The 144,179-nt window shown below is 38.3% G+C and overlaps 1 protein-coding gene across 1 annotated transcript; it reads right to left on the reverse strand.

Moving 5' to 3' along the window:
• Positions 1 to 6,958: 6,958 nt before the first annotated feature.
• On the reverse strand, positions 6,959 to 79,950 carry KIAA1755 (KIAA1755 ortholog). Its single transcript, XM_051979348.1, is given in 15 exon segments — positions 6,959 to 7,923; positions 18,727 to 18,918; positions 19,458 to 19,580; positions 21,031 to 21,169; positions 28,472 to 28,620; positions 29,472 to 29,570; positions 33,544 to 33,660; positions 38,227 to 38,313; positions 40,034 to 40,127; positions 45,117 to 45,240; positions 50,984 to 51,166; positions 52,869 to 54,294; positions 66,625 to 66,704; positions 66,707 to 66,821; positions 78,535 to 79,950. Coding segments are annotated over 15 exon segments (3,852 nt in total). The 5' UTR covers positions 78,538 to 79,950; the 3' UTR covers positions 6,959 to 7,002.
• Positions 79,951 to 144,179: the final 64,229 nt, after the last annotated feature.

The following is a 144,179-nucleotide window of genomic DNA, read 5'->3' on the forward strand; positions in this document are numbered from 1 at the left end:
AGTTTCTGCCTCTTGGTTCCCACTTTCTTGTAATACATTCTACCAGTCATCAGAATGTCTTTAAATAACTAACTAGCTAACTAATTAACAGATTGTCTGTCTGACTCTCTCTCCTTTGTCTGTCTGACTCTGTCTCTCTCTTTTGTTTGTCTGTCTCTCATACACTCACAAAATGTGATCATGATGATTTATATCCCTTTTTCTCCAAAACATTCCTTTTGAGATATCATCAAAGATACATTCTGTCCTAGCCCCTAGAATCAGAAAACATTGGTGCTGGGAGGAAGTTTAGAATGTAGAAGATCAAAGTTATGGGGAACTCAGAAAAAAACAAACTCAGAGAAGGAGAAGTTTAGCAGCACACAGAATATCTGTAAAAATCTCAGATTTTCTAAGCCAAATTCAATGGTCTTTTTTATATACTGTATAAAAATCTGGCATTGAGTACATCATCTCTGCAAACTGTGTATATTCTTTCATGTTTCCAGACACAATCATTTGGTGAATGACCTGAGATATTGGTCAAGTGGTCAGTGGGTGTTCATATTATTGTTTCCCTTTTAAGGGAATTAAAACCATATTTTTAAATTTTTTTGGTTTCTCATTGTTAGTTTGTTTACTGTGTGCATAAACACTGATCTGATTTCTCAGAACCAATTAATACACTTGAAAGAGTCTGTCCACTCACAGAGATTCTAAGGCATTGAAGAGTTGGAATTTTATTGGATCATTGATATAGAACTGGAAAGGACTTTAAAAGTCCTTTTACAGATAAGGAAACTGTGTCCCTCAGAGTCACACAGCAAATAGACGTTCAAAGCAGATTTCAAACTCAAGTCTTTCTACTCCTGGGCATTCTACCCATTATGGAGGTGGAGCTTTTGATGCCAGATGTCAATGAAAGCAGAATGTTCAGTATTTAACTTGAGAACAGCTGGTATTCATGCACCCTCCATCCCAGCTCAATCCTGTTTCTCTGCACAAACATGTACAATTCTTGGATTTAGGTTTCAGCAAAAGTTAATATATCCCAGGCCCCTCTGGGCCTTGGAGGATGGTATCTTAGAACAACTGGGGAATGTGAGAAAACAAATTAGGAAATGATCCAGAATCAATAGTAGCCACCTAATAAAGTGAGCCAAATATACTTTGAAAATCAATAGGTAAGTTTATTGGTGGCCACTGGAGAAATTTCAGGAGCTGAGTTATATGATCATGTCAGCAGGATGGCTTTGGCCACATGGTTCTATAAGTACTTCTGTCCGCAATAGCAGAGCCCACATCAGCCCAAGAGGGAGCCTGGGATTTTTGCTGGGGCCTGTTAGTCTATACAATACAGCATTGTGGACAGAGTACTGGATGGAGAGTCATCAATTCATGGGATCAGCCTTGGGAGGGAGTTTTCAGGTTATTTAATCCAAATGAGAAAAATGAGTTCAAAGACCTGAGTCTGAACCCAGATTCTATTATTTCCTGTCAATATGACCTCTCTAAGCCTCAGTATCCTTATTTGTGAAATGAAGGGATTGAACTAAGTAGTATCTAAGGTCATTTCTAGCTCTTAAATTTTGGTCTTATATTCCTTCATTACTTTTATAACCAATGCCTGAAATTTCACTATTAACACAGGCTTCCTTGGGTTAAGTATTGTCTTCACCTGTTCCTCTAGGATCATGAAAATGTCTTTGTTGGGGAGGGGGACACATTGAGCCCCTAACCCCAGGGACATAAATGAACAGTAGGATCATAGAACCACAAGTTTAAAACTAAAATCACTTACTTAGAAGTCATCTAATTCAAGAACCTGATTTTGTAATTAGGAAACTGGAGCCTCGAAGATCTTAAATAGCTTGCTCAAATGATGGGCAGTAAGTGGCAGGGTTGGGATTTAAACCCATATCTCTGACTTCAATTCTATTTCTACTGCACCATGTTGAAGAAAAATATTTAAAGGGCAAAAATGTTCAGAAAAAAATTGCGTGAATGTTGAGCATTCTAAATTTTCTGGCTTTGGCTCCAATTTGACATTCATGTCACCCCTGTTTAAAACTAACTTAGTATCTCAGAAAGTCATTAAAAATAGATTACCCCTCTATAAGAAATCATATTTTAATAATAATAATTTCTTATTAATTAATGATAATAAGAATTATTAATTCTTAATATTAAGCTTATTTCTTAATAAGTTAAGAACTCTTAGGAAAATGATCTCATTGAGAACTCAGGAGGAACAGATGGACACTAGCCCAAAGTTTTCAAACTCTACAGAATATTTCTTATCTTTTGTTCTAACTGCCTTTTACTGGGAATTTCTAGAACTGGTGTTGCCATCAGATTTAGGCAAGCATAGAAATGATGATGATGCTCTTCCTTTTTTCATCCCTTTCTCCTGAGCACCATGTTTTTGTTGTTGTTGACACCCAAACCAACAAGGATTTAATACTTGTGATTAGGATTAGTCTTTAAAGAGAATTGCTTGAGAATGAATGTTGACTCATGAGTGATGATCATGTATCATCTATGACTAAGGTAAAAGGAAAGAAACAAGAAATGAATTCCTGATTTTGAAAGGACTTTAGAGATCACGTATTCCTAAACCTTTGACCTACAGAAGAAAATGCAAAGATCTAGAGATGGCAAGTGATTTGTCCAAGATAACAAGGAAAATTTATGTCAGGGTTGAGTCTAAATTTCCCAATTCTTAAATCTGAGCTCTTTCCACTAAACAAGGTGTCTCATACCCCATTCCTTTTCTAAGATCCCTCTTTCTCTAGGGAGCCAATGATCTGGAACTTATGTTTGGGTACAATCTAAATCATGGCCATAAAAGGAGGTAATCTAGGAGTACTGAACAGATCAGATCTTGTATTGCTGTTAGATCATTTTAGTAATATCCAGTTGTTAGTGAACTCATTTTGGAGTTGTTGTTGTTGTTGTTTTTTGTGGCAAAGATATTGGAGTGTTTTGCTATCTTCTTCTCCATCTCATTTTACACTTGAAGGAACTGAGGCAAAAAGAGTAAAGTGACTTGGCCATGGTGACACAACTAGTAAGTATTTGGGGGTGGATTTGAACTCTTGAAGATGAGTTTTCCTGATTCCAATTCCAGTGCTGTATTCACTGACCTACCTATGTGATCTTGAGCAGATCATTTTACTTCTTTGCCCTCAATTTCCTCATCTGTAAAGTCAAGTTAACAAACATTTATTAAGTGTCTGCTACACTTAATAAACTCTACAAAATGAGAGTTTTTGAGATCCCTTCTAGGATTAGTGCTATGATTTTTATGATCCTTGTGATCCAGATTCTCTTGCTAGAGTAGATGACCTCAGATAAGACTACAGAGTTTAGAAAGGGTGTCTTTTATCTTTGTTTATGCTACAAAATTTTGTTCTTCCCCAAACTTGACAGTTTCCTAATATCTCTACTTGCTCAGCATAATGAGCTGGCCAGGAGAGCTGGCCATAAGTCTGTGTATCACCTTCCTTTGAGCATCTTAAAAGTTCCTCACTGTTCATGGAACCTCTTTAGTGGTATCTCTCCTATTAATCAGCTGGTATATGAGGACTCTGTGATATTAAGGGCTTTTTCAGACCTCTCTTGACATAGTAAATGTCTGAGATTCTTCCCCCTTTAACTTGGGGTGTGTTTGAGAGCTTCAGACACTACAAGAGTAATGGATGAAATGACCCAGAGAAATGTCAGACCCACCCTAGAATTCTAGAATTTCCCATCCCACCTGCTCCAAGATAGTCACCTAATGCTACAAGGCAGCAAGATGTAATGAAAAGAGACAGCATTTAGAATCAGAGAATGTGACTCTGCTTTTTATTACCTGTGTGATCCTAAGCACAAACCGAGGGGAAGATGGAGGACACTCCAAAGGCGGTGAGCTCGGAATGCATGAGTAATGTTCCAAGAATAATGTCTACCTGACCCAGAGAGCTGAAGGAAAACACTGGCATAGGGAAGTAGCAGAGATAACATTGTAGAGAGGAGTCCACAGGGACCAGATACAAAGGGACTTAGATGACAAGATAGGGAGTCCTAGAGCATCTATTACTCATTCATCCTAGCATGCTAGATGAAGAATCAGGAAGAGCTGGATACAAAACCTCCAACACCCACTAGCTATGTGATCAGGAAAAAGCCAGCTAGCCTCTTTGGGACTGAGAAATCAGGCAACTGGACTAGTTCTAGCGTCTATGATCCTATCACCTCTGATTGGTCAGAAGAAGAGCATTTAGGCAATTCCCTTATTTCATAGATGGAGGGGGATGCATTAATGGCAGAACTAGTATTAGAACCCAGGTTTTCTCCCTCCCATTCAGTCACTTCATTTGTCCTCTATTCCAAACCTTGCTCCTAAAGCCACACTGGAGTTGAGGTTTTATGTAGCAGCAGTTTTATGTACTCTGCCTTCACAGTTCTGGGCCTTCGACTCCCCGCCTGGGGCAATCAGCTTTCTAAAGCAGAGGGAGGCTGCTTCCATGACAACCGCATTTGAAGCCCAGGCCAGCCCCCTGCCTTGCATGGTAGGGAGATGGGAAGCACAGCGATGTGCTAATCAGGCAGCCTGGTCTCTTTGATTGTCTGCTGCTCTCAGGAAAACTGGGACCTGGAGCGATGAATTATATTAAAATAAGCAGTCTGGCCCTCACTGCCCAGGGTTAGAGGAGGAAAGGGTGATGTTGTGGGTCCCGCAGAAATTTCGGCCTTTGCCTTACAGCTCCTGTTTAATGTTGCATTTTCATTCCCAGAGAGCTTCCTAAATTTGGAGTTAGGAGGTCCCGGTTTAGGATCGTGGCACTAATATTTAGCAGCTGTGTGATGCCAAGTTGCCATTTAGCCCCTCTGCAACTTGGTTTCCTTATCTACAAAATATGGATAATAGCATCTGTTTCCAGACTGGGTTGTGTTGAGGAAAGCCCTTATTTGGACCTTAAAATGCTACATAAATATGAACTGCTATTCCCATTCATCCACATATATAGCTTTGCTACAAGGTGATAGTGATAACTGACATTTACATAGTCCCTTAAGTTTGCAAATTCTTCATATTTGTAGTGAGGTTGATAAAGGAAATCACCTGATCTTCTGCATAAAGGCCTCTCTGGGAGCTGGGGATAGACACTTTGCCTCTTTGGGGATGGACACATGCTCCGGCTCAGAGATGAAGGACCTGCTCTTTGGGATAACACAATTCCTTATTGGTTCCTGTGACTGGGGATGCTATGTTGAAGATGAGTGGTACTTGAACTAAAAAAGAGGCAGCTTACTCAGCAGGCTATATAAGATGAAACAGGCTCCATCTCTGTGTCTCTGTCTCTGTGTCTCTTTTTCTCTGTGTCTCTTTTTCTCTGTGTCTCTCTCTGTCTCTGTCTCTCTATTTTCCTCTCTGTCTCTGTCTCTTTCTGTCTTTCTCCGTCTATCTCTATCTTCTCCCCCTCTCCCTCTCTCTCTCTTTGTCTCAGTCTTTCTCTCTCTCTCTCTCTCTCTCTCTCTCTCTCTCTCTCTCTCTCTCTCTCTCTCTCTCTCTCTCTCTCTCTCCTCTCTCTCTGTTTCTCTCTCCCCCCCCCTGGATTTCTCAGTCTTTGTCTCATTCTTCCCTTCCCTTTCTTTCTCTCATTTTCTCTCCTCTTTCTCCCTCCTTTTTTTCTTCTTTTGGGGTTGTTGCTTAGCACTCTGTCAGCTCTGCCTTGGACTTCCGGAGAGTGAGAACAAGATTTCTCTCCCCTGTGCCCTGGAAGAGACTATGATTATATGACAGTGAGAACTTGTATTTGCTTAGGTTGGCCTGAAATTGGACTTTAAGCCCTTGGCTATCTCTTCTGTTTTTGTTTACTTTTTTCCCCAACTCTAAGTCATGAAAAATGTTATCCCCTCCATCTGAGAGGATAGGAATTCCCTAATAAGTGACAGCTACGTACCGTAACAGGAGGTACTGCCAGAAACTATAATTCTTCTCAAAGGAAGAGATCACCGTTACCAGTTAGATGTTACATTTGAAAGGACTATGGTATCTCAAGATGATTGGTTGGGAAATCTAGACTTTGGAAGAGAAATATCTGTTCTGTAGTCTCACAATTCCTCTTACTGTCCTGGGAGAGTATAATAGGTAATGGGTTCTATTGTTTATGTTTTAAGGATGTGTTAACATGTGCTTTTGTGTTCTAAGCATTTCTTTTGTGGTGGGGAAAATAAAAAGTTGTCTTCTTCATGATGTCTTCCTTGTACAATTTTTTTTTAGTAGGGACTCCGTTAATCCCTTTTGAGAGGGAACCTAGACATGAGTCATATATAAACTTTTTTGAAGAAATTTTTTCCCCAGAACTCTAGGATGGGGGCATAAAGAGCTGGAGAATTTCAATCTTCAAAATTTCATTCTCTTTTGGCATCTGATTCCCTCAGAATTAAACCAAATCTATGTGAGTCTAGAAACTGGATACATTGGTGGGCCCATCTCAGATTTTTATAATACATAAATTATTTCATTTGAACCTCATACTAGTTCTTCAGGATATACTAAAGATACTATTATTCTCATTTTATAGAGGAAACAGAAATAGATTACTGTCCCATAGACACAAACCAGAAAGGGTTAGAAGTAGGATTTCAAATGAGGTTTTTCTGATTCCATGTCCTGTTCTCTATCCATTAGGCATGATGTGAAGTAACTGAAGCCTAGAAAAAGATGATCGCTTTTCAAAGGGACTTCAAATCAAGTCCCACTTCTTCCAGGAAGCTAACCCTTATTATTCTAGCCAACATGGATCTCTCTGATACCATTCATCCATATCACTTATTGCCTTTATCATTCATCTGAGAATTTAATTGTGTTACATTTAATATTTAATTATGTGCCATCTTGGCTTATTCTCTAAATATTCTGTGCATGTCTTTACACGGCGATGACTGTTCCTACCCTCCCTCCTGCCCGAGTAGCTGAGCACAGATGTCTGCACACAGTAGATATTTATTAAATGCTTGCTGAAGTGATTTTTACACAGAATTCCCTGGTGTCTGACCCCCAAGAGGCTTGCCTTCTAGCTGGCCCATGCCTGGACCCTTGCCCGCAGCCCAGAGCAGCTGGGGGCTGCTCAGCTCCAGGGAAACCACAGGACTAGTCAGTGGTGAGTCCTCTAGGGAGGTCTGTGAATCTGTCTCCTCTGATGAAAAACTACCATGTCGGGAGAACTGGAAGCGTGACCCTCGTCCCGGCCTCCTTCTGGGAAGGACTTTCCATAGAGTGGGGGACTTGGAAGAGGGGGGCAGGGCAGAGAGCCACACAGGAGGCTGCAAATTTTCCCGGTGCACCTTGTCTGCAGTCAGGTCAGCTTGGGACCTTCGCTCTGGGTCAGGAATTCTAGGAACTGGGTTGGAAGCCTCCATTTTCTGTTGATTATCTCCATCACCCCCTTCTTCCTTAGCCTGGCCAGAGGAATCATTTTTTTCTGGGCCACCTGGGCCGACAGAGTTTGAATTCATATCTGTGCCCAATCTTCGCCCAGGAACAGACTGTCCTTTCCATCTCTGGATTCCAGTGAATATTTTCCCAGGTTCCAGAATGTCCATGGCATCTCCCTCCAGAATTCTGGGGGCTAAGTTCATTGAAATATTTTTCCCCTTACTGGGGCCCAGCTCAGTTTCTGGCTTCCCCTGGCACTGGCTCAGAGCCTCCTGCAGAATAACATAACTCTCATGCCGCCTCAGCCGAGCTTCCTCCCAAAGGCCCAGGCCAGGGCCACGACTCAGAGAAGATGCCTGCAGCCACATCTCCCACAGTTTCTCGGCAGGAAACTCTACTGCCAGCCTCTGCAGGTAGCTCTCTAGATGGTTCTGTGCATCTGAGCTGGGCTTACAGCTCTCACCCAGTTTCAAGTCAGCCACTAAATCCTGACAATCCAGGTTGAACCAAGTCATCTGGGAAAAAGAGAGAGGTATTAGCATAAATACATGAGACCAAGAGCCATTTCCTAAGGGGTAAATGTCTACAGATATGAACAAACAGACCTCCAAAGAAGAATTATAAGCTATTACCCACCATCTGAAAGGTCATTCCAAATAATCAATAAAGAGAAATGCAAATGGAAACAACTTAGAGATTTGACATTTGTCAAAGATGACAAAAGTTGGAAATTATCAATGTTAGTTAGAAGGACTATGCAAAAGATAAAACACATGGATTCATTATTGGTGGAGCTGTGAATTAGCCCAACCACTTTGGAAAGCAATTTGTAATTATACTTTTAAAAAAATGACTAAAATATCCATATCTTTTGACCCCAAATTAGGCATATATCCAACAAGCCCAAAGATAGAATCTGCAGACCTTCTTTGCAGTGATCAGGGATTATTGGTAGAGTACTGCATTTATTGCCAGACAAATTGATGTATTGGTTTGTTTTGTGCAATTGCTTTTTTTCCCTTTCTTTTTAAATCTTTGTTACAAAGAACAACTCACTGGGTAGTTGGGAGAAGGAGATATATCCAGAAGTATAGGTGATGTAAAAATAAAAGATATCAATAAAAGAAAATGGAAAAATGAAAGAGGAATGGGAATGAAGTCAGACCAAAATCAATGAGGTCTCAGGGCTGGGAAGATGTATACCGATAATTGGACCAAGAATTGTGTATTTGAAACTACAAGGGCATTTAGAGAGCATCTAATCCAACAACTTCCTCTTACAGAGGAGTTCAGCATGGCTGTGTGACTTGTGTAAAGTCATATAGGTATATGTAAAGTATAAATATAGAGTCTGAATTCAAATATAGCCCATTTAACTCTAAATATAGTACAATGTCAACAATAACTACAACTGGCATTTCACTAACATTTCTTTCTGTTAAAAAGTACTTTTTAGATCTGTTATTTTGCTTGCATTTTACCACACCCAAGGAAACAGGGAATAAGAGAGTCATTGTTTTCATTTAATGGATGGAATTGAGGATTAACTCAGAAGTAATTATTCAAGCTGGCAAAGCTAATAAGTGCTGGAACTGGGACCCTAACCCAGGTGTTCTGATTCCACATCTGGACCTTAGCCTTCGTGGCACAGTGTTCCAAGCAGATGACCTCAGAGGAATCTTCCAATTCTAGGTCTATCATCCTATAATTGTTGTTCAGTCATGTCTGACATTTTGTGGTCCCATCTGGGATGTTCTTGGCAAGATCCTGGAGTGCTTTGTCATTCCTTTTTTTTTTTTTTTTTTTTTTTTTTTTTTTTTTATGAGGCCATTTCCTTCTTCAGCTCACTTTGCAGATAAGAAAACTGAGGCAAGCAAAGTTAAGTGACTTGCCCAGGATCACACAGCTGGTAAGTGTCTGAGGCCAGATTTGAACTTAGGAAGATGAGTTTTCCTGTTTCCAGGCCTTGTGCTCTATCTATACACTACCTATCTGCCCAATGATCTTACAAAATGCTTAAAGACAGCTATCTTTCCTATATCACACTCTATCCTCCACTTCTGAGGCTCCTCTTCTCTTGAATAAACATTTCCTCCTACAGCATACCCTTAAAGCCTTTTACCATCCTGGATCCCTTCTTCTTGTACAATCTGAAGCCTCTCCATGTTCTTCCTAAAATGTGGTGTTGGAACAGAGCCCAACTGTTTGGACGTATTCCGACCACCACCTTCCTATTGCTGAAATTTCTCCCTGTCTTGTTCAGTCCAAGATCAGATTAGCTTTTTTTGAAAGCCCTATCTCAATGCTGACCCACGTGAAGCTGGTGGTTCACTAAAAAAAACCCAAATCTTTTTCAGACAGAATATTGTCTAACTGTTCCTTCCCCACTGTGGTCTTGTAATGGTGGTTCATTGAACCCAAGTGTGATATGTTCCATTTATCTCGATTATATTTCACCTTATCTGATTCAGCCCAATGTTCTAGCTTGCCAAGATCTTTTTGCACGCTTCCTCTATCACTCATTGTATAAACTCTCTCTCCCAACTTACTGTCACCTGAGAGTTTGATAATTACATCATTTATGACTTTCTAAAAAGGTTAAGGAGTAGCATAAGGCCAAGTCTGCTGGAGACCTCCTTTCAAGCTGACATTGAACCATTAATGGCCCACATTGGCTCTGGTCATTCAGCCAACTTTAGATCCATCTTTGTGTAATACTGTCCAGCCCACATCTCTCCAAGATAAAGATGAGAGGTTTTAGCAAAAGCTTTTTGAAAATCTAAGCTAATAAGTGATATTATCATCTGTCAGTTTAGTAATCTTATAAAGAAGGAAACAAAGTTAACCTGACATAAAATAGCATGCAATTCAATAAACATTTATTAAGCATATTCTATGTGTCAACTACTATATTAGATGCTAGAGATCTAAAGAAAAAAAGTCCAAAACAAAGAAAAATAATTTTCCTTCAAGGAATTTACATTCTACTCATGGGATATAGTATATACAAGGCAAGTACAAATCTATGTATATAAATAAATATATATATGTGTATCTATATATATTTATTTAAATGACCCATGTGAAGCTGGTGGTTCACTAAAAAAAAACCCAAATCTTTTTCAGACAGAATATTCTCTGAAATTGTGGTGCTGGAACACAGCCCGACTCTCTAGACATGTTCTGACAACCATCACCTCTCTACTTCTGAAATTTTTGCTCAAGCTCAGATAACCTTTTTGGAAGCCATATCTCAATGTTGTGTATATATATATATATATATATATATATAAAATGTATATATTTTATGTGTTTATATTTATGTATATATTTTATGTGTGCATATTTGTACTTACTTATGTACATATCACACATGTATAAAGTGAACATAACTTCTTGAAAGAGGGGAAAGAGGGAAGAGGAAAAGCACTAATATGAAGCCATCACTATTTCCTTTTCTACATGATCCCTAACTATCCCTTTACAAATGTAGTCTAACATTCTGCCAGGATTAGAAATCAATTAGTCTAGAATTTGCAAACTCTGCTTCCTTCTACTCACTTCCACCCTTCATCCTCCTCCCCTCTTTTAAAAAAATCTGGTCAATATCTTCCCTTCTCCATATTTTTATCTTCCATTCTCCATAAGCATTCAAACATTAATGACAATGGCTCAGCAATGACACCTGCAGATTCAGGTGATTTGAAGTCATCAAGAGCATGTCTTATTATAGTATTTCCTTACTTATATTGAGGATTAAAATACTGTTATACATTTTTTATTCCATTCTTCCCAGGAGAAAAGTCATTATCTTTGGCAAAATAAAAACTGAGCAGTTCTAACTCTGAGCTATTGTTGATTATCACTGTTCCACCAACCCCATGCAATGGTCATATCCCTTCTTTGTCTTCTTTTCTCCATTCTTCAAATAATGACTTACTACTTTCTCGTCCTTCGTTTTCCTCACCATTCTCAGCTCATTTATGACTTCTGATATCATTTATATAGTACATGCTACTCTTTTATTTAATAAGAGCACCTTCCTCCCATGGTTATGATGAGAATAAAATGAGATAATTGAGTGCCTTGAAAACCTTAAAATGCTATATAAATCCTAGACATTTTTATCATTATTATCGATTATTGTCACATTCTATCATATGCCTTACCTTCCATTTTTTGTACATATATTTTAAAAAAATCTAAATTGTTCGGTACATGTAATCTACTACAACTCTTAAGTATGTATTCACACAAATAATTATCTAGGCATGTTTATGAAGCTGGATTGTATCAACCCAAATGAAAGACTATGCATTTATTCTTATGAAACTTCATGTATCCTTGTAATGTCTGTGACTAAAAAGATTCATTCCTTGGTGGACAATGCTTTGGTTATAAGTCTTTTATACTGAGCTAAGTTGGCTCTAAGAAGATAGAACCATAGTTTGTTACTGAGTCATACCCTGAATTGCCCAAGCTTGTGAACTCCACAGACATAGTTTTTGAAGGTCAACACTCTATCTGATGTGGGAGCGGGAAGGAGGCCTACTTTATGCAGGAATTATTTGAAGGAGGTATACGTGTGATTGTTATTTATATACCCTCCTTCTAGAACATATCTGGTTTGGCTCCCTATTTCCCTTGGTGTTCACACTTTTTCCTGAGACGTCAAGGAGGGCATGAACACCAAGGGAAATGGGAAGCCAAACCAGATATTGTCAGCAGGTTTCCTCTGGGCTAAAGGGTCTTATACTTTATCCAGAGTTCCCCCACTATCTGCGGCCCTCTATAGCTATTAAACTTCTGAAATTTAGTAATTTCTACAAACTGATTCTACATTCCTTTTCTCCCTTATCTCCCAAACCTCCTCATCACATGCCATTGGTTTCAGTTCTGCCAGCCTCCTAAGCATCTTCCAAACATCCCTCATGCATTCCTCTTTTGAGCTTTGTTCCCACTACTGGAATGTATCCCCCTCCGCTATCTTATCTATCCATCATTCCTCTTTCTCCTCATATTCCATTTCCCCTGAACTGCTTAGTGCTCTCTGTACATTCTTTTCACATTCCAATTTTCAGTCGAAGGTTCACGCTATTCTTTCCATCTAGGATTCACAGAATCATCTTCCAGTTCACTCTCTCTCCCCGGTTCTCAGGAACCCTGATTTCTGAGCATCATTTTTCTTCAATGAAACTTTATCTATACTTTAAGACTCAGCTTTAATGCTGTCTCCTCTTGGAAATCTTCCCTATCCCTGTCTGCTTTCTTAGTCAGGAGGAATCTCTCCTTTCTCTGAACTTCATCTTCTTCTGTTTGTTATCTTGCCTGTGGCATTTAGCATATTATCATGTTCTTCCTGATGTTAGAGTAATTTATGTGTCCATCTCCTCTTGGTTATGGTTTCTTGAAGTCAGAGACAAGAAACTGTATTTCATCTAAACTTAGTCTCTTCCCTGATATCCTGCATAGGTCTCTGCACTTAGAAGGTGCTTAGAAATTGTTTATTAAATGGAGACTGTTCTATAATTCATTTTTTGCAGTCTCTATGATGTGTAGCACAAGTATTACAGCTCTTGAATGTGCCCCAGGGATTTGTTGTTTGTTGAATGAGTGAATCCTTCAAGGCCTTGACCCTCCTCCTCTTTAAAGTCTAATCTGACCATTCTAGTACACAATGCTCCCTGCCCACCACTAATTCCTAGCACTTCCTTTCTGGACTGCACTCTTTTTTCACTGGGAAGAATCTCCTTGTGCCCTTAGTTATCTTTCCACTTGTTTCTGTCTTATGTTCTCACCTGGAATATAAGCTTCCTGAAGTTAGGGGCCATCATTTACCTATTGAAGCTTTAGCACCTTTGGGTTTCAGCATTTAGCAATGCTCAAGTTAAAGGTTGAAAGAGAATTTTACTCATAGAGCAGAGTATTTGTTTTCTAGGATTTTCATCTTATTTGATTTCATTTCAATAAAATTCCATGAACATTAACTAATTACTATGTGACAGGACATAGGGATACAACAGTAGATAGGACACACTTCCTTTTCTTTATTGTAAAAGGATTCCCAGTCTAATGGGGAAGGAGGAGTGAAGACATGCTCACAAATAACTGTAACACAGGGAAGAGTGAGATAAATGCAAAGGAAGAGACCAGACTAAAGGTTAGGAGAAATGTAAGCTAGAGGTGCAGCTAACATTTGTTGAGCATCAGGTATTGTGGTAAGCACTGACACTGATCTCTCTCTCTCTTTCTCTCTTATTTTTTGTCTCTCTTTTTCTCTTTCTCTCTGTCTCCCTCCCCTCCCTTTCTCTCTGTCTCTCTCTGTTTCTCCCTCTCTCTATCTCTGTCTCTCTCTCTCTCTCAGAAGCAAAGAATAGTTCTTGCTTTCAAGGAGTTTACAATCTAATGGGGGAGGCAACATGCAAACAAATATATACAAAGCAAGTTAGGTAGAAATAGGATAACAGAAGACAGACACTGCAATTAAAAGGAGTAAAAGAAGGCTTCCTATAGAAGGAGGGATTTTAATTAGTACTTAAAGGACAGTAGGGAGGTCAGTAATTAGAGCAGAAATGGAAAGGGTTTCAGGCATGAGGAACAGGCAGAGAAAATGCCCAGAGCCAAGAAATGGGCTATCTTGTTTGCGGATCAGCAAGGAGGCCAGTGTCATGGAGTGAAGACTATGTTTTTGGGGAAAAAGGTTCAAGAAGATTGGAAAAGTAGAAGGGAGTTAGGTTATGAAAGATTTTGAATAGCAAATAGAGCATTTTGTTTTTGCTCTTGGAGGCAACAGGGAGCCACTGGAGTTTACAGAATGAGGAATAGGGAAAGGGGAGGAATGTTGACAATTTAAGAATAGGTGTGCTAACAAAAATACACATTTTTATATGCATGGGAAAAATAGAAATATGACAAAGGAAGTCTCACTTTTATGGAGGATGGTGGTGTAGAATGTTGGCAGAAAAGGAGAAACTTCTTGGAGAAAGTAGCATCTAACCTTGCTCTTAAAAAAAGGGAGAATTTTCAACACATAGCCTATGTGTAGGGTGGAAAGGATTTCCATCACAGACACCAGGGATGGCATGGACAAAATGCTTTTGTTTATTCTTTGTTTTCAAAGAGGATTGATGACATGAATGAATTCATTTTAAGTGAAGCTGAGTTGCCCAAAGTTGTCAGCCTCATTCTCTTCCAGTTATCAGAATTATCAAATGGCAATAAAAAAGTCAAGATGACCTGGATATGTAATGAACAAAACACAGAGATTAACACTCTGCTTGGGCAAGTAGGTTGGTACCAAGTTGTGAAGAGATTTGATGGCCAAGCAAAGTGGTTTACATTTTATTTTATGATCAGGATAGTGCCATAGTCTGTGAAGGCTCACTTGGAGAAGGGAGAAGCTGACTGAAGGAAGACAGAATGCAGAGAATTAATTATAGTGCTCTAGGATATTGTCATAGTATTCTGCCCAGAGGCAGCCTGGATAGATGAGAAAAGTGACTTCAACATTTTTTGCTTGGACTCTACTAGTAGAATGTAAGCTCCTTGAGGGTAGGGAAAAATTTTGCTGTTGTCCTTGTATCCAAATGCTAGATACTTGGAAAAAATTCTTTCCTATTGATATGACTGACTTTTACATTGTCTATTATTTAATTGACAACCTAATTTCCCTAAAAAGTCCAAGAGACTGAAAACATGGATAGGAACCAAGAGCAATAGGTGGAAGCTATGCTAGACTGGAAGTCAAGAAACCTGTTTTTAAATCTTCCCTTCTTTCTGAACCTCCCTCTCATTTGTCTTCTTATCTGTAGTCCCTAGAATGCCTGCCTCATTGGGTGGTTGGAAGGAGCAAATGAAATAGTGTATTACAACTTCTGTAAACTTTAAAACTCCATATCAATGTCAGCTATTATTATTCTAGCTAAATACAAGAAGAATTTTCTAACGAGTAGTTATCCAGAAATTTAAGGGACTGCCCCAGGAAGCAATAAGAGGAGGGATGCTATAGATGAAATTACTATATAATAATAATAGTAATGACTTTTCTATCATGCTCTGAAATTTACTAAGCTTTTCCCTCAAATCAAGTATTATTATCCTCATTTTGCAGATGAGAAAACCTGAGCTCAGAACATCCCTTTATTTTACCAGTGAGAACCAGAGAGAACCCCCTGCCAGACTAAGAATTCCTAGACAATCTGATGCTTCCTTCAACCCCATCTGACTAAGGGCTCAGGGGTTGGTCTGAGAAGATATAAGCCTTTTTAGTGCCTGAATTAGAACGGGGTTCACTTGATTCCAAATCCAGAGCTTTTCCTGGGGAAGAGGTCAAATGAGATGACCTTTGGAGTTCCAGTTATAAAGCTATAGATTTTAAGGTGATTCACGAAGTGAACTGGCAAAAGCATAGAATGTTTGGGGAAACCCTAACTTTTTGAAATGGTTTTCATCAAGAAGGTTGACCTTGCCCTTCCTTAAAACATCCACTGAGCCCTAGAATAGATGGGCTAAAGGGAGCATTGTATGGCTAGGGGCTCTTACCCTGGGGGTGCTTCATTTCTCCTGAAAAACAGATGCAAATAGCAACGAATGTAACCAATTTTCAGCAGCTTGTGAAAAACCTAATCTTTCCCTCCATTAATTTAGTATCCGACAGAGAGCTGTTAGGCAGCGTGCAGTGTAGAAACATTTTCTCCAGAGGCACCATCTTTCCACGGATTAAAGGAACTTGTTTTTAGATAAATGACTTAATATACATGGAAGCACACGAGCCTGGAGATGGGAAAGGGTGACATCAATCCAAGTTTGTGGCATGATTATATTAGTATTATTTAGGGCGGTGTGGCTTCTGTATCACCAAACCACCCACAACTGCCACTCCCATCTCTAGCCCTTCTTCTCCAGCCTGTCATGTCTGCCAGAGCTGTCTAATTTCTAGGTGCCAGATCATTACCTTGCCAGACCATTACCTTTCCACCCAGTGCCCAAAGCCCTCTACCACTTCTTCTTGAAAGCCTGTAATGAGGGCTTGTGCAAGAAGACATCTTAGTCTTCTCTCTCCCTGGCTAACTAGGCTGCCTAGGCCAGCCATGCATCTGCCAGCCTTCCAAAGGATGTTTGTAAAGATCATAGCAACCCCTCCCTTATCCTCTCCCTTGCCTGTCAGACTACCACTGTCTAGGAGCTGGTGGTGTGAGGTGGGGAAAGAGCACTGACAAAGAGCTGGGATTGAATCCTTGCTTTACTATTTACAATATATATGATAATAAATTATACATCACAGGCCTAAAGTCACCCAGCTTGGTAAGTAGAAAATATTAGATCTTAGGTTCTTTAATTCCAAGTCCAAAGTTCTTCCTGTTATGAAGAGCAAATTATTTCATCTGTCTGGTATTCGGTTTCTTTATCTATAAAATGGGGAGATTGATAGAGATAATTTCTAATATCTCTTCTGACTTCAGATTCCTTGATCCAGATGATCTTAAGCCCTTCCACTGTCCCCCAGATAGTGATATCTAAATCATCCAAAATCCTATTGGATTCCTTGATCCAGATCCAGATCCAGATGATTTTGTGCACTTTCACTCTCCCCAGATAGTGAGGGTGTTGTCTGAGAGTTTCAGCTCACAGACATGCCATCAGCCTTTCCCTCTGAACACTCCTCTGCCCATAGAATGTTAAGGGATTATGTGTTCCTTGGGCCCTCAGCTTCCTCCACCCTCTTCTCCAGATCCAGGGAGGGAACAGAAGAGAGGGACAGAGATGAGGACTACTTTTGTGATTCTATTGGTCCTGGATGAGAAAACTCTTTATCAATTGTGGAGAAGGCAATGGGGTTAAATGCCTTGTCCAGAATCACTTGGCTAGTAAGTGTCTGAGGTTATATTTGAAGTCAGGTCCTCTTGACTCCAAGACCAGTGCTCTGTCCACTTAGTGCCCCCTTATAGTTGTAAAAGAGTTAACTTAGAACTTAAGTGACGTGCCCAGGATCACACAGAACTGAGGTCAGTTTCTAGCATGATGTAGTCAAAAGAACACTGAATTTTGTTCAGAAGCCTTTGGTCAAGTTCTTTCTTTATCACTTACTATTTTGAGCAAATCTCTTCTGTCTGGTGTGAGCAAACTTACAATCCATGAGCCGAATCTAGTCATTCTTAGCTCATGGGTTATACAAAACCAGGCAGTCAGCTGGTTTTGGCTTGTGGGATATAGTTTGTCAGCTCCAAGACCGATGATCTTTAACAATCCTTTTACTAGAAAGTCTTATGATCCTGTGTAAATTTGGTTATCCAAGTAACTTCTGGGTTTCAATTTGATCCTCAGCAAAATGAGGGGAATGTGCTAGATGACCTTTTTAGGGCCTTTTTAAAGTTCTAAATCTATTATCCTTTGTTGCTGATGTCTTATGCCCTTTTCCAGGCCTAGAGCTCACTAGTATATTCCAGAGGAGTATAAGAGAAGCCCTCTTTTTGCTATTCATTCACAGCTTACTTCCAACCTCATCATGCATACCCATATGTCCTCAGCCATCTTTAGCATCACCAAAGTTGCACACCAGAAAGGATCTTAGGGAAAATTTAGTCTATGCCCCCCATTTTGGATCAGGGAAAACAGGCCAAGGGAGGACATGATTCCCCAAAGTCATCCCTCTTTATCTACCATCACCTATTTCCCTTTGGTTAAATATTGGCAAAGTGGAGGAAGAAAACTCAGAATACTCTAACATATTGTGGTGGTGAGGGGAGAATACAGAGGAGGGTTTTCATGACTTGAAAGGACCTTATAAATCATTTAGTCCAATTTTATTTTTTAGCTAAAGAAACTTAGGTTAGAAGAAGAGAACTTGCCAAAGGTCCCATAGCTTGTAAGCAGTAGATATAAAATTAGATCTCAATTCTTCTGATGCCAAATCTAAAATTCTTCCTATTATTCTGAATTCTCTAATGGGCTATTTGGAAATCATGGGCCAGTGCTGGTCCTGGGATGGCTGAGAGGACCCTAAAATCATTGCAAAGTCTGATATCTTTTTCTCCTTTAGAAATAAAAAAGAAATAAAAATAATTCATATCTGTATTACAATTTACTATTCCATTCTTATCCTTTGAGGCAGGCAGTCAGGGCAAGTTTTATTATCTCACTATTATAGATGAACAAACTCAATTTAATTATAATCTCAAAGTGAGATTCACACAGAGCTTTGACTTGCCTTTGGGTCATTCAGGTAAGAAATGTAAACCTGGAACCCAGTTATCCAATTTACAGATTCAAAACTCTTACAAGACTGGATGCTTCAAGGGGAAAGTAGTCACCATATTCACCTTGTTGCAAAATTGATAAAGATGGAGAAGGGTTTCCAGGTCTGTCCTTTGCCTCTCTATGGCCATGTAGAAGTGGGTCAGCTTGGCCTGGAAGGTGCTCTTAGCAGCTGTGAAAGCTGCAATCTCTGGGGAGTCAGTTCCTTGGAATCTGGCTGCTTGTTTCGATAGCTCTAAGCCTCGGTTGTAATGAACCTGAAAGAAGAAGAGAAGAAATCTTAACTCAGTTCTGCTCAAATTCAATAATCAGCTATCAAATTTCCATTAAATGCAAGGCCTTGGGTTTGGTCCTAGAGCATCTGTCAAGTTTGTTAAAAAAATTTAAAAAGAACGCGTTCATATACTGTGGCTGTGAATCTGTTTGTGTTATAAGGGAGAGCAAGATCACTTTGTATCAGAAAATTGCTGCTCTGGGTGGTTTTCCCTCTGTATTTGTTTATTTGTTCCCTTGTGTTACAGGTGTGCTTTGTGTGCCTGGAGAATTAAGTAGAGAATATACCAAAGGGAAAGGCAATGATAGCTCTTTTACAATGTCTAACAAAGCTGAATTCTTGAGAACAGCTTCTGAATCCTTCTCTTTTTTCTCAGACATGTCTATATCAGAGATCTGATGGTCAGAAATAGTTAAAATAGCCAGTAAATTTTATCTCTCTAATACTCCCTTCCCTCATCCACATACCACTGTCATTTCATTGACTTCACAACTAATGAAAACTTCCTTAAACTAGACATACCGTGGCTTGTTGGAAAAATTCTTCAAACTGCTCATGGGATTTTTCCACACGTTCAAGGCTCCATTCCAAAGGTGTCAATGCCTTAAGCCATGTTGTTCCTTCACCATCAATCCAGTCACTGATCTGGGGAAGGCAATGAAATGAGGTATGAGTGGGCAGCTGAAGAGATGACTGCTGTGTGTTTTAATCCATTCCAAAGTCTTTTTCCTTTGGGAAACAATCACTCACAGGGTCACTCTGATTTTCCCAAACTCCTTTCTGCCTCTATTCTTCGTTATTTCTTTGTTTAAAAGAAAAGTGAGTGGCTCCCTTTTACCTATTGATTAAAGTTCAAATTTTTCCATCTGGCATTCTACAGTCTGAGGCCTTCTTACTTTTCCAGCTTAACTCTGTATCATTTTCCCCTTCTGCATGATATAGCAAAATTGATGAACAAATGCAATTTAATTATAATCTCAAAATGAGATTTCTCATAGAGCTTTGACTTGCCTTTGGGTCATTCAGGTAAGAAATGTAAACCTGGAAAAATGTATTCAATTTACAGATTCAAAACTTTTACAAGACTGGATGTTTTAAGCTCTTTACTCTGACTCCCAGACATGTCCTGACACCTCCCCCAGGAAGCCTTCCTAATCTTCCTGGCTGATAACAAGCTACTTCCTGATATCTGACATAGTCCTTTGTACCTCTTTAAGCATTTTTTTAAAAAAAAATTCATGTCCTGCAGTGTTGTATAGGTAATTGTATTCTTGTCTCTCCCGTAGATTATAAGCTATGTGAGAATGGAAAGAAAATTCTTTCAGTGACTAGCTTGAGCACCATAAGCCATTAACAAATGCTTGTTGAATGAACACATTAAGTTTGCAGAAACTGAATCACTTAGTCTAAGAACCTAGCATCGCTAATGCTTGGGCCTTAGAGAGACAGGGTCATCTGATTCATCCCCTACTTTGAGACATGGATATGCTGCTTTATCTTCATTTTTTTGGAAAAGAAGAATCTCTCTTCCTCTCTAAGAAGTAGAGATGATTTTTGGGGGGGTCCTAAAGCAAAGCTCTTTTTCAGAGAATACTTAGATTATTAACTAGTTCAGGTGAATGCTTGGGGATCTTAAAATTCCATAGTTGGAAAGGACCTCAGAAGTTATCTTCTATCTGAATATGAATGTCCTCTATAACATCCTGATGGATCATTGACTAACCTCTATATGAAGACCTTTAATGAAGGAAAACTCATGACACCTCTGATGATTGGGGGATTTTTCTTTATAATGAGGGAAAATTTGCTTATCTGGCTCAAGGATGACAGTAGTTGAGAGAGAGAAAAAGAGAGAGAAAGAGCGAGAGCAAGAGCGAGAGCGAGAGCGAGAGCGAGAGCGAGAGCGAGAGCGAGAGAGAGAGAGAGAGAGAGAGAGAGAGAGATGTTATGGGTGGGAGAGATATACGCTAGGTTCTTTTGGCTCTTTCCTAGAGGAGAAACCTATGGACATTGGCTCAAGGTCTTACTTCCTGAGGCAAGTCTAGCTGGTTCAGTTAAATCAAAAGTCAAAGGTCCTACCCCTTAATTCAGTCACCTGGCGGAACTCTGACTCCAGTTCACTTGTCTGTACCAGGGATTCCAGTTTTTCTAGGCTCTTGTTAGATGTGGTCACCAGCACATGTACTCGTTCTTCCACTTGATTATAGAGGTCCATTGCCAAAGCCATACTGTTCCTGAGGATCAAGAAGGAATCATAGATTTAAAAAGGACAAAATCTCAGAGTTTCAGACCTCAATGTGCATTTAGTCCAAAATGGACCTCAGGTTTCATCCCTGCTAGGCTGTGTTCTCTAAGGACTGTCTAACCATCTTACAAAGATGTGAATTAGCTACAAGAAGAAATGAGTTGACTCAATACAGACCATCTCCATTGCCTGCCATTTACCTAAGCCTTACCTGTACCATCTTCTGTGCTAAAGAAGTGTTTCCTGGTCTTCTTAGCTGCTAGGACCTTCACCTCTGAAGTTACTTTCCATCTACTTTGTATATATCTTGTGTGTAACTATTACATGTTACTGCTCCCATTAGGATACAAGTTCTTTTAAGATGGAGGCTGCATATTGTTTTTGTTTGTTTTTTTAATCTCTTTGTATCTTCAATGTTTAGCATAGTGTTTGACACTAATAAGTGCTTAATAAATACTTGCTGACTGCTTCAAGATTATGTCCTCCAGTATTGTAAGTAATCTGAGAATGAGACTTGCTCTAACAATTTCTCTAAAATCCTTACATAAGAATATATGTTACATTTAATATGATATGATATGATAGTTGCATAGTTGCTAGATTGACCTAGAGTTAGGAGACAGGATTGAAATGTCTTCTAAGATTCTTGGAGACAGTTTGGCCCCTCTAATGCTGTCCTATAGCTGGAATAAATTCATTTTCTCCTTGTGTCTTTTTAATTTCTATCCATCCTTTTATATCAACTCAAATAATAAGAACAATTGCTAATGCTTTAAGGTTTGTAAAGTACTCCATGAATGTCTAATTTCATCCTCACCACACTCCTGAGAGGTAAATGGTATTATTACTATTTTTTAAAACAGATTTTCTCATTTTATAGATAATAAATTCAGCAGACTGAAGTTAAATGATCATCTCTATGACAGGGTCAGATGACAAGTAAGTGTGAAAATGGATTTGAATTTAGGTCTTTCTTATTTTAGACCCAGCATTATATACACTGCTATCTACATAATACTTGGCTGTCTCAAATGCCACCTCCACATTTTGAACTGGTCCAACCATTCTGACAGTTTGGAACTATGCCCAAAGCAACCTTTGACCTTAGCAACACACTACTAGGTCTGTATCCTAAAGAGATCGAGAAAAACGTAAATGTCGAAAAATATTTAAAATTTAAAAAATTAAAAAAAAATTTTTTTTTGTGATAGCAAAGAATTGAAAGTTGAGGGCATGCCTATCAATAGAGGAATGGTTAAACAAGTTGTGATATATAAATATGGTGGAATACTACAAGAAATGCTGAGCAGGATAGTTTCAGAAAACCTGAGAAAACATATATGAACTGGTACAAAATGATGTGAACAGGACCGGAGAACACTGTATGTAATAACAGTGATTGCAAAGATAATCAACTGTGAAGAGACTTAGCTAGTCTGATCAGTACAATGATCTGACAGTTCCAAAGGACTCATGATAAAAAATGCTATCTACTTTCAGAGGAGAACTGATGAATTCTGAGAGCAGATTGAAGAATACTTTTTTCCACTTTCTTTTTTTTTTTAAAAAAAACATAATTAACATGGAAATATGTTTTGTATGATTTCATACATATAATGGGTATCATATAGCTTGACTTATAGCTTGACTACTCAAGCTGGTAGGGGAAGAATTGGAGAGAAAAAGAAACATTGGAACTTAAAATAAAAATAAGAAAGTTAAAAAAAAAAGTCAATTCTGCCAATCACCCACCTTCAAAAACAAACAAAAAAGAATGTCACCTCTATCATGACATTTTCCCTGAGCATGTATAGATAGGAAAAGAACACTAGATTTGGAGTCATAAAACTCAATCTTGGCTTGATATTTACTAGCTGTGTGAGTAGGAGCAAGTTAATTAACCACTCTGAGCCTGAGTTTTTCCCTAGGCTATATAGGCTTTGTTTAAAGAATTAAAAAAACAAAAAAAACCCAACAATGTATGTATGACTTCCTTGGTTTGGGGAATTGGTGGTAGGACCATTCCTTCTATCTTCAATATAAAAAAGCTTAGAAAATTATCTGTGGGCACTGAGAAGCTAGTTAAATTATTTGCCTGTGATCAAAATATATCACAATTAGGATTTGACCCAGATTTTTCTGATACTAAGGCTAGCTCCCAACCCATCACACCATGCTGCCTCCTCAGCTTGCAAAGGCAGTCACTAATATTTATGCTACCCATCTCACAGAGTTGTAAGGAAAATGCTTTTTTTCCCCCTCCTAGTCTCAAGGCATCATAGAAATGGGAGTTATTATCCCATGATTGCCCCAGTCACTAATGATCCTTTCCCCTCTAGAAGAGTACTTTGTACCTCATGACTGAAAATGACTCAACAACAACAAATCAGTGTAGCTGAAAGAACAACATTTCTAGAGCCAGAAGTTGTTGTCATTTAGTCATTTTCCAGTTGTGTCTGATTCTTTATGACCTCATTTGGGTTTTTTTGGCCAAGATACTGGAATGGTTGGCCTCTTTCCTTCTGAAGCTTAATTTACAGATGAGGAAACTGAGGCAGATAAGGTGAAGTGACCTGCACCAATAAATATCTGGGGCTGAATTTGAATTCAGGGAGAAGAATTTTCCTGCCTCCAGGCCTGGCCCTCTATCTAGTACATCACCTAGAATCTGCACTTCTGACAATTATCTGTGTGGATTTAATTTTAGTCAAGTCATTTAATGTCTCCGGCTTCAATTTTTTCATTTTCAAAATATTGGGGGTGGGTAGGAGTACAGAATTTTTTTATAATAACAGTAATATCATAATTTCTTAATTACATTTCAATAGAGCTGTTTTTTTCTTTTTCTTTTTTGTGATCCTCTGTATTTTATTTGATTGGGTTTCTCCAGACTGCCAGAAAGCTCTCAGACACAAAGAAAGTTCCAGAGGAGATGTTCTCTGAGGTTCCTGACTCCTCTGTGTACATTCTTACGATCCCAGCTCCCCTGTGACTTTACTCGTCCCCTTCAAGGGCCTTGATTTCCCCATTTGTAAAATGAATAGTTTAGATGAGAATAATCTTTAAAGTGCCCTTCCAGCTGGAAATCCCATGTTCTCATCTTTTAGAGGCTCTTTTAGAAGAATGATAAAGAGGAAGAGAAAGGGGCATAAAACCTCATCTCTGTTGGAGGGACCGTGTGCAGGGGCCGCCTCGGAGTGTTTTAGGAATGGAAAACACAAAAGAGCGGAGAATGGGAGCTGGATGGAGACAGAGACGGGAAGATGGGCTGCAGGGAGGATGGGGGAAGGGGACCAGGTGTTACAATCACAGAATGAAACAAACAGACTGGGGCTTTGTGAGGAAGCAGCGCCATCTAATGATGAAGTTGGGAGGAAGCAACTAGGGCTCGGTCTAGGTCCAACTCCCATGTCCAGAAGGCGGATGCCCTCCTTCTGCCCGGCTGAGTGGGAAAGGGCTGGACTGGGTCGAGAACTCGGATTATTAGCACTTCTCCTGAGGCAGGGAAGTCAGGGAGAGGCAGATACAGGGGGAGGTCCCCTTGTTCCTTTATCCCCTTATTTAGCTTCCCCAAGCCCAGAGCAACGCCTTAATCAATTTTGGGTTGTCAGAGCTGGACCTAATCATTGATCATAAAATCAAAGAGCCTGAAGAAATCTTAGAGACCATTCACTTACATTCTCATTTTATAAATCAGAGAATTGAAGCCCTTGGAGGTTAAGTCACTTGCTAAAAGTCATCCAGGTGAGAGTGTTCTATTTCAAATCTATTCCCTCTGATGTCATCTCCAGGGCTTTTCCTACTGTATGGATTTTCTAAGCTAGGCCCGTCATTTTATATGAGATAACAGTGGTCTGGAGATGGTAAGTGAATTAATTGTTCAAAGTCTCATAAATTCAAACCCAGATCTTCTGATTTCTGACTGCTCTCTTTCTACTTTAAGGAGAGCCAAGAATTCAATTCAGTGAAGGATAGAGGACCCAGGTATCTTAATTCCCGGAGAGCCCATGACTCGCTCTGCTTCCTGCACTGTACTGATTGGCACAATTGAGTGACAGGGAGTAATAGCAAACATGGAAGGGATAGTCACCAGCTCACTGTCACCTCCTCTTTCTGTATCCCTATTCTTAATTTTGGCACTCTGACCTATGACCTATTCTGACCTATAACTCCAATTTCCTGTTGTCCCCACATTTCCTCTTACTATCTAGGCTTTCCATTGCACAGACCTAAATATAATTGGTCCTCCCCAGCTTTGTGACTAGCCTTACTCATTCTCTACCCACTTCATTATCTCCTATCTCCTATCAAAATTTACCTATTATCTCTCTTAGGGATCTGATCTTTTTTCTTTAAATTAACATGGAATTTCCCAAGAAACTAATGGGTTAAAAGATGGAGGTTTGTGTGTAATAACACAGGAGATGCAACACTTTAATTTCTCCAAATAAAAGGATCACAGAACACTTTAGTGCTTGAAATATCTTTGTAGAATCCATAAATGAATGCAAAATGGTATAATGGAAAGAGCCAGAAAACCTGAGTTTGAATTAGATTGTTGTTGACTAGCTGGGAGCTTTTAGGCAATTCATGTATAATCTCTCTGGGCTTCATTTTCCTTGTTTTATAAAAGGAGACCTAGTGACTTCTAAGATACCTCTTGGTTCTAAGTTCTATGTTCTAAGTCTATGTTCTAAGTCTATATTCTAAGATCCTTTCCTTTTCTGACAGTTTTTTGACATTAAATTCAACAATTTAAAGGAAAAACAAAACATTTATTAACTACTGCTTAGGACAAGATAGATTCTGAGGATATGAAGAAAAAAATTTCTATCCTCAAGGGACTTAGATATTTTGATATTTTATTTTCTGTGCCTTAAGTCCATTTTAACTCTAATGTGAGATGACATGATAGAGGGAGGGAAAAAATCACTGGATTTGGAACCAAAGGCTCTAGTTTTATATTACTTGCTATTTGTGTAACTTGGGATAAATAACTTTTTATCTCTTTGGGACTCACTTTCCTTATCTATAAAATGAGAATTAGACAAATTAATTTCTAAGGTTTCTTTCAGGTCTAAATCTATGATAAATTCTGTGTTCTATGATCTGAATTATCTTATAGCTGGCCAGAGCTGGGACCAAGTAGGATCTCTTTCCTCCTTTCCAGCCAATTCAGATTCCATCTGGGGGTGCCTGGAGATGCCAGTCAGATAGAATCAAGAGAAACCTCCTTTTCTCTCCTCCCTCTTTTCTTTCTTTCTTTTTTCATTTTTCCTTTTTAAATTCCTGGCTTATAAAATAAATAATTTTATTTATAAATCTTGAGAAAAAAGTTACATATATTAGGCTATTTCAAATAAATAATCCACACTATCAATTTTAGAAAACAATTTGTTTAAAAAAATATAAGCACATATTAATTCCTTTTCTGAATGTCCCTCTTCATGTATTTCTATTGACAATTGTCATTTACACACAAACACACACACATCTTTGCAGCCCCACATTGTAATCCTAGGTAGAGGAGAGGACACTCAAAGTTCTCAAGTACACAGAACTGAATTAAATGAGACTGCCTTTTCACTTTTGGAAATAGCTACCAGCCTCATGTTTGAATTGAACAGAGAACTGTGCTTATTCCCTGCATAATAAGAGATTGCTTTGAAGACAGCTGATAATCATGTTATTGTTAAGTCATAAAGCGGTATCAAAATTAAAAGAGCAAAATTATAGGAGACTTAATATAATTAGTTTCCTCCCCTATTTTCTTGCCAATGTCCTTTTCTTCTTTTCTCCTCCTAGTCAGATATTGACCCCTTCTCTATACCCACTTCTGCCCGAAGAAACCCAGAATCTTCTTCACTCTTGGCCTTAGGTTCATTCCCCTTGTCCCAATGTGGTTGGAATACTCCTGTGGGGCAGATGCCCAGATTAACCTAAGGGACCCCAGACCTTGTCATCAGACCTTTCCTTATACTCTGCAGCTATATACACTTGTTGTCTTCTCCAATTCAAGTGTGAATCCTTGGATGCCAAGGTTTTTTCTTCTTCTTCTTCTTTCTCCTCCTCTTCTTCTTCCTCCCTCTTCTTCCTCCTCTTCTTCTCTCTTTTATTTCTTCCTCCTTCCTCCTTCTCTTCCTCCTCCTTCTTTTGCTTCTTCTTTGCTTAACTACAGTGCTTGGTACATGGTAAACTCTAAGTAAGTGTTTTTAAATATTCATTCAGTTTCAGCTCTGGTCTTCAATTTTCTCTAAGGTCCATTTGCGCTCTAACATTCTACATTCTATATTTTAAGGACCCTTCCATCTATAAATCTATGATGCTATGGTCTATGGTTTATGGTCTACAGTCTAAGGTCCAGTCCAAATGCATTTATATTTCTATCCTAAGGTCCATTGGAGATCAGACATACTACATTGTAGAATCCCTTTCAGCTCTACCTTTTATATTCCATATTCAAATATTCCTTCTACTCTAAATTTATGATTTTATGCTTCCAGGATCAGGCCTTAAACCAAAACCAATTTGATTCTCATTGGCCACCAACAGGTCCTAAATCAAACCCCATTTGGACACTGTTTGGTCCTGATTGACTCATATTGAATGTAAATAGCAATTATTTCTGCTTTGGCCAGAAACCCTGATTCATTTATTTATTTAAATTTTTTTGGACTAAGTGAAAGGAGATTCTTTGCCTCAATTGCTACCTGCTGAATGGGTGCAGTCTCTGTCAAACTAAGACCTGTGGAAGACCTTAGCTTTAAAAAATCAAAGTCTTCCACTGCATTCAGGGCCATCTCCAGTCATCCTGATCTATATCTTATCATTGGTCCCAGATGGCTCTGGAGGGGAAAATGAAGCAGGTGAGCTTGCCCAGCCATCTCTCCCTTAATCCAATTCACTTGCTTGTCATGGCATCCCCTCCTTGATGATCATGTGTTTTATGGCACCATGTTACCCAACATTACAATTATGGGTAGTGAAGTCATGTTAGAGCATTGAGGTTTTTGGTCCCCCGCTCAGATAATGCTAAGCATGTGGACATATAATTAAGACCACCCTCTGAGAGTTGTGGCCCCTGGTAGGCAGTCTATAAGTTTTATTGAAACCCAAAGGAGTCTTGAGCCATGATAGTTTCATGGTCCTCTGCGATTTCTGATTTAGCAAGTTATATAGAGTTGTATAGAGGATCAGGAGGGTCAGTGGGTCTTAAGCAAGGAGTCAGATGCCCCTGCTAATCCTCTAACCCCAGAGTAAAGGGAAACACCTGTACCCAAAATTGCCATACCTGACTTCCTGTGAGTGGTCAAGTTTGCAGGCCTCCTTCCTGAGCCTGGCCAAGGTAGCTCCTCCTTCTCTCTGCAGACTCACCAGCTGGGCGTCACTGAGTACTGTCTCCATCATCTGCTTGTATTTGGTCATGCTCTGAGCTGCTTCCTGCAGGGAAACATCAGCTTCAGACTTAGCAATCCTACTACCTTTCCCACTCAATGACCATGGACTCCAGGAGTACATGTAGGCTTTTTTTTTTGGGGGGGGGGCATTGGTTGATCTTCTTGTTGATCACCTGTATCTGATTCTTTGTGACTTTATTTGGAGTTTTCTTGGTGAGGATACTGGAGTGGTTTGCCATTTCCTAATCTGGGTCATTTTGATGAGAAGCTGAGGCAAACAGGGTTAAGTCCAGGATCACATAACTAATAAGTTTCTGAGGCCAGATTTGAACTCATAAAAATGAGTTTTCTTGACTCTGATCCCAGTGTTTTATCCACTACAGCACTTAGCTGCCTTTTGGTTAACTCAAGTGGACAGAAAAGCTGTATTTAAACAGCATGAGGGGTCCTTAAGCTTCACAAAGCTAGTCTCTGAGGTCTCCCTGCTAAATGCAGTCAAGTCATCATTTTTCACTGAGTATATTCCTCCTCTCTAGCTCCATTGGTCTATATCATTCTATAAGGTCTCCAACCTCTGGAAAACTGAGGCCAAACCTACACCCTCTCTGCTTCATCTGGGGATCCCCAGACTGTCAGGTCAGAAGGGACGACACACTGGCTAGCTGCCTGGTCTGGGGAGAGAAGACTGGAAACAAAGCATCTGTCACTGACTGACTACTTCCTTGGGTAAGCCACATTTAATTGCCTCTTTGGAACTCAGTATCCTTCTTTGGAAAACGGGCAGGAATGCCTGCTCCATCTCCCACCAGCCATAACTAGATAATGCAAAATCCGACTATGAGGCTCTAGCTTGGACTTGCTCCCTGCATCCCTAGTTTGGCTTCCTATGCTTACCTGTACTCCTTTGGGGGGCTTGCCTTTCTCAAATTCCTGGATGGCATCCTGGAGCAGTGTAGAAACCTTGTGGAGTTCAGTCAGGAAGGGGTCCAGCCTCTGGAAGAAAGAGATTGGAATGGCGGTTAGTGTTTAACTTGAAGGGAGAATGGAAGGCATAGAATTCAGAGTGGAGACATGTTGAAATGTAAGCTCCTTGAGGTCAGGAATAATTTTCACCTTTCTTTGAAACTTCAGGGCCTTGGCATAAAGCCTCATATATTGTCAACAAGCTCAATAAATTTTTTGTTGATTGGAGAAAGCAGAGAGTTAAATTAGAGTTTATGAACAGATAAAGACTTCTTCTGAAGTCTCCTCATCAGTAAGTTTACATGAATTCTCTTATGTTGCATGAGAATGAATTAAGGCTAATGTAGACAGACTCTTGCTTTGAGAGTCAGAAAATCTGAATTCTAATGGCCAGTTTTCTAAGTCATGTGGCAGTAATCCTATGTTTTTGTTGACTCATAAAATGGACATGATCCCAATTCATGTCCTACTTCTCTTGTACATTCTGGTCCTGAAGAGAAGAAGAGGTAAAGGATATGAAAAACTTTTTGAAAAACATTGAAACCTCCCTGTCAGTATCTGCAATTATTCCAGTCCCAGTTGTGACAATGTATTTATGGAGCTAGGATCTCATCAATGGGACTACTCTAGTCAATCAGGAGATCCCAACCCTTCTAATCCTGTGATTCTCATTCATGTTAATTCAATAAAGATTTATTAAATGCCAAACAACACAGTATCCACCTTCTAGGAGTTTATATCTAAAAATAATTTCTCTTCAGATTCTCTGTAAGGGATTCACCCAATAAACTGGCCTTCCAATTTTTGGTTGTCATCTAGACATTTGTGTAGGATTTTTTCCTATCTATTATCTTATATCTTGATACATGATTACCATACTTTGATAGATTTTTATTCTGCTTCTGGAGGATGAGAAATCACTGGTAAAGTATAGCATTGATATTAACTGGGTCATAGGAACATAGCTTTATTTACTTGTTTATTTTTGTTAGTTTGACTCATTTTGCTTGGGAAAGTTTTTAAGGTACCCCCCATTGTCTATGATGGATATAATATATGTGCATAATGTATAAATACATACATAATATAGGTTGTTTAGTTGTTTCAATTGTGTCCAATTATTTGTGACCCCATTTGAGATTTTCTTGGCAAAGATACTGGAATGGTTTGCCATTTCCTTTTCTATCTCATTTTACAGGATGAGGAATTGAGACAAAACAGGGTTGAGTGGTTTGCCCAGGGTCATACAGCTAATAAGTATCTGAGTTCAGATTTGAACTTAGGAAAATTAGTTTTCTTTACTTCAGGACCAGTATTCTATCTACTGCACTACCTATACATGCATAAATATTTGTGTGTGTGTGTGTGTGTATGTGTGTGTGTGTGTTGCCACCTCTCTCTTTGTCTTTCTCTCTGTCTCTGTCTCTCTGTGTATGAAATAGGTTTAGAATCGGAAGACACCTCAGACATCATCTAGTTCAACCCCCTCATTTTACACATGAAGAAGCTCAGGCTTAGAGAGCTTAAGTGATTTGCTGAAGATAGCAGAGATAGGATTCAAATCTAGGTCATCTGATTCCAGATCCAGGGCTCCCTCTAATGTATCACATTGCCTCTCAAATCATATTATTATAAGTTATAATGTAATCAACAGTTGTCTAAGCAATACCCAATTATTAATAGCTCACCATTCTAAGCATGTTCCCATCTCTCATCCTACTTGGCCACACAAATAACACTCTGAGGCCCAGTACAGGGATGATTATCCCAGCTTCACAGATAAGGAAACGCTAGTAAGTAGCTCTGGAGGGGAAACTGAGACAGGTGAGCCAGAAACTGGGTCCCAGAGAGTGAAGGATATTTGCCCAAGATCACTTTGCAGAGTTAGTGGCCAATCCACTAGGACGTAGGCCTCCTGACTCCCAGAAGACTTACCATTATACAGAATCATAGACCTTCCTCTCAGTTTGAAGGGACCTCAGAGGCAATCTCAGAGGTCAGCCTGTACAGGTATAAAATAATACCCCAGCAAGTGATCATCTAGCCTTTGCTAGTTATACCATGTAGTATCTGTCTTAGAGTAATCACTGGGATACGCTGATAAAACAAACTTGGGAAGAGAAAGACACAAACGTACTGAGTGGATGGCAGAAATCACCAATGATTAACCCCTGGTAGGCCCTGGTTCTATTCTACTTTCCTTCCTCCTAGCTGGCTTCCCTAATGCTGCTCAGCAGCAGAATAGTACATGTCTCATCTATCCTTATGAGATTAGAAACTCTAGGAGAGTCTTAATCATCAGGGTCTCATACCTGGCAAGGGCAGTGATGTGGCTTATTAGTGGGGTCAGGGTCTGAGTTTAAGTTCTGGCTCTGCTAATTACTGCTTAGATGATTTCGGGCAAATTATTTGCTATCTCTCAGCCTCATCTATCAAGTAAAAGAGGATGAAAGAGATTTTCTAAAGTCTGTTTCAACTCTAAATCCTCTAATCCTATGCCAGTGGGCTCTAAAAGCTTTGAGGGGATGCTCTGAGAGTCACTATCAATAGGGCAGGGGTTAAAAGTATAGAAGAAATGGATTCAAATCCTATCTTAGTTACTAGTTGTGTGACTCTGGGCAAGTCACTTATATAAATATCTCTCTGTGTCTCAGTTTTCTTAACCATAAAATGAGAGAGTTGGACTTCATGGCCTCTAGAGTATATTTTGGCCTTAAATCTATGATCCTTGAGATCAGTACCTTTCCCTTAGGACTGGAAATAGAAAATCATTAGATTTCTAAGCAAGAGTACATGTTGCTCTACTGGTCAAGCTGTTCCCTTGGAAAGCACAAAGCAGGATGGAATGGGCTGGGCCAGTCCCCGGGAGGCCAAGCAGTGGCTTCTCCTCTCAGCTATCTAGGACAGCAGCAGTGCTCTGAGTTCCTGTTATTATCACACCCTGGAGAGCCCCTGGCTACATGGCCTTCTTTTCCAAGTTCCTTTTTCCATAGCCTATGCTAGAGCCAAACAGCAATGCTCAGTGTTCCTTGAACCCTTCACTTTTCTGCTCCCATGCCTTTGGTCAGGCTATTTTTTTTTCCTGGAATGCATTTTCTCTCTCATACCCCTTCAGCTCTGCCTGATCATTTTCTGCTGGCTCTTCCAGACTTCCAGGAAGCCTATTCAGCTAAATACAATCTCTTATCTTCTGCTTTCTCACAGTTCTGTGTTTTTAACCTGTTTATTATAACTTTACACTCTATTTTGTACTATAGTTATTCATGGACATATGCTCATAAGGTACAGATATGATGCTCAAAAAATATCAGTGGCTCTCTTTTGCTCCCAAGAGAAAATACACTTACCACTTAAGCCTTCTGCAATCTTGCTCTGACCTATTTTTCCAACCTTATTTCACTACACCCCTTTACCATATTGTAACGTCTCATTGTACTGGATGACTAGCTTTCTCTTCTGCTCATTTGCATGGGAAATCCCCCATATCTGGGATATAGACTCCTCACCATTACCTGGCTAACTCCTCTTCTTCTATCAAGTCCCAGTCAGGTACCATCTTCTTCATGCAACTTTCTTCCTCGTCCCTCAATCAAAAGTATTTTCTTTCTCATCACATTTTTCTCAAGCTCTTTTTCTGCATTTCTCTTTGCATCCTGTCACACTCTACTTTGTACTCTCTGTGTTCTTGCCATATCCCCCTATTAGAATGTACAGTGGGTTACAACTCTAAGTTGATTGAGTGCAGGTACTGTGTAATTTTAAAATTTGTGTATCCTGACATAGTACCTTATTCACAGTAGATATTTGATGAATATTAAATTGAATTGAAGGCAGGGATCATTATCTTTACCATGTGTGTTCCTTTTTCAGTACTCTACTTCAGGCCAGAAACAAAAATGATAGCAAGCTTTCAGAAATGGTCTTCCCTTTGGGTAGAAAAAATCTGCTCTTTTTAAGCAAAGAAGGGAAAGGGGAGAAGATTAAAGGCCATGACTGGAAATACCTGGAAGAACTGAACCCACTGACTATGGCAGTATGGAAAGGAGCCTTCCAGATCTGGGGTCAGCTGGTTCTGGTCCACATAGCGGCTTAGGGCCTTCAGAGAAGTTATCACCTCCACCTGGTGAAGGAAAAATCAAATGAGATATTAGACATGAAGAACATGAACAAGCATGAGTTCTGGGCCTTTTCTCAGATATTGAAATGCCTTGATTGCTGATATAATCTTGTCTCCCACTTTGATTGAAGGCCTTAGCTCTACAAACCTGCCCTCCTTCCCTATTTTCCACCCCTTTAACCCTACACCTACTCAGTCTTCTTCCTCCTGAGTATTAGATCCTTGTATCTAAAGCTAATTCCACTCATTTTCTAAGAGAAAATAAAGGCTGGGGGAGGGGAAGTGGCTTCTCTAAATGCCTGTTGAATTGAATTGACTGAGACCACACTGCTAGTAACAACATAGGCCCCAAGAATTCAAAACCAGGTCCCGCTACAGCAAATCCAGTTCTCATTCCACTGGGGTCACACTACCTTGATCTTAGTCTCTTTAAAATTTATACTCAGAACATTCAAATGACTCAAGTTTCATGCAACCATAGATTCAAAGAATCTCAGGTTTGGAAGAGATTTCATAGGACATTTGGTCCAATCTCTACCTGAAGCCTGGATCTTGTCCATAACATCAGTACCCAATAAGTTGACACATGGTTTTGCTAAACATCTTGTGCTTATTGATTGCTTGACTGATGAGAAGCTCATTGCTTTTTGGGGTGGCTGATTCCATTTTGGGATGGCTTATTTTATTGTTTTCTTTTTTTAAAATCTCTTTGCTTCACCAGAAGCATATTTACAAACCTATGTGTTTATTTGAAGAAAAGGTAGCAATCTTTAAAAAGCGATAAGGCAAGGGTTCCTATTCTTTTCTTTTAGGATTATAAGATCCTGGAAGATTCTTATTAATGATAATAATCATAAAAATAATCATGTATTGATTCCTGATTCAATCTGATACATTAAAAAGAGCAGTATTTACTACCTTTACAATCTTTTCCAAGTCTTTTTTATCTTCTAGACCTTAGTTTCTTCAACCATAAAATGAGGGGAGTGGTAGTGAACTCAGTGACCTCTAAAGTCCTTGACAGCTCTAAATCTATGACATTCTATAGAAAGCGTTCTTAATCTTTTATATGCCATAAAACCCTTTGGCAAAATAATGCTTTTAATGCATAAATAAAATGTATGACAAAAGAAACCAATTACACTAAAATACAAATATCAAAACATATTTTTTAAAAATTCATGGAGCTTAAGAACCCTTGCTTTATAGGAATGCAGATAAGGGTACTGACCAATCATTGATGGAGATACAGTGTTACTGAATGAGGTCCAATTCTTAGCTTTCATAAAAGTGTCATTATAATAATAATTAGCATTTTTCTGTGGCTTACTATGTGCTGGGCATTTTATAGTTATCTCATTTGGTAGAGGAAAGAACAGTGCATTTGGGAGATGGCATAGTATAGTGTAGTGAACAGTAGTACTAAGTTAAAGGAACTATGTTAAACTCCTACTTCTGATGCTTATTATCTGTGAAACCTCTGACAAGTCACTTGAACTCTTAGGACCTCAATTTCCTCATCTGTAAAATGAGGACTTGGTTTTTATGGCCTCTAAGACCCCTTCTAGCTCATAATCTATAAATTCTGCTCAGAAAACCTAACTGCTACTACTTTTCATGCTATATAGTCTTGAGCAATCATCCCTTTTTCTGAGCCTCAATTTTCATACCTGTAAAATTGGCATGTTGTATTAGATGAGCTCTACAATCCTTTTCAGCACTGATACACACAAACACACACCCATACAATCCATACAACCCCCATATATATATGTATATAAATAATTCATTCATGTATTTATTATTTAGTTTTTCTATACTCCAAAATCTTTTCCAATTCCCACATTCTGTGCTCTACATTACATTTCAGCTCTGACATTTTATGTTCTAAGCTTTGACATCTGAAACAAACAATCTCTAAATCTATGAGAAAAGCAAGGGGCTGGGGCATGTGAGGGTCAGGACGTAGGTTGGGGGTTGAGGTGTAATAAAGCAGTGACTCTCTCAAGCTCATGGCTGGCAGCTACAACCAGCCCGTGGTCTCTTTGTAATCAACCTGCCTGTTATGGGTTGCTGCCCCCTGCTATCATCCAGCTATAGGAAAGGGACACCCACTAAGACATATCTGATGGGAAGGAGCTTTTGTTCCTGGGATGATGAGTACTGCAGTCTTACAGGCAAAACAAATCCACGGACTGTTTTGATTTGAGGTAATGCCTAGAAAAATTGCAGACAGAGGCCAGGAAGGGAGTTGTTGCTGTTTTTTTGTGCCTGTCCCCTAAGTAACAATTTGCCTGCTACGGCACGTTTACTAACCCCTAAGAAAGACGACGACATTTTAAATCATTTTCCTGAGCAGAGCAGAAACATGAGCTTATGCACTCATTATGGTAGTATATGGTGGTAATTAAAGGGAGCCACATTAAAAGAACACCATACAGAGTCTGGCTCTGAATGGCTGCTATAATGTACAGGGGGTGGGAAATTAGTACAAGGGACTTGTTCTTTTGGAAACATTGAGTTACCTCTGGTGGCTGCAGTACATTAACTGAAACTTTAAAAAAAGAAAGAAAAACACATCTGTGATTCCCTGCCCCATAAAGTAACTTGAGGCTGAGAAGACCATCCTATCCTTGTCCAGGATCATAGATTTAGAATTTCTAACCCAAACCCCTCATTTTATGGATGAGGAACTGAGCCTGACAGAGGTTAAGGGATCTATTCAAATTTTTATAAATAAGAAGTAACAGAGTCAGAATTTGAACCTGGATTCTTTGTCACCTTCACCTTAGGAAAAACTGGATTTATGAACACATTTTTCCTTCCATATAGTGACTTTTTGAGTATTGGGATTCTATCTTATTCATCTCTGACCTTCTCATTGGGATGCAGCACATAGAATGATCTTGCACGTAACTCAGGCACTCAGGAAAAGTTTACTCAAAGCTAACATTGATATAGCTTTTTACAAATTTTACATTTTACAGATGAGGAAACTGAGGTTGAGAAGATAAGTGACTCACTGAAGGCTGGTGTGTTTGTGGTAGGTTTTAAATCTGGGTTTTCCTGACCCCAAGTCCAGCATTTATTCCCTGTGCCTTATAGAATGTATGAGAGAGCTCCCTAATCTGGAATTGTTATTTTGGAGGAATGAGCAGGGACAATGAAATTGGCTCTTGGTTTTCCTCATTAAAATGAGGGAGTCGGATGGCTTCTGAAGTCCATTCTGCCTCTAGTTTTGTCATAGTCTTCATTGTTCTTGTTATTGACTCATTTCATTGTATCTGACTCTTCATGACCCCTTGGTTCATAAAGAACCACGGACCATGGGGTTTTCTTGGAAAAAATACTGGAGTCATTTGCCATTTCCTTCTCTGATGATCACAGTGGTACCAGTGTCCAAATAAGGGAAGTGAAAAGAATTCTGCTGTCCTCTGCTGGTCAAACTGGAATATTGTGCTCACTTTTGGGAGCTACATTAAAAGAGGTCCATTGATACATTGGAGGTATAGAGATGTACTGTATTTTCAGCGATTAGCACAGTGTCCTATACATAGTAGGTACTTAATATAAGCTTATTGATTAAGTGATTACCCTGTTTGCCTTACAGGGTTGTGTGGAAAGCTTTGTAAGCCCTTTAGTGCCACAATAATAGGAAGTATTATATCAATCATCCTGGCACTTAATCATTCGCCATCTCATGTTTTCATTTATTTGCCTTTTATGCATTAGTTTTGTCTGATTAATTAGATGGTGACCGCTCTAAGAGGTAATGACCATAATTTCCTCTGTAGTTTTGCTTTCCTCCTTCTCTTTTCTCTACCTCTACCACTCCAACACAATTGAATCTAGGGCTTAGTACAAGGTGTTATTTTAAAAACACATTTTTTGAAAATATATTCATTTCACATTTTCTTTTTAAAGTGAAGGATAACTATTCTGGGATTTCTCAATCCATCCCAGCCCCAAATCCTCCTTTTTCACTCCCTATTCCTATAGTCACTGTAAAGTGACTGGCTTGAACAATTTTGGGGAAGGACAGAGAGAACATGAAAAAAGGGAGAACTAGAGTGATTTCAATTCGTTTCTTTTTGTCCCCTAAGCTCAACTGTCACATTTTTTTTTTGCTCGTCCCTTTTTAGGAATGGGGAAACTAGATTTTCTCTTGAATAAACTGAGTCCCAGCCCTGCAGTAGTACAGAATATAACCATAGATCTATATGCAGACAGACATCCTTAGATACCTAGGGAAACATAGACCACTGCATGCCCTTCTGATAACTTCTTTTTCTGCAGCCACAATGTAAAGAACAAACCTAAATGGAACGATGCCTGGCTGTTCATTCTGGTCTTTCACTGGGCCTATAAGAAAGGAGCACTGACCTCACCAAAATGCTTTCTCTTCTCTGGATGAAGTGTAGAGAGAGCTGTATTCCAACCCACTTATTCATTTATTTATCCAAATTTAATTTAATTTAATTTTTTTTTGCATTTCTTTTCTCAACCCACTCTTCTTCCCATCCTCCCTCTTCCCTTGCCATGGTCAGTCCTCATGCTTTTTGCTCTTACCTGGATGCCTGGTACCTTCTCCAGTTGGGTGGCAGCTTCCTTCTCCCCCAGAAGTAGCAAACTGTGAATGGAGGCTGGAGCCAGGGCCTATAGGAGACAGTGAATTCAGATTCACCTTCTTCGCTTTGCATCCCTGACCTATGCACACTTTCTCTCATAGATGCTCTAGGTGGGACACAGGGGAAAGAAGACACCTCAGAGATTGAAGTCACTGTCCCCTATTTACTAAAGACCAACAAGTATCCAAAAATTCATTAATTTAAGCTGGAAAAGGGCCTTTAAGATTTGTTTTGATGAGATTTCATGGGAATCCAATCCAGATCAGTATTTCCCAAGTCTTTGCATATCTGCACTGATACTGGAATTCTCTGTCTCCTTCTTAAGGTCATTCCCAGATTACACTTATTTATATCCACATTTCACATTTGGTAGAGTAAAAGTCATTATATAGTTTTTTTGGTGAGTCATTTTTCTGTGATATTTGACTCTTCATGACCTCATTTAGAGTTTTCTTGGCAAAGATAATGGAGTGTTTTGCCATTTCCTTCTCCAGCTCATTTTACAGATGAGGAAACTGGGGCAAACAGATTAGGTGACTTTTCTAGAATCATATAACGAGTAAATGTCTGAGACTGGATTTGGACTTATGAAAAGGAGTCTTTCTGATTTCAAGCCTGGCTACTACATAGTAACATACTTTTATTTATACTAGTTCTGACTATAGTTTTCCCTTTTCTCATCTCATCTGGAATACTGTGCTCAAGCCCGGGCATCATTTTAGGAAGAACACCAATAAACTGGATAAAGTCCAGGATGGTGAGAAGCCCTGGAGTTAACATCATATTAGGATTTTTTAAGAAACTGGGGATATTTAGCTTGGACAAGATAAGAATCCATGAGGACTCAATGTTCCAGTGTTTGAAGGGTTGGCATGTGGAGCAAACTTAGACTTGCTTTGTTTGTCCCAAAGGCAGGAGTAAGAGCAATAATGGACATTTCAAGGGGGCAAGTTTAGACTTGAGGCCAGCAAAACTTTCTAACAATCCAATCTTCTAAAAGCAGAATGTGCTGTCCTTTGGAGGGCTTTAAGCAGAGTCCAGGAGGCCCCTGGCCAGGTGCCACTATGGTTCTGTTGTGTTTGCTACCTGAGAATCAGAGGGTCTGGGGGGAGGAGATGCAGCAGCAGACAGGCTTTCAGATGATGAACTCTTTGGTAATATAGTGACCATGATAGAAATGAATACAAAATAGCCCTTCTTCCAGTCTGTGATAATAATGACCAAGTGGCAGAAAAAAGAAGGCACTCAATGTAAGAAGGCATGGTTGGGCTGTGATCTATACAGCGATGAGACAATAATAAAAGCTCCTACTTCTCTCTTTTGGCATCAAGCAGAACAATTTTTTTCTTTCCTCATAACAATCCTCCAAATACTTAAAGACTAGAATCATGTTCCCTTTAAAATTGATCTTGAGGTCTAAACACTTCCACTTCCTTTAAATGTTCCTCAATGTGGAATAAGTTTGAGGTAGAGAACATTAAGTCTATCTATTCCTCCATTCTGTATACCATGTCTTTCTTAATGCACTCTAATATCCAAGTTACTCTTTGGTTACTCTATCATACTCCTTACTCACATTGATTTTACAATCCACTAAAACTCCCAGATCTTTTTCATGATAACCATTATCTAGCTCTGCTTTCCCTTCTTGTACTTTCAGTTAATTTTTTGAATCAAGTATAGGATTTTATATTTATCCCAATTAAATTTCATATTTTCAGGTGGAACTTAGTATTTGGTCCACTTACCTGGGTTGTTCTCAGGGCATTGACCAGGCTGGGGTTGGGAGGCTGTTTCCTGGCATCAATCACAACAGTCAATCCTGTGGACTTGACTTCTTGTCTGTGGATCAGAAGTCAAGTTGTGAATCACATTTGGATAATATGGGGAGGAACAGGAAGAGAGAAATAGATGGGGATGGTGAGGAACATTCCTTCACCAATAGGAAGAAATGTCTCTTCATAAGCTTCTCCTCTTAGTTACTTCTGTTGGTGGGTGAGGGGAACCATATTTCCAGAGCCTGGCCCACAGTAGAATGGTATGTTCCTAAAGGACAATGATTCGTTGATCTGATGTTTTAGGAGAATAAGGATCCAAGGTAATATTTTGGGCCCCAGAATTAATCTTCCTTCCTTCCTTCCTCCTTTCCTTCCTTCCTCCTCTCCTTCATTCCTTTTCTCCTTCCTTCCTTCCTTTCCTCCTTCCTCCCTCCCTCCCTCCCTCCCTCCCTCCCTTCTTCCCTCCCTTTCTTTCTTTCTTTCTTTCTTTCTTTCTTTCTTTCTTTCTTTCTTTCTTTCTTTCTTTCTTTCTTTCTTTCTTTCTTTCTTTCTTCTTTCCTTCCTTCTTTCCTCCCTCCCTCCCTCCCTTCCTTCTTTCCTTTTTCTCTCTCTTTCTCCCACCCTTCCTACCCTCCTCCTCCCTTTCTTTCTTAGAAAGTGTGCTATAGTGAAAAATACAATACACTGAAAGGAGTTCTAGTTTCTATATGGTCATTCACTGCTTATATGATCTTGGATAAAGCCTCTCCTTTCTTGATTTTCGTTTTCTTCTCTAAAAACAAATAAACAAGACAAAACAAAAAGATGTTGGATTAGATAAGAGATCATCTATGGTCCCTTCCAGCTCTTACATTCTACATTATATAGTCTAAAGCAGGGGTTCTAAATTTGATATCTGTCAATCTTTTTATCCTTTATAGTCCTTTGTATTTCATTTTATGCATTTAAACAATTCTTCTAAGAAGAAATCAGTAAGTTTCACCAGATTACCAAAGGGGTCCATTACTCAGGCAAGTTAAGAATCCCTTCTCTAAGGTCTCTTTCAGCTCTGATATGTTATATGTTATATTCTATATCCTTCCTCCTAGCTATGGCATTGTATGTTTTATGTTCCAAAGTCTTTTTCATTTTTGACATTGTAACTCACTCATTTTGCACAACTCTCCCTGACCCGACCAACAGTCTGCCTGGAGAGTAAATACCCTTCACCCATTCCTGAAATGTGCCCTTTGGGCATCTGCCAGCTGGTTGGTGCAGGCAATGGCAGTGGTGTGGGCCCTGAGTACTTTTGCCTAGTGACTAGACCTCTTCCACTTGATCCCAGAAGATTCTGGGGAGGCATCCCCCTCTTCCCCTAGATTTTCCATCAGGTCTTTAGGCTGATGGGGTGGGCAGCCAATAGCTGTTGCTTTTAGAGTTGGGGCATTGCCCAGTATTGCCTGTGGAGAAAGGCCTGTGAAGTAATTGGTTACTCCCTTTTCTTGGGAGGAAACATGTCTAGACATGTGACTCAGGTTCTCTAAAATCACTTCTAATGAGACCCAAAAAGAAAAATAGACCATCCCACACCTTGGTAAATAGAACCAGATGCCAGAGCCCACAGGCTACCCTGGGAATTCTTCATTGAAGAGAAACTCTCATTACCACATGGGAACACGGATACACACAAGAACATATGCTGACCCAGAAACGTGTGCATGTTCACATATACATACACAAAGCTAAACCTTCAGAGACATACACATAAGTGCATTCTAGCTCGTGCCCACTGAAACACAGACCTGAGCAGATAGATAACAAATATGTACAGACTTCCATGTACAATTCAATCCAATGCTCATTCATTAAATCATTGGCGAGCCAGTGGTGGATACGATAGAGACCCTACGATAGAGATAGGAAGACAGACACATGCAGTAGGCAAGACAGTTGGACACTCACATACATGGACATACACTGATTTTTTGGTGGGTAAAGCCGGCTCTCTGTGTTCATGCCTCCAGCTGCAGAAGCTGGGAAAGGATTGTTTGGCTGTGTCTTTGATAATCATAAGCCTTCAGAGCCAGAAGATCAGATATTCCAACCTTATTTATAGGGGAGGAAACTGAAACCCAGAGAGGGAAGGTCTCCCTGTGATTTAACAAAAATCCAGGCTGAAGCATCCGTCTAGCTGAAGGATCTCATACCACATCCGCTTTGTTCCTGAGATCATTTCTCAGACTGAAGGTTCTCTCGGAGGAGTTCTTATAACTTTACTAATGTCTATATAATGTGATGTGAGGGGCACCAAAAAGATCCTTGCTCAGAAATTTCTCTCCCACTAATCTGCCCTGCTTAAAACTGATCAAGAGATCCCTTGTTGGATTAAGGAATGGCCAGTGAACATGCAAATATGGTACCCAGATAAGGGAAGATATCAATCCAGCTGGCATCCCTTACCCGTAGCACACAAGCTGACAGAGGCAGGGCTCCGATGTTTGGAGGTAGCAAGGGGACCTGGCAACATGCTGAAGATGTGCATTCTGGCCTGTGGGAAGGAGACCTAAGTTGGGCCAAATACCCAGATTCTCTAAGGGGAGCATTTACCTGATGGGTTGGCGTGGTTGGGGGTGAGGATCTTCAGCTTTACAGATAGGAGGCTGGGGAAGAGCAGCAGGTTACCTCTGCCTAAGCCCTTACCCTGACACAGGACAGCCATCAGTCAGGGGTAAAAATCCCTTTTCTTTGCCAAGTTGGATGAAGTGATTTCAAATAAATCCAGCAGATGGCAGCAATCTCTTCCTGGACATGGTCCAGACTGGCCCAGAGACTGTACCATGCCCCCTCCTCTATTCCTGAATCCCTGCTCCAAATAGCTGATTGCAGAAGCAAAGCTTATTAGCCTGGAGTATTTCCATGGCCTCGTGGAACCTGCCAGCTCCTGTCCTGAGTCTCCCAGCAAAAAATCCTGGCCAGAGGCCATGAGCCTTGTGACCGAAGCCTGAGACAAGAAGGCTGGGCCCAATTCATTGTGTGACCTTGGACAAAAATTTTCCGCTTTCTGGGTCTCAGTTTCCCCTTATGTCAAATGAAAAATTAGACTAAATGACTTCTAAGATCTCTGTCATCTCCGACATTTTATGTTTTAAGTTCCAAAGTTGCTTTTTGTTCCATTCCCCATTGGGTCCCCCAAAGCAGCTTCTGCCATGGAAGCTAATAATGGTTGAACTCCTCCCCCTGGTTTTTGAGGATCATTCAAATCAGGCCCCATCCTTTCCATAGCGAAGATCATAATCTCTTCTATTTTTCAGAGACATATGGGCAGTGTAGTGTGGCTGGCAAACAGGATTAGGGGGCCAAGCTCCACTTGCTGCAATGGATCCTGGTCAGACCACAGCTTAAGTGCCGTGTCCAAGACTGGTGCCATCTCTGGGGAAGGACACTGGTAGAAAGATGGAGAGTGCCAGAGGGACGGTCTTAGGAACTCACCCTTAAAGCAACTGAGCTGAGGCATAGGGGAGGGGAGGAGAGAAGGGATATGATCTTAAAGTAGACTTAAGAAGGTTCAGGATGCCAAAATTCTGTACAGGGAAATATGGAACACACAAAGCAGCAAAGCAAGGCAGCTTCATTGAAGGGACAGTTTTAAAATATGAAGGGCAGCCAGGGAAGATGACAGAAGGTGATGTCTGGTTTATTGGGACCCTGGAAGAATTGGGTGAGCCCCTCTAGGGCCCTGCAAATAATAGGGCATCCTCACCAACCAGTGGTTGGTAGGTTTCCACAGGTGGACTCAGTCTGAGCCTGGGAACTAGTACGGTCACGCAAGTTGGAAGGAATTTTTGGTTGGTAGGAAGAGGGACTTTGGACCATAACTGCTGGACTTACTTTGGCAGAGTAACTCAAGGGCTTTGAACTTCCTTGGAGTTCTTCATTTAGTAAGGCAGGAAGACAGCTATGGGGGTCATTAGAGAGGGGTCAAGAGAACTGTTTTCAAACATTTGAAGCCTTGTCATGGGGGAGAGGGCCTAAATTTGCCAAGAGGGAGATTTACTTTTGATACAAAGAAATTTTTTTTCATAACCCCAAAGTAGAGGGGTCTGTCACAGGAGGCCCTTCATTTTTTCAACCAAAAGCTTATTGACATCCTTGGTATGAGGGAAAGTGAATTTTGCTCAGTTAGGGGTTGATTTGAGAACTCTTCCAATTCTGAGATTATGTGGATCCATCATGAGATTATGATTATTCCCTTTTTACAAGTGGGAAAACTGAGGCTCAAAAAGGAGAAATGATTTTCAGAGAATCTGACACTAAATCTATGCTTTTTATTATCCTCCCCTCTCTTCCTCCTCCTCCTCCTCCTCCTCCTTCTCTCTCTCCCTCTCTCTACTAAGTTAAGCTCTATTTTCCTGCAAGACTCAGCTCAAGTATCATCATCTTTATGAGGCATTCATGGAAATCTAAGGTATCCCTTGCTTTTTTCTTCCATAGTTTTTTTCCCCTTATTTCTTAAAAGGGGAATTCTCAATAGCACTCACCTTGTTTTAATTCTAAACTCACATCTTCAATTGGCTATTCCAATTCAGACAAGTATGATCCAAGCTGAAGTTTTTTTCTTTCCCCCGGCCTTTTCATTTCCTGACTTCCTTATGTCTTGTGGGGATAGAGTTGGGGAGGGGACCATCATTTACTCAGGCTTGAAACCTAAGTCATCTTTGACTCCTCCTTTTCCCTAATTCTGGACTTCATAAACTATCCAATCTAACCCTTTCACAATAGATGATAAAACTAGTCCCAAAGAAGGAAAGGTATTTATTCATGAAATTCATGAAATAAATAGTTGAGGGAGATTTTGAACTCAAGACTTTTGATGCAGATCTAGGACTCTTTCCTTATTAACCATAATACCAAGTCCTACTGATTTTTGTCATGTCACGTATGTGTGTGTGTAGAGAAGTGAGAAGAAACTAAGAGGTTCCTCTGGCTTCTTGTTCCAATCCCATTACTGACTTGTTGTGTGCTTTGTCCATCCCATGCACATTGCCTGATTTACAGATATCACCCACTGCCATACCTTGGGATGGAGCACAGATAGATGAGAAGCTTGGTGACTTCTCTGGCTGAGCACCATGGTGCATCCCACGCTGAGCCACTCGCAGTCACCTGGAGCAACCGCTTCCCTGTCTTGTCCTGGCTACCTGGGCCAGAAGAAGTCAAAACAGAGTTAGTTGTTTTAGCTTACTTGGTTGGAGAATTAGTCTAAGAAGACTCAAGTCTTAGGATCATCGATTCTAAGATTTAGAACTGGAAGGGAAGCTAGAAGGCATTTAATCTAATCTCCCCTCCCTCTATTTTACAAAGAAGGGAACTGAGTCCCAGATATATTGAGTGGTCTTCCCAAGGTCACACAGGGAGTAAGTGGCAGATATGGGACTGATCTGCAGGAACATGTTGATCTCTGACTGGAGAGGACACATTTAGCTTCATATTGTTCCAGGAAATGAAATGATTTTGAATCCTGGGATAGGGAGTTAATTACAAAAAAGGGGAGTAAGTTTCACTCTAGTTCTTAGTTATAGATTGGAAGAGAATGAGAGAGCCATGAATAAATGAAAACAGCCCCAAAGGGTATGATTAAGCATTTCCTGATCCAGCAAACAGATGTGATCTCTTTATCTGCTGTCTGATATACCATAGCAATTTGTATCTCTCATCTTTTGCCTTGTAAAGATCTGTGTTTCTATATCAGTCTTCTACTAAAACATGGCATCTGTGGATCTTCTACTAGATCAAGGGAAAACTTTGTATCCCATGCATCAACATTGAGCTCATCGCAAATGTTTGGGAAATATTTGTTGCATGGCTCAACCCAGAGAGTACTTCAACTGACCACTAAGATCCAATCAGTGACTATAAACACTTTAAAGACAGGTTTTCAGTTTGATTTTTATATCTCCAGTTTCTATCCTAGTGTTCAATACATATTGGGTACTTAATGAATGCTCATAAAATTCAATTGGATCAATTGATTTCATTTCTAGTCTCTTATAGGTCTTCATACTTTTTTTTTTCTTCTCCCGCTCTACCACATTCTTCACATGGTAATAGAATCACATTCCCTAATATTGCTTTGGCTATTCTTGCTCAAAAGTTTCAGTGGCTCCCTATTATCTATTGACTGAATTTCAAACACCTTTATCTTGACAATTTAAGGTCATCCTCAACCTGACACTGCCTTATACTGTCAGTCTTGTCTCATGTTATCCCACTTCCTTCACACTATACGTCAACTAAAATGAACTCCTTCCTGTGTCCCAAAAATGGCCTGTGCTATCCCCACCAGTTTCCTAGAGTTAGCATGGGAGAGAATGTTGGTATAGTGGGAAGAGTGCTGGCCCAAGATTCAAAGTGCCTGGATTCAGAGCCCACCCCTGTATGATGTTATTAAACACACCATTTAATATCCCTGGGACTCAATTTCCTTATCTGACTAGATGACCTCAGATCTCTTCTAGGTCTTGTAATCTTATGACTATGAATATTCTCTATTCTTGCCCTTAGTTTATTGAATTCCTACTTGGCCTTTTTAACCTAACTCAAACACCAACTTTCCCACAAAACTTTCCCTGATCCCTATTCCTCTCTTTTAATGTTAACCAGACCACCGGTTCTGCTTCTAGTCTGAGCCTCAGAGCATCATCTGAAGAGCTGTCACTGAAGAATCAGCACTCTATCCACTGTACTATTTAGCTGTATTACATTGTACTTTGTTCCTCCCTAGTATATTTACCTTAACATTGGCATTGTATATTATGGTAATTTATTTTTATAGTGTAAACATAAATGTGAACTCTGTGAAGACAGGATCTGTGTTTTATCTAAATGTTTTCTCTCCCCTAGCACTGAGCACAATGCTCTACACATAGAAATTTAATAAACTGAATAGATGCTTTGTATTTAATAAATTTTGCTGAATTGAACTCAAAGACAGCCTCCTTGGTGGCCAAATTGGGGTACCATATTTTTTTGGAGATGGCTATGAGTGTCCAGACTAAAAAAGCCTGATATCTTCTCCTCTGGGGAGTTTGTATTCTAGGCAGGCAAAGAATAAAAACCAGTTCTGTCTGAAGCACTGTGATAGCCTGAGAATCAGGGGAGGTGTGGTGTGGGGGACATTGGGGAGGGAGAAGGAGCAATTTACAGGCCTTGCTTTCTATATTTATACTTGCAGATTTTCAGTCATGAGATTCATGTCATGTAATTTCCTGTTCCCGAGAAGACTGCAGCGTCTGTTCCCATTATCCTCCCTGTCATGAGGTGTTCAGCTTGGAAGCCATCAACACCCCATCTGTTCAGCCAGCAAAACTGCTGTCGGGCCCTGACCTTTGTAAGCTGCCCTTGGTCTTCTTGGCTTGGCTCCCCTCCACGCTGCTGGCCCTCCTCAATAGGGGCCATGGCAGGGCTGCCTGACCCTCACTCTGGAGCTCGCTCTCTCCCCTCCTCCCTTAAAAAATAACCAGATCTTTGAATTATAGAATATCAGAGCTAGAAAAAAACCTTAGAACAATAATAATCAACAGCATCTCTAAAGAACTTTGTGGTTTGCAAAGGGTTTTATAAATATTACCTCATTTGATCTTCACAAAAGTACTGGAAGGGAGGTGTTATTATTATGCCCATTCTACAGAGAAGGAAACTGAGGTTTGGAGAGGTCAAGCATCCAGGGTCACCCAACTAATCGGCGTCTGAGGAAGGGTTCAAACCTAGATCTGAGTTCCACACTTAGCACACTACACACCATGTTCCCTTGTTGGCAAGAAAACAGAATATCAGAGCTGAGGAAAACCTAAGAACACAGACTGACAGAAGGGGCAGTGACCACACTTCTGGAGGCCTTTAAGATTTATGAAGAGCTTTCTTCATGACAGCCCTGGGAGGCAGCTGGTAAAAGGGTTATTATTTATTATTTCCATTTTGAAGATGAGGAAAATGGGGCTCATACAGGGGGGTGACTCATAACACACAGTGGTTGGCCTGTGGCAATTTAGTAAATGTTTGTTGATTGATTGTACAAGGTCCTATGTGAAGGAAGCAGCAGAATTAGGACCCTGGCTCACATTTCCTGACCTCAAGTCCGGGGCTCTTGTCTCTACAACAGGATGCCTCACCTAGAAACAGAGAGTAGGCTAGCCAGAAGGAGCTGCGGGCGTCATTTAGGGCAATGCCTTAATTCTGCAGAGCAGGGGAGACTTTCCAGACGCACCCAGCAAGTGATTCTTCATTTCTAAGGTCAACATTTGTTTCACTATTCTATGATGTCTCTTTCTCTCCTTTTTCTTTCTTTGTCTCCTTCCTCCCCTCCTTCTGTCATTTCTTTCTTTCTTCCTTCCTTCCTTTCTTCCCTCCATTCCTCCCTCCTTCCTTTTTTCCCTCTCTCTTTCCTCCCTCCTTCCCTCCATTTTTCTTCCCTCCCTCCCTCTGTCATTCTCTTTTCCCCTCCTTCCTTCTTTCCTTCCTTCCTTCTCTTATATCTACCAACCCTTGGAGTTATTCATGTATAAGGCAGTAGAATGTTAAATCTATAGCTAGAATCAAATTCTGTCTCAGACACTGACTAGTTAAATGATTCTAGGCAAGTCATATAACTTTTCCGTGCCTTAGTTTCTTCATCTATAAACTGGGAATAATAATAATACTTCCACCTCACATTATTATTATTATTCTTTAGTCATTTTTCAGTTGTGTACAATTATTTGTGAGCTCATTTGGAGTTTTCATGGCAATGATACTAGAGTAGTTTGCCATTTCCTTCTCCAGCTCATTTTTCTAGATGAGGAAACTGAGGCAAACAGGGGAAAATGATTTGTAGACACTAGCTGTATGACCCTGGACAAATCTGAGGTCAAATTTGAACTCAGGTCTTCCTGACTTTACCCCTGGTTTTCTGTTCACTGGGTCACCTAGTTGTCCTCTGCCAGCTAGCTATCCCTCACAGTATACAGGGAGGATCAAATAGGGTAACACTTTTAATACACTTTGAAAATTTTAAAAGCATCACACAAATGTTACTGTTATTACTGTTTGTCATTTCACTTTGGTTTGGGGAAAGGGCATAATAGAAAAAGTTGCTGGATTTAGAATCAAATGACTGGTGTTCAAATTCTGCCTCTTATCTTATCTATATGACTTTGGCCAAATAGTTTAAACTCCCTTGGCCTCATGTGTAAAATGAAGATGTTGAACTAATTGATCTTAAAGATCTTCTAATCTAATGCTAGGATCTTTTGATTTTGTAATTCTTCTGCCCACTTTGGTGTTCCATGACTTATGGACATTAAGCATTGCTGGAGATTTTTGGTCAGTCAACAAACCAACAAGCAGCTCTTAAGCACCAACTATGTGCTGAGGATTATAATGAGTTATGCTGAGGATATAAAAACAAAAACATGGTCCCTATTCTGGGGGAGCTCAAATTATGCAGACAAAGTTCTGAAAAGCAGGCAGACTGTGATGACAGAAAACATAGTTTTGGGGGGCAGGATTTTGAACTTCATGACATCAAGTCTAGGGCTCTGTCCACTACATCCCCTTGGTTAGTTGATTAAAGAAGGAAAAAATACCATATCTTTCAATGAAGGTGCCTAGGAATGGAGTTGGCAATTCATTCTGTGGAGAAAGGGAGAAGGTCTAGAGCAGTGGTTCTGAAACTTTTCAGTTCAAGACTTATTCAAATTCTTAAAAATTATTGAGACCTCCAAAGAGCTTTTGTTTATGTAGGTTATATCTGTTAATAGTTACAATATTAGAAATTAAAACTGATGAAATTTTAAGATATTTATTAATTCATTTAAAAATAATTGATTTGTTACATGTTTATAAACATTTTGTATATATATGTATATATATAGATATATATATATATATTTTCCCCCCTAAGGCAATTGGGGTTAAGTGACTTGTCCAGGGTCACACAGCTAGGAAGTGTTAAGTGTCTGAGGCCAGAATTGATCTTGGGTCCTCCTGACTTCAGGGCTGGTGCTTTATCCACTGCACCACTTAGCTGCCCCTAAAAATAATCTTTTAAATGAAAAAAAAACCCTCTATTTTCCAAAATGTTAGTGAGAAAAGTGGCCTTGTTTTACATATTTTTGCAAATCTAATGTTTGGCTTAATAGGAGACAGCTGGAATCTCATTTCTGTTTCCATATTCACTCTGTTGTGATAGGTTATTTTGGGTGAAGTGCATGAAGGAAATCTGGTTTCATATAGATATGTAGTTGGAAAAGGGAAGACTATTTTAATAGGGAAATAATATCTTAGTATTATTACAAAAATAGTTCTGACCCTCCAAACACCCTGTTTTGAGTACATTTGAGGTTTAAGGATTATGCTTTGAAATACACTAGTCCAAAAAGTAATCAGAGGTCTCACTGAGGCCTAAGATTCCATGAATCTTAGAGATTTTAGGTCTTATAATATAAGTCTCTATTACTATTTGCCAAGCCTTGTGCTAGGTGCTGAGGCATAAAGATGAAAGACCCTACAGTCCTTATAAAAATAAGAGAATAAAATGTGAATAGGGAAATAAAAAACTCCAAATAAAGTAGTCTGGGAGACTTGTGGAAGCAATTTTCAACAAGAAGATCAGAGAAGGCTCTAAGATTCCTCTTCTGTAAAATAAAATCACTTAGACTGCCTAGGCCTTAGTCTCCCCATCTATGAAATGAGGGGGTAGGAATGGATAGTCCCTAGATCCCTGATCTTGCAAGAGATGTTATCTGAGGTGGGTCTTGAAGGAGGGGAAGAATTAGAATAGACAGAGGCAGACAGGCGTGGAAAGGCTTCTTGAGGGCATGGAGAGGGCAGCATGGGAGAATAGCTTCCAACCTCTGTCCCTACTGCCACTTCCCTTGCCTCCTTTGTCAGCAAGTGGACCAGTACCTGGCAGACAAGCTATCCCTGAGAGTAAGATCTCAGCTTTCAGATCCCAGACATGGAGTGGCTGCTCAGAGAGGGAAAGTGCAGAGTCTCTTTCTTGGAGGTTCATCTTCAAACTGGATTTAGCACCAAAACCCTGGGTGGAGGAGGCTTCCTGGGCAGATGCTTTGGTCTGACTGGAGCCAGCTATGTGAAAGAAAAGGGAAAAAAAAGCATTAAGTTTTCTAGCAAGTCTGTTAGAGTAGGTAGCTGCTTCAAGGAGAAAGTATCTCTCTTTCAATACAAATGGATGAGTATGAATTTTTAAAGGAAGCTGCTTTAGCAAGTCGGCATTGGTCTCTGTGTTTTGTTTTGGAGTTGTTTTTTGGAGGGGGGTTTGGGGAGGTTTGTGCCTGAATGCTGAAAAAAAGAACTGCATGGATGCCTTTCTGCCTGTGGAGGGCAGCATGATTTGATAAATGCAGGTTTTTGAGGGATTAATTAAGGGGTTTATACCATCCTAATCTCTCTTCACTTCTGGCCAGAGCTTTAGGTTTCTCAAAATCCCCTTATTATTCCCCATTGAATTCAGTCCTCATCGTACCCGGTGTGTTATAAGGATTTGGAATCTGGAGATCTGGGTTCCAATCCACTTGCTTGTTACTTTGTAGTGAGGCATTATGGTCCAGTAAATAGAATGATGAACTTGGAATCAGAAATACCTACTTCCAAGCTTGCCTCTGACACTTAAATATTAGCTGTGAGGCTGTGAGCAAGAAACTAATTTTTCTGTGTGTGTGTCAGCTTTCTCATCTGTAAAACAGATCTCATAGTACAATCATAGGTTTGCAACTGCAATAATTTCAGAGGTCAGACAGTCCAACCTGTTCATCTTATGGAAAATAGATTAAGCACCGACATTGGAGTCGAGGAAGACCTGAGCTCAAATCCAGCTTCAGACATCTCCTAACTGTGTGATCATAGGCATATCACTTACTCAGTTTGCTTAACTAAAAGTGGGGATAGTGTCTTTAAACTGGCATAATTGATTTTTGACTAAATCAGAAGCTTTTAGTTATTACTTTTCTTTGTAAAATGCTCACAAACCATCCTTTTAATAATATATTATAGAATTTTGCAACTAATAGCAATTCAATTCACTGGTTTGTAGTTTGCAGATTCTATCTGCTTTCCAAACTATAATGTGTCTAATCACAAAGACTTCCCATTCTTTTTTTTTTCTTTTGCACTCTCCCCAAATTGGTTTAGATGGGACCTATTTGAAAATTTTATTTTATTCATTTTAAAAGTAGGATTTTTTCAATAAACCCTTACTTTTTAGCAAAATAAAAAATAAAAGTGGGGATTAATTAATAGCATTGATCTCCCAGTGTTTTGAGAATCAAACAAGATAATATTTGTAAAGTGCTTAGCATAGTGTTTGTCACATAGTAGACACTTAATAATTATTCTTTCTCTTTCCTTCCCAAAACAGATAAAAGAATTAAATCTGGACAAGGTAATGGGGCTTGGCTAAAGTCACACAGGTAATCAGTAACAAATTTGGGATTTGAACACAGATCCTTGGGCTCTCTATATACAGTACTCTTTCCACTATAATGACACTATTGTGAGACTCAAATGAAATAATGTATGCATAGCTTAAATTCTATATAAATATTAGCTCTCACTTGTATAACCCTGGCCAAGTAAATATTTCTAACTGTGAGCTTCATTTTTCTCATCTGTAAAGTGGGGGGATAGGCGCAGGGGACCCTTAAGATTCTTTTCATTCCTAAATAATCTGTACAAGAGGAATGATAAGTATGTTTCCACCAAGAAAGGCTATTAGAAAATTCTCTTCTTGCCTTCCATAGGGTCCCTTGGAGTTGCTTATATGTGGTATTACCTTTTCCCGAGGATTTTGCTCTGCTCATTTTGGGGGAGTAAATAGAAGACATGATTTTCCAGGGTCCATTATGCAGGTGTGTGATTTTCTCTAGGGGAGTAGGATTCTGTGAAGAAGGGGATTGTCTCTGTCCTTTCAGGAATGAGAATTTCTGGCTGGTTGTGGGGGACCCTGACTTAGAGAGAATTCTACCAGAAGCAGCCGGGGACTTGAGAAGTTTGAGGTAGCATTGTAGTCCTGTCTCTTCCGTTCTGCTTTCCTGGTGTACGGCTTTGTGAGCACTGGCCACATGAAGTTGGGGAGAGGAAGCACGGCAGGGGCTGCTTCTGAGCTGTGGGTTACTTAAATGCTTTCCAGCTGCAGGCTCCAAAGTCTGTTCATTTTTTGAGCTATCTGCTTCTTCTTTGATGGCAGTCATCAGACCAGAACTGAAGCTCACTGGGTTCTGAAGAGCAGCTAAGTAGGACTCCCTGAAACGACACCTAGAATTCTGGTACTGAGAAGATCCACTGAGCTTTCTTCTCAAGCATGGTGTACAGGGCCCATCCTCAGAATTCTCTGGCTTCCCACAAGTCCATTTTTCAGACCCTGATGGGAAAAAAGAAGCCCCATTTACCACTGATGGAGATGGCATCGTTTGAGTATGAGATATCATCTGATCCTTCAGTGGTTCTTTAGTATCTGAAGAGATGGCTTCATTGGAATTCATTGTTGACTTAAGTGGAGAACATGCTCTCCTCTCTTTGGAAATCTTGAGTAGATCTACATAATCCCCCTCAAGGTTCTGGCTGATCATCTCATCCATGCTGGGAGCAGCCAATCTATAAGATTTCTTCCAAGATCCTGTTTTTTCCACTTTGATGAGTCCTGGATACTTGTTCCTAGTTGATCTCCAGGATCCTGTATCTTTATTATTGAGTACAGGCTGAGAGCTGGCTGTGCTGGGGGGCTTTGGGTTGCTACTGGACATTGTCTGAAGCATCCCTCTGGGAGCACTCAAATCTAGTGCTTCCAACTGGAGAGACACTTGAGAGAGGGAAGGCTCAACCACCATTTGGGGTTTATTGACAAATTTGGGGGCAGTTATTTTTACCCAAGGCACTGGAGAAACTCCCTTTTCTGTGGCCACCAGGCAACTATGCAAGGGCCCTCTCCCAAGGTCTTGGTTGAGACCCTCTAGCCATTCCTTTGTGAATAGAATTGGGTATGATGACTCAGGAACTGGTCTTTCTTCCACATATCTTAAGTCCTTGGAAAGGCATTTAACCATGATGCAGACAGACTGTTCTTCATGGGGTTCTGCCTGTAGGTAGAAGTCTCCCTGACGTAATAGGAGGGGGTTCAGTGGTGCGAGGTGAACCACCACCTCTTCCCCAAGACATAGAGGCCAACCGGTGTGAAGGAACAGGCAATGTGAATATGGAGCCTGAGGGGGGAAAAACAATGAGAATCAGTAAAGCAGGAACTAGGAAATTCTGAGCTGGAGTTCATTTCTTCTATTATTCATATCTAAAAGAAGCTTCCCCAATATCTGCTGGCAAATCCCAGTCTCTTTGCATATGTAAAAACAAACTGAAAACAGACTTTGGGGCACAAGCTAAAGAAGCTGCATCACACATGAAAACTGATCAGTAAAAGCAGAGGAAATGGCCATATAGATGCCCCATAGCGAGTCAAGTTATTTTATCAGTCACATATATTACCCATGCAAGTGATTCTTTATGTGATTTCTCTAGTTATGTCTATTCCCTGCATGTGTTGTCCAACTCATTTATGATATGGTAATCTAGGGTAGAGAGTACATCTGTATCTATGAGGAAAATATTCCATATTTTGTTATACTTTTCAACTAAATGCCTTTTGATTTGAACTATTATGTCCTCTGGTTAGTATGGCAAAGTAAATATATTGATTGTGTATTTGATTTTACTTGACTCTACTTTCAAAGATGAGCTACTTTTTTGCGGGGAAATGGTAGGTGATAATAGTAATAGAAAAAGAAAAAAAGAAACGACCTCTGACAAAATGTGTAAAAATACACATAAGAGAGCAAGAGGAAGATCAGCAGGGGATATATACAAATGGTAATTTTGTTATTATTGTGTTAAATCAAATATACACTCCCCCAAACCCTGTATACAATATAAGTTCCCAGTTTTACACACAATCCTCTTTTCTGTTCTTTCTATATTGAAACATTCGTATTTGTTGAGAATATTTGTTCATATTTGTAAGGTTCATAATAAAAAAGGAATTTTTTAAAAGAAATATACTGATGATAATTTATAAACTTTGAATCTGAGTGGATGCTTGACTCAAAAAAGTGCTTTAAACCTGGTATAACTTTCTTAAGGCCCACATGTGAGAGGAATCTAGGGCATGTTATCTTTGAATGCATGGCTAAAGAGTTAGAATTTTATTCTGTAGAATAGAGTTTCCCAAACTTATCTGACAGTGGACTATTTTACACTTGAAATGTTTTAATGGAACCCATAAATTTTGGTGTACAGATGGGGCTGCAGTCCAAGGAATTCCCTATGATGAAAATGATTTAGAGAAATTCATGATCAGAACAAAGAATGTTAAACTTGTTTTTATGTTTCCTAATAGCAATGTGTAATAAATATTTTAATTCTTATATAATTTCATGTTTAATATTTTAGATTAAAATATTACTAACATCAATATTTTCTCTAAGAATCATTATTCATATTGACTTGGATATAATTATATTTCATCTTTACTTCTATGAGCAACACAAGATATTACCATATCACTTGCTCACTTTAGTGACATAAGGCAGAACCACAGCAACTTCTTTGTAGTAGAATATAAGCTATTTGAGGGCAAGTACTATTTAAATTTTGACAATGTGTTTCTGTTGTCTATCACAATGCTTAGTCTATAGTAGAAGAAATTTGTTGATTCACTGCTTCCATAGTTATAGGACAGAATCCATTCATTATCCTATTCTCTACAATGAATATTCCAAAGATTCTCATCCTTCCTTAAACTTCCCAAGGAAGACCCTCTCTCATCCTCTCAGAAGAGAGCCTTACCTCATACTTAATCAAAAAACCTAAGATTATTTGCCAGCTTTCCTCATCTTACATCATTTAAACATCTTACTATGCTCTTCCTTTATCCCCATCTAATAAAGAGGTGGTCTTCTGTATTTTCTACATGTGCCTTTCATTTGATTCCAAACCCTCTTGACTTAAGAAAATAGTCCTGATTATTTTCCCCACTCTCTCTTATCTTTGATTTCTTCCCCCTTCTTCCCTCATCTTCCTGATTTCTTTCCCACATTCCTAAAAACATGTTCATGTCTCTCACATTCTTCAAAGCTCTCATTTGATTTCAGCTTTTCCTACTTATAGCTAACTTTTTTGAGAAAGCTATTTACACTTGATACCTTTATTTTCTTTCCTCACAATCTCTTCACTTTTCTCTTTTGACCCCAATTGAAAATGTCTTTCAAAACAGGGCAGCCAGGTAGTACAATGGATAGAGACCTATTCTTGGAGTCAGAAAGACTCATCCAGCCTCAGATCTTTACTGGCTATGTGGTTTAAACCTGTTTGCCTTGTTCTTTTAATCTACATAAGGAGCTAGAGTATACCAGTATCTTTGTCAAGAAATCTTCAACTAGGATCATGAAGAGTTGGATATGACTGAACAACAAATGATCATTATGACATAGTAATAATAAAAATAAAAAATAGCTGATATTTGCATATCACTTTAAGGTTTGCAAAGAACTTTACAAATATTTCACTAGAGCTCCACAACAACTCTGGGAGGCAGGCACTATTAGCTTCCTTTTGCAGTTGAATAAATTAAGAGGCTAAATAATCTGTCTAGGGTCACACAGCTAGCAAGTGTCTGGAGCCATGTTTGAAATATGGCTTTCTTGTCAGGATTCTGTGACTTCTGAATCCAAAGGTACTATGATCTCTGGCACTCAAAATATATTTTTAAGGATGCAGCTTGCTGTAGTGAAAAAACGGAACATGGAAAATACACACACACACACACACACACACACACACACACACACACACCCCTGGGGAACACAGACAGGTATTTAGAGAAAATCATTCAGGCAACTAGACATTCTCAGAGTTGTGTTCCTTTACTCCTACAGAGCTCTCTCCTGATTATATGGTGTTCTTGTTCTACTTCCTGACAGCAGAGCAGCTTTGAAATATGAAATCCACTCAAAAATAATGGCTCAGAAATCTGCTTTATGTAATCTACCTATAGGCAACCTCAGAAGGGGAGAGCCCCTTATAGGGTTATTTTGGCAAGAGCTGCTGCCTTAGTGCTCCAAAGATCATTTATTCTGTTTTCATGATTATGATAACAGTATTTCTCCCTAGCTTGCCTTCCCTGAAGGAGTTACTGGAATTTGGCCTTATATGAATTTAGAGGGTGATAGGGACAGTAAGAGAATGAGGGGAAAAGTAGTTCCCACCAGCAAGGGCATAGACATCTTTCTTCTGTTTGTTACTGTACTATATGGTAATTGGAGTCTTTATCATTGCCTCTTGTTGGTTGGCCATGTGTCAAGCAATGCTGTGGACTATCTCATAAAACTCAAAATCTGCCCTGAACATCTCAGTATATCTACAGGAGAATATGGACAAGTAGTGCATAAGCTGGAGGGATATAGTTGAGCTGTAATTTACATAGATCCATTTGAGAGTCTCTAAGAACTCCTTATTCAAGAAAGTTTTTGGCAGAATTCTCAACAAAGTATTCCTTTTCATAGTAATATACTTAATAAATACTTGTTGATTGACTGGTTGACCACATTCCCATCATGCATATGTTTACATTTATTATCATTCAACTTTTTCCTCTGCCATATACCCCAAACTTTGCCCTTCATTTACACTGACACCTCCAATCCTTCAACTCCTCAGTTCTTTCCCAAGTTACTGTCACTATATTAGCTGCACTCTACTTCTTCCCCCATGTTGGTCCTTTGATAAATCATTTAAACTTTACATGGTCCTGTTCTCCTAAATACCTTGCTTCTTTATCATGTTATTAATTTGTACTGCTAAGCCTCAGCCTTGGGTTACTCCTATTACTTGTTACCTTCACTATTAAACACAGACTGCTCACTTAAGTGAGAGGCAGGTAGTAGGGGAATCATATAATTGTGATGTCTAGATCCACTACAGATTTATATTGTTTAACTTCAATTGCTCCTCAATGCTGCAAGACATATTTTTAAACTTGCCTAATTATCTCATTATCCTACTTACCTCAATGGTTCTTTCAAATCTTTCCATCTCTCCTCAAGCCCCCCATGGCACTTCTCCTTCCTATCCTCTCAGCTGAGAACCTTTATTCATATTTTAGTTAGACAATGGAGGTCATTGGCTAAGACCTACCTCTTCTTCCTTTCCTCATCCCACATGCTTTTTGCCGCTATCTCCTTTTTCACTCCTGTCTCACATGAAGAAGCAGCATTTCTTTTTGCCAAAGTCAAACCCTCTACATGCACAAGTGATGCCATTCCAATCTATCTTTTCTAATATATTATCCTCTGCTGCATCCCAACTATCTTGTTTATCTTTAACATTCCATGATTACTGGTTACATTTCCATTCAAATCTGCCCATGTCTTCTCCATTTTCAAAAAACACTGCCTTGATACATTTATCCTAACTAGATATTGTATCATATCTCTCCTGCATTTTGTGCTTAAATTCCTTGAGAAGTCCATCTAGGAAAGATGCCTATTCCAAAAAACTTGTGATGGAAAGTGCTATCCACATCCAGAGGGAAAACTATGGAGACAATATGGATCAAAGCATAGTATTTTTACTTTTATTGTTTGTTTGTTGTTTTTTTCCTTTCTCATTTTTTCCCCCATTTTATTCTGTTTTTGTTTGTTTGTTTGTTTTGTTTTGTTTTGTTTTGTTTTTTTGCACAGCATGGAAATAGGTTTAGAGGAATTGCACATATTTAACTTCTATTGGATTACTTGCTGTCTAGGGGAGGAGGGAGGGAAAGAGAAGAGGAAGAAAAATTTGGAACTCAAGGTTTTGTAAAAGTGGATGTTGAAAACTATCTTTGCATGTATTTGGAAAAATAAAATAATATTAAAAGAAAAATAAATAAAAATGAATAGCGAAGAAAAAAATAAAATAGATGCCCCCATTTCTTTTCCTCTCCCTCTCTTCTTAAATCTCTATAGTCTGCCTTCCAATCTTATCAATTAATCAGTGTTTCTCTCTCCAAAGTCACCAAGAATTTAATCAGCTTTTCTCAATCCTCAGCCTTCTTGACTTTGCTTTTACTTAACTCCCCTTTACTTGATTCTTTTTTCTCTCTAGATTTTTTTGACACTGCTCTCTTTTGACTCTCTTTTTGCTTATTTGACTGCTCCTTCTCAACTTCCTTTGCTGGATCTTCATATACTTGCTAACTGTGCATGTCCCACAGGATTTTGTTTTGGGCTTTCTTTTTTCCCTCTTTCTATATTATTTCATTTGGTTATATTATCAGCTCCCATATATTCAAATATCACCTCTGTGCTGATGATTCTCAAATTTACTTTTGGTAAATTTGAGTGGTCTCTAGTGGGCAGCTAAGTGGAACCATAGTGAATAGGTACTAGATCTGAATCAGAAAGCTTATCTTCCTGAGTTCAAATCTGACTTCAGACACTTATGTGACCCTGTCAAGTCACCTAACCCTGCCTCAGTTACTCATTTGTAAAATGGACTGGAGAAGGAAATGCAAAGCATTCTAGTACCTTTGCTGAGAAAACCCCAAATGGGGCCCCAAAGAATTGGGCATGATTTAAATCACTCAACATCTTTGCTTATCTCTCATCCTACCACTCCAACAATCTATTAGACATTTCAAATTGGATATCCTACAGACATCTTAAAATTAACATGTCCAAAGTGAACTTATTTTCTTCCTCCTCAAATGTTTTTGTCTTTCTAACTTCCCTTATTACTGTTAAGAATAACACTATCCTCCCAGTTCCCCAAACAACTGAAATACCATTCTCAACTCCTCACTCTCTCTCATCTTCTACGCCAATCACTTGTTAAAGCTTCTTCTCCCTCATTTTTATTGTTTTCTTTTTTTCTAGTTATACATGTCTATTTTTTACATCATTTTTTAAATACAGAGAGAAAAATCAGAATAAAAGAGAAAAACCACAAGAGAAAAAAAAAGAGAAAAAGGGAAAAAAGTGAACAAAGCATGTGTTGATTTACATTCAGTTTTCTTGAAGCTTTTTGATTTTATTTTTGATACATCTCCCAAATAGGCCCCCTTTTCTCCTCTGTCACTGGTACTACCCTGGTGATGGTTCTCATTGCCTCAGACCTAGACTGTTATAGTAACTGCTGGTTCATTTCCCTGCCTCCATTATAGTGCTTCTTTTACTCAGGTGTCAAAATGGTCTTCCTAAAACATAGGTCTGACCATGTTAGCCCTTCCCATCACACCTGACACATCCCAGTGTTTTCCTATCACCTCCAGAATCAAATGTAAAATTCTGTTTGTGGTTCAGCTCTTCATAACCCCATCTTCTCCATCTATCTATACTTTATCACCTCTGCCTGCCCCTCCTCCAACCTACCCCATGAACTCTGTGATCTAATGACACTGGATTCCCTTGCTATTCCTTCCTCAAGATACTGAATTTTCCAATTCTGAGCATTTGTCTGGCTATCCTCCAAATCTGGAAAGTTCTCCATCCCTCAACTCTTGCTCTTGGCTTTTTTCCAGCTTGAGCTAAAATCTCACCTTCTACAGGAAGACTATCCCAATCCTCCATAATTCTTGTGCCTTCTCTCTATTGATAAAATTTCAAATTTGTCTTACAAATCCCTTGTTCATATATAGTTGTTTGCATATGTTCTCCCCCACTGAGCTTTTGCCTTTCTTTGTTATCCTCAGTGCTTGGGGGCCTGGCACATAATAGGAACTTAATACATATTTATCAATGACTGTTTGGAAGGGAAGTGACTCCAAATTGCCAAGGACAGAGAGAAGCCTCTAAGAAAACTAACCTGGCTATATTGGAGACAATAAAAGATCAGAACTTTTAGCACCTGGCTGAGTGATTATTACTTTGAACTGAAACTAAGGCTGCCTCCAGAAAACTTCCCCAAGAAATCTGCTCCCAGAGAGAACCATTATTATTTTAAAGAAGAAGAACACCACATGTAAATTTTTTTTGTTCTTGTCTGTCTGTTTGAATGTGTTGATAATTTCGTTCTCTTCTCCAACCCCCCAACCTTCACAATGCCCTCTAGTATCTAGGAAGCCACAGGCACTACAAGGCTTGAACCTAGGACTGGCTTCAGTCCTGTCTCTTATCGGTCCATCATAACTGTTTTAGTTAACCTCTCCATTCAACAAGCAATTCACTAAAACAAAAGGTCTTAACTTGAAGATCTTTGAACTTGTGAACTCGTTTAAAAAATATATATACCCACATACATAATCTTTATAAAATGTGTTTCAATAGAATTGTTTCTTTTGAAGCCTATCATTATATTATTATTGTCGTTTAATCATTTTGCAGTTTTAAACTCTTTGTGTTCCTATATGGTTTTTTTTTTCTTGGCAAAAAGACTAAGGTGGTTTACCATTTTCTTCTTCAGCTCATTTTTACAGATGAGGAAACTGAGGCAGATAGGAGTTAAATGACTTGCTCAGGATCCCACAGCTAGGAAGTGTCTGAAGCCAGGTCAGTGCTCTATCCACGGCAGTACCTAGCTGCCCTATTACTCTGTTACATAATTCCACTGAGGCAGCTAGTTGGTGCAATGGATGGAGCACTGGGCCTCCGGTCAGAGAGATCTGAATTTTAAATACTGCCTTACTTAGTTAACTATTAGCTGTGTGATCTTGGGCAAATCACTTAATTTTATCTCACTTTCCTCAACTATAAAATGGGGAGCATAATAACATGTCCCTTAGAGAGTTGTTGTGAGGACCAACTCAGGTAATATTTGTAAAGTGTTTTAGCACAGAAGCTGGCACACAGTATGTTTGCTTCCTTCCAGTGCATTTTATTTTATGCATTTGGAAACATTCTTCTGGAATGGGACTCAAAGGCTTTATCACATGGCAGTGGAGGCCATGGCACAGGAAAAACTAAGAATCTCTGCTGGAAGACTCCAAGTGGTGGAATGTTTATTAGAAGGACATAAAACCACAATCACAACAACAATAGCAGAGGGCAGTGCCCCATGGTGATGCCATCCCAGGCCTTCACAGAGAGAAAAAGGAACTTTCAACATAAATTCAAACATACAAAAAAGAAATGGAATGAGGTTTTACATCAAACCACAAACGTCTACAATTTACAGTTAGTTTAAAAGCAATATTTATATCAACTTGAAAAAGATGGGAACACAAATGCTCTGTTTATTTATATGGTCCTTTCTGACTTTTTTTTTTTTGCTTCTGTATATTTTTCTGGATTTTATTGCTATTATGTCTGCCACATTGCCCTTGTTGATAGTTACTACCTCTATAATAAATCATTAAAGGAATAAGAAACAGAAAGTATTTTCTAAGACAAATCTAATGCTGACCTAATGACATTCAGAGCCAAAACTGAAATGAGGCAAGTGGAGTTTTGTCTTGAGGTGTTTAAAATTAGAAAGGCAAAATTTTCTCTCCAAATTGCTAATTCAAGCTGGTTTGGTAGCGTGCATCAGATGTTAAAAAACGTTCCTTTCACTAAGGCCTTTGTCCTTTTACTTCACAGATCTTTTGCCTAATGTGGGCAGGGATTTCTCATGATTGGCCCTAACTCCCTCTTCTCTAAATGCCCTTAAAACAATTTTTTTCCTACACCCCTTTTTTTAGCAACACATTTCAAAATGTATTCCTGTTTATAAACACTTATCATAGCAAAGGTTTTTGGAGGTGAAACCCTCCTAAACAGTCTGCCCTAAAGATAAAAGCTCTATTCACATTATGACTTAAGCCTTTGCAATGGGCTAAAGGGAAACTTTGTAAGGTGAGAAAACCATCATCTTTATAAGCCCTCTGTCTTGTAAGCCCTAGGGAAGGTATGGACTTCTACATTTCTTCTAGTCACCAATTTCCTGCATTAAAAGCCAGATAATGGGAAGAGCTAGGTGGAACCCGATAGAAAACTAGGTCTGAAGTCAGGAATACCTGAGTTGAAATCCCACCTCAAGCACTTGCAAGTGTGTGACCCTAGGTAAGTCACTTAATCCTGTTTGCCTCAATTTCCTCATCTGTCAAATGAGCTGGAGAAGAAAATGGTGAACTATTCTAGCATCTTTGCCAAGAAATTCCCAATTATGATCATAACTGAAGCAACTCAACAACAACAACTAATGGGGGAAAATTCCAGAAAAATAGATTTAAAAGCTTCAGTATCAACTATATTTAACATTCCTGGGAAAGGTAGAAAGAAGGTGATCAAAGGTTCCTACATTGCAAGAAGGCAAAACTGAGGAGCTGAGAATTTGGGGCACAGACTGAGGGATCCATCTTTCCAGTAGTTGTAGCCCATACTAACCATATGCTACTGGGTCCCTGTCCTTGGCCATTGACTTCTTTGTTCCCATAGTCAGGCCAGCATGACTAATCCCTTTATGACTAGATCTTTCTTCTGGGCCTGCCCTGTCTGCCACAGGTTCTTACCACATCTTCCCTCCAGTCCTCTTTTCCTTGAGGGAGTTGGGAGGAGGGCTTGAAAGTCCTTAAACACTTTTGAATATCTTCAAATGGGGGAGAGTGAGAAACAGGACACCTTTAGAGATAGTCTGCCCATCTTCCAGTGTTATACACTTAACCTAGAAAGGTTCCCAGGAAAGCTATTTGGGATGTAATAAAGAGAAAGTCTCCTGAGGCCCCAAGGATGAGACCTTGAGGCCATTAGGATCCCACCTGAGTTCTGCCACAACCTAGTTCTGTCTTGATCCTTTCTGCAGGCTGTTCAGGCCTTTCCCCAAGCTTGAACCAAGTGCCAGAATTCTTGGTTAAGGCTCTAGTGTTATCAACACTCAAATCCTTTGGTTATAGCTGGTCCCTTGGAAATTCTAACAGCTTGTAGGACACTGCATGAGACTTTCACCTGGGACATATACAATATCTTATTGTTATTCAATCATTTTTTTGGTTATATCTGACCATTTATAACTTCATTTGGGATTTTCTTGGCAAAGACACCAGAGCGATTTGCCATTTCCTTCTTCAGTTCATGCTATAGATGAGGAAACTGATGCAAACAGGGTCAAGTGACTTGCTCAGGGTCACACAGCTGGGAAGTATCAGAGGCTGGATTTCAACTTAGGAAGAGGAGTTTTTCTGATTCCAGGCCCAGTGCTCTCTCTACTGTGCCTCCACATGCCCAGAATCAAAAATACTTGAATTTAAATCTGTTCTCACACATTTGCTAGTTATGTGACTCTGAATAAGTCTTTTAATTTGTCTATCTCAGTTTCCTCATCTGCAAAAAGGGGATAATAACAGCATCTACCTTCAGGGGCTGTTTTGAGGATCAAATGAGAGAGAATTTGGAATGAGTTTACTCCAGTGCTTTAAACATAGAAACTGCTATAAAAATGTTAGATGTTATCACTATCATCAAATATAGACCAACAGAGAAAACAGAGGAAAGACAAGATGATTCGGACTGGGGGTAAATGACTGTGACAAAGGCTGTAGGCAAATTGGACTGGATGAGGAAAAGCTGAAGGGGAAAGATTAGAGGAAAGGAGACATGTTAGGAATTCAAAAAATAACTCTAAAGATTAAAGACCCAGAGCCCTTTCTTGACTTAGAGGACCCATGCTTTGTTCTTAAGATCTCAAATTTACTATTAAAAAGCAATTTTCCTTTAGTCTTTTCAGTTGGAATAGCTTCTGCATGCATTTAGTACATGGCAAATAGTAGAGAAAAAGGTGCGGGCTCCAGAGTCTTTTGATGGCTACAATTACCGTTTATTATTACTGGAGCACTGTGGGTGGGACTCATCAGACTGGGCCTCTGTTTTTCTTTTCTTTTTTCTTTTCTGGCACTTAATAATATTAAATAACAACACAGAACAGTTGGCAGACATGCAAAGTATGTGGGTTTTCCCTTTGGATCTGGCTAAATCCGGGGAGTCTGTTAAGGCTCTGTATTGAAAATTAACGCAAAAGGGATGAGTCAATTATGCAGGATACTGGGACTAGGAACACTTTGAGATGCTCTGAGATGCTCTCTCTAGTATTTCCATCTGGGTGGTTTGACCTTCCCTGAGCAGAAAGGCAAATTCCCATGATGCTAGGACATGAGTCAGGGCTTCCAAGGATTTAAGGCATTGATGAAATGTATTCCCTTTCTCCTCTTCCTTTTTTCTCCTCTCTTACTCCTTTCCTGTCTGCCCCCCCCCAAAAAAAAAATTAAAGTACAAAATAACTGGTGTGGAGAGAGGTCAAAGCAAGATGAAGAAGTTGCCATAGCAGCCCAGAATTAGAATCATCATTATTCAGTAGACCTGCCTGAAAGTAATATAGCAAAAGCTAAATTATCCTTTTTTATTTCTGTTACGGAATTGAGGCATTATGCTACTTCCTTAATCCTTCTATTTACATAACAAACAACCATCTCACTTATTTCTTCCACTGACTCAGAGCATAAGTCTTACTTTTTCCACTGACAAAAGACACAACCTTCCTATTTCCTACTTCTTGTGTAATCCAGGTTCAAGCCTGAAATATTTGTATGAGACTTTCCTCCTTGGTGGAATGATGACTCAACCTCTATGAGTCTAGGGAGAGAGAGAAGGAGAGAGAGAGAGAGAGAGAGAGAGAGAGAGAGAGAGAGAGAGAGAGAGAGAGAGAGAGAGAGAGAGAAGAGAGAGAGAGAGAGAGAGAGAGAGAGAGAGAGAGAGAGAGAGAGAGAAACAGAGAGAGAGAGAGAGAGAGAAAGAGACAGAGAGATACAAAGAGAGACAGAGACAGAAGAAGATGAAGAAGAAGAAAAAGAAAAGAGAGGAGAGGGGAGAGGAAGGGAGAGGAAGGGAGAGGAAGGGAAGGAAGAGGAAGGAAAGAAGAATAGAAGAAAAGGGAGGGGAGGACAAGATGGGAAGGAGAGAAGAGGACAGAGGAGGGGAGGGAAAGGAAGGGGAGAAGTGCAGAAGGGAGAAGAGGAGAAAGGAAGCGGAGGAGATGGGAAAGGAGGGGAAAGAGAGGAGAGGGAAGGGATAGCAAACAGAACAGACTTTGGAAGGCAGACGTGGGAGAAATCCAACTTCTCGACAGTGTCCCCTGCCTAATCCTACCACCACATTTTATAGATAAAATCTAGAGAAGGAAGATTGTTTGTCCAAGGTTTAATACCTAATATATGCTATACAGCCAAGGATTGAATCCATATCTCGGGACTCCAAAAGCAGCGCTCTTCCCAATATCATGTTTTTCTTTTATCAACATCAGGCACAATCAATCCATTTTCCAACTGCTTCTGCTGATAGAAGATACATCTATCTGACACATATTTTTCCCACCAACATAGTATATGATATTTAATTTTCTCATTTCTCATAGAGAAACCAAAGAGATCCTTTTTTCCTTGTTTCTTTCATTTTAAGTACTACTCTTAGATAATGGTATAGGAAGGACTCCTATTTGCATTCTACAGGAGCTCCACTTATTCTCCCAAGGGTCTTATGAGCGCAGGAGATTCAAAGCTGGTTGGTTGATCTCTCATCTTCATCCCTCCCCCATCCTTCACTTACACAAGCTGCTTCCCGGACTTGTTCAAAAAGGCGTTTGGTAGGTATCAAGAAATTCAGGAGGCAGCAGAGCCCATCTCCTGGTAGTGAATCTCCAGGAGGCGGAACACTTGGCCAAGGATGGTTGGAGCTGTGGCTTCAAAAGGAGGGTAGAGGGCTGCAAGGGCACTCTGAATCGCTGTATCCAATGATTGAGAATCCTGGGATGGGGAAGAAGAAAAGAAATGAGACATACGGTCTAGGAAAGGGAAGGGGAAAAAAAAGAGTAAACCATTCGTTGCAGCACCCAACTGGCACAATGGGAGATTCTCAAGCTCTTGTGGCAATCCATCACTCACTCTCTCCATGATCTATCCCAGTGGCAGAGACTCACTATAACTGAGTGTATAGAGGAACAGACTGAGTCAGGACACCTATATTCAAAACACTAAGTGATACTGGGAAATTTATACAACTTTTGTGATGCTCAGTTTTCTCTTTAAGATGAGAATAATAATATCTGAAATTAGTCAAATAGGCAATAAACACTTATTAAACACCTATTTGGTGCTAAGCACTGTGTTAAAGTGCTAGGGATACAAAGAAAGGGAAAGACAACCCCTGCTTTCAAGAAATTCTCACAATCGAATTGGGGAGGTAACAGGCAATTGTTCAGGTATTTCACTCAAACAATGGGTCAATGACTATATAAAAAAGGGTATTGGTTGCTGTTGAGTCATTTCAATCATGTATGTCTCTTTATGATCCTACTTGGGGTTTTCTTGACAAAGATACTAGAGTAGTGTGCTATTTCTTCTCCAGTTCATTTTTACAGATGAGGAAACTGAGACAAACAGGGTTAAATGATTTGCCCAGGGTTTCACAGCTAGTGTCTGAGTTTGGATTTGAGAGGGCTGATACTCCATACACTATGCCACTTCACTGTTAAAAGGGATGTATCCAGGATAAATAGGAAATAATCAACAGAGTCAAGGAATAGCAATAAGAGGGATTGGGAAAAGCTTCCCATGGAAGGTGGGATTTTATCAGGGATTTGAAAAAAGTCTGAAAAGTCAGAGCTGTTGGGAGACTCAAATGAGATAATGTGTTTTTACACTTTTGCACTCTGCAAAATTTAAAGCACAGTGTGAATGCCAGTGTTATTAATCCATACTTGCTACACTCTTGTCCTTACCCTGTTTTCAGGCAATGGTCTCAGAATGTGATTTGTGATATGCTAATATGAGTTCAGAGACTCATCACAGTGTGGTGCTTAATAAATGTGTGTTAAATTGAATTTGGATTTTCTACGATCATAAAATTTAAAGCTTGAAGGAATTATACAATCACAGATTCATGAACTTTAAAGGATCTTAGGAGATCACTTAGTCCAACCCCCTTATTTATAGATGAGGAAATTGAGGCTGAGAAAGGGAAAGTGATTTGCCCAAGTTGACATTAATAATAAAGAACAAATTTAAAATTTGAGCTGGAACTCTTTCTCCTTCCTTTTTTTCTCCTTCTCTTCCCCCCTCTTCTCTTCTCATTCCCCTATCCCCGTTTTCCTTCCTTCCTTCCTTTCTTTTTTCCTTCCTTCCTTCCTTCCTTCCTTCTTTTCTTCCTCCCTCTTCCCTCCCTTTCTTACCTTCTTTCTCCCTCCCTCCTTCTTCATCAACAAAAATAACAAACCATCATTTCTTCAACATTTACTATTTGCCAGTTACTGTGCTAAGTGATGGCATACAAAGGAAGGCAAAAATATGATTCCTGACTTCAAGTTTGTAGTGTTAAGTGGGGAAGATAAGATACAAAAATTATGCACATATAAGATATATACAGTTAATGTAATCTCAGAGGGAAGATGAAGACTGAGGGAGTTCTCTTGCAGAAAGTAAGATTTGAAGTGGATCTTAAAGGAAGCCAGAGAAATCAGGAGGTGGAGGTGAGCTGGGTAGGGGAAGAGTTTGTAAAAATGTCTAGAGCTAAGGAATAGTTCTGTTTGTGAGGAATAGCAAAGAGGTCAGTGTCCCTGAATCACAAAATAGCTTGAGGGGAGCAAAATGTAAGAACATTGAAAAGGGAGAAAGGGGCCAGAGTGTAAAGGGCTTTAAAGGGAATATAGGGTTAGATGGACTTGCTGTCTTGGGGAGGGGTGAAGTAAGGGAAGAAGGGAGAAAAAAAAATTGAAATACAAAATCTAACAAGAATGAATATTGAAAATTATCTTCACATGTATTTGGAAAAAAAATACAAAAGAAATATAGAAGCTTTGATATTTGATCCTGGAAGTGATAGGAAGCCACTGGAGTTTGAGTGGGGAGGTAACAGTCAAAATTTTTTCTCCTCCTCTTCCTCTTCCTCTTTCTCTTCCTCTTCCTCCTCTTTTTCCTCTTATTCCTCCTCCTCCTTTTTAAAAAGCAAGATCACTAGACAACTGAGTGGAGGATGGATTGTAGTGTGGAGAAATGATACAGGGAAGCAACCAGCAGGCTATTAAAATAGTCCAGATGTGAGATGATGGAGGGCTGCATCAAGGTGTCAGCTGTTTGAGTGGAAAGAAGGGGGCATAGAGGACAGATATTGTGATGGAGAAACAAGTTGTAGTGAAAGATTAGATACAGTAAGAGAGTGAAGAGTTGAGGATAATGCCAATATTTTAAGCCTGAGTGACTGGGAAAATGGTGATAATCTTTACAGTAAGAGGAAGTTCAGAAGAAGGGAGGGTTTGGGGGGAAAGTAATGAGTCTATTTTGAACATGTTGAGTTTGAGATGTTTATGGTAATATCCAGTTTGGGATATCCAAAATGGTGATGTGAAACTTAAGATCAGAAGAGAGGTTAGGGACTGTATAAATAGATCTGGGAATGATCTGCATAGAGATGAAAATTGAATCCATGGGAGCTGATGAAATCACCAAGCAAGATAATATAAAGCAGAGGCTTTTAACTTAGAGTCCTGAAAAGGAGATGTAGCTAGTATTCTGGGAACCTAATGAAAGAGTGTGATATTTACTGAGGAAGCCAAGATGGCAGAGCACAGGCAGCAACCCAGCTGAACTCCCCCAATGTTCCCCTCCAAACAACTTTGAAATAACTGTGCAAACCAAATTTTGTAATGATAGAGCCAACAAAAGGTGAGAGAAAAAATTTTCTAGCCTAAGATAACTTAAGAGGTCAACAGGAGAGGTCTATAATATTGGAATTGGAGTTGGCCCAGATGGCATGCTGCAGGAACACCAGCTGTTGGCCTTAGATCGACCACAGCAGCAGTGGTAGCACTGGGAGCTTTTAGCTCAGAGATGGTAAAAGGGTTCTCTACAAATGGCCAGAGAGAGATTAGAGGGGACTCTTTGCTGGTGATGGATGTAATTAGCATGGATTGGCAACTCTAATGCCCATACAAAATTCTGGATCACAGTTTGAGGGCAAAGAAGAGCATTTGTGTTCAGTAATAAGGAAGTAAGCGACCTAGTCCCAGTTCCAAGGCACAGTAGAGCATTAGTGCTTGAAACAGCAGAAGAGTAGGCAACCTGGTCCCAGTTCTAGGGCCAAGAGAAGTGCTAGCACTTGCAGCTGAAAGGGAACAGGGGTCCTTCCTAGATAAAGAACACAGTGCAGAACTGTGACTTAAAATAGCAGCCTGAAGCTTGAGACAGCACTTTTTTGTCACTTCCAGGTAAACAAAGCTCAACTTTAACATAAAGTTCAAAATAAAGAAATAGTCTAGGAAAATGAATAAATAATAATAATAATAACAAAGAACTTGACCATAAAAATCTACTATGGTGACAAGGAAGATGAAGATATAGATTCAGAAGATAATTTGAAAAAAGCTATAAGAAAAGAAACAAAGACAAATGCTAATTGTACCCACATCTAACAAAAATTCCTGGAAAGTTCAAGAAAGATGTAAAAGGTAGAAGAAAATTGGGGAAAGAAATGAGAATAATGCAAGAAAATTATGAAAAGAAAATTAAGAACTTGATAACAGAGGCACAAAAGTACTGAAGAAAAGAACTACTTAAATAGCAGAATTGGCCAAATGAAAAAGGAGTTTTAAAAGTTCACTGAAAAAAAATAATTCCTTAAAAATTAGAAAGGAGCAAATATAGAAGATAATGATTCCATAAACCATAAAAAAATGTAGAACAAAATCAAAAGAATGAAAAAAAAATAGAAGAAATCTATCTCTGGAAAAACAACTGACCTGTAAAATATTTCAAGGAAAGATAATTTAAGTATTATTGGATATCTGAAAGTTATCATCGGAAAAAGAGCATAGTCATCATATTTCAAGAAATCATCAAGAAAAACTTCTTTGGTAGCTCCAAAGAATAAAATAGAAATTGAAAGGATCCATTGATTATTGCCTGAAAGACATTCCAGAAAAGCTCCAAGCAATATTATAGCCGAATCCCTGAACTCTCAGGTCAAATATTGAAATATTTTTCATAATATTTCATATTATAACAATATTGCAAGCAATCAGAAAGAATCAATTCAAATATCATGGAGCCACAGTCAGGATCACAGAAGATTTAATGGCTTCCACATTAAAGAAGTTGAAGGCTTGGAATATGATATTCTGGAAGCAAGGAAATTAAGATTACAACAAAGAAAAAACTACAGAGCAAAAATAAATATAATCCTTCAGGGGAAAACGGATAGTTTATGATATGGAAGGCTTTAAAGCATTTTTGATGAAAAGAACAGAGCTGAATAAAAAATTCGACATTCAACCATAAGATTCAAGAGAAGTACAAAAAGGTCAACATGAAAGAAAGGGTGATCATAAAAGACTCAATAAAGTTATGTTGTTTACATTTTAATATGGGAAGATGATACATGTAACTCCTAAGAGCTTTCTCATTATTAGGGCAATAAGAAGAAATCTACATAGATAGAAGACATGGGTTTGAGTTGATTATATTGGAATAATAAAAAATGAGGAAGTGAGAAAGAGGGTTGTAATGGAAAAAGTGGGAAAAAGAAGAAAGAATAGGGAAATTTTCTCACATTAAAAGAGACACTCAAGAAAGAGCTTTTATAATAAAAGTTAAGATTAGGATTGGGGTGACAAGCAACACTTGAACCTCACTCTCACTGAAATTGATTCAAAGATGGAGAAATGCTAGAGGAGATGAGGGGAAAATAAGTATGCTAATGAATTGTTGGTGAAGTAGTGAATTTATTTACCCATTCTAGAAAACAACTTGGAACTATGCCCAAAGGACATTAAAATTGTGCATATTCTTTGATAGGCCAGTATCCCAAAGTGATCAAAGGAAAAGGAAAGGACCTATATGTGCAAACATATTTATAGCAGTTCTTTTTGTGGTGGCAATGAATTGGAATTTGAGGGGATACCCATCAATTGGGGAATAGCTGAACAAATTGTGGTTTATAATTATGATGAAGTATTATTGGGCTATAAGAAATGATGAAGGCAGTGGTTTCAGAAAGCATGGCAAGACCTATGAGCTGGTGTAAAGTGAAGTGAGAAGAACTGAGAGATCATTTAAATAACAACAGCAATCTTGTTATGATGGTTGACTGTGAAAGATTTAGCTACTCTGATCAATACAATGATTCAAGATTCCAAAAGATTCATGAGAAAAATATTATTCACCTTCAGAGAGAAAACTGATGAACTCTGAGTGTAAATTAAAGAATAATTTTCTAGCTTTGTTTTTTTTTTTCCTTTTCTTTATTTTTGCTTTCTTTTGTGATATGGCTAATATGGAAATGTTTTACATGATTTTACAAAACTAATGTTTCTTGACTTCTCAATGGTGGGGGAAGAGTGAAAGATAAGGATAGAATTTGGAGTTCAATTAAAAAAAGAAATATCAAAAATAAAATAAATATCTGTAAAAACAAATTCATCAATAAACATTTATAAAATGGTAACTTTTTTGCCAGGTACTGGGAATTCAAAGAGAAAAAGGAAACCATTCCTGCTCTCAAAGAGTTTACATTCCATCATGTATGAATATATAAGCACACACAAAATATATATACAACAAAGACAAAGTAATTTGTGAGGAGAGTCAGAAGGCAAAAGCATAATGTAGGAGGTAAAACTTAGGATGAGTTTTAAAGAGGTGCCAGGGAAGAGAGAATATATTCCAGACATGAGGGACTTACTGTGTGAAAGTCTACAGTCAGGAGATAGATGAAACAGAAAGTAGGAAAATTTGGCTAGAACATAAAGTTAATAAAAAAGAGTAAAATCTAATAAGATTGTGAAAGGCTTTAAATGCTAAACAGAGGAGTCTGTATTTGATCCCAAAGGCAAAAGGGTATCACTGAATTAAGACAGTGATGTGGCTTAGGAAATATTTCTGTGATTTAGGCAGCTGTGTGGAGGATGTACTGAGATAGTTAAAAATGATAGAATTGAGAGAATTCCAAGGTCCTTATTACATCTAACAAAATCTATGAATTCTTCATTCCTGCACCTTCTCTCCATTTAATGTATCTCTTTCCCTCTTCCCCCACCCATTTTTAATCTTTAAGAGCTCAAGTTCTGCAACTGTACCATTCCATTCTTCCAGCCTATGCTGTTTTCTCTTTTCCCAGCAAATATAGCTCCCCTCCTTGGCCAATACAGATTATTATGGGTAGTTTTGTTTCAGAGCACAAATTTCTGGGAGCATAGGCTCCAAGATCTAGAACTGGATGTAACCTCAGAGGCCATCCAATCTTTATTTTATCAATGAGGAAACTTAAATCCACAGAAATCAGTGACTGGTTCAAAGTTTCACAGGAAAGCATTTGAAGTAAGATTGGATTAGTATTATTTCCCTTATACTATAGTAGCTCCTAAACAACTTATAGCTTTTCATTTTCAAGGGACATTTGAGAATTCTACTCCAAACCCTTTGAATTAATCTATCTCAGGTCTGAGAATCAACCTTTGATTTAAAATACAGTTAATAGAGTTTTCTGAATTAAAATCCCTTTAAATCTCATATTCACCTAATGGCCAATGATTCTAATCATTCCAGAACAACACATCAGAAGTGTCTGAGGTTGCATTTGGACTCATGAAGATGAGTCTTCTTGATTAGAGCCCAGGGCTCTATTCACTGCATCACCTAGTTGCCTCCACATTTGAAGTAAATGTTAGAGATAAGAGAACTGCATTTGAAGTTAGGAGATCTGGTCCCACCTCTGATCCTTACCAATTAGGTGACCTAGGAAAATCACTTCTCTCTAGGTCTGTTTCCTTATTTACAAAATAGGGCTCATTATTTTTATACCAGCTATCTCACAGGGTTGTTGGGAAGAAAGTGCTTTGTAAACCTTAAAGTGCTATAGAAATGTGAGTTATTATTGAAAATGAAAATAGAATTAATAGGAAAATAGACATATTAAAGGAACCCAGGATAGAGGCCCGTAGTTAATTAGCTGAACATGAATCGCAAGGCCCTGGGAGTCCTGCAATATTAACGAGGCAAGGACCCCTGGAAATTGTTTCAGTGAAATTTAATAGATGTTTCTTTTCCTTTATGGGGTCAGGAGATTGGCTATACATTTAACTATTCTTTTGCACAGCCTTGTTGAACCTTAAAGATCTAGTCCTACATTTTCATTTTACAAGGAGAAAGCTGAGATACGGAGACAGAGAACTTGCCTACTGTCACACAGACAAAACTGTCCTGCATGGAATTAGGGTGAGGAGGGTTGAAACAAACAAGATGGCAAGAAATAAATTCAGATCATGATTCCAGTTGAGGAAAAATATGCAAAAAACATCAGTCAACTCTACAAAGATCAACATTGCAAACATATTTTTTAAAATTATCAATGTGTATATTTTCTTCCCCATTAGAAAGTGAGTTCTTATGAGACCGGAGACGGCATCAAAACTCCCCAGCCCAGGACAGTGCTGTCTGTATGCAGTACATGCTCATCTGATACAAAGTTGTTCAACTGTTGCTCACAAGAGCCTTTATTTTCTTAGTTTTTCCCTTCCTTACCAGGTATTAGTGAAACAGGGCTTTCTCAAGTTTCAAAACAAAATCTGAGTTCTGTGTTGAAATTTCCCTGAGAGGACAGATTTGGCCTGCTTGCAATTCCTCCTTCATGATGCTTGAGTTCGCATCTCTGACTCTGCACTGGTTGTCTCCCTTGTGTGGAACCTTGCCCTTACCTCTGTCTGTTAGCACCGTAGCTTCCTTCAAAATTTAGCTCAAATGTCACTTTCTGCAGACCTGTTCCAAACTCACCAGTTGCTAGGGCCTTCTGCTCTAAGGTTACCTTTCACTTACTCTGTATCTAACTCCAATGTACATGTTGTCTTTCTCAAATACAACATAAGCTCCTTGAGGGCAAAGGTCTCAATTTTCTCATTTGTAAAAGGAGAGGGTAAGACTAGATGATTTCTGAAAAGTCTTCTGGTTCTAGACCTAAGATCTGGATCATCCTTTGGCTTTCTGGCATGAGAAGACCTAAGGCACTTAGGGGAAAGGGCTACCTTTTTATTCTTAAAGATGTTTATAATGAAGCCTCCAAAATGACCTCAAGGATCCCTGGTGTTAGAATGCAGTCCAATCCCTCCATGCCCTAATAGTCAGCTTTGTGAGTTGCTGGAGCTGGAGATCCCTCAGGAGTCAGTCTTCAGCTGATGAGCCTTTCTAAACTTGACTAGGCCATCACTCAGATGACAGACACATTATCTGTCTTTGAGCCCATTTTTGAAGGCTTTCCAGTTTGGTAGGACCAGCTATAGTTTGCATACCACTAGTATACTCTCTTGAATCCAGAGCTGCCTTCTTACTATGGGGAAAGATGGAAGAGACTTTAAACGGACCTTCAAAAACTAAGCTTCACTCCCTGATAGGAATTTCTTCTTTTTTAATCATAAACTGGAAGCTCCTAAAAGGCAGGAGATATGATGCTTTTGTCTTTGTATTCTTAGTTCCGAGAAAAATACCTGGCACATCTTAGAACCTTAATTAAATATTGAATTGAACTGACCAGAAATGTTTTCTTTAATTTGTTTTCCTTTTGCTCCTTCTTCAGCAAACATCATAAACATTCCTTGAGTACAAAAAATTAGTTACCATATACTTTCATTTAATCAACACCAATGACTAGATTTTGTGTCTCTCCCTCCCCCTTTCCACTGAACACTTAGGGAAATACAAAGATGAGAAGACCACACAGTCCCTGTAAACAAGGATTTAATAATCTAAGTGGTACTTGAAGACAGAATAAGTCACATCCTTTTGCAACAAATACTGCTGTATTATAGGAAAATCTTCAGGCCTTTGCCAAAGATCCTCTTGTTCTCAGCTGTATTTGACATCACAAAATTCCAGAACAGCCAGAGAATTTGGCTCATTTCTTTGTATTTCCCACCTGTAGTTCAGACACCACTTGGCCTATTCTCCACCAAGCCCCACAATTTAGAATATTTTAACTCTGCCCCAATTCTCATAGCTCTTTAGATTTGCTTCTTTTTAACATGATATTTAGGTTTTTAAAGAGGGGTAGGAAAAACTTTTGTTCCTAAATGAAAATCTTCCCTGGGAGAATCACAAGATCTTGAGCTGTAAGAGGACTTAGGAGTTCTTACTACAGACCTCTCCTTTTACAGTTGAGGAAGCTGAGGTCCAAAGAAAGGAAAGCACTTGCCCCAAATCACATGGGTAGTAAGTGAAAGCCTTGGAATTTCAAACCAGGGACTCTAACTTCAACTTCATTGCTTAGATTTTATCCTTTGATAGGTATGGAAGGTCATACCTAGTTTCAGTTTTGGGGATTTGTGAATTTTTCTGGAATTTAGAACTGACAGATATTTGGAAGAGTTATTAAACATTCTAAATAATAATAGTTGTCATTCTTATGAGATAGTTAGCATTTAGTTTATAGAATCCTAAAGGCTTGCAAAAACATTTTATATGTGTTATCTCTTTTCTTACAAGGGTTCTTTGAAGTAGGTACTTATAATTATCCCTACTTTACAGGTGAGGAAACAGGCTGAGAACTATTAAGTGACTTGCCCTGAATCATACAGCTTGTAGTGTCTGAGACCACATTTGAACTTGAATTCTTGACTCCAAATCCAGCACTCTATCCTTTGTTCCACCTATCTGTTCTAGGCTTGGCAAATTCTTCCAGGTTCGGGTTAGAGCTTTGGAGAAACTGCTCAAATGACTCTTAGAGATGTCAAGATGTTAAGAGATACCCTGTTTTCCAGACTTAAGGCCCAGCAAGCAAACCATGCCCTGAGCTGGTCATAACAACAATCCTTTGATTCTCTCATTCTCTGTGTGATTTCAGTCACAAAAAAATCCCAGAATTGTTTCTGTTCATGAAGCCCTGCTATGAATCAAATTTGTTCCATTGTTACTGATACTCCTCACTATAGGGGGGGCAGCTCACTGTGTACCCATAAATATAGCCATAGGAGCTCTCCCCACACTTAAGTGGGCCCCCACTAGGAGCAGGCTCTGGCATAAGTGTCCTTGCTTGAAAGCTATTTCACTCATTTTGAAATTAAACTTCTGTTTAATTCCCATCTCTCCTATTGATAACCTGCTTTATTTGGCTTTGGCTACCTATACACATTTGAGGCTGGTTCTGGTCCTGTTGATGGAGGATCACCAAATTGTTGAATTTAAAGCTGAAAAGGACCTTAAGAGATTATTTAGAGAAGAACTAAGACTAAGTCACTTTCCAAAGTTATCAAAGCAGTGAATGGCAAGGTCAATATTCAAACCCAGTTCTCCCAACTCTAAATCAAGGGCTCTTCCAACCCTTCATGTGTATGATTGCATGTGAGCAATCATGTTTTGTATGGTCATCATAATAAGCATAGATTTAAAAGTAGAAGAGATCATTTAATCCAAACCACTCATTTTACAAATGAGGAAACAGAAACCCTGTGAGATTAAATATACAAGGTTTCACAGGTGCCTTTTAATATCTGTTAAGATTTAAAACTAAGTCTTCAAATTCCCAAACTAACTTTCTTTACACAAAATTATAGTGGTGCTTGTGAGTGTGTGTGTGTCCTAGGAATGCATGTTTAGTGTGAATATATGCCTGTTGTGGCATTTATATGCTGACAGAATGAATATTTATACAGTAGTATATCCTGGTGTGAATGCTTCTCCATGTATGAAACATCTTGTGTATAGGTGCATTTTCTTGGAGAGCAGGAGAAATCATCCTCATCTGCAATTTAATGAATCTAAGAAACTTCCACTGTGGAATTTCCTTCCACCAAATGAAGTTGAGCTCCTGCGTATAATTTATAGTCTTAGAGAGTTGCCTGAGAAATGAAGTGATTTACTCCTGTTCACACAGCAAGTGTATGTCATAAGCTGGATTTCAACCCAGGTCTCTTGAGAGAGGCTGATGGCTTTATTACCACTATTCCATTCTATCTCTCATGTGTATACACAGAATTTCCAAATGGAAGTCAAAAGAGCCAGGAATTTTAAAAACCACCAAAGTTCTTATTCCACTTTTGTTTACTTCAGGCCACCCAAGCTTCTTAAATCTGTAGATCTGGGCTAGAGTCCCTTGGGAAATAGAATCCCTTTCATTGTCTGTTCCAGATCCTGGTCCCAAACTGGAAGAGCAAAATGTGAACCTCAATACAGCCTCATGCTTTCCAGAGCTTTTGGGAAAAAAAAAAAAGAACCATTGGACTTAAGTTCCTGCAAACCTCTATTATGACACAGATAGCTAGGCACAAAATCAATACTTATCCTTCCCAGAGCATGGCCTCTTATTAAAAGTCCTATTAAAAAGTAGCAACTCCTCTCCCCCCAACCTGTGCTTTGGGCCATAGCCTATTCCCTCCTTTTCTCTCTTTCCTGCTCCTAAGGACTTTGAGCTCTGGAGTCACTCACTCACATAACACCTAAGAAACAGAAGAGAAAGAGACCTAAGAACAAAGAGAAAAAGTATTACCATGTTGTTTATGGGCACTGAAAGCAGGTAGGGTAGCAACTGGCTAAGGAAAGAGAATCCAAGAGCCAGCCAACTTCCTTTCCATCAATTCTGCTCGGGGGTCAGTGCACATTCCTGTTTCCATTCTCTCCCGAGGGGGCGCCTCCTTGCATTCTTGTCCAATCCCTGTGAGCAGTTGGTGGCTGGTGGGCAGGTCTTCCCCAAATCCAGGTGCAGGAGGTGCCCACATTGGCAGTCCCGTGAGGACCTCACCTCTGTCCCCTCCCTCCCCATCCGTCAGTTCCACGTCCTTTCCAAGGCAGTCAGAATTGAAGAGGAAACCTGTGAGCCAGGAGCTAGCTCTCCTCCTTGCCCCTTCATTTCTGAGAAACAGGGCAAAGGGTGAGAGGAAAGAAGGGAGAGAGGAAAAGGTGTGGAAGAGAAAGACAGAGAGGAAAAGGAGGAGGAAGAGGAGAAGAAGGAGAAAGAGAGGAAAAAGAAAATAAAGAAAAAAAGAAGAGAGAAGATAAAGAAGGAAATAGAAAATAGAGAAATAGGAAAGAAGAGAAAGGAAGAGGAGAGGAAAAAAGAGGACAAAAACAGGAGAGAATAGAGAGATCAAGATGCAGAGAGACAGAAGACCGAAGTGTACGTATGCTCACAGTCAGAGAGAGAAGAAAGTTGGCTTGTTAAGGAGAGACTGAGGGGAGTGGAAAAGCAGAAGGGAGGAGGGTGTCTGGGAACGAAGTCTTAAAACTCAGTCTCGCTCCAGCCTGAGCCTGAGCCTCTTTCATTGCAAAACCCCCTTTCCGTCCCAAGTCTATCCAGGTCCAGAAACAGCAGCCCCCTGTTGTAGCAGCCTAGTGAGACCCCTCCCTGCCCCAAGTTTTCCCCCTTCCTACCCCCATCTCCTTTCACCGCCCCCCTCCTGAGGACCCGGGCTCGGGCTGGGCTCAATTTGAAGAAGGGAAACAGGCTGGGGGAGGGGGCAGCCCCGCCGGGCCAGCCTAGCCCAGCCGTTCCCCCCTTCCCTAGTGTGCGTCTGCGAGTCCTCGGCCCGCCCGCCGCCAGCTGTGCTTGCCAAGAGGAACACAAGACACCCACACAGTTTTGTTTTTCTAACCATTCTTTTTCCAAGAGCAGTTTCTTTCCTTCGTACCTCACGGATCCGAGCCCCTGGATGGCTGTTTCTCCTTTGCCAGCTCTGAAAAGGCCTAGAGCTAGCTGGCCAGAACACTCCTTTTCTGAAACTTTTGCAAAATAATTCAAGAGTTGTGCAGTCCCTGTCCCAAAGCCCGGGAAGCTCAGCTAGGGGAAGGGTGGGATATTCTCAGGGACCAAGTTGGAGGAAAGCAGTCAAGAGTCCAGTGTCTGATCTTCCATTAGGGCTTCTCAACTCCACTTTCTTGTTTTCTAATCCCCTCTTACATTCTAACCAGTATGCCTTATATACACCTCACTCACCCATTATGGAAATCTCACTGTTCATCTCACTTTCCTCTACCCAGAAATATTACTCTCAATTGCCTAAGTAGGAAAGTTCAAACTCTCCAGCCTGTGATTCAGGGTCCAATCTGAAAGCACCCTTGCTTCTCAGCCTTATCTCCTATCTTTCTCCTCTTGAATTGTATGCTTTCACAAAACTTGACAAGATCCCACAGCCTTAATCAAAATCCCACTTTCTACAGGAAGCCTTTCCTAATTCCCTTTAAATATTGTGCTTTACCTCTTTTAATTATTTCCTTCTCCTATTTTATCCAGGATCATCTCTAGTCATCCTGATCTATATCTGGCCACTGGACCCAGATGGTTCTAGTGGGGAAAGTGAAGTAGGAGACTTTGCATAGTCCTCTTTCACTTAAATCCAATTCACTTTCATGTCATGGTGTTACCTTCCCAGTATCATAGTTCTCTTTGAGAACTAAGCATAAAGAAGGACAACAACAACAACATTTCCCATTTATACTGTATATATTTTGTTTTGTATATATTTGTTTGCCTGTTGCCTCCTTCATCAGACTATAAACACCTTGTGTTTGCTTAGCACATTGCCTAGCACATGGTAGGTGCTAAATAAGTGTTTATTAAATTGATTTAATTTATAAAATCAATTAAATTCATTAAATGGAATTGAATTCCCTAAATATTGAATTTGCAGATAAGACTACATGAGACTTGGGTTCTACCTAGAATGTGCATCCTTTACTTTGCTGCCATTAAAAAATCCTATTCATTTTTCAAGATTCAGATAAAAATATCATGAAGTAGTGCTCCTGAAGTCAGGAAGACTAAGTTTTCAGTTCTGCCTTCACTATAACCAGTGTGATCCCCAGACTAATTGCAGCCTCTGTTTCCTAACCTGTGAAATGAAGAAGTTAGATTCAATGTCTTCTAAAGTCCATTCCAATTATGAAATGTCACCTTCTCCTTGAAGCTTTCCCTGATCCCTTCAACCAAATGATATGTCTCCCAGCTTTTGTGCTCAAGATACTTTGTATATGCGTATTCATTTTTGTACTCGATTTTGCATTATTAGTTATGCAGCAGATAAATCCAGCTTAAGCTCTGAATAGAGAAGCAATAATTTTGGGAAAGGATGCTGGAAGAAGATGGAAGAAAGAGAAAGGCAAAAAAGATGGAAAAGGATGAAAGCAATAATGTGGTACTTCCATGTGGGTGAAGTTAACATGAATATTAACATGTGTATAAATTGTCCTCCTGTCCCTGGGGTTGAGATGGAGCAGGTTGTAATCTCTCTGTTGCATTTGAGTCAACTCAGAGGGAACTTTGCTATCATTTTATTGGTTCAGATCAATTAATGCAACATAAGTCAGTACATGGAATGATGGAGGTTCTCTTACCATTCTGAGAATAGAGCATCATCCATAGACTTCAAAAGATGGCTCTGTTTCTCTGATGAGTGATGAATGCATTGGGAGCCTGAGGAGTACATATATTGAGGAAATGTCCACTTCCATGAACACAGAGGCAACATGGGGAATGTAGGAAGAGATTAAATTCCACTCAGGTGGCTGGGAACCTTGCCCTTGTGAAATAATTGTATCTCCTCAATTTTGGCATTCTTATTTTGCCACCTAATCTAAACAAGAGATTTGCTTCCTTACTTTATTTGTTTTTTCAAGGGCTTTTTTTAAATAGAAGAAGGTAGAAACTGAGCCAAGTAGAGCATTTTGAACCCAAGTCTCATGTAGATTTTCAGAATCATAAGGAGAGCAATTCTAGAGGCACTGTTCATACCCCTTTCACATTTGTGCATCATTATCCCAACCCATCTGTAAGCTCTATGAATGACAAAGACAATAGATGATTCATCTTTGTGCTTCCCACTAAGTGCTAAACACAGGGTCTGGGATGTAGTAGATACTCAATTAATGTTTGTTGAATTCCTAAGGAAAAGAGACTAACCTCAGTCCTGGAGGCTGAACCTCTTAGCTTTTGACTAAAGATAGGACTCTATTCAGATTGTTTCCCCGTCCTGTCTATAATGGCAAACAGGGTATGGAAGTTATCTCTCTAATCATATTATTTAGGTAGTGAGGAAGAATTTATCTATCCAGATTCTAGTTTGCCTTTTTATGGGTTTTTAGTGCCCCCAATTCCACCATTAATTCCTTTCAATTCAATCAGTTCAATAAACATTTACTAATGGCATACTATATGTAAGGAACTGTGCTAGATGGTGTTGATACAATGACAAAAAAAAGCCTTCTGCTTGTGGCTCATATTTTCCTGGGGATAGGCTATGTAACACTTACCCAGATTAGGACATACAAAATAATTGCATAAGGAAGAGAGAACCAAGGAGAAGGGTGGTGGTGGTGGTGATGGTGGGGATGGACCAGGAAAGGTTTTGCAAAGGAGGTGGAATCAGAGATATAACCTGAAGGAAGCCAAGGATTCCAAAAGGCAGAGGAAACTCATGAGAAATATGGGGGGGGGAGGGAGAGCCTGAAAAAGGGCTCCAGAGACAGCATGTTAAGAACACTGAATAGTCTTAATAATAAGCTGTTGTGGCTGGCATGTAAGGTAAGGGAAATAATACAAATTATTTGAAAGGATTGATGGGATCCATATGGTTTTAGATGTCAGGCTGAGGAGTTTTTCTATAACTTTAGATGCAACAGGGATCCAAGGAAAACTTTTGACTAAGGTGGTGATACAATCAGCAAAGTATTTTTGGGACTGGAATCAGAGAGACAAATCAGGGAGGAATACAAAGAGGTTATCAGTTGTCCAAGATCACAAAGTACTAAGTACTTAAGTCAGAGTTAAAACTCAGATCCTGTAACTCCAGGTTTAGCACTCTTTCCACTGTACCATACAGCCTTCTATTTTTTCCCATTCCCTTAGATGAGACATAAACCCCCAATTCATAATAGACACAATCTTAGGTGCTTTAACCATTTTTGTTTTGTTTTTGGTTTTTGTTTTGGCTGAGACAATTGGAGTTAAATGACTTGCTCAAGGTCACACAGCTAGGAAGTGTTACGTGTCTAAGGTCAGATTTGAACTCAGGTCCTCCTGACTTCAGGGATGGTACTCTATCCACTGAGCCATCTAGCTGCCCCTGTACTATAATCTTTTTGTGGTGTATTTTCTTCCTGGCCTCTCTGCAGCTGAGGATAAATTCACTTACCTTAGCAATGTACTTCCCAAGGATGTACACATAGATGATAAGGTTCCCACATGCATTGTCAGAGGGGCTCAGTGTTTGTGAGCCTCTGAAGGAAAGTGTGAGAGAGAATGGCTGCCAAATTGAAGAGCTGTTTTGCTGACCTCATTGTTGTACACCTGTGACACCTAGTCAATATGCCAGAGCATACAGAAAACTGAATTGATTCCATTTGAATTGTCTTAGGAAGATTCCTTAGGTCACCTGGCAGGATAAGGTATTGGTCAATGAAGTCTTTTCTTGAACTAAATAGACAAGCATTCACACTCTACTGCAGAAAGTACAACTTGGATGGACTGGTAATATTGTTCAAATGTCAAAATTCTGTTTGTCCAAATGACTGTATTGTATAGAATCCATGCAAGGAAGGTACTCATACGGTGGTCAGAAGAAGAGACAGAAGGACACTCTCAAGAGCTCTCTGAAAAACTTTGGAACCAATTGTGAAACATGAGAGACATTGGAAGAGGAGTACTCAGTTTGGCATGCTTACATCAAATAAGACCTGTACTCAATGAGCAAAACAGAATTGGTTTTGCTCTTAAACTTAAAAGAACTTAAAAGAAAGGTGAGATATGCAAATTTAGAAAACAACTTTACTCCAAATGTTCATATGGACTATTTGTGCCCAATCTGTGGTAAAGTCTTCTGAACTCATGTTGGAATTCACACTATATGGCACATACACAGTGTGTCACACTATATTTTGACCCCATCATAGTATGTCATTTTGATCCTCTTCAAGAATAAAGGTTAACAGCTTTTTTTGATACTAGGTTCCCCTTCTGGATACTTTCTTAATCATTGGTTACCAGGATACTGATATTTTCTGATTCTTTCCCTGGTTATCAGACTGTCTGTTATCTTGATGACTCATGATCCATCTCTTGCTCTGTCCTCCAGGGCTTTGTAGGGGTTTCCTTCCCTTCTCTTTCTCTCTTTTTAAAAAATATCTTCTCTCTTTCTCTTTTCTCTTATTTCTTTGACTCTTTCACTTTTCTTTTTTCTCTTCTCTTTCTGATCTCATCTGTCCCTATTGGTTCAATTATTATATTTAGATATATAAATCCCATTTCTATATATCTAGTGCTAATCCTCCTTAATTGTTGTCATACATCATCAATTGCCTGTTGGATAACTTCCTCTGGAATGTTTTCAAACTAAACATATATAAAATAGGTCTTTACCTTCCTCACTAAACCTGACCCTCCTCTAAATTTCCATATTATTGTCTGTAGTACTCCCATTTTTCTAGTTATCCAAATTCATATCTTTAAGAGATACAGAATCATGAAATCAGAATCATGGGAAAAAATTGGATGGGACCTCAGTGGCCATCTAGTCTAATTCATATGCCAAAAGAATCACCACTGTAATATACCTATGTAAGTGGTTGCTCAGCTTCTACTTGAAGACCTCTGGAAGGGAATCCTTAATGGGTTACCTTCCTAGATATACTTTTTTGGCAACTCTAATTATTAAGATATTTTTCCTAATATGAAGCTTAAATTTGCCTTTTATTTTTGCACTTTTTTACCCCTTATTATTGGTTCTCCCTTCTCTCTGGGATTAATTGGAATTCATTGATTTGGGGCTGCTTAGGAGGTTGATACAATTTTTAGAAAGGCTTTAGAAAATTCACCTTGACAACTGAATGGATTGGATTGGATGGATTGGAGTAGAGAGACTTGAAAAAAGGAAGACTAGAGAGAAGGTTTTTTGAAGCAAAAAGTGAGAGGTGGTAGCTATGTGAATGGAGAAAAGGGTTCTATATGAGAGATGCTATGAAGGTAAAAATGACAAGATCTGGTGAGAGACTGAATATATGAGGTAAATAAGAATGAGTTGAGAATGACACCAAGATTATGAGCCAGGATGACTGGGAAAATGATTGTACTCTCAACAATAACAGAGGAATTGAGAAGAGAAGAAGATTTGGGGAAAAGATAATCAATTCTGTTTTGGGTATTTTGAATTTGAGAAGACTATTGAAAACTAGATGGAGAAGTCTAAAAAAAATTGGTAATATGTGACTGTAGCAGAGGTGAAATTGGTTAAATATGTTGATCTGGGAATCATCTGTGTAGAGATACTAAACCATTCAGCACTGATGAGATTCCCCGAGAGTATAAAGAAAAAAGAAAAGAGAGCCAGGATAGAGTTTTGGGGGATATGTGGTTAGCAAGCATGACATAGATGAGGAATCAGCAAGAGAGATTGGAAAGGAGCATCAGATAGATAGAAGAAGAATGAAGAAAGAGGAAAGAATAGTCACCCAAACTAGAGAAAGTATTCAGGAGAAGAAGGTGCTTAATAGTTTCAAAAGCTACAGATGAACATTGAGAATAGGCCATGCACATGACAACTAAGAATCAGTGGTAATTGGGGAGGTTTCCACTGAATGATGAAGTTAGAATTCAGATTACAAAGCTTAGAATCTAAAGAGAGGAGAGGAAGTGGAGGCACCTTATATAGAGGATTTTTTCAAATAAATTATTCATGAAAGGCAGGAGAAATGCAAACCAATATTTGAAGAGGCTGGTGGGATCAAGTAAACTTTTTTTTGAAAGCATGGAGGACATATGAATATATTTTTAGGTGGCAGCGAAGAAACCAGGAGAGACATACAGATTAAATATAATAGACAGTGGGATGATAGTCAAAGCAATCTGCTGGAGAAAGTCAGGGAAAAGGATCAAGGATGCACATGCAGATATTAGCTTTGACAAGGAGAAGGGAGGTCTATTTATTTAAGACAGGAATGAAGGAAAAGATAGTTGGGGGGAAATGTTTGGATGATGTAAAATAAGAAGGGAATAATTGATAATTTTTGTTGAATGTTCTCAATTTTGTGGGAGAAGTCAAGTGCCCAATAATATTATAGACAAAATCCAGAGCTTCTAGATTAAGCAAAAAAAAAAAAAATATTGCAAGTAGGCAGAAGGAAGAAATTCAAGTACCAAGGAATGATTCAGGGTTACCAAAAAACAAAAAAAACAAAAAACCAACCAACAACCTCCTCCTCCAAAATCTGGAAACTTCTGCTAACATGAGAGAAGATCTCAGTATATAGCATTCCAAAAGGCAAACCATGAGTCTTACAAAACTGAATATAATCCTACAGGGGAAAATGGATTTTTAATAGAATAGAGGATATTTGAGCATTCCTGATGAAAAAACTAGGGCCCAAGTAGAAATTTTGAAATGTTAAAACAAGAGTCCAGAGGAACCTAGAGGTGGTAAAGAGAGAAGATATTACAAAGAAGAGAAAACTCAACTTCCACATACATTTTTAGACATGGCCACTAGATAAATTTGTTTTTTCTTGACTGTGTTTATCTGTTAAAGATTGTTTTCTTACTATTTTTTAATTGGATGATAGTAATTTTGGAAGGTGAGGGGGCTAGCTAGAAAGAGTACAAAAATGCACAGAAGAAACTAAAAGGAAGCTCAGCAAGGACAGACAAACAAGACAGTATTGAAAATAACATGGTGAACTTATATGTTTATAAAAGCAAGCTATTTGAAATGGTGATTCACTATTTCATAGCCAATGCTTTTTTTTGTTTTATTTTGCATATGGAAACATTTAGGGTTTTTTTGAACTCAGAATTAAATAATTAAAACAAAAAAACTTATGAAGCATTTCCCTCACAATGACTATGTCAAATAGATAGAGAAAATATTTTTTATTCTCATTTTACACTGGAAGAAATTCAGGCTCAGAAAGGGTGCATGATCATCCAACTAGCAGTTATCAGAGCCAGGATTCATAATATAGATCCAGAGCAAAAAGGGATCTTAAGAAAAGCTATTTGGCCAACTTCCTTATTTTTATAAATGAGGAAACTGAGACTGAGGAGTTTTAGGAAATTACTCTTCTCAGGGAAGTGGGGAGACAGACTAGAGAGTGAATGTCAGAGACAGAATTTGAATTTATGTTCCCTGATTCCAGACCAATATGAAGTCTTTCCTTTGTATCCTGCTTTTTGTCCAATGCCCCATCTCTGTTTTGCTAAAATGATTTTTAATTTCAATACTTGCCACTGAACCATTCAAACTTAGTCAGCGTTGAGGGGAAGTTATCTTAAATGGGATTGGTATGGAACCAATCCTATGATTTCATCAGTGAAGGAAATCCTGGTGTGAAAACTCCTTCTACCCTTTTATCTACTCTGTTGCTTGGGATTTTAAGAGGTTAAGACATTTTCTTAGAGTTAGTCTCTCAACTAGTACCATTTAGAAACAGCAAAGATCTAGTTCTTTCTAGCTCCAAGACTGGCTCTCTCTCTCTACCCAGGTGAAATCTAGTCTCTAGTTTGAGTATAGTCTCGATGCACTATAAACTCCATAAAGGTAAAGTCTTTCCTCTTCCACTGCATACACCAGAAACTTAATAAATATTTGTTGAATGAATGAACTAGAACACCAGAAAACTCTTGGGACTGGTGCTGTCCTAGAATCCAGAGAGGGAATTTCCAGGAGGCATTATTATAGAATAATAGATTTAGAGCTGCAAGGGATGCTCCAACCGTTTATTTTACAGACAGGGAAACTGAGACCCAATGGGTATAAGTTACTTCCCTACAGTCTATCAATTCTTCCATTTCTTTGGGGAGAGATGAGAAAATCTACTGTCAAGTATTATGGAATGGACAAGGGAGCTAGGGACTAATTTTTTTTTTGCTTTTTATTTACATCTTTAGTGCCAGGCACACCATAGGTGCTTAATAAATGCTTATACACCTGAACTGAATTGAGTTTCATCTCCAGAAGTGTGTCTCAAGACGTGGAAGCAAGCAGTCTCTCTATGGAAACCAGCATTCAGAATTGGTAAATTCTCAGAAGGGAGAGCTATGCCCCTCATGTTAATCAGGTTGCCAAAACAGCAACCCATTATCCCTCCTCTGAATGCTTCCTTCTCTTGGCAGACTCTCGGGCCTCCTTCCCAGTCCAGCCACAGGGTGCTCACTGCTCCACCCAGCACCGGCTTGTTTATGGAGAGCTGAGTCCATCCGCTGACTAATCCCAAGGCTTTGTGCTTGTTATTCCAACTGCCTCCCCCTCACCCAGCTGTTCCCACCCCCTGGGAATGGGAACCAGACGGACAAAGCACTCAGTCTCTCTTCTGACCACCTGGGGGAGCTGCCCTAACTCCAGAGTCTGGGGTCTGGCTTTAAGGGTCATTGGAATTGAGCCAGGATTATTTCAGTGTGCTCCAGGAGAGGTGATGCATGGGGGATCTCGGCAAACTTTGGAAAAAATACCTTTTAAATGCAAGAGCCTGAGTTTGACTCTTGCCAAAGGATACAAAGATGACAATGCATGACAGTCCTTGTGCTCCAGGAGCTTTATGAGCAAATGGGTGCTGCAAGAGAAACTCTCAAATAATGCTGGTATAAGAGAGAAACCAAAAAAAAAAAAAAAAGGCCCAGACAAAACTGGATAAAAAACATCTGGGAAGGGAAAAATCATTTCCAGCTGTGGTCCGGGGTGGGGCAGGAAAGGCTTTGTAGGGGAGGTAGCATCTGAAGGCTTTGAAGAAAGGGAAGGACTACAAAAGACTGGGATAGGGTATGAAGAGGCCACTTTAGCCTTGGGAATGGTGTGAGCCATGGCATCCTGGCAGGAGAGGACAGAACAAAATGAGGGATAGAGAGGCCCAGTTTAGCTGAATGTGAAGGGAAGTAGCATGAGAGAAAGGAAGGTGGACTGGAGGAGGGCTTTGCCCCAGAGTGAGGGGCAGTTCTGCCTGAGTGTTTTTGGATAAATTACTTAATATTTCTGGGCTTCCGTTTTCTTATCTATTTAAGAGGAAGAGGTAAGGAGGGAGAAAAAAAGAGAGAAAAGGACTGAAAAACAGACAGAAAGAGAGACAAAGACAGAGACACAGAGACACAGAGAGAGAGAGAGAGACATGGAGTGAGATACTGAGAGGTAGACTGAGAGATTGACACACACATACACATACATACATAAATACACACACACAGAAAAATGGATTTGATAATTTCTGAGGTCTTTTTGAGCTCCAGATTTTTGATCCCATTTATTCAGGAGAAAGGTAATAAGGGTCAGAACAAGAATCTTGGAAGAGAAAGGGCCAGCTAAAAGAGAACATAAATATATTCAGCAACCCTCTAAATATTTTACATAAAGCAGGCTCTTAATGAGTGATTGTTGATTTGGACAGCTCTCACAGCCTTCCCAGACCTCTTCCATGATTTCTCCTTCCAGGAAGCATTCATTGCCTAAATCCCTTAGGCTCTCTAGACCATATCCAGCTGCCTCAGTGACATCTTTCTTTGTGGTACTTCACAATCAAATGTAGCAATACCTGCCAGTCTTATCTTATATTACCTCTTGACATTTGGGACTCCCAATCAAACTGAATTGTTTTCTCTTCCTAGAAAAAACAAAGCAAAATAAACAAACAAAAAACCCAAACCATTTCCAAGCTAGCTTCAATGATTGCTCAGTGTTCCTGAGGTTTGGAAGCACCACCAATCCAACTTTTCCTATTAAGATATTTTGAGAACTGAATTGAATTCCAAGGCAGTTATTTAAATCAAAAAATAGCTTTTTATTTTTCAAAATACATGCAGAGATAGTTTTCACCATTCATCCTTGGAAAAACTTGTGTTCCAAATAATTCTCCTTCCTTCCTCCCTTTCCCCTGCCCTAGACATCAAATAATCTATATAGGTTAAACATGTACAATTTTTAAAACATATTTCCACATATTTCATGCTGTACAAGAAAACTAAGATCAAAAAGGGAAACATGAGAAAGGGGGAAAAAAGCAAGCAAACAACAACACAAAAGGTGAAAATACTGTGTTTAGCCCACATTCAGTTCCCATAGTCCTTTCTCTGCAGATGGCTCTATCACAAGTCTATTGAAATTGTAGTCAGTCTTTAAAGACTAATTCAAATGCTGAGTTCTCCCTAAAGGAGAACTTGCTTGGATGACAGCAATGATCTTTCTTCTTGAGACTCATACATTTTGTTCTGCACTTAAAAGATCATAGATTTTGAGCTACAAGGGATCTTAGAAGCCATCAAGTAAGTCCAACTCATTATTTTTACAGAGGAGAAAACCTGAGGCACTGAGAGATTCAGTGACTTTCTCAAAATCACACAGCTAGGAAATATTTAAGGCAGGATTTGAATTCAGATCTTCCTAACTCCAAGTCCAATGTCCCATTTACTTTGTCATACAGCCTTATTTTATAGCACTCTCTTTCATGGACTTCATATCCTAGCTAAAAAAACAAACCAAATCAAACCAACAAGTGAAATATTAGATGATCCTCAGACTTGCAATGTACCCCTTCTTTCTGTACTCACATAAGCCATCTCTCTCCCTCCTCATCTCTGTCTCTCAGAATTCTCATTTCCCTTAATTTCAGCTCAAATGTCTCCTCCTCCATGAAATCTTCCTTCATCTTCCTAACTGTTATCATACTTTCTCTCTTCGATGTGTGTGTGTGTGTGTGTGTGTGTGTGTGTGTGTGTGTGAGATATGTCTGCTATTGAATATAAACTCTTCAAAGGCGAGCGAGGATTGTTTCTTTTTTGGAGTCTTATGCCTAGTGCCTGACATAGCAGGTACTTTATAAATAGCTGTCAATAGCAACTCAAATTTCTATGGCACTTTATACTCATTATTTCTCTTAGATTTAGGTATTGTCTTTGCCTGTCCTCCATAGCTGGAATATTCTCCCTCTTCCACTCTGACTATTTCTGCCTTCCTTTAAGTTCCAGTTAAAATCCCACTCCCTAAAGGAAGCCTCCCCCAATGTTTCTTAATTTCAATGCTTCCCTTTAAAAAATCATTTCCTATTTATCTCGTACATCACTTGCTTGATATATAATTATTTACATGTTGTCTTCTCCATTAGACTGTAAACTCCTTGAGGGCAGGGATGTATTTTCCATCTTTTTGTATCCTCAGTATTTATCACAGTACTTGGAACATGGTGGTGGAACATAATACTCTTGGAAGAGGACCAAAATGACATCACCGTGTTAGAGTTAAGTTACAGTGTGCCCAATTGTGGCCCATTACACCACTCTACCACAGTTTGGCACAAATAGTCCATGTGAACATTTGCGATGGATTTTCTAAATGTGTGCATCCAACATTTCTTTTGAGCTACTTCAGTTCTGCTTTGCTAGAGAGCCTACATAGCACCTTCTTTGATGTGGGCACTCCATGCCAGGCATAGTGTTTGTTACAGAGTAGGCACTTAATAATTTATTTAATTAAGTAGAATTAACATTCTACCTTCTAAGCCCTATCCTCCTGTGACTTGGTATAAGGATTCCTTTTAAACTGTTGTCCTTTCTGTTACAATATTCTTTCTTTCCTTCTACTCCATCCTCTTTCCTTTAAACATCTCTTCAGCTCCATGGCCCATAATTCCTTCTCACTCTCCCTGTCTTATCTCAGCCATCCCCTGGCACACAGCCACCATTCAGGGCCCAAAGTTTCAGTTACATTCTTTTCCCTAAGGGTGTGCAGGGGGGGTCAGGACTTCTGCATTTTTCGGGAGCTAATTAGACTTTTAGACTCTATGTCATTATTGTATCTTTGGCGATGTCTGTATGGATATGAGCAGAAGGCAGTGGAGAAAAGGGGGTCAAAGGGACAAGAGACACAGCATCCTCTATAATGAGGCCATATTAGCCCCCCAGTCACCCCAGCTGGAGCATATCTTCAAGCTGGCCAAAAAAGGTTCATTGTGGTTATTTCAATTCTGAAACTAAGCATTGAGTCGTTGATTAGCAGAGTTGGAAGGGACCTTAGAGATGGTCTAGGCCCACTGCTTCATTTTATAGTGGAGCAAACTGAGGCCCTGTGAGGGAAAATTAATTACTCATGGTCATATATCTAGTTATTAACAGAGGGTCTCTAGACATCTAGTCCAGAACTCTTTCCACTATATCAGACTTCCTCTTGAGACCGACTGAACTAAGGTAATAGGATCTTAGATTTAGAACCAAAAGGGACTATAGAGGTCACCTAGCCCAACCTTATTATTTTACAGATAAGAAAGAGGAAACTACGTAAGAAAAGCTTAATGACTTGCTCAGAGTCGCAGAAGTAATGAATAGATGGGGCAGGATTTGAATTCATGTTCTTTGACTCACAAACCTGACCTTTTTCCTACTCTACTATGTTGAATGAAGAGTGAGTATATAGACCAGGGACTCTTGAGGTCCACCTAGGTGATGCAGTGAATCCACTGGGCCTGAAATCAGGAAAACCCTATTTTAAATATTTTTCTCCCTGTGTAAACTTGAGAAAATTACTTAACCTTTATCTCAGTTTCTTTAGCTGTAATATGGGGTTCATTATAGCACATACTTCCCACGGTTGTTTGTGAGGATCAAATGTGATATTTGTTAAACATTTTAGCATAATGCTTGACACATGGTTAGTGCTTAATAAATGCTTGCTCTTTTTTCCTTTTCCTGCCCCCCATCTACTTCTACTTCTCCTATATTACTCTAGAGGGAGAGATAAAGGCATACAAGCTTTCCCCTCACACTTAACATACCTCTTTGTTTCCCAATTTTTATTCACTTATGATAATATTATAATTATAATCTTTAATATAATATATCATAATTATATATTATAATGAATGATGATATTATAGTTGTGTAATCCTAATCTCAATGATCATTGACATGGGATCCTTTGTTCTCTGGTAGAGATAAATGCCTTGCCTTGCATAAAAGAAAGGTTGAAGCTGGCAAGAGTGGGACAGCTCCAGCCTTCTTCATTTTTTTCAATCATTCTTCAATCATCTCTGGCACTGCTAAGTTCTACTACGGAGAGGGAAGATGGAGAAGGCTGTAGGGAAAGGCTCTGAGAAGACATCAGAGAATGAACAAGCTCTACCCTTCTCACCTCTCCTTCATCTTCACCAATGAGGACAGAGTCCCATACCAACAGGCTCTGGGACTCAAATGACCAGCTATGTGTTTTTCTTCTTCTTCCAGAATGTAAGGTTTTTGAGGGCAGGGACTGTTTTGTGCATTTCTTTTTATTGCTAGCACACAATAAGCACTCAAGAAATGTCTGCTGACTGATTAATAAACACTAGACTATAAACTCCATGAGGTAAAAAGCCATGGCTTTCTTAAATTTTGTATCTTCCCAAGGGCCCTGAATATTGTTCCGTACTTAGTAGACATTTAATAAATGTTTATTGCATGAAATACTCTAGAAAAGAAACAAACAAAGGAGACATCTTGGCCAGAGCTTCATAAAATAGTTGAATATGAAAATCAAAGCAGACTTTAGAGACTATCTAGTCCAGACTCTAAATTGTGTGTGACAAGCCATAGAATTATGAAAAAAAAAACATCAGAATGAGTCCAATTCCCTTCTGATACATAAGAGGAAACTAAAACCCAGAGGTCCCTGGACTTGGAAGTGACTTGACTAAGATCACACAGCTAGTGCAGATTTAGAAAAGGGCTAGCCCTCAAACAGCTTATAATCTAGTTTGGAAGACAAGACTGGGTTCTGCACAACAGGAAAAATATCTTTTCACTAATACATAATTCTTAATCCTGATGGCCATTTAAAGTACATCTGAGTGTTACACAGTGAACTAACTGGTTGTTGTGTGATGAACTGACATTTTGTATTGTGTGATCCTTAGGAGGAAAATGGTTTTCAACTAGGGGAATCATGGACATAGAAAAATGGCTAGGTGTTCAAGAGGTGAATCAATTAATACTTGTAACAATAACTTTCATTTATATAGAGTTTATTGTATGTCAGTCACTGTACTAAACAGTCTACAATTATTATCTCATTTGATCTTTACAACAACCCTTAGAGGTAGATGCTATTATTATCTTCATTTTACAGATGAGAAAATTGAGGCAGAGATTAATTGATTTGCCCATGATAACATAATCAATAAGTGTCTGACACCAAATGTAAGCTCAGATATTCCTGACTCCAAGTTCAGATCCCCATCCACCTAGTTTTCCCATGTACAAAGGTATAAAGATGGGAAACAGATTATTGTGTGTGAGAAATAGCAAGGTCAATCTGGCTGAACTTTGAAGTTTGTGAAGTATAATAGTCAACAATAAAATTGGAAAAGTAGATCAAAACAGGATTTTGAGAGGACAAAAGCTAAACAGAGGAGTTTTAAAAATAAGATTCCAAAGGTTATAGGGAGCCAATAGAGTTCATTGAGATAGAAATTACCATGGTCAGATCTTGTGTAGGAATAGAACTTTGGCAACAGTGTGTAAAATGGACAGGGGTGGGTAAAATGGGTTGGGGAGTCCAATTAGAAATCTATGCAATTATCTAGGAGAGAAGAGTTAAGGGCCTGAACTAAGGTGGTAGCTATGCGAAAAGAGATATTATAGAAGTAGAAAAGATAAGATTTGGCAAGTGGGTGAATATGTGGGGTAGGAGAGAATAAGAAATAGATGATAATATTGAGGCTATGAACCTCAGAGATTGGAAGGACAGAGGCCTTTGACAAAAAAGTGAAAGTTTAGAAGAGGAAAAGGCTGGAGGTCAGGAAAAGAAAATGAGTTCTTTGTTAAGTTTGAGATATCTCCAGGACATCCAGTTTGGAATGTTCAATAGGCCATTGGTGACGTGGGACTTACTAACACTCAAGAGAGGCTGGGGCTAAATATATAGATCTGGGAATCTTATGCAACAAAATTATAATTAAAGCCATGGAAACGGATGAAGTTATTGAGAGTATACAAGGAAATGAGAAGCTAGGATGGAACCTTAGGGGACATCCACAATTAAGAGGAATGATACTGATGATGTCAGCAAAGGAAACTGAAAAGGGGAAGTCAGACATACTGGAGGATTACCAAGTTAGAAAAATGTCATGGAAGCCCAGAGGAGAGAATATATCCCGGGGAGAGAATGGCCAATAAGGTCAAATGCCCAGATTAAAAAGAATGAGGACTGAGAGAAGACCATCTGATCCGGCTAGAATGAGATATCATTGATAATTCTGGATAGAGCATTTTCAATAAGAATCAGAGATGGGAGCCTGCTTTCTCCTGGACTGGAGAATTTCTGTTTAGAATGATAATATTTATTCCCTGATACATTTAAAAGACCCAAACACAACAACCTTGTGAAATAGCTATCACAAGTATACCACAGGTACTCTCATTTTACTGAGACTGGAAGAAGCTAAGTGACTTGCCCTTAACTAATAGCTAATAATAGTGTTAGATTTGAATCCATTTCTTTCTGAAATCAATTTCACTACATTGGATTTCTTCTCACATTAAGATGTTCAATATTTAAAAGATTTTCAACATCAAAACTTGGATGTGGGCGAAACAGGTTCTGACTATCCAGAAAATTTGATTGATCTACAGAGGTTGATCAGTTAAATCTTGTGTATCTTTACTGATTGTTTACTAATGAGTGGAGTTGCTTCCATAGAAAGTGCTCTTCAGCCCCAAGATCTACCATTGTACCCCTTAATTTCATCAAGCTGATTTGGAAGAAGGAAATTCACAAAACTAGATTAGGGAAATCCATGGTGAACTCCAATTCTGATCACAAATAGCCCATTCTCTGGGCCCTTCTTTTAAAAAACTGAAACCTGAGTCCATGAAACATCAGCTGACATCTGGACTTCTTTTTACCTTTATTGAAATGCCTGTCATTGTAGTTAAATAGATTTCTTGCAATTATTCCCTCTTCAAATTTTCTGAGTACTTTTATCCTCTCACTGACTCTTGCCAACACTTCTTTGAACAAATTTAGGACAGGCATTTTTCTCTTCATTCAATAGGGAAGGAAGTTAAGACCGAAAGGGGTAATTCTGAGATTTGCCCAAGTTTAGTCACACAGAAAATGAGAGGAAGAAGGAAGCCTGTAATCTCAGTTTCCTGACTTTCAACCTGAGACTTTACCCTCTAGATCCTACCACTATAATGGAATCTGATCTGCCCAACATCCCTCAATAACCCTCAGTCTTGTTTCTTAAGGAAGCAGCCCTCACTCGCAACTCTTTACCACAAAGTGCCCCCTGAGGAATCCACTAAGTATGAGAAGGTAAACTGCAGACATCCAGTGCAAAGTGTATGGAATAGAGGGGGCTGACCACACTATTGCTTTCTCCCCTTAATGGGGTGGAACTTTTAAAAGCCTTCAGCACACCCTCCTCCAGTTTCCTGTGGAGAGAAGGAGATGGATGGTGGCTGAGTGCAAGCATTCTCTGCAGGCTTCATTAATGTGCCGAGCACAAAGAAGCTATTAGCTTTGAGAGCAGGAACACAAAAGTGGCTGAGAGAGGCAAGGAAGCTTACTCTGGACTGGGGAGAGGGTTCTTGCTCTGCTCTCCATCAACCCATGTTTCTAGGACAGGGTTAGAGATGCTTTGTGCCTGGAGCAAGGTGTGGAATGATTGGTTCCATTTTTCACCAGGCCGCTCTCCTGACCCCCAGCTCCCCAGGACTTTCAAGGCCCAAGCCTTTGCCCGAAGGATCAATTCATTTCTAACCACAAGTAGCTGCTTGATGGGTCCAATTAGCCATTTGTGCTCTTCTGAGACTGTAGGGACTTAATTGTATGTGCAATTAGCCCCTTGTGAGCCATCCTAGGAGCTCAGGCCTTGGAGTTAAGCCTTCCTTGGAAAGGGGAGACACAGCTAGACCATTACCCCCTGAGAGTTGTTTTTCTTCTAGCCTGTTCCCTTGTGCTCTCAAGTCTCTGAAACTTAACCCTCTGACTGTGCTAGGATTACTCTGAGGTAGTGCTCAGCAAACATCTAGGGAAAGCCTCATGGGCCCATATACACACAAACTAGGCTGAGCCTAGAGCAGGTACAAAAGGAGTCCTCCATCTTTCCTTTTATGGTATCTCTTTGCTTAGATTTTCAGTCAGTCTGCTGAGAGAATCTGCCTGAGAAATGCTAAGATCTCACAAAAATGGGACAGATGCTGGCAGATGTATCCCCCTAATATAAATATTGACCTCACCAAAGTAGTATAATGAATTGCTGAGGGAGGTTGTAACAAAATGGAAGGCAAACTGGAACTTACTTAAAACTAGACAGGCTCTATTTTTAGTAGGAGAAAGTGTCTTTTAAAAATTAATGCTTGAATTTAAAATTTTTATTTTTCATTTTTGTGTTGTCCTTTTCTGAATATATTCTTTTTTCTCCCTCCCTGGGGGAGCTGCTCCTTATAACAGTGTTTTAAAAAAAGGGGTGGGAGGGAAGCAGTTTAGCAAAATTAACACATCAGTTGATTCTGACCTTATATGTAATGTTCTATACCTAGAGTTACTTGCCTCAGCAAAGAAGGGAGAGAAGTGGATTTTCTCATCTCTTCTTTAGGGATCTAGGATGGTCATTATAATTGCACAGTGCTCAGGTTTGATATTTATATTTTTGCAGTTGTTATGTACGTTGTCTTCTTAGTTCTGCTTACTTTACTCTGCACCCATCCATATAAATCTTCTCATGCTTCTCAGAATTCTTCATATTTATTGTTTTTTAAAAATAGTTTTATTTTTAATTTATGGAATAGATAAGCCTTTATATAACAGTATAATTTTTAAAAGATGAATGTACATGAAACAGCAAGTCTATTATGTATAACTTGCTATTCCTTTTAAATATATAATAAACTTATCACATAAATTTTTTTTCTCCCTTCTCTCTCTCTGTCTATCTGTCTGTCTCATTACCCCTTCATTGTTTCTTAAAATCAGGTAACACTTATTTCCATTCAAGTTTCATGATTTGTTTAGACTAGTGTGTCTGTAAGCACTGTGAATCTTAGAAAAAAAAAGTAAATCCTTTAGAAGACAGCTTTGTCCTGGTTGTAACATGTTGGAAAGGTTTTATTCAGTTCTCAGTATCATAATTTAGGAAAGACCTTGATAAGCTAGATTGTGTCCAAGGAACACAACCAGGTTGGAAAAGTATTTGACATCATATAAAGTGAGGATCAGTGGAAGAAACTGAGGATGTTTAAATTGGAAAGGAAAATTCATGAGAGATTATTTTGATAAGTATTTGAAGGATTGGTCTGTGGAAGAGTTATTACACTTGTTCTGTTTGGCCAGAAGTACCATAAAGACGTACTCTTAAGGTGGTCTTTAAGAGAAGTAGGCTAAATTTGGTCAATTCAATGTAAGGGGTGGGTTAGAGAACAAGCATCTGTAAAGTATTGACTATGTGCTAGTCAATGTGTTAAGTACTTTTCAAATATCAATCACCTCATTGGATCCTCACAACAAACCTGAGAAGTAAGGAAACACTTCCTAACAATTGAAGTTGCCTCAGAATTTTAAATGAATTGCTTCAGAAGATGGGGTCTTCTTCTTCAAGCAATGGTTGGAGAGCCATGTGTTAAGGATTTTGTGGAAAGTATATATCCACTTAACTAGGAGTTTGGGTAGATTCCCTGAGGTCCCTTCTGTAACTCTATGAAAAGGAGAAGAGGTACAATGGAGACCGTGGAGAAGGGCAAATCAGATAATTCCTGTGGGCAAAGAGCAGCACTATGATTTCCAGAGTAGCAGGTGATTTAACCTCCCAGTGCCTCAGCTTCCTCATCAATAAAATGAAAGAACTGGGTTATATCTCTATAGTTGCTCTCAACTCTTAAATCCTGTTATTGTGACTCTCTGTTGGGAAGTGACCTACCCTGAGTAGAGAGGGGAAGAGAGCATTTGATCATAGAATCAAGAAATGCTGGAGTTGGAAGGGATCACAAAGATCACCTAATTTCATTTTATAGATAATGAAACAATCTGAAACAGGGGAAATTACCCAGAAAGTCATCAGCCATACTAGTTCTAGAGCTTAGATCTTCTGACTCACAGTTTAGGTCTCTTTTCAGTCTATTATAGGGTCATAGAACTGAAAGCCAAAAAGACCAATCAATCCTTTTCTTTTAAAAGTGAGAAGATTAAGACCCAAAATGGGGCAATTAATTTCCAAAGGACATACCAGTAGTAAATAACTGGATCAGGATTAAATTCATCTTCTAACTCCTAACTCATTCGTTCAATGTGATTTAACAACTCTGTGACTATTTCTTCACTAGTCAAGTAGAAATAATGTCTGTTCTATTTATTTCAAAAGAGTAATCTAAGAAGAATGAAAGATTTAAAATTATTTTGAAAACAATGACAAAATTAAGGATATTCCCCGAAGCAAATGGAATGAGGGTTCTTTGAGTTTGAGGATTTAAAAAGGAGGAGAGTTGATCAGTTTCTCCTGGACACTTTAATTCTTTAATTTTCCAACAAATAATTCTCAAAATGAATGATTACATAGTAACCTAGTAAATACCATTTATGAGAAAAAAGAGGAAACAAGCCCACAGCCAAAATATATATGTTGAAAAGAGATTTATTAGAGAATATTTCTTAAAGTCAGTGAAAAACAGGAGAGTCCAGAGCAAGGCTGTGCCTGTGACTTGTGAGAGTCAATTGTCAAATTTTCAGTGACATTATGTCTCAAAAACTGGCAAATACTACAAATTAGGATTTGATTTATTATTGTGTTTATTGTCTAGACTTTAAAAAGTGATGGAGAAAATGTTAATATAGATTAAACTTAAGAGTGTATAGTGCTCAAATGATTGTTTTTTGGGGGTGGGGTTGTTTTTAGAGCTGTTTTTTTTTTAAATACTTATGAACATACTAGACGATATCTAGAGGATGACAGTTTCCCAGAGTATGAGTGGTGGTATGGCAATTCCAAAAATGGCTTCCCCATCTATGGTGTACATTAGAGAGATGTTTTCTCCTTTTGGGGAATACCACAATGGTTATTGATGAGGAATAAAGGGTTATCTGCTACCTCTGTTTCTGGAACCACACTTTGGGACCCTTGAGCATAGCAATTGTTTGAAGAGAATGTATGAAATTAAGTTATTTTCCATTTTACTCAAGGTTAGCCAAAAAGGGGAGATATGGAGGGACTTTCTCATGATGCCAGGTGCTATAGGAGTTTGAGTGTAGATGAGCAATTATTTACAGTTATTTGGGGGCAAAGAGAGGGATCACTCCTTAGCTACTTTTAGGGATAAAAGTAAAATAAAATAAGAAACAATTAATGCTTAACAGTATATTGGTCGATTGATATGGGTATGTATCTCTCCAGAGAGTTCTGTTTTATAAAGTCCCTACCTAGTGCTAGGAGACTGATGTAAGGGTATTCTCCTACACGGAGGATCAAAGGCCTCCTGGCGCTGCTTAGGGCTTTTTTAATCAAGATTCTATATAGGAATGCTAGCTCAGCTTCCACAGGGGAGGAGAAATAAATTTCCAGAACTCAGAAACTCTAACAGTGGGAGAAAAAGGCCTTAATTATTAATACAGCTTAATTATTAATATGGCATGTGTGCATGCATGCATATATTACCAAGCAATCAATAACAATTCCTTTGCATTCTCCAGAGTAAGGGAGGATGGTATTGACTCTTAAAAAATTCAAAGACTCAAATATGCCCTTAGACATATCATAAGAAAGAGTCCTAGAAGCCATAAACCAGATGTCATGAAATTGATTGCATCAGTTAGGATAGAAAAGGTCCTAGGGTGACATATAAGTGTATGGGATTATAGTCATTTATAAGAACCTAAATCTCAACCTTATATCTTTTGCAGATCTTAGAATCATATAGTTACAGAGGCGGAGAATTGTAAAGAACCTTTAATTAAATTATTTAAGGAGACCAAGTGACTAGGGGAGTCAGAAGGAAAAAAAAACCTACTTTCTCCTCAACTATTCTTTAGGAAGATCTTTTGCTTCTCTGAAGCCTAGGCATGGGTGAAAGCACCAAGTTCCCTATCTTCCCAAATGAGGTGACAATGATAATATCATGATATGAACACGGATTTGAATCCTTGGTCCATTCATTACTACCTATATGACCTCAGCAAAGTTGCTTTTCACCTATGAGGACCTTGATTTGCTCATTTATATAAGGATGTTGTTATTTTACAGTCATTTCAGTTGTGATCCCAATATGAGTTTTTCTTGAAAAAAATACTGGAATAGTTTGTCCTTTTCTTTTCCAGCCCATTTTACACATAAGAAACCGAGGCAATCATTTCTAAAATATATAGAGAATTGACTTGAATTTAGAAGAATTCAAGTTTATTCTCCAATTGATAAATGTTCCAAGGATATGAACAGACAATTTTCAGATGGGGAAATTAAAACATTTTTAGTCATATGAAAAAAATGCTCTAAATCACTATAAATCAGAGAAATACAAATTAAGACAATTCTGAGATACCATTACACACCTCTCAGATTGGCTAAGATGACAGGAAAAGATAATCATGGATGTTGGAGAGGATATGAGGGGCCACTAATACATTGTTGATGGAGTTGTGAATTGATCTAACCATTCTGGAGAGCAATTTGTAACTATGCACAAAGGGCTATCAAACTATGCATTCCTTGATCCAGTAGTGTTACTGCTGGGCTTATATCCCAAAGAGATCTTAAAGAAGGGGAAATGCTTGTGGCAGCTCTTTTTGTGGTGCAAGAAACTGGAAACTGAGTGGATGCCCATCATCTGGAGAATGGTTGAATAAGTAATGGTATATGAATGTTATTTAATATTATTTTTCTATAAGAAATGACCAGTAGGATGATTTCAGAGAGGCCTGGAGACTTACATGAACTGATGCTGAGTGAAATGAGCAGAATGAGGAGTTCATTGTACATGGCAACAACAAGATTATACAATGATCAATTCTGATGGATGTGGCTCTTTTCAAAATGAGATGATTCAGACCAATTCCAATGATCTTGTGCTAAAAAGAGCCCTCTACACCCAGAGAAAGACTGTGGGAACTGAGTGTGGATCGCAACATAACATTCTCACTCTTTTTGTTATTGTTTGCATTTCATTTTCTGTTATGGGCTAGAACTCTGAACTTGAAACAAAGGATTCTTACAAGGTACTAAGTGGAATTGATAGAGACAATGGTTATCTGTTTTAGCATGGTTCAGTATGAATGATTTAATCCTACAATAAATAATGGTTTCCTCGTGATGTAATGATTGGTGTATACTCAGTGTGGAGCATATAAGAAGGGACTGAGAGCCAAAGGAGAAGCTCTCAGGGCCAGAAAGAGACAAGCCCACTAGAAGCTCTCGGAGGCTGAGACAGATTCATTCCATCATCCACCTTTGTGGTGGCTGGAGGCTGAAGCACAAACCTTTGGATTGGGAGAGATTCAGAGGGAAGAGAAGACAGGTGGGAGCTCAAGCTTTTGGAACTAAGGAGAGAGACAGGCCTATAAGAAAGCTAACCAAGCCCCAGGAAAGGAGAAAGAGATAATAAAGGATTTGGACTTTAACACCTGGCTGTACTTGTGGTGATTACTCTGACTGAAAGGAAGGCTGCTTCCAGAGACCGCAAGAAAACCGAACCAGAGAATATTACAATTTTCTTTCTCATTTTTTCCTTTTTTGTAAAGTACAGGCTAGCTCCCTGGAGGGCCTCAGGATTAGCCAGAGTCAGGATTAATCAAAGTCCTTGGTCTTTAGGAGGAGAAGTGAAGGAGGCAGGAAAGCTGCCACGCAGCTTGCCAAAGATGTCTCCTGGATTCTGGAGTCCAGAATCTCCAGCTTCTCTCCTCGTCCTGCTGCCAAATGACCCTGACTTCTCTCCCTCAGCCCTTCAGTCCTTGCCTACGATTACCTCACCACCAAGCATTCAGCACGCCCCAATCATGAGGAGAGCCATCATCTAAATATATGCTTATAGAGCCATTATCGGTAATTAGCCTTAAGTTCTCTGTTGTCTGATTCAAGCACACCTTTTTCAGAGTTCCAGCCCTCTATAGTTTTTGATCTAATTTTTCTTTTGCAGCAAGATAGTTATATAAACTTGTATGCATATGTTGGATTTAACATATATTTTTACATGTTTAACATATATTGGGTTGCTTACCTTCTGGGGGAGGGGGTGGGGAGAAAAGGGAAGAAATTTGGAACACCATTGCAAGGGTCCATGCATATGTTTTGAAAATAAAAAAAAATTTTCTCCAAAAAAAAAAAAAAACTGAGGCAAACAGGGTTATGTCACTTGTCCAGGGTCACCCAGCTAGTAAATGTCTGTGATCAGATTTTTAATTTCTTGCCTCCAGGCCCTGCTATGTAAAGGGACTGATATCAAGTGGTGCTTTTCCATAACTCTGAAACAAAATAGAGTAGGTCATCCTACTGAGAAATTTTTGATTAAATAGGAATAGGAGAAAATGGAAAACAGTCACCAATAAAATAATTTATGAAAAGTTGACAGAAGAACTTGTCTTGTTCAGTCTTCAAAATCCCATTTGGAGTTTTCTTGGTAAAGGAGCCAAAGTGGTTTGCTGTTTTTTTTCCTCTAGCTCATTTTACAGATGAGGAAATTGAGGCAAACAGGATTAAGTGAGTTGCCCAGGGTCACACAGTGGAATAAGTGTCTGTGGTCAAATGTGAACTCAGGAAGATGAGTCTTCCTCACTCCAGGCCTGGCACTCTGTCCATTGCACCAACTATCTTCCCCTCTGTGTATAACATATGTAATACCATGAGTCCTGTAATGTCCCTCTTGGGAACATTATCCCCATTTTACAGATGAGGGAACAAAGAGACTCAAAGAAGTTAAGGAATTTGGCCATAATCACACACAGGAGCTGTAGATGAGACTTAAACACTTGTCTTTTCTGATTCCAAATCCAGTATTCAATTTTATGATGATTAGCTAGATGGTCTTGAGGTTCTAAGCTTATGAACCTGATACTGTGATTTGTAATTCAAGAATCTAAGATGTCCTCTTTACAAATGCTTCTCATAACAACCCAAAGAGATAGGAGCTGTTATCTCCATTTAACAGATGAGGAAACTAAGGCACAGCTTAAGTGACTTATCTAGGTCATACAAATAACATAGTAAATGTCTGAAATCCAATATGAACTCAGTTCTTCTTGACTCCAAGTCCATTACTTTGTCTACTTCATTAAAACTACCTCTACTAGATAAGATGACAAAGGACATCTCCAGAGTGCTCCAGCTAAAATGCCCGTAAAATCATAGAAACCCAGAGATGAAAACCCTTCTATCCTCCCTCCACATCTTAGCAGGAATTCTGGTAATGGAGGGAACCTTCTGCATCCAGAAAGAGGACTATGGGTACGGAATAGGGACCACCTTTAGTATTTCCCACTTTTTGTTGTTATTTGCTTGCTGTTTTTTCTTTCTCATTTTCTTTCCTTTTTGATTTGATTTTTCTTGTTCAGCATGATAAATATGTATAGAAGAATTGCATATGTTTTACCTATATTGGATTACTTGCTCTCTATGGGAGGGGGACAGGAAGAAGGGAGGGAGAAAATTTGGAACCCAAGGTTTTGCAAAGGTGAATGTTGAAAACTATCTTTGCATGTATTTTAAAAACAAAAAGCCAATATTTAAAAAATTAAAAAGAAAGGAATTCTCATCTGTAGCATTGTATTAAATTGGTCAGTCTCCACTTGAAAACCTTCAGAAACAAGGGTCATTTCAAAGGAGGTCAAGGCAGCCCATTTTACTTGTGAATAGCTCTAATCATTAGAAATACTTTTCTTCTATGAATTGAAGTCTTCCGCCAGTCCTCTAATAACATTTATCCTCACAGTTTATCACAGAGTCTGGTTGACATCTTGGGTCCTGGGAGAATGAGAGGCAAGAAAATGATTGTTTCTCTGTGAGGTCCAACATACCACCTGTCTCAGCAGGAAACTCAGCTGTGGATTCCCTTCCCTCAGTAATTCATTCTACTGTCTCTCAAGGCCATTCCCTTGGCTTCTAGGAACCATTGGATTCCTGCTCTTGGTCTGTAAAACTTTAGACTGATCTCACAGCTGGAAAAACAGCAGCTCTCAAATGAGCTCCTGGACCCAGCCCAAGGCTGCCTTTTTTTCCCTAATCCAATTGGGAATTAAGTTGATAAACATGTGGGCAGCAGCAGCTGGTACAGAAAGAGGGAGATGGGAAAGGTATCATAGGAGAGGGATTGAATTCTGTTCTGGGATGGCACTAAGAATATTTCCGTCTCCAAAATGACCATCAGAAACCATAGGAAATGACAGTGCAGCTTTAATGTACATCCTGAGTCATCCAAGATTCCCCCACTTTCCCAGACAGAACTCAAACTCTGTATTTAGTTCAGGCTTCTATCATTTCATATTATTCTTCTTACTTAGACTGTCTCCTTGACTCTGGTCAATCTCTTCTCAATCAATCCTAAGTATACCACCAAATAATCTATGAGAAGCTAAATGTGAAAAAACACTAATCTTGGAAGTAGCAGAGTGGGACTCTCAGCCTGGTTGTTTCACTTATTAGCCATAAGATATGTGGCTGTGTGATATCTTTACCTCTTGGAGCCTCGGCTTCTTTATCTGTAAAATGAGAGGAGTGAACCACATGACTTCCCTTAAATTCTACTGAGGAAACAATGTGTACATTGGAAAGGTCCCTTCCAATGCTAACTTTTCTGTTTTGATCATTAATTTTTTTAAAGTGTAACGCCTATGTCACTCCCTTAGTCAAATACTTTCAGTGGTTCCTCATTGTCTAAAAGATAAAACTCCTTGGCTTGACATGAGAGGCTCCAGCCATTTCCATCTCTGTTTCTGACTTAAATCAAGCACTCCAGCCAAACTGCATTGTTCTCTAAATAGGTTTTCTCTATGCTCTGGGAATTCCCCCTGCCTGGAAAGCCCCTTCCCTTGTCTTTTTATTTCCTTAGTTTCTAGCCTTCCTTCAGAATTCAACTATTATCTGTGAAGCAGAACTCATCTTTCTGACAAAACCATCTGTTTTTTTTTTTTTTTAACTTTCCTATTTTGGTGGTGGATGCCATAATTCTTGCAGTCACCTAGATTCTCAATCTCGGATCCATGTTCAGTTTTTTATTCGCTTTCACCTGAAGCCAATCAGTGGCCAAATTTGTCAAAGCTATTTTCACAATATTGCTCATATCTTTCTCTCCACTCATCTGGTCATTCCTTTAATTCAGCCCTTCACTACTTCTCACTTAGATTTTTGCAATAGCCTCCTAATTAGTTCCCTGTATTTAGCTTCTTTGGCAGCTAGATGGTCTAATGGATAGAGTGCCAGGCCTAGAATCAGGAAGAATCATCTTTCTGAGTTCAAATCTGGCCTCAGACACTTCCTGGCTATGTGACCCTGGCAAGTCACTTAACCCGCTTGCCTCAGTTCCTCATCTGTAAAATGAGTTACAGAAGGAAATGGCAAATCACGCCAGCATCCTTGCCAAGAAAACTCCAAATAGGGTCATGAAGCATCAGGTGTGACTGAAAGCCACTGAATAACAACAAATCCAGCTTCTTCCATTATAATCTATCCAATCTATGAGGCAGCTGGGTGATACCTTGGACAGGGGGTTGGACCTTAAGTTAGGATCTGATCGCCTTCACTTTACCAGCTGGGAGATCCTGGGTAAATCACTTTGTCTCACTTTTTTCATCTGTGAAATAAATAGCACCTAGAGTTGTTGTGAGGATAAAATGAAATAATATTTAGATAAAGTACTATATAAATAAACTTATATATACTATTATATATACTTTTATAATATACTTATATAACATATATACTATTTATAGATATTTAAACTATTATATTTGTTTTATAAATTTGTCTTTATGCTTTATTATATAAAAGATATCAATTTATATATACTATAAAATAAAATATCCATAATTATATACAATATAAATTATTATTATTTTCTATAGTTCCCAGACTGATACCAAACCTCCCAAACTGACATTTGAAGTTCTTTACAGTATATCCAATCTTTTCAGATTAAGCACACATTGCTTATCTTCACTTTCTTATTCATCAGTTAACTAGAACTTACCTTCATGCTATTTCCCATCTATGAAGTCATCTCCTAGCACCTTGTCTTTGTTCAGATTATCTCACACACTTGAAATGCTCTTATTCCTCACTTTTGTCTCATGGAGCTCTAGCTTCTTTCAAGTACAATTTAATTGTTATCTCCTATGGGAAGCCTTCTTTGATTTCCCCACTGTCAATGCTCTCCCTCATGCCTCATAAAATTACTTTGTATTTACTCTGGTATATTTTATATACATTTATCTGTGTACACATTGTTTCCCTGGTTGAATTCAAGCTTTTTGAGGACACTTCTATTTTGTATTTTGTTCTTGCATTTCCTGTGTCTGCTACAATACCTGGAACATAGTAGGGCAATGCTTGTTGAATTAATTCAACTGGCAAACCTCCTTGAGAAGTTTTTCTTAAAATTCTTTTGTGCCAGCCTTCTTTCTGTGAACAGTCTTATCTATTCCATTCTGTATGTACATCTTTTCATGCCAAACTGTGCCTTGAGGCAGACTTTGTGTCTAACATCTATTTCTCTTCCCCCTAAATCTAGGATCACCCTTGGTTTAGCAGCCTTCTTATACAAACAATACCTCCAGCCTGAAAGCCTCTTCTACATCCTCCACTGATTAGTGAGTTTCTCTGGGAACCTCACTTGAGGAAATACACATGCCAGTCATGCTTACTTCTAATCCAGCTCAGTCTTCAGGTCTCTGGACTACTTTTCCATGTTACCTTTGTACAAGAACTTTCCCTTCCCTTTTGCTCCCTTTTACTTGTTTCCCTCCACTGCAGGAATGTAAGCTCCTTCACTCCCAACTCATACCTTCCTGAGGATGGGAAATCCACATGTTTTGCACACTTAAATGTGGTTTTGGATCTTTAAAGTGTATTGATTAGTGGTGCTGAATATTTTCCTCTTCCTTTTTTTCTTCAACTTTAAAACTGCCATTTGTTATTTAGGATGACTCTCTGAGAGATATTGGGGGAAATTATAATAATATAAAAGTTATTTCAATAAAAACTTATTTTAAAATAATATGATAATATGCCACATGAGTACTAACAGTCACTGTTCATCTGTCCATTGTGCAACATATTTGCACCTTAACTACATCCTTTGATGCTTTCATCCAAAGAAATAAACTCCCTTAATAATGGGAGTTTTAAGCCCCATAACAGGCAAGAGAGGGAGCTTTTAGATACCCTACAATAATTTTTAGTTCTCTATGTATAATCTTTGAATATTATATATAGGTGGCTTCCTGATTCCAACAGCTAAAAATTCAGTTATCCTCAAATTTTCCTAGAGCATTCTCTCTGAATCTTTCCATTTTTCCTATTACACTCTGTTTTTTTGATTATTCTTTTGAGGACCATGGTGCATCTCCATTATTTGATTGAAATTTTCTTGAAGAAAAAGATTGTGTCATTTTTGTCTTTTCTTACAAATACAAATGCAACAAATATTAGGTGTCTACCATGTACTGTACTGACATTGGAGAAATTTTCCAAGCTTAGGTAATTTAACTTTCTTTAAGAAAGATAAGACCAAAACAGATAGGTACCATGAAAAAAAGCATGTAGATAGAAGAAGACAACTTGATTATAGTTCTAGGGTTGGGAGTGGGGTTGGTACAGAGAGTCAAGATTGGCTGGAATGGAGAAGTAGAGCAAAGTAAAGCTGGAAAAGTAGCTAGGATCCTCCCTCACCCTTTGGGAACTTTAACCCTAGTATCTAGCATAGGACCTTGTGCTTATAGTTGCTTAGTAAATTTCTGTTGAGTTGAATTGAATTGCATTGAAAACTCAATTGGCTTACATAGAAGAAAGAGTACTGGGCTTGGAGTCAGAAAGATTTATCTTCCTAAATTCAAATCTGGTCTCAGGCATTTACTGACTTGGGACCCTAGGCAATTTACTTAATCTTGTTTACCTCAGTTTCCTCATCTGTAAAATGAGCTGGAAGAGGAAACAGCAAACCAGTTTAGTATCTGTCAAGAAAATCCCAAATGAAGTCATGAAGAATTGGGCATAGTGAAAACCAACAATTTTTGTTGTTGTTGAGATGAATTGCATTGAAAACTGAATTGGTTTTTAGCCTACCTCTACATGCAATCCTATGCAAAGCATCATATCATTTCTTACTGAATAAAAACCAATGGCAAGTCATCAGTATTCTTATATATCATTAACAAAATCCAACAGTTAGAGTTACAAGGAGAAATTCCATTTAAAGTAACTGATAGTATAAAATATTTAGGAATCTATCTGCCAAGGGAAAATCAGAAACTTTATGAGCAAAACTGCAAAACACTTTCCACACAAATTAAGTCTGATATAATCAACTGGAAAAATATTAAATGCTCTTGGATAGGGCAAGCAAATATAATAAAGATGACAATACTACCTAAACTAATCTATTTATTTAGCACCATACCAATCAACTCCCAAAAAACTATTTTAATGACCTAGAAAAAATAACAACAAAGTTCATATGGAAAAACAAAAGGTCAAGAATTTCAAGGGAATTAATGAAAAAAAAATCAAATGAAGGTGGTCTAGCTGTACCAGATCTAAAATTGTATTATAAAGCAGAGGTTACCAAAACCATTTGGTAGAGGCTAAGAAATAGATTAGTTGATCAGTGGAATAGGTTAGGTTCAAAGAACAAAACAGTCAATAACATTAATAATCTAGTGTTTGACAAATCCAAAGATCCCAGTTTTTGGGATAAGAACTCACTGTTTGACAAAAATTGCTGGGAAAATTGGAAATTAGTATGGCAGAAAGTAGACATTGACCCACACTTAACACCGTACACCAAGATGAGGTCAAAATGGATTCATGACCTAGGCATAAAGAATGAGATTATAAATAAATTGGAAGAGCATAGGATAGTTTACCTCTCAGACCTGTGGAAGAGGAAGGAATTTATGACCAAAGAAGAATTCGAGATCATTATTGATCACAAAATAGAAATTTTGATTATATCAAGTTGAAAAGTTTTGTACAAATAAAACTAATGCAGAAAAGATTAGAAGGGAAGCAATAAACTGGGAAAACATTGTTACAGTCAAAAGTTCTGATAAAAGCTTCATTTCCAAAATATATAGAGAATTGAGTCTAATTCATAAGAAATCAAGCCATTCTCCAATTGATAAATGGTCAAAGGATATGAACAGACAATTCTCAGATGAAGAAATTGAAACTATTTCTAGCCATATGAAAAGATGCTCCAAATCATGACTAATCAGAGAAATGCAAATTAAGACAACTCTGAGATACCACTACACACCTGTCAGATTGGCTAAGATGACGGGAAAAGAGAATGATGAATGTTGGAGAGGATATGGGGGGACACTAATACATTGTTGGTGGAGTTGTGAATTGATCTAACCATTCTGGAAAGCAATTTGCAACTATGCACAAAGGGCTATCAAACTGTGCTTACCCTTTGATCCAGCAGTGTTACTACTGGGCTTATATCCCAAAGAAATCTTAAAGAAGGGAAAGGACCTATATGTGCAAGAATGTGTATGGCAGGTCTCTTCGTAATGGGCCAGAAACTGGAAACTGAGTGGCTGCCCAGAAATTGGAGAATGGCTGAATAAATTGTGGTATATGAGTATTATGGAATAGTATTGCTCGGTAAGAAATTATGATTTCAGGATGATTTCAGAAAGGCCTGGAGAGACTTACATGAACTGATGTTGAGTGAAATGAGCAGGACCAGGAGATCCTTATATACTTCAACAGCAATACTATATGATGATCAATTCTGATTGACGTGGCCATCTTCGGCAATGAGATGAACCAAATCAGTTCCAATAGAGCAGTAATGAATTGAACCAGCTACACCCAGTGAAAGAACTCTGGGAGATGACTATGAACCATTAAATAGAATTCCCAATCCCTATATTTTTGTCTACCTGCATTTTTTATTTCCTTCACAGGCTAATAGTACACTATTTCAAAGTCCAATTCTTTTTGTACAGCAAAATAACTGTTAGGACATGTATATTTATATTGAATTTAATTTATACTTTAACATATTTAACATGTTTTGGCCAACCTGCCATCTGGGGGAGGGGATGGGGGTAAGGAGGGGAAAAAGTGGAACAAAAAGTTTGGCAATTGTCAATGCTGTAAAATTACCCATGCATATAACTTGTAAATAAAAAGCTATAATAATAATAATAATAATAAAAGAAATTAAATCCATAAAAAAAAAAAGCCAATGGCTCCCTGTTAACATCAGGATCCAATACAAAGTTCTCTTTGGTTCTTAAGACTCTTCTCTCCTTGGCCCCTTCCTAATTTTCCTTTTGTGAGTGCTTGGTAGTTTTGAGTAATTCAACACTCTTCTCTATTTGGAACATCAGCACCCATTCTGGTTCAAATTCATGATCTCACACTCAAATTACTGTAATAGCTTTCTGGTGAGGCTTCCTGTCTTATGTCTCCATACTCTAGTCTATCCTCTACTAAGATATCAAAATGATATTCCTGAAGTATTATAGTATGTGTGTGTGTAAAATACACATGCACACATATATGTAAAATATCCATGAACACACACATATATAAATATATGTTATTTATATCAACATATATCTTGTTTGTACATAACTACTCATTGTTCCTTTTGAAGAGGACTAATTACATCATGGGTTTAAGTAAAACAGAGTTGCACAAAGTCATCAACCTCACTTTCTCTTCCTGAGTCATCAAAGTCCAGATGTCGGACAAAAATCAAGGTGACTGGAGATGACCCAGGCTTCAGTGTATGACCTTGGCATCTTTGATGTCTGACCAAGCTCTAAATGCTCCACAGCATCTGCTTTAGTCCCCTTTATGGCTTTTGGAACAAATTATTCTCATCCCCCCAGGAGGATGTCCTTACATGCTTGGGGTAGACAGCCCTCTAGCCAGTGGGTTTGAGGGTTATTACTTACTCTCAACCTTATTTAGCTTTATTTAGGTTGGGGTTACTGCACATGGTACAGCTTCATGGAGCCACAGGTGAGAGGTGGATGACAGGTGGATGCTAAAGGTAGATGAACATCCATGAAAAGGGCAAGGTAGCCTTCATCAGAGGCATTAGTCCTCCCTGAATACTGCCCTTCCATAAGATCTTGAGTTCCTTAGGAAGAAGTGAACAATTCTTTTTTTGCTGAGGCAATTGGGATTAAGTGATTTGCACAGCTAGGATGTGTTGAGTGTCTAAGGCTGGATTTGAACTCAAGTCATCCCGACTTCAGGAGGACTGGCGCTCTATCCACTATGTCATCTAGCTGACCCCCAAAATCTTTTCTTTAAGCTTCCATATGACCATGGGCAGCAAAAAATGATATTGTTCCCAAGCTATATCAGTTCTCCTCAATTCCCCTCTAATTTAGAGTTGATCCTCCCCTCCCCACCCCCCACAACATACACATATTTGGCACCTGTTGCTACATTTTGCCATTTTCCAATTCACATTACTGCCTTGTCTTATTCACTAGAGTATAAAATAGTAAAGTGTCTGTTTCATATGTTTCTTTGTTCAGGGCCCTTGCATGGTGCCCTGAACGCAGCAGGTACACAATAAATGTTTACAGAGGATGGCGATAACAATATGACAATGACTTGATGTTGGTCCAGGATCCTGACTACAAATAAATCAAACTCCCCACCTCTTGTCTCTGGTGACTGCTTGCCAGACTGATTCCTGATGATGCCACGTAGTCTGGAGCTGAACAGTGTGATCAGTGAAGCCAAGCTGTCATTATCTTGGAAGCATTCTCTTCTCTTTCCAGTTTATCCTTTACATGACTGCCAAAATAATCTTCCTGACCATAATAAAGGTCTGATCACATCACTTAATTTCAGTGGCTATTAAGTGTCTTTCTTCCTTCAGTGGTTTCCTGGAATGGGAGACTATATGCTCTTAGATCTACTTAGGACTTTTATGGACCTCAGAGATTAGCTCATCCAAACCCTTCATTTTTTACAAATAAGGAAACTGAGGCAAAGTAAGATTAAGTGACTGCCTTAGAGCCACACAGATGGTGAGCCACAAAGGCAGAATTTGAACCTGCATCCTTTGCATCTACTAGTAGTGGTGTTTTCACCTGCATTTAAGATTCTTCAGCATGATTCTAACCTACTTTTGCAACCTTGCCTTGCTCCATAGGCTTTCACCCTGGCTTGCTAGCTGCCTCTAAACCCATCCCCTTTTTTCCTGCCCCTGTTCATGCACACAGCTTGACCCCCATACCTTCAATGCTCTTCATTTCCATCTGTTGAAATCCTTCTCTTCTTTTACAACTCCTCCCTTATGAATCCTCCTCAAGATGGAAGTGATGTTCCTTCCCATACTTTTTTAGAGCAGAACTTAAACTTTTTTTCACTCTCCATCCCTTTTTGACCAAAACATTTTTACATGACCCTGGGTATTAAGTATATAAAACAGGTGTACAAACAAATCATAATTTCACAACCCCCACATTCAGTTAGGAGATCCCTTATGGGATTGCAACCCACAGTTTTAGAAGCTGGGGTTTAGAGCTCTGTCTGGGCTAGAGTGCCCCTTCTCATCTTCCACCTTTTAAACTTGTATCATACTTATTTGGATACATGTTGTATCCCCATGGGATGAGGCACTGTGCCATTTTTCATGTTGGTGTCCCCAGTGGCCAGCGTGTTTTGGGAACAACATATTTTAGGAAATTAGGTGATTTTAATTGACTCACCTAAGACTGGAGGAAGGCTGGTTGCTCTTTTTCTCTTCCAGGGCTGCTGGCTTCTTGCACCCCTGGTCATGCTGAGTATAGCTCTGGAAGAAGATAGCCAGCTTTTTAGTCCCCTTTCCCCACCCCTTTCAGGGAGTCTGTCTCATAATTCTAAGCCAGACCCTGATGATGTCTCAGAACAGGTGGTTGAAAGACACTGAATATGACCTCAGATTGGAAGCCCTGGCTGTTTTTTGGAAAGAAGCCCTAGGCTATCTCTTTATGAGTTTTGTCCTTTGGCAGTATGCATCTCCATTTCCTGAAAGAATCCTTGAGGTTAGGAATATTTTATTCCCCCCAGATTGACTTGCTCAGGTTTCAGCTTTCCCAAGAGAGAAATCCTTCCTTGACACACTTTCCTTACAGCCCTAGTTTTGGTTCCCACTCTGGCCTCTACTTGGTTCCAGCCCTGATTCCAACCCTGTGCCCTATCACTAAAAACCTGTTCATGCTCAAGTAGAACTGGGGAATATCCCAAAATTTCAAAGTCACATATAACTATTATTCTCAAAATACAGGAGTAAGAGGGAGAGGAAGTGAAAGGGGGGAGGAAGAGGCTAAGAAAAGAAAAGAAAGACAGATGGCATAACCAAATACTTCTGGGGGGAAAACAAGTCCTCCACTTAATAGGGACATAACTGTATAGAATATTTTTGTCTAAGTACCTCTTGTGATGCTTACAGAAATCCTGTGAGGCAGGAAGAGCAAAGTCTCTATTTGACAGATGTAAAAACCGAGGCCCAGAGAGATGAAGTGATTTACGCAAAATGGAACAATGAGTAGGTCTTCTCATTTCAAGTCCAGTACTCCTGTCATGGAATATTGCCTCCCAACAGAAGAAAACTGTTAAGGAAAACAGAATTTAGCTATTTAGAAACACATGGTATAACCCAGATTCTCATGATGTGAACTTTGCACTCTGAGGATTTTTCTTTTAGTTGCTTGCTGCACTGCCTGACATCTTTTAATGGATCAATAATTTCCTCATAGTGGGAAAAGAAGCTTTACCTATTCTGTACAAGGCATGGGGCTAAGTGCTTTTACAAATGTTATCATCTTTGATGTTTACAACAATTTTGGGGGCATGGATGTTATTTTTAGCTCCATTTTACAGTTGAAACAACTGAGGCAGAGAGAGATTAAATGATTTGCCTTGTCTCAGCATTAGTAAGTGTCTAAGGCCAGATTGAACTCAGGTATTCCTTACTATAAGCCCAACTCTCTATCCACTGAATCACTTAGCTAAGCATTTGTCCACTGATATAGAATATACCTCATCCACGACTTATTTTCCTATGAGATTCTTGTCCATATCTTTCCATATAACCTCAATGGAAGGTCTACCCAATACTCTAGAAAGCTTCCGTTGTGTTTTGCCTTTCTTTTTCTTTTCCTATCTCTCCTTTTCTCTCCTCTTCTTTTTTTCTCTTCTCCTCTCTTTTCTTCTGTTCTTCTCTCCTCTCTTTTTTCTCCTCTCCTCTTTTTTCTCCTCTCTTTCTCTCTTCTCCCCTCTCTTTCTTCTCCTCTTATTTCTCCTTTTCCTCTTCCTCCTCTCTTTCTCTTTCTTTTTCTGTGTGTGTGTCTCTTTCTGTCTCCAATTTGTGAATTACCAGGGTAGCACCTAGGTTATCCCTCTGTTGTCCTTCACACACACTCTATTGACTTTTAGTGTTCTCTGTTTTTTTCTCAATTCACAATCCATAATATGGATTCCATCTTTATAGCGCTGTTAGGTTAACAAAGAACAACAAAATAGAGAGCTAAGGAGTATGTAAGTGTCATTATTTCCACTTCAGAGATAAGAAAACAGGCACAAAGAGGTTAAGGAATTTTCCCAGAGCTGAACATGAGTATGGGTCTCCTGATTCTAAGACTAGGATTCTTTCTCTTTGCTATGCTTACTGTGTTTCTGCAGGAAGCCTTTCACAAATCCCTTTTGTGACAGAAGTTGTCTAGGAATCTATTGCTAGGTACTGCTGCCAGTCATAACCGTCCATGAGGCAGAGACATGACAAAAACCAATTTGTTGTGCTCAGAGCATAGACTCATTGTATACAAAAATCTGTGAGTCTTGAGCAGCAGATTATAGCTATATAATATATAAGATATAAGTAGGATGTTCAGTGGAATTTTACAAAAGACAGTAGAAAAATATAACGATTTACATATTGAAGAATAGATGACAGAAAGGAAGATCTATATAAGAAAAGAATAGAACATTAGTCAGTAAGTTATAACTATAGATCTTAAGCCATAAATTTGCAGAGTTCAAACTAATGAGTTAACACTGGGGCTATAATTTGATGTTTTAACTTGAGTTTGCACTCTCTAACTAGTTACGTGACCTACTCATCTTTTTTTTTTTTTAATTTAATTTTATTTAATAATAACTTTGTATTGACAGAATCCATGCCAGGATAATTTTTACATAGCATTATCCCTTGCAATCACTTATGTTTCGTTTTTTCCCCTCCCTCCCTCCTCCCCCCCCCCCAAGATGGCAAGCAGTCCTATATATGTTAAATATGTTGCAGTATATCCTAGATACAATACATATCTGCAGAACCGAACAGTTCTCCCGCTGCACAGGGAGAATTGGATTCAGAAGGTAAAAATAACTCAGGAAGAAAATCAAAAAAGCAAATAATTCACATTCGTTTCCCAGTGTTCCTTCTTTGGGTGTAGCTGTTTCTGTCCATCATTTATCCAATGAAACTCAGTTAAGTCTCTTTGTCAGAGAAATCCACTTCCATCAGAATACATCCTCATACAATATCGTTGTCGAAGTGTATAATGATCTCCTGGTTCTGCTCATCTCACTTAGCATCAGTCCATGTAGGTCTCTCCAAGCCTCTCTGTATTCATCCTGCTGGTGACCTCCTCATCTTAAGTAAGTGGAGGAAAAAAGTTGAGTCAGCAATTATCTTATCACATTTTGTTATTTTCAATTTGTCCTGTACATGGCTTGTTTGTACATAATTGTTTGTATGTTGTCTTCTCTACTAAATCATGAGAACCTTGAGGGAAAAAATTGTCTCTTTTGTCTTTCTTTGTATGTGCCTATATAGTAGACATTTAATAAGTGTTTACTGACTGCATAATTAACTGCCTATCTATAAATTCTAGTCTTATCATCTCAAATGAAAAGTTAATAACACAACTGAGTAAGAGACTGTGACTTTTCCCTTTCTCCTCCTTTTATCACTTATCACTGGACAGGGTACAAAGTATTATTCAATAAAAATTTGTTGATTTGGATTACAGATAGCCCCTAAGGGAGTCTGCTTATTAGTCTCTTGTGATGCTCATATTTTAATGCTATCTTTACTTTTCTTCTCTTTTCTTTCTTTTTCTTCTTCTTCTTCTTTTTTTTTTTTGTTGTTGTTATTGAGGCAATTGGGGTTAAGTGACTTGCCCAGGGTCACACAGCAAGGAAGTGCTAAGTGTCTGAGACCAGATTTGAATTCAGGTCCTACTGACTTCAGGGCTGGTACTCTATCTACACTGCACCACCTAACTGCCCCCTCTCTTTTCTTTTGAATGAGTAATTAATTTAGAGCATTCAGTTAAAAAAATCTTGGACTTCATGAAAAGCAGTATTAATCATAGCATTCTAGAATAATACAGTTTTGAAGCTGAGAGGGAGCTATTATTGAGTCTAATTTTCTTATTCTACAGACCAAATTTCTTAAACTGTGGTTTGTGATTCCATATGGAGTCTTGTAACTGAATTGGGGTTTGTGAAATTATGAATATCAGTAAATATTTGATTTGTATACCTATTTTATGTATCCAGGGTCACATAAAAATTTCTTGGGTGAAAAAGGTTTATAAGTGGTGAAAAAATTTTTGTTGTTATTGTTATACATGTATATAGCATGTGTTGATTTACATTCAGTCTCCATAGTTCTCACTCTAGATGCAGATGACATTTTCTATCCAAAGTTTATTGGGATTGTCTTGGATCACAACTGCTAAAAAGAACTAAGTCTGTCATATTTGATCAATCACAATCTTGCTGTTGCTGTCTACAGTGTTTTCCTGGTTCTGCTTGTTTCATTCAGTATTAATTTGTGTAAATCTTTCCAGGTCCTTCTAAAATAAGTCTATTCATCAATTTTTTTTATAGAACAGCAGTATTCCATTACTCTCATATATCATAACTTATTTAGCCATTGATGGGCATTTACTTATTTTTCAATTTCTTGATGCCACAAAAAGTTGCTACAAACATTTTTGCACATGTGGGTTCTTTTGCTTCTTTATCTTTTATCCTTGGGATATAGACCCAGTAGTGGCACTTCTGGATCAAAGAGTATGCACAGTTTTATAGAACGTTGGATATAGTTCCAAATTGGTCTTCAGAATAGTTGGATCATTTCACAACTCTACCAACAATGCATCAGTGTCCCAGTTTTCCCACATCCTCTCTGACAGTTATCATTATCTTTTTTCTGTCATCTTAGCCAATCTAGAAGGTGTAAGATAGTAACTTGGAGTTGTTTTAATTTGCGTTTCTCTAATCAAGTGATTTAGAGCATTTTTTCATGTGACTATAGATGGCTTTAATTTCTTTATCTGAAAATTGTCTGTTCATATCCTTTGAATGAGTGGTAAAAGTTTAAGAAGCCCTGCACAGAGGAAAAGAAGTCCCAGAAAGAGAGGCAATGAGTTGCCCAAAGCTGGCTAGTGACAATATGGGGTTTAGAGCCAAGAATTTGTAACTTCCAAACCAATGTACTATGGTCAGAGGAATGTCTAAATCTAAATAGTGAATTTACTTGATTTCCAGGATGGAAAGAGTTGATATCTTAATTGTTACTTAAAGCTCCAACATATTCCTAAGGTTGAGTCTTCTGCTTTTGTCTCAGGCAACTAGAAGTTTAATTTAAATTATAATTTACTTTAAAACTAAAAGTTTTATTATCAGCTAGGATAATATCTCAGATTACAACTCTCATTAGTTCCAGCTTTCTTTGTGGCTTAGCTATATTCTTGGGAACCTAGTACTTATTGGAAGATGTTGGAGAGGAGACCAAATAATCCATAAAACAGTAATGGCAACTCCTCAAATATTAAAATGATTAATGTCATCATTGGCCTTAAAAAAATCATTATTTTAGGTAGCTGGAAAGATGTCAGATACAAGTGGTATTGGACTCATTTTGCTTGGCCCCAGAAGTCAAAACTAGGACCAAACTTATCTGCATTTTGTTGTATTTTTAGTCATTTTGTTAACTCTTTCATAACTACATTTTCATCTGGTTCAGGCTCTACTCAAATGTTGCAGCTGCTTTTTGATCTCTCTCATGTTGAGGTCAGAGAACAGGTTATGAATGGAGAAGAGTTAGGTTTGACCTTACTTTCTTTATCTGGAAAATGGGAATAATAATAGCATCTACCCTGAGGGTTGTTTTAAGAATCAAATGAGATAGTTATGTTTTGAAACCCTCAAAGAATTATATAAATTTCAGTACTAAATATTATTATCTTGGCTCTGACATGAATGGACTGTTTAATCATAGGGAAGTCATTTTCCTCATTCTTAACTTTTGCTTCCTCATTTGTATGATGGGGATAAAAACACTACCTATAACACAGATTTATTGCCAGAAAAGTGCTTTTTAAACTTTATTATAGAAATAAAAGTGATTTGTTATTATGCTCCTCCCTACAGCTTTATTCTTGGATTTCTAGTTTTGGCTCTTCTGTTTTTATCTCAGACAGGAAACATGTCACTTGAAGAACAGCTGAGATAACCTTCCAATCTATTTGGAGAGTGAAAGAGAATTTCAAATGGCCTGGTCACACTACCTAGGTCCTTCCATTTTCTTCTCCTTTGGCTGTTCTCTAGAACCAATGAAAGAACTCCCTAGCTTTAGTTTGCTACTTTTGGTTTCCTTGTCTATGTTATTCATATTCAGGCAGATCCCTATTTTAACTCATTAGGGCATCATACTTGTGCATCCTGGAGATTGTCTATGACCCAATCTTTCTCTCAGATCAAAATTTAAATCTGAGCCTTGTGAGTGACTATGGACAAGCCACGTCACCTCTTTGAGCCTCGACTTCTTAATCCATAAAGTAAAGACAAGGCCAGTCTTTGTCACAAAGTTATTGGGAGGAGCCGATGGCAAATCTCATTAAAAACATTTGGAAAAATTACTTGCCCTGCTAGGGTAGATAGCAACTGACTACCTACATACTACCTACAACTAACATACATAACTCTTCAATCTTTAAAATTCTTGTCTAAAACCCAAAGACCCCAACTGTTGAGATAATAATTCACTTTTTGACAAAAATTGCTGAGAAAATTGGAAATTAGTATGGCAGAAACTAGACATTGACCCACATTTTACACCGTACACCAAGATAAGATCAAAATGGGCTCATGGTTTAGGCATAAAGAATAAGATTATAAATAAATTAGAAGAACATAGGATAGTTTACTTCTCAGACTTGTGGAGGAGGAAAGAATTTGTGACCAAAGAAGAAGTAGAGATCATCATTGATCACAAAATGGAAAATTTTGATTATTTCAAGTTTAAAAGCTTTTGTATAAACAAAACTAATGCAGACAAGATTAGAAGGGAAGCAATAAACTGGGAAAACATTTTTACAGTTAAAGGTTCTGATAAAAGCCTCATTTCTAAATATATAGAGAGAATTGGTTCTAATTTATAAGAAATCAAGCCGTTTTCCTATTGCTCAATGGTCAAAGGATATGAACAGACAATTTTTGGATGATGAAATTGAAACTATTTCTACTCATATGAAAAGGTGTTCCAAATCATTATTGATCAGAGAAATACAAATTAAGACAGCTCTTAGATACCATAACAGCTGTCACATTGGTTAAGATGACAGGAAAAGATAATGATGAATATTGGAGGGGATATGGGAAAACTGGGACACTGATGCATTGGTGGAGTTGTGAATGGATCCAACCATTCTGGAAAGCAATTCAAAACTATACTCAAAAAGTTATCAAACTGTGCATACCCTTTGATCCAGTATTACTACTGGGCTTATATCCCAAAGAGATATTAAAGAAGGGAAAGGGACCTGTATGTGCATATGGCAGCCCTTTTTATAGTGGATAGAAATTGGAAATTGAATGGATGCCCATCAATTGGAGAATGGCTGAGTAAATTGTGGTATTTGAATGTTATGAAAAATTATTGTTCTGTAAGAAATGACATAGCAGGATGAATACAGAGAGGTTTGGAGAGACTTACATGAACTGATGAGTGAAATGAGCAGAACCAGGAGCTCATTATATAGTTCAACAACAATACTATATGAGGATCAATTCTGATGGAAGTGGCTATCTTCAACAACGAGAGGATCCAAATCAGTCCTAGTTGATCAATAATGAACAGAACCAACTACGCCTAGCAAAAGAACACTGGGAAATGAGTGTGGACCATAACATAGCATTTACACTCTTTCTGTTATTGTCTGCTTGCTTTTTGTTTTTCTTCCCAGGTTATTTTTACCTTCTTTGTAAATTCAATTTTTCTTGTGCAACAAGATAACTGTATAAATAGCTACACATATGTTGTATTTAACATATACTTTAACATATTTAACATGTATGGGACTATCTGCCATCTAGAGGAGAGGGTGGAGGGAAGGAGGGGAAAAGTTGGAATGGAAGTTTTTGTAAGGGCCAATGTAAAAAAATTACCCATGCATATGTTTTGTCAATAAAAAGTTATTTTAAAAAATAAAAAAATTCTTATCTACACCTTTTCAAAAACATAGACATATCCTCCATAGGACATTCATCTTGCAGGAAGCCTTTTTCAGGCATTTTAATATTTCATGAGAAGACCATGGAATCCTTGGACTATCTATCTATTGTTTTTCCTCAACTGTGCTGCCACAATTTGCTTTGAAGTTGCTTTTTTTAAAATATATTTTTATTTTTAATAATAGCTTTTAATTTTCAAAATACAAGCAAAGATAGTTTTTAACATTCATCCTTGTGAAATCTCATGTTCCCCCTTGCCTTCCCCCCACCTTTCTCCCCTAGACAGCAAGCAATCCAATATAGGTTAAATATACATATTTCCACATATATCATGCTACACAAGAAAAAAATTACATTGTTTAAAAAGAGATTTTGTTGTTGTTGTTAGGAACCAGTTTAGGATCATTGAAAATGTCGTGTAGCCAACCTGCCCTCTTCCTTCTATCTATTTGTCCACTTAGCACACCTTTCCAAGATAGAGGAATGAATGTCTGGCACATAGTAGTTGCTTAAAAATATTCATTGACTGATTGACTGATGGATTAATTCAATGATCTATCAAAGTACATGTCATAGTCTGCACAACAGGTATGTTCTAGTAGTCCCTTTTTTCTTTATGGATAATTAGGTTGATTTCTTGGGATTGATTGTGGAACTATTTGGTAAGGTAATTTTCAAGGGTCTGAAGTAATCTATACTGTAAAAATCATGGGGTTTTGTCATAAGTTGGTGGAAGTGGTGTTCTTACTCTATTCTTTATTTCATGGTTCTCTAGACCAGGGCTTCTTAAACTTTTTCCACCCATGACCCCTTTTTGCCTACGACATTTCAATGCGATTGTCTCAGATCTGAGCTAAGATGTTTTGGGCAGCATACTTACATACAGTGCATGTTGTATATTGAGAACCAAGGCTTCAACAAAGTTGCATGGTACAACATAAAAGTGCTGTCAGAAACACCTAAGATTCACTATGCATTTGGCTTTGAAATGATTTTCACTTGTTGTGAAAAACCTTTTACTTTTTTTATTAAAGCTTTTTTAAAACAATTGCCTTTATGCATGGATAATTTTTCAACATTAACCTTTGCAAGACCTTTTGTTCCAATTTTCCTCTCCTTCTCCCAATCCCCTCCCCTAAATGGCAAGTAATCTAATATATGTTAATCATGGTAGAGATATCAAATCAAATAGGAAAAAATGAGAAAGAAAATAAAATGCAAGCAAACAACAACAAAAAAAGAGTTAAAATACTATGTTGTAATCCACGCTCAGTTCCCACAGTCCTTTCTCTGAGTGTACATGACTCTCTTCATCACAAAATCATTCAAACTAGTTAGAATCATCTCATTGTTGAAAAGAGCCATGTCCATCAGAATTGATCATCATATAATCTTGTTGTTGCCATGATCTCCTTTACTTTTTACTTTTACCAAGTTTTTTGTGACCCCCCATTTAATTATATGAGTACATATGGAGCTGTGACCCACAATTTAAGAAGTTGTACATATATCCTGCCAGGGTCCCTCCCTAGTCCCCATAAGGGAAAAGACCAGACTTTTCAGGGTGACAGACTGCTTAAAGGGTGTTGTGAGGCAGGAATAAAGGCATGAATAAAGGCAGAAAAGCCCTTTGCAAATTTTAAGGTGTTATATAAATGCCACTTATTGTTATTTCTACTACTACTTATAATAATAAAAATAATACCATGACTCCAGCCTAGAAATGACTTAATTCCCTGAGCCTTCTACTGTACTCTAGCTGAGCTCAAGCAGTCTTTGCAGGGCCATACAGGCGAGTATAAGTCAATGTTCAACAACTAGGATGGGGCTAAAGGTTAGGGAATATACGCACACATACTTTTAAGTTTAAGTTATATAATTAACACTTTTGTAAGACAATATAAGAAGCAGTTCAGTGGCTCAGCCATGAGAGAGCTGGGTTTGGAGTCAGAAAGACCAAAATTCAAATCTGGCTTCAGACACTTGCTAGCTGTGTGTCCCCAAACAATTATTTAACTTCTGTTGCCTTCATCCCCTGGAGAAGGAAATGGCAAACCACTCTAGTATTTTTGCCAAGAAAATCTCATGGACCGTATTGTCCTCATATGGTCCACAGGGTCATGAAGTGTTAGAAATGACTAAATGACAACAACAAGGACTAGAAAGACAGGATAATGAACAAAGCTGTGTGAAGAAATGTTGATTTTATTTGATGACAATGAAAAGGTTATCTGATAAAATTACCTCAGAGGTCATATTTATTGGAAATCTTGTATAATCTTATATCCATGTAACATTTGTGGCAAAGGTGAACTCGATTTCTTCAGCATTCATTCTACCTGGCTCTATTTGTTACTCTTATAGTTCTGCCAATGACCTATCTTCTGGAAGACAGTGCTCATCGCCTTTCCCAGAGGATCAGCTCTTCTAACAGTATTTGGGAGGAATTCTCTAGGATTGCTATTATGTATTTAGTTTCAAATTTTCTTCACCCTCTGGCTCCTCTTCTACCTCTTAAGAAGGCAAGTGATATGATATCAATCAAACATATGAAATCATGGGGGAAATGTCCACATTAGCCATGTTGCAAAAAAAGCTAGAAAAAAAGTTAAAATTTTACTTCCATCTATATTTGGGGTTCATCTATTCTCTCTGGCTGTGGACAGTTTTTTCTCATTAATCCTTTAGAATTGTCTTGAACATAGTATTGGTGAGAGTAGTTAAATCTTTCCCATTTGATCATTGTTACAACATTTTTATTGGCTGTTATTATGTTACTATTACTGTTACTATGATAATATTTCCTGGTTCTGTTCACTTTACTTTGTTTCAGTTGATATAAATCTCAGAATTTTCTGAAACTATCCTGCTTATCATTTCTTATAGTACAGTAATATTCCACCACAATCATATACAATATTTGTTTAGTCATTCCCCAATTGATGGGCATCCCTTCAATTTCCTTTTTTTTTTTTGCCACAACAAAAAGAACTATTATAAAAATTTTGTTTATATAGATCCTTCCCCTTTCTGCTCCCCCTTTAAAAATATCTTTGGAATACAAACCTAGTGGTAGTATTATTGGATCAAAAATATGCATAGTTTTGTAGCCCTTTGGGCCTAGTTCCAAATTATTTTCTTGAACAATTGAACCAGTTCACTTCACCAAGAGTGCATCAGTGTCTCAATTTTTCCAGATTCAGTGTATTTCTTAAATTTTGGTAATCTGATGAGAAACCTCAAATCCCAGATGTAGTCTAACCAGGTATAGGCCAGAAAGATTATTACTTCCTAATTTCTGGAAACTATGCCTCTAAAACCTGCCCAAGATCACAATAACTTTTTATGTTTACACAGAATACTGCCAAAACATTTAGAAAAAAAGAGAGATCCTGTTTTTTTCTCACAATTTTAACTGGGAGGTTATTGTCCCTATTTTGGTATCATCTTGTTGTAATATCTTAACTCATTTCTCATTTTTAAAAAGAGACGGCTTGTTGGAACAAGCAAATTTAGAGATATTATAATTTACCACAATATCTTTTCATGTTTGTTCTTTAGTTTAAAGGTATTGATTTTAATCTTTACTATAAAAAGTAGATGGCATATAGGCAATTGATTTAGAAATGACTTTTTTGTCCATAAATAATTTCCTGTCAGTTAAAACTATAGTTGTTTGTTTTAATTGTTATTTCTGTGCTTTCTGTATTCAATACTTTATGATTTCCTTCTTTAAATAAATGTTCATAATATGTGGGCACGAGAGTCCAGAGTAGTCTACAGCTTAGGGGCTCTCATTTCTTAATATTAAATCAATGTTTCCAACTTCCTTTTGGTCATTGTTGAGTTGAAATCACCAAGTTCCAAAATATACCTCAAATCCCAGATGTAGTCTTGACTAGTCCCGGAGGTTCTCGATAGATTTTCCCCATTTTTTCATCTGTGACAGATGCTGGCAGGTAAGTTCTAATTTTCTTCATGATGTTCTTTTGCTTATGCTCATCTATGAGGCTGGAAGGGCAAGATCACAATGTTATTCTTAAGGAACATTTGGTGTTACTGCTGGGCACACAATGAAGCTCTACTTTGTTTGTCTTGTGATTTTGTTTAGAGTAAGAATGGAAATATTTTAGAAGCTTTTTGTTTCCAAAACATATGCATAGATAATTTTCAACATTCACTCTTGCAAAACCTTGTGTTCCAATTTTTTTCTCCCTCCTTTCTCCCCACGTCCTCCCCTAGATGGCAAGTAATCCAATAACACATATTTCCACAATTATCATGCAGCACAAGAAAAATCAGAGCAAAAAGGAAAAAATGAGAAAGAAAATTAAAAACAAACTAAACACAACAAAAAAGGTAAAAAATTATGTTGTGATCTATATTCAGTCCCCATAATCCTCTCCCTGGGTGCAGATGGTTCTCTCCTCATAAGACTATTAGAAATGGCCTAAATCACCTCTCTGTTGAAAAGAACCATATCCACCAGAATTAATCATTGTATAATCTTCCTGTAGCTGTTTACAATGTTCTCCTGGTTCTACTTATTTCACTCAGCATTAATTCATGAAAGTCTCTCCAGGCCTTTCTGAAGTCATCCTGCTGATCATTTCTATGGAACAAAATATTCCATAACATTTATATACTATAATTTATTCAGCCATTCTCCAATTGATGGGTATTCATTCAGTTTACAGTTCCTTACCACTACAAAAGGGCTGCTACAAACATTTTTGCATATGTGAGTCCTTTTCCCTTTTTTATTATCTCTTTGGGATACAGGCCCAGTAGAGATATTGATGGATCAAAGAGTATGTACAGTTTGATAGCCCTTTGGACATAGTTCCATATTGTTCTTTAGAATGGTTGGATTAGTTCACAACTCTACCAACAATGTATTAATGTCCCAGTTTCCCCTTCAACATTCATGATTATCTTTTCCTGTCATCTTGGCCAATTTGAGAGGTGTGTAGTGATACCTCAGAATTGTTTTAATTTACATTTCTTTGATCAATAGTGATTTAGAGTATTTTTTCATATGACTAGGAATGGTTTTAATTTCTTCATCTGAAAATTGTCTGTTCATATCCTTTGACCATTAATCAATTGGAGAATGGCTTGTGGGAATAGAAATATTGATGTGATCTATTTCACTGGTAAATATTAATTCATTAGTCATTGGAAAAGAATTTCATAAATATCAATACTTAGATTAATGTTTATAGATTTTCTAAAGGCTCTGATTTGTGGCTTAACATTTCCCCCATTTAAACCATGCTATCATTATTACTGTAGGCTCAGAAGAAGACTAAATAGAGCTGAAGCTATTTCATGTTGTCCTTTATTTAATGGGTCCTATTTGCCAGAGTGTTTTCCATATGATCATTAACTCCCTGGTCTTTAGCCCTTCTATTCTTAGCTAGGATAATTTTCTGAAAACAGGTACATTGTTACTGGGATTATGCTAAAAACCTGTCCAGCTTGATAGAGCCTGCTATAACTTTAGGACCTTGGAGACACAAGGGTCGCTTTTATGACCATGAACCAGCAACAGAAGGCTTTAGTGGCGTTTGTAAAGTGTAAAGTGCTGTATAAATATCAGTCACCGAATGCCTATAGTTCATAAAAGGGTGAATTGATGGAAAAGTGGATATATCTGAGCCATGAAAAGGGTCTGCTACAGTCTAGGTTCCTTGGGATGAGGGCAACAAGAGGAAGAATTCCAGGAGAAGGGACCCATGTCTTTTTTTAGTAAAAATAAAAACTGACATTCGCATAGTGCTTTAAGTTTTCTATAATACTTTACAAAACATATTTCTCATTTGTGTTTCACAATAATCCTCTTGAAGTAGGTCCTACAGAGAAGTTATTTTGTACAGTTCAGATTTATGATTTCATGAATTCAAGGAAGTACTGAGTAAAGAATTCTTCTTCCCTGCCTCTGCTTTTTCACAATCTGCACACATCATTGAGAGATTGAGCTGCTTGGGGGTCACACACTCATCATGTGTGTCATAGTTGGAGCTTGAACTCAGATCATCATGATTTCTAGGACAAAACTCTTTCTACCAAGTGGAAGAAAGGTGGGCTGCTTCTCTCTACAGATATTATTAGTGGGTTGGGGACAAATCAATGAATCTCTTTACTCCCACTTTCCAACTTCCACTATAGCATAAGGACCCTGGGTCATTTCTGGGAGGTCACATAAGTTCTGGCTCACTACTGAAAGGCTTCATATTTTGTTATGACAAGTTCAGGCCCTATTTGTAGCTGGCATGAGCTTGCAAGAATATACTCCATCCCTCTTCCTTACTCCCAGACTTCCCAAAGATCATAATAATCCAGATTTTGTTCCTATTTAGTGCAATATAGGAGGGATATACCATCTCTAACATTCTCTCTGGGTTTTTAGAAGACTTGCAGAGGCCCTGATGGTCATTCTACTTACCGGGTTCCTAATGAGCTCAGGAATATATCAGCCTTCTGGCCTGGAACATACCGCCCTGTTCATACCTGCTCCAACCAGGGTACCAGAATTCTACTAGGTCACAGCAATACTGTAGGTCTTAGCTAATGGCTATAACTAAAGGATTTTGCTTTGAAACTTCAAATCTCCTGCATTCATCAGCATACCTATTGCTCTTTCCTTAATGGTTAGCATACTGCCATTCTTTCCAAATCTCTTCATCCCAGTGATACTATAATCTCTCAACTTCCAAAGAATAAACTCATCCTCTCTGAATATATTTTTCTATTCCCTTATTCCCATCCATCTCAACTCTACTCCACTAATGTCCCAGTCCAGATCTCTCCATCCCTCTCACTGTATTCTCTGGAATACATGCTCCATAATCAACAAACTTCCTTTCATCTCACACTACTTACTCTTTTACTTCTTCCAACTTCTGGCACTCACTTAGATCTGGTTCTCTCTGCATAATATTGTATCCTTGGTCACTTCATTCCCAAACTTGATGATCATTATTGGAGAATCCACGTTCTTCTTGAATGAATAAAAAGCATTTATTAAGTGCATATTATGTGCAAAATAAGATACAAATAGAACCAGAGATACATATAGAAGAATAGAACCACTCTCCGAGGTCACATTCTAATAGAGACAACACATATAATAATCATTCCCCATTGTTTCATTCAGTCTCCCTCTACTGCCATCACTCAGCAATCTCAAATTTTATCACCCAAACTAAATTTTGGTAGCTATTGTCTACTAATTCCCATGCCATTATTCCTCCCTTCTCAAAGGGTTCACTGACTCATGGTTTTTCTATCTACTTCAAAGCCTGCTTTTCTTCTAAAGAATTTCAATATTAAAAGGTGATGTTTCCTCATATACTTTAATTAATTAATTCTTCAATCTATTCAGCTCCTATGACACATCCTTCCACTCCATCTCTGCTAAATACAGGGATTATCATTCCCTTAATCTTGACATTTCTCTCTTCTTTGTCCCTCCACAATTTATGTTATAGAATTCTTTCTGGGACTTCCTGTGAATTATGGGGGAAGGTATTCTTCCTTGCATCTCAGCAGAAATGCCTGCTGCTTGCACAGGGCTATTAGAACAGGTGCTATTCTACATGATTTATCTACTGAAGTCATTGCCTAAATTAGGAATTCAAGACTTTATTTGGCTAGATATTCTCCTTTGTTTCCTTGCCTGAACAGAGATGATTAAAAGTGGAAATAAATCCCTCAGGTTGGTGTCAGTTACAATACAGAAGGTGTCTCTTATAAGTATAACAATGCTTTTCAGAGTTTCAGGAGCATAGCCCCTGGTCTAGCTTATCTGATGATATAAACTTTGAAGGAGTTGTTCAGACATAAAGCATAAAGATGAAGGTGAAATATCTATTCAACAATTCCTACTAAATACTTCACGTTTTATTGTTTTAAGTAAGAACCTCTTTATGAGGCTGAGGATTCAGGTTGATAGAAATAAGTTACTGTTTCCCGTTTAAGTCTTTGTCAGTGAATCTGGGGTTTGGGTACATAGTTACTGTTGAATCACACTCCTTCTCCCAAGAATCCATTGTTGCTAACAGGGTGCAAAGTACTAGAAACCCAATTCCTGGAAGTCCCAACACTCTAGAATCTCTTTCTGTGGCCAGAACATTGGGTGTGTTTGGACAGTAGAAATGGTCTGACTCAAAGTAAAAACCAGGGGATCAATCAAATACTCACAGCATAATCACAGATTATATCTATCTACATGAGCATATATGTACAGGTATGATTTGTGATTATGCTGCAAGTATTTGATTATACGTACATACATATCTAAAATATTACATTAGGGTCAACTAGGTGGCGCAGTGGATAGATCACCAGCCCTGAAGTCAGGAAAACCTAAGTTCAAATATGACTTCAGATACTTAATACTTCTTAGCTGTGTGATTCTGGGCAAGTCACCTAACCCCAATTGCCTCAGCAAAAAACCAAAACAAAATAAAACAAGAGGTTTGGACTAAATGAATCTTAAAGTATTGTGTAGTTTGGAAAATATGACTACTCATTGGGCATTATGTATAAAATGAAGGAAGCAGAAGGTAGAACTAGATTATTTCTAAAATCCTTCCAGTTCTCAAGTCCTGTTGTATTTCTTCCTTTCTGAGTCATGGATTTTTCCCTTATCAATAATTGAGTTGATGTTTTCTTCCTTGTTACTTTAATTCTTTTATGATATGAATTTTTATATCAATATCATGTTTTTATTTGGAACTTATTATGATATAACTGTAGGAGATCAATTTAGCAATCAATCAGTTGTGTTCAGCTCACCTAAAGTAAATGGTAAGATGCTATATAACCCGATGCTTTTCTTAGCTAAGAACAATCAATTAGAGGCATGAACAGTACCTAGAAATATCTCTATTAAATCAATCAACCAATCATAGGCTTTGTGCAAAGTCATCATTTTCCCTTTCTCTTCCACATCTGCCTCCCTGCCAATATCACCTTTCCCTCCAGTCCTGCCTTCCACAGTCTTAGAAAGAAACATTGACTTTCCCTTCCTACACAAAAGAGGACATTAGTGTGGAATAATCTATTGTATGAGACAACAAAAAAGCAACTGCCAATGTCCTGGCTGGACTGAGTAGCCCAAATGCCTGGGAAAAGAATTGTGGCATCCCTGTTAGTTGTACTTTACCACTTCCAAAAAAATTGTGATTTTGTCATTATAGGTTATTCTTTTCCTAACTTGTTATGGTTACCTTCAAAAGCTTAGTCGATGATCTTTGCTCCTTGTTGCATCCAACATATTCTTTTTCCATGGGACCAAAAACATGTGGCTGGTCCTTTCACAGTTTGGTAGACCTGACAAGAATTGTGCTGGCTGGCTCTGCCCTCAATAGCCTGGAGTTTCTTCCATCCTATAGTTAGGCACTAAGAGTGTTAGAAAATCCAATACTTCAAATGAATATTTGCTGGGTCTAGCTATGTGTTTAGCGTTATCTAAGGTTTGGGGCACAGTGGATAGAATGGGTTTAGGGAGACTCATCTTTTTGAGTTTAAATCTAGTCTCACACACATAACTGGTTTTGTGACCTCAACCAAGTCACTTAACTCTGTTTGCCTTGGTAAAATGATCCAGAAAAGGAAAAAGCAAACCACTTCAGGATTTTGCAAAGAAAATCTCAAATGGTGTCATGAAGAGTTGGACACAACTAAAAAATGAGTGACCAAAAACAATAACAAAAGCAGCCCTATTTGTAGTGGCTAGAAACTGGAAATTGAATGGATGCCCATCAATTGGAGAATGGCTGGGTAAATTGTGGTATATGAATGTTATGGAATATTATTGCTCTGTAAGGAATGACCAGCAGGATGAATACAGAGAGGCTTGGAGAGACCTACATGGACTGATGCTAAGTGAGATGAGCAGAACCAGGAGATCATTATACACTTCGACAACGATATTGTATGAGGATGTATTCTGATGGAAGTGGATTTCTCTGACAAAGAGACCTGAGTTTCAATTGATAAATGACGGACAAAAGCAGCTACACCCAAAGAAAGAACACTGGGAAACGAATGTGAATTATCTACATTTTTGTTTTTCTTCCCAAGTTATTTATACCTTCTGAATCCAATTCTCCCTGTGCAACAAGAGAACTGTTCAGTTCTGCAAACATATATTGTATCTAGGATATACTGCAACATATCCAACATATATAGGACTGCTTGCCACCTAGGGGAGGGGGTAGAGGGAGGGAGGGGAAAAATCGGAACAGAAATGAGTGCAAGGGATAATGTTGTAAAAAAAATTACCCTGGCATGGATTCTGTCAATATAAAGTAATTATTAAATAAAAATTTAAAATAGAAAAAAAAAAAAAAAAACAATAACAAAGCCAAAAATTTGTCTACTCTCAAAGAGCATATAATCTAGTTAGGAATATAGTAGAGGAATATATCAGTAACAACAGCAGTCAACCTGTGTAGCATGTATAGATTTAGAAGGTTTTTTTTTTTTCACAAGACAACCCACTGAGGCAGGTGGTACAAGTTTTAATATCCCCATTTCACAAGTGATCTGGTTGAATCTTAGGATAATTAGGACTATTTAAGGTCAAATAACTAGTAAATGAACTAGCTGATGCTTTCCCCTAAATTTTCTGATTTTACTTGTAAGATCACATTTAATACTGTAGAACTGAGAACTAGAAGGGACCCTCTAGTTTGAGACCAACTAGTCCAAAGACCCTGCAAAGGGAAATGATTTTTACAAAGTCATTATATTTCATGGTAGCAGAACTGGGGTTTAAATCCAAGACTTTTGATTCCTAAATTTAGGGTATGTTTTCCAACTAGAAGGATACTCCATTTTATTAAACTTCACTTTATCATAACTTTGCAGATTATGTTCACACACACAGAGATGTTACAAATTGAAAGTTTATAGCAACTGTGTATTGAGCAAATATTTTAATGCCATTTTCCAATGCATGTACTCGTGTTGTATGTCCATTTCACATTTTGGTAATTCTCATAACATTTCAAATTTTTTCATTACTGTTAATCTGATATGGTGATCTATGATCAGTGAACTTTGAAGTTACTATTGTAATTGTTTTAGGGTGCCTTGAATCCTCTCCATATAAGAAGGCAAACAATTAATTTTGTGTATCTGAATATTCCACCAACCTTCTATTTGTCATATCTCTTTCTCCTTGTCCTTCCTATTCCCTGAGACATGACAATATTTAAATTAGACCAATTAATAACACTATAATGTTTTCTAAGCGTTCAAACGAAAGAAAGAGTCAATCCACACAGCAAACTTCATTTTAACAAATTTCCACAGTCACTCCAAACTTCTGTAATGGCTACCTTATTCAGTCAGCAGCAATCAAAACTGAGACAAAGTCTTCTATCAGCAAAAAAAAAAAGATATATAACTCACTGAAGGATTAGATGATGGTTAGCATTTTAAGCAATAAAGTATTTTTAAGTAAGGCATTCACATTTTTTAAGACATAATACTATTTTACACTTAATAGACTATAGTGTAAACATAACTTTTATATGCACTGGGAAACCAAAAAAGTCACATAAGTCACTTTATTGCAATAGTCATTTTATCGTGGTAGTCTGGAATCAAATCTGCAATATCTCTGAGCTATGCCTGTATATCACAATGCCAGCCCCCACAGTTGCTTCCATTTTCTGCTCCTTAGATTTTCCATCTTTAAAATATGTGAAGGCAGGATGGGTTTGATGAAATTATTGCTACAGGCCTTTCCAGTTTTATTTTCTATAATTATTTGGCATGAACAATTCAGACTGAATGGTACCTCTTCTAAACAATACAATCCAGAAAAGGGAGAATGTGAACTTTGAATGATGATGGAAAGCTTCCTGTTGGAGGCTGGGATTGATCTGGGCCTGGAAGGATGGTTGGTATTTGAATTGTGGGGAAATCCTACAATCTTCCTTACAGGGAAGGTCTTTTAGGAAAGAGAGAGGAAAAGAAAATAGATTTCAGTATATAGCCCATTCCACTCCACCCCACCTTATTTTTTGAAGAAAAAAAAAGAATAAGTATCCCCAGCGACAGATTCTTGAGACTCTAAGGCAGTTTAAGACCTATGTGCCTTATAAATAAGGCTACTAATGATGGAACCAGTCCTTACAGGTGAGAAATCTGCCAAACTATGAAACCTGTAGTGAAAGCCAGATATAAAGAGACGCCTATAATCTGAGGGGAACTCTGATTGTTAACTTCAAATTCACATTCCTGAGTTCAAACCTGGAAGCTATTAGCTGTAGAAGCTGGAGTAACACTAGACTTAAGGCCAATGGATTTAGAAATGGTTTTTAGAAATCATCTAATTTAACCTTCTTTATACAAAGCAGGAAACAGAGCTTGAGACCAATTAAGTAATTCATGGCTAGAGAGTACAGTTCAAACCCAGTTCCTTGGACCCTAGATTTATCAAGGCATTTAGGACTGTACTTTCTTAGTCAGAAGGCCACCATTTCAGCCCTGGATCTTCTGTTGAGGAAACTTTTGCTGCCTGGGTCTCAGCTTCATCTTCTTCAAGGCCTTTTCAGTTTAAATATTTTATGCTTAGAATTTTAAGTCTCACATTCATGAAGGAAACAGAGAGACCCAGAGGAATTGTAGATAGCTTTTCTGGCAGTGGATAATTGGAGGCCATTTCCAGGTCCTATTCCCAAACAACAGCTCTCTTCTTTCTGAATAGCAAAAAGGAAATGCAGTCCTAGAACTGCCTCTAATTATCCCTTCACTTTTTCTCCAAAGGCCAGCTGATCTGGCATGGCCTCCCTCAACTGGCCAGGTCCTTCTCCGGAAGCCCAGATCCGAGAGGCAGAGAAGCCAGCATCTTAGTATTGCTTCCTTCTCCTTTAGAAAAGTACAGCCCTATAGAGAGCTCTCTCCTACCCACCTTCAAACATTTTGTACTTTATGCTTCTTGAAGAGCTATCATTCGGTCGTCACAACAATCTTGTGAGGTGGATCCCAAACAATTCCATTTGAGGAAACTGAATCACCTTGAAACACAGTGGAATGAGTAGTATGGGCTAGGAGTCAGGAAATCTGGATTCTAATTGTGGCTCTGCCAATTATTGGCTGTGTGACGGTAAGCAGGTCACACACCCTCTCTCAGCCTCACTTTCCCTACATGTAAAATGAAAGCTGGTCTATAAAAAAGAAGTTCAGCTATCAGTATGCTCAATTGGCTTTGTAATTATATTTTTAAAATAAAAACAGTAAAATGAGGAGATTGGATTAGATCATGTTTCATCTACCTTCCAATTACAACATTCTCTATTCTCTGCTTTGTCAAAGGTCATGTAATTTGAACTGACATGAATTGACAGTAAAATCTAGTTCTAATTATTTGTTTAACCCGCTTACTCATTCATGAATTAACAAAAAACAGGTCAACCCTTTATTCCTGATGTAAATCAAACTTGGCTATTGTATATAATATTTTTAATATATTATGATAGAGTCTAATATATTTTAAAATTTTAAATAATGTTTTTATGTCTATTTTAAGACATTTAATTTAATTTTAATTTAATATTTTATTCAAGTCTTACATAAATATTAATTAAAAATAATTTTCTTTCAAAACCCCTTCTCCCCAAACAAGTTCTTCTCCAAGGCTTCTTAGTAATATTCATTTCATGCCTTTCTGGGTTTCCTATAATATTTGAATTTTACTTTTTAACTTTCCCCTCAAGATATTTAGTTTACTTGTAGATTAGGCATATAGATGACAGTGGATAGCATGCTGTTCTGGAGTCAAGAAGTTTAACATTCAAATTTAACCTCAGACACTAGTTTTGTGACCCTGGATAGTTACATAATTTCTGTTTGTCTCCGTTTCCTCAGTTGTAAAGGAATAATAACAATTTCTTTCTCTGAGATGTGTTATGAGGATCAAAGGACATATTTGTAAAGCTTTTTGCCCAAGGCTTGGCACATAATAGGAGCTATATGTACATTTTTAGTTCCCTCTTTTCCCTTTCCTTCTCCTGTAAGCGAGTGATGTGGAATAGGTTTTTATACATGTAAAGGAGGGTGTGGGGCCAAAATGATGGAAGAGAGGCAGCAACTTAACTATATACATATATATGTATACATTCATATACACATATATATGTACACATACATAGATATCTATAATCATATACACATATAGGCACATATGTGCCTATATATCTATGTATGTAAACTATACTTTGTTTCTCTGAAGGTGGCTAATACCATACTTCATAAATCTGTCTTTCCATATTTTTCTAAATTCACCAACTCATCACTTCTTAATAATAATATTCCAACATTATGCTATCTAGTTATTTAAAATAGACTAAAATAATGTAGACTAATATATCTAGCATATAGTGTAATTTCCCTATTTTTCTCTTTTGATTCAATCTATTTTATCTTTGATAAATCAATGACAAACCAATGATAAATCAATAGATCAATGATTACTATCTTTGTTTCTTTTCCTAAAAATTCTACTCCTGATCATTATTATGTTTGTGTTTTATTTCCTATACTTTCTGACTTCTCTGCTTTATTTCTACCTACTACCTTGCCTTGCTATTATTTAATCTACCCTTTCTTCAAGAATTCCTCCCTTATCCTCTCCTTCCCCTGCTTTCTCTCCCTCTTTTTCCCATTCCTGTTAATTTGCAAATCTTCTCCCATTTCCATTATTCTACATACCCTTTTCTACCCTCCCATCCTATCCCCCTCTTATTTTTAAAAATAAATTTAGAAGATTTATATACACACATTCACTCTTTAACCCATTCTTAATGTGGATAGGATTCCATAACAACCAATCCTCCTCCCCCATCTAATTCCTCTTTGTCAATTCTTATTCTTGTACCTCATTCATATAACATTACTCTTTTTTACCTTTTTTCTATACAGTTTTTTCTTTTAAAATCACATCATAGTCAACTCTACCTCAGTCTTTCTTTTGAACTATCCAGTTATTAATGAAAATCTTAGACATATGCTTTAAATTTCCATGTATAAAACATAAACAGTTTGTCCTTACTGAGTCCCTTGAAATTAGTCTTTGATGTTTACCTTTTATTTCTTTTGGATCTTATATGTCAAATTTTCTATTAAATTTGGGAGATTGGGGCTTTTTTGGTGATAATATCTTGTAAGTCTGACAATTTGTTGAATGTCTTTTTGATGATTTGTTTGTTTAGGATTATGATTAATTTGTTGGGCATAAATTTTTAAGAACAATCCTAGATCCTTTGCTCTTCAATATACAGTATTCTATGATCTGTAGTATTTAAATGTAGCTTCTACTAGATTTTGTATGTGACTCTGCCATATTTGAATTTTTTTTCTTGTTGCTTGTAAACTTTTCTCTTTCATCTGGGGGTTTTAGAATTTGACTTATGTTCTTGAAGGTTTTTTTCATAGGATCTCTTTCAGGTGGTGATCAATGGATTTTTTTTTCTATTTCTATTTTCCTCTCTTGTTCTAACACTGAAGGACCATTTTCCTTAATTATTTCTTGTATTATTGTAGTGATTTTTATAATTTTTTCGGTAGCTTTCAGGTTGTCCAATTATTCTTATGTTTTTTGACCTGTTCTACAAACCTGTTATTTTCACATTCTCTTCTATTTTTTCATCCTTTATATTTTGTTTTATTATTTTTTGGTCTCTTACAACTTTACTGGTTTCCCCTTGTTCAGTTCTAGTTTTCAAGGAATCATTTTCTTCCTAAAGACTTTGGATCTCTTTTTCTAGTGGGTTTACTTTCTTTTTATAATCTTTTTCTTCTTCCTCCTCTTTCTCCTCCTTCTTTTCCCTAAATCTCATTTGATTTTTAAAGTCTTTTAAAAATTCTTCCGTGAATTCTTTTGCAGCAGATGATTCTTTAATATTTGGGGGTGGGAAAGGCTTTTTTTCATTTTAGTATCATCCTCTGAAGATGAACCATGGTCTTCCCCATTCCCATAGTAACATTTCATATTTGGGTTCTTTCTCCTTTGCCTGTTCATTTTTTTTAAAAAAATAAGAACTTGTTAATGCAACCTCTAGTTCTGGAATAGGGGGGATAGTATCTCTGGTCTCAGGTCCTTCTTCAGTTTTCCTCTCTGGCCCAAAATCCTAAACCAAGAACTCCTCCAAATGTCTGTAAGTGCTTACAACAGCAGTATCACTGCCCCATTGCTTCTGCATTCACCCATGTCTTTGTAGCATATTTGAACCTGGGATTCTTGATAGCAGAGATTCCCTCAGTCTTGTCTGACTTATATGTCCTACTCCCCACACTGTCTGAAAGATGAAAGTTCCTGTGGCTGAGACTTAAGCTACTCATCAACTCAGTTAGTTCCAGGGCTTGCTGCTTTTTGTGTCAGTGGAACTAGCCTGGAAGTCTTTACACTTATATGATATCTTTCTTTGGATCTTCTCTAATTGTCTCAGGAGCACCAGTGTTCAGCCCCAGTTCTTACTTGCTTTTAACTTATTTCCTGAGTTGCAATTTTGCCTTGTTTGTGGGGGAAATATGGTGAACTTGGAATTTTCTGACCTACTTTACCATTTTCCCAGAATCTTCCACCTGGGAGGATGGATTAAGGAAGGCAATGGTCAGAAGCAAAACAGACTCTTCTGAAGAGACAGGGCAGAGGACAAATAAAACAAAATAGGATAGAGGGAAATGAACATTTACTAAGCAAAACTGGAGTTATGAAAGGAATGAGCTCACTCATAAAATGAAAGTAAATAGCAAAATGAAGTAGAAACTGGAATTTAACAATATGCTGTTTAAAAGAGACACATTTGAGTCAGAAAGACATATAAACATAATTAAAATAAGAGGCTGGAACAGAATCTAATATGCTTCAGCTGAGATAAAACAGGCAGGAATAGCAATCATGATCTTGGGCAAAGGAAAAGCAAAAATAGACCCAATTAAAATACATAATCAGGGAAACTAGATTTTGCAAAAAGGCACTATAAACAATTTAAAAAAATTCATAACAAGTTTTTTGATAAACCTCATCTCTCAAATATGCAGTAAACTGAATGTGGTGAGCTTTTTCTTCTCAAAACACAGCCAGGTGATAAAAGTTCAGTTCTTTTATTATCTCCAATATAGCCCGGTTAGCTTAGAGGTCTATCTCTCTGCTTGGTTCCAAGAGCTCCCTCCGAATGTCGCCAAATCCAAAGGTTTTGTCCTTCAGCCTCTGCCTCTGCTTTCTTCAGCCTCCAGCCAGCTCCACTCTTCATGTCATTCCAGTGAAATCTCTCAAAGTGCTCTCTGTCTGCACCAGAGTTGCTCCTCTCCAGTCCAGCTGAACTCTCCTCTGCGACCAGCCAGCCAAGTGGAAAATATTCTGCAATAGCTCTCTCTTCATTGGCCTTATATGTGAATCTTCTGAGAGAATGGGATTATGGGTTTTCTCCCATAGTGCTCTCTGGCCCAAAGAGCTTTAAGGGAGGTGTGAACACAAAGGTATAAACACAAGCATTATACTAATTAGTTCTATTTAGTACCTTGTTTCAGGTTCTGGCCAAAATCTTCTTGTAAGATTAGATCAACTCTAATTAGTTAGCAGTTTGTAAGGATTCCAACAAAATTTATAAAAATTAGAGCCAGTTTTAAATTGATAAGTCGTAAGGGGACATGAACAACAATTTTGAGAAGAAAAAATCAAAGATATCTATAGTCATACAAAAAATGCCCTATATAACTATTGATTAGAGAAGTTCAAGTTAAAATAATTCTAAGGTATTATCTCATACCTATCAGAAATGACAAATGTTGGAGGGGATGAAGGAAAATTGGTGCGGTGATGTATCACTGGTGCAGAAGTGAATTGGTTCACCATTCTAGAGAACAATTTGGAACCATTCTCGAATGCTTATCAAATTGTACATAGCCTTTGGCACAGCAATACTGTTACTAGGTTTATAGCCTAATGAAATCAAAGAAAAAGTATCTATATGCAAAAATAATTATAGCAACTCTTTCAGTAGCAGCAAATAGTTGGAAATTGAGGAGAGGCTCATCAGTTGGTTAATGAATGAACAAGATGTGGCATATGATTGTGGTGGAATACTATTGTGCTCTAAGAAAAGATGAGAGGGAAGTTTTCAAGACAACATAGGAAGAGCTTTATGAAATGATGAAAGTAAAAGTGGCAGAAACAAAAGATCATCATATTCCATAATAGCAATATTGTAATGATGATCAACTCTGAAAGACTTACCTACACTGATCAATACAATGATCCAAGACAGTTCCTAAGGATTCATGATGAAAAAATGCTGTCCACCTACAGAAAACTGATGATCTTTGAGTGTAAATTAAAGTATAATTTTGCACTTTTTTGCCTTTTTGTTGTTGATATGGCCAACACAGAAATATGTTTTTCCATTATTTTACACGTACAGTTGATAACATATTGTTTGTCTTTTCAGAAGGTGGGGGAATGATGGGAAGGAGTAAGAGAATTAAAAGCTAAAAAAAAGTTTTTTAAGTATGCCAAAATAAATAAATAACAAATTTATTTTTTAAAAATGAAAGGCACAGAACAATAGAGTTTCAGAAAGAGCTACAAACAAGCAGGACAACTTTGAAATTAACCTGTTAAATTTATTATCCTTTTTTTTTTACATAGTAAAGATTTGTAGTTTTGAAAACAATTCTCTTTTTCTGTTCTATGTAAGGAAATGCTCATGTTTGCTATTTTTCAAATGTAGTATAACAAAAAATTAACATTTAAATTAAAAAAAACTAAGGCAGGACTAAGTGATTTCTAAAATCCTTCCAGTCCTAACACCCTATGATATCTATTAGACTCAGAGTTCCTTGGGGGTAGGGACTATATTTTCTTTCTCTTTTTTATCTCCATTGCTTAACACATCTGCCACATAATAAATACTTAATAAAGATTGTAGGATTACAAAAATGTAAATTTGGCTAATATGGAAATGTTTTTCATAACTTGACTTATATAGTTCATATCCTACTGCTTGCCTTCTCAATGTGAGTGGGGACAGGAGGGAAGAGAGAATTGGAAATCATTTTTAATGCTAAAAATAAAAAAAAAACTTGTTAAAAAACAGAGAAAGAACCAATATTTGAGGCCTTTTAATTATGTAAAATCTTCTGCAACCTCCATTTGACTGATCTTTTTAATCTTCCATACTCAATGAGGGTCAACCACATTTTCTGCAAAAGCAAATCAAAATAAAACTATAAGCTCCTCATGACAGTGATATGAGTAGTCCTTCTAGCATGAGTAGTAATGAGACCTTGATTATCAGGAGCATTACCTCTCTACTCCTCTGCTTTTTCCTCAGTGGTCTTGCCATGCTCACTTGCTCCAGGATTGGCATACCTACTTTTACTCCATCTCCAATTTCTTGGTCCTCCAATTAATTCTATGGAATTTTGCACTCATAACATAACACTGCAAGTCTGAAAACTTTTGGCTTTGCTCTGAATCTATCTTCTCACCCTCTAGCTGCTATCTCTATCTTCTGTAGCTGGTTCGTGTTTCTCATTGTCACAATACCTGGGAAATTCTTACTGTCAAGGTGTCTTTTCTTTGGAATCCCTTTTCTCCTTCAGTGCACAACTCAGACGCCTTCATGAAGTCTTTTGTGATCTCAGTCATTAGTACTGTTGGAGTACAAGGGTGTGTGTTTCAGTGTCATAGTTCAAAACCATTTCCAATTTATGCAAAGAACATTTTTGGAGTACCTCCTCTGTAAGGGAGAGATGACCAGAAGAGTAAGGGAAAAGAATGTATTGAGACAGGAGGACAGGGGAAAATTGGGCAATCTCAGATAAGATGGGCAAGGGAAAAATCCCTGTAATTACATGTATCTCAGGATATGCATGGAGAAAATTCATGAGACTTTGTTTTAGTGAGATTCATAGAAAATCAGGATATAGCAACTAAATATTAATAGAAAAGGTAAAAAGCTCTAATGAAATGAGAGACAGGCAGAGAGATAAAGAGAGAAAGACACAGAGACAGAGATAGAGAGACAGAGACAGAATCAGAAATAGGGAGACAGAGAGACACACAGAGAGAGAGAGAGAGAGAGAGAGAGAGAGAGAGAGAGAGAGAGAGAGAGAGAGAGAGAGAGAGACCCATCCACAGAGACAGAGAGAGACACATACACACACAGAGAGAGGGAGACAGACAGAGACAGAGACAGAGACAGTGTATCAGGACATTGGGCTGGCTCAGCAGCTAAGATTCCATTAGCACTCTCTTCTTATTTGAGTTGTATTACTTTGTGCATGAGAAGCCATGTGGAATAATGAATAGAGAACTGACCTCAGGGCACGAAGATCTGGTGTTCACTTTTTTCCTCTCTCACATCTATGTCTGTGACTTCACATCTATGACCCTTAACAAGTTACTTGCTCATCCCAGTTCCCTAAGACAACTTAAGACTCTAAGTTGTAGAGAAAGCATTTATCTGGATGGGTAGTAGGAATTTCTTCAGTAGGAGTTGCCTTCAGTGTTAAAAAAAAAAAATGTAGGTTCTGTTTAAACAAATAAACAAACAAAAACGTCAATTCATGCATACTTGATACCACTAGTATGCATGCTGTATCTTCCAGTAGGATGTAAGCTCTTTGAAAGTAGGGAAAAGTATGGAGTATTTTATTTTTAGCATGGTATTTTCATATGATGGTGCTTAAGAAATATTTTCTCCATTGTACCAAAATGCACTGACCCATTCTTTCTAGGCATCCTAACAATAGCCAAGTACCTTGTCCAAAAGGTTTTGTTTGATCTTTATCAATTCAATTCAAGACCTGACAGGTATGGAGTTCTATGCAGGAACCAGGATAGATATAACACACAGATAAGAGGTGCTAAACTTGATGTCCACGGGCTACAAACTGTCCAGCAAAACTTCAGAATGAGGATGAACTAGATTAAAATATAATTGGAAAATGTTTAACGAATTAAACAAAAATCCAATTCAACTAAATCAATATTCAGATGAAAGGCTTCTTTATTATTGTCTTTGTTGTTTAGAATCTTCATGACCTCTGTGGCGGTTTTTTTTTTTTTTTTGGTTGGGGGGGGGATCAAAAATACTGAAGTGGTTTGCTATATCCTTCTCCAGTTCATTTTACAGATGAGGAACTTAGGCAGAGTTAAATTTCTGACTCAGGGTAATATAGCTAGTAAGTGTCTGAGGCTGGATTTGAACTCAGTCCATTTGATTCCACACCCAGTTCTCTATTCATCTAGTTGCCTTTTAGATAGCAGGGAACCATTCCTATTTGAAAGTGACACCATTGATCTAGAGATGTAGATAATATCAATCAATCATAGTGTTTATGGTCCAATAGGGAGATAAGATATAAACACAGAAATTATAACACACCAGAATATATGAAAACTATATAATACATATATCATATGTGAAAATGATACAAAATGGTAATATTTGATGTATTATGTATATTGTATATATGAAAACTAGATAATATAATACATAATAAATGCATATGATAAGATCAAAATAATGTATTATGTCCTATTTAGCATGATAAAAGATGGGGAAGCTAAGTGGTAGAGTGGATAAAGCACTGGTTAGGAGGACCTGACTTCAAATCTGGCCTCAGAACTTATGAGATGTATGACCCTGATTGCCTTGCCACAATAATAACTCCTGCAATCCCACATCCCTCAAATCAACCTCCAAACAAACAGAATGATAAAAAATTACAGAATAATAAGATCTAGCTCTGTAAAGGACTCCCTTCATTTTATGAATAAAAATACCAAGGTCCAGAGAAGTTCAATGGATTGCTTGAAGTCACACAGATGCAGAGCCGTGTAGATTCAAATATGAATGTTCTGACTCCAGATGCAGGGTTCTTTCCATCATAACCCCCCTGTCACTCAAGAACTTGAAAAATTATCTCGTCTAATTTTAATTTACAGACGAGGAAACTGAGACCCAGAAAGGATAACTCTGTGACTTGCCCAAGACTACATGGCTCCAAAGTTATGGTGCCAACATTTGGAGCTAGGTCTTCTGGTTCTAAACCCATGGCCATTGCTGATGGGGCAATAATGGAAGGCTTTCAGGAAAGTGGCTGTGGAGTTAGGTCTTAGCTTAGGTTGCGTGTTCTCATTCCCAGGCCAGAGCTTTTTAGTTTATTCCTGTAATAGCTCCTTTCTGGAACAGCCTCTTATAGGAAAAATCATCAGACTGCCTCAGTTACCTTTTAATCAGTACCTATTTCACTCTCTTGCCTTTGGTAAATAGTCTAGGAATTCGGAGTCTCTGGAGTTTTGCAACAGCCTTGCTATTGCATATTTTTTGTATGGTGTACTGGCAGCTTGGGCAGAGGAGGCAGAGGCAGACTGGCTCCCTGCAGTGCCCAGCTTCCTGCACTACTATATTTTGCAACTCATGCTCTAGGACTCCTCCTGTTATTTTGACCCAAAGCAGAAGCTGTTTTTTTGCTGTAAGATCCAAATTGATTTCC

Source organism: Antechinus flavipes, chromosome 2 (genome assembly GCF_016432865.1).
Source record: "Antechinus flavipes isolate AdamAnt ecotype Samford, QLD, Australia chromosome 2, AdamAnt_v2, whole genome shotgun sequence".
Lineage (NCBI taxonomy): Eukaryota > Metazoa > Chordata > Mammalia > Dasyuromorphia > Dasyuridae > Antechinus > Antechinus flavipes.